The sequence below is a fragment of the Heteronotia binoei genome, chromosome 3 (assembly GCF_032191835.1).
Source record: "Heteronotia binoei isolate CCM8104 ecotype False Entrance Well chromosome 3, APGP_CSIRO_Hbin_v1, whole genome shotgun sequence".
NCBI classification, from domain to species: domain Eukaryota; kingdom Metazoa; phylum Chordata; class Lepidosauria; order Squamata; family Gekkonidae; genus Heteronotia; species Heteronotia binoei.
The window spans coordinates 51,399,865-51,544,043 of record NC_083225.1 but is presented as its reverse complement, the minus strand read 5'-3'; the positions used below and the strand labels follow the sequence as shown (position 1 = coordinate 51,544,043).

At 41.0% G+C, this 144,179-nt stretch overlaps 4 protein-coding genes across 5 annotated transcripts in view; 3 read left to right on the top strand and 1 right to left on the bottom strand.

Moving 5' to 3' along the window:
- Positions 1 to 34,742: 34,742 nt before the first annotated feature.
- Positions 34,743 to 83,845, top strand: MRPS9 (mitochondrial ribosomal protein S9). Its single transcript, XM_060233792.1, has 11 exons — positions 34,743 to 34,928; positions 50,475 to 50,657; positions 61,324 to 61,386; positions 61,481 to 61,511; positions 63,032 to 63,111; positions 71,071 to 71,156; positions 74,183 to 74,258; positions 77,043 to 77,211; positions 79,228 to 79,336; positions 82,074 to 82,243; positions 83,680 to 83,845. The coding sequence occupies exons 1-11, from the start codon at positions 34,842 to 34,844 to the stop codon at positions 83,769 to 83,771; spliced, it is 1,146 nt and encodes a 381-aa protein (XP_060089775.1). The 5' UTR covers positions 34,743 to 34,841; the 3' UTR covers positions 83,772 to 83,845.
- A 7,133-nt stretch (positions 83,846 to 90,978) lies between these two features.
- On the top strand, positions 90,979 to 104,281 carry GPR45 (G protein-coupled receptor 45). 2 transcript variants are annotated; one of them, XM_060233791.1, is made up of 3 exons: positions 90,979 to 91,122; positions 102,662 to 102,690; positions 102,782 to 104,281. In XM_060233791.1, the coding sequence occupies exon 3, from the start codon at positions 102,913 to 102,915 to the stop codon at positions 104,047 to 104,049; it is 1,137 nt and encodes a 378-aa protein (XP_060089774.1). In that variant the 5' UTR covers positions 90,979 to 91,122; positions 102,662 to 102,690; positions 102,782 to 102,912; the 3' UTR covers positions 104,050 to 104,281. The 2 variants fall into 2 exon arrangements, with proteins under 2 accessions (XP_060089774.1, XP_060089773.1); XM_060233790.1 differs by having other exon boundaries at positions 102,662 to 104,281.
- Positions 104,282 to 110,733: 6,452 nt separating this feature from the next.
- TGFBRAP1 (transforming growth factor beta receptor associated protein 1) lies at positions 110,734 to 137,411 on the bottom strand. Its single transcript, XM_060233789.1, has 12 exons — positions 137,211 to 137,411; positions 132,963 to 133,664; positions 129,221 to 129,415; positions 126,616 to 126,770; positions 122,487 to 122,569; positions 120,934 to 121,275; positions 119,915 to 119,972; positions 118,435 to 118,578; positions 117,120 to 117,266; positions 115,086 to 115,245; positions 113,430 to 113,863; positions 110,734 to 112,013 (listed from the first exon to the last, which is right to left on the bottom strand). Exons 2-12 carry the CDS (start codon positions 133,645 to 133,647, stop codon positions 111,825 to 111,827), a joined length of 2,592 nt encoding a protein of 863 aa, XP_060089772.1. The 5' UTR covers positions 133,648 to 133,664; positions 137,211 to 137,411; the 3' UTR covers positions 110,734 to 111,824.
- A 4,325-nt stretch (positions 137,412 to 141,736) lies between these two features.
- The window catches only part of LOC132568204 (uncharacterized), a 4,742-nt gene continuing 2,299 nt past the window's right edge, over positions 141,737 to 144,179 (top strand). The window contains exons 1-2 of the mRNA XM_060233788.1: positions 141,737 to 141,847; positions 142,511 to 142,598. The gene's annotated coding sequence lies outside the window, so the exon portion shown is untranslated. The remainder of the gene's footprint in view (positions 141,848 to 142,510; positions 142,599 to 144,179) is intronic.

Genomic DNA, 144,179 nt, shown 5'->3' with positions numbered 1-144,179 from the left:
ATGTGAGCAGAAGCCATCATGAGTAATGAAAGCATACATTTACTGGGACATGCCACAACATCTAACATCTGCAAAATGCCAGCTACCAAATAATATAGTGGGTTATTAAACATTTCCATACTGTTTGAAAACTTGATTTATATAGTGCAATCAAGTGCTGTATAAGAAATTTGACAGATGTCTGTTACTTCATTAACTTACTTCTCAAGATGAAATGGGAGAGGGAAACTTCTGTTCCATTTTGCAGGGAAATATGTGACAAATTTCAAAGGATTGAGTTATTTAGAGGGAGCATTTGTCTTCGTGTGTCAATAGTAAGGACAAGAAAGCTTCCTTATTATAACAAATTCGGAAAAAGCCTTAAAAACAGACCAACATCTGAGTTTGCTTTATATGTAAGGGAAGGGAACATTTACTGAATGTTGTAGATGGTTAAAACGAAGGAAGTAAAGGAGCAGACAGGCAAAAAGATGAACCTTCTTTAGGCACATAATTTGAAAAGTGACAGATTCTTCAGGCAACAAAATTCAAATTGTATCAGCTACTGAGATTCCTTGAACAGTTCCTGCTATACATTATTACCTATCTGGTGGGGTAGGGGGAGGAAGTGACAGGAAAATATGAAGAATATTAAGGGTACTCAACTTTATGGAACAAACAGTGGTTTCTAAAATCCCTTCCATCAGTTAATATTCAGAAGATGGTCTGTTTGAATTTATTCACTGAACTTGATTGTTCTTGAAGTTGTCATTGATAAATTTACTTAACAGGGAAATTTCAGAATGATAAAAAGTCCAGATTACAATTTTTTTTTAATTAAAAAAAGGGGGGGTGAAATTTACTCTCATTGAAACACTGCAAAGGTTCAAGGAAGGGCTGAATTCACAAATGAAACTTCTCCAAGAGCTTCAAGAAAACTTACAAGAGCTAAGAGTGGCTGCTATGGATGACCTCTATGAAAAATATAGATGGGAGCGAGACCCCAGTGAACTCATGTTAAAAAGTAGATGCATTTGACAGTAACTGCATTTTGATGTAAATGTGAAATTGTACTTTATTGCAAGTGTGATTACTGTATATAGTGAAGGACTACAACTATACAGGGCTGTTATTTAGAAACGACAAAAATCTTCCCAGTTTAATTCCTAATACTTTATTTCTTCACTTCAGCATCTCTTGATGATAAACACCTATTTATGGTAACTACATCAACAGCTGTATACAAGTTATTGCATTCACTCTGTTGGGGTCATTTAGAACTTTATATGTATCATTGGTCTGCCCAACATTTTTTCACAGGATCAGTTTTTGTTTTTTTGGTGTGTCGTGTTTTTTTGTAAACCCCCATATCATCACCATCACTACCACCACCACCACCACCACCATCATTTCGATTTATATCCTGCCCTTCCCACCAGGCTCAGGGTGGGTTACAACAACATTAAAAAAATATCCTGTACTGGGTAGGTGGGGTTTGAAAAGGTTCAGACTGTACAGTCAATGTTTAGTTTCCTAGTGGAAGAAATAAAATCTGAAGGAGATGCCAGTATCAGAGAGAAATTTTCTACATACTGTGTAAGCTTTTGCTATTTATACCAAAAATTCTCACACACAAACCTAGGTTTATCGGACTTAACCATCTCCATCCCCAGCATCAGGGTCTTCCTGTGACCTATCCTGTGCTTTCACTCAGCAGCACAACTGATCTGCTAAGCATCGTCCTTAAACTCCCAGGCTTCAGACCCTCAGCCTCAAGAGACCCAAAAGCTCTGAACAAGAACTTTGGAAGTGGATCTGGGAAAAGGTGGGCTTTGGGGAGGGAGGGGCCTCAGCATGGTACAATGCCCTTCAAATCAGCCATTTTCTCTAGGGGAGCTGATCTCTGCCAGCTGGAGATCAGTTGCAAAAGCAGGAGGTCTCCAGGCCCCACCTGGAGGCTGGCAACGCTACTTCAAGAATAAGGTTATGACTCCAAATGAGTAGGGAAGGCTGGTATAGACTTGGAGCAAAGATCTATATGTCCCCAAAGGTGAACCCTATATAGATAGATAGATAGATAGATAGATAGATAGATAGATAGATAGATAGATAGATAGATAGATATATAGATAGATATATATATATATAGATATAGATATATATTTAAACCATCTGCTCTAAACATTACTGAACCAAACTGAAACATTTCATGTCTGAGAAAGGACTCCGACATCTGAATTCTTATATGCATTTGCTACCTTCTCCTTTGGCAGAAATACTAGCATGCTATGGAACAGAACAGTTGCTTCTCACAAGAAACTGCCTACTTTCTGGAAAGCACAGCACACTTTCTGTTTTAATAATTAATTCCAGGAATCCACCAACTTGTGAACCCCAGCACAAGAACAGTATGCTCTAAATGCTTCAATAGCAGTTTCTTCAAGAAAAGAAAATGAAGCAAACCAAGCATAGCTTTTAATAATCAATACAGAAAAGGAAGAGGACAAGGCCTTGTAACGTAATAAAGCAGTGAACAAAATGGGTTTAATGGGAAGACTAATTGTGGTGGCTAAATGGCACTGACAGCCAGGATTCATCCATCCAGGGAACTGACCCTTGTTCTCGCAGAGATCAGAAGCGCGGTCCAGGAATAAGGCATTCGGCTCCTGCCAGAAGAAAAAGGCAGCTTCTGTGTGTTAGCCTCCTTTGTTCATTAGCCAAAGCATTGTGCTGGAAATGTAGCTGTCCTTCCTCCCTACCTCTCTTCCTTCCCCTCCTGCTGAGAGAAGAGCTGCTGACACTTTCACTGACAGGCAGGGCAAGACAAAAGGAAAGTGGGGAAGGGGAAAAAAGAAACACATGTTGGGGGCAACACTCCTTCCATTGTGCACTGGTTGCATCATGTGCTACCCAAACACACAGCAAGTATAAACATGAGTGTTCTTTCCTTTCACGTTTACATGCTATAAAGTGAGAACTCGACAGATCATATCACAAGCACTTTGCATAACTCATGTCAATGGCATGGCATTGCCATACATGGCAACTCACAGGCAAATCAAGCACCGAAGATAATCCATTCAACTTAAGTTACAGATCTTAAAACAGGTAGAAAGTCTTTGGGGGCCTGCAAAATCTGCTATAATACAGGAAGGATAATCCTGCTAAAGTAGTTTCATGTATTTCCGACCCGCCCCCCCCCCCCCCCACCAAATAGCTGACAGCTGTCTTTACAGCTTTGGATAAGACTATTTTGCATGCTGTTAAAAGGAATTTCTATGAAACCTTTAGATTGTGGGTGTTTGTGTGCGTGTGCATGCACAAGCTTTATCTTCATAAAATATATTCCTTGAAGAAATTATGCTAACAAAAGATTTACCTGGATGATCAGTTAGATGGAAGACTGAAGAATTAGCTAAATACTGAGGGATACATCAGAAATCCAGCCTTTTTTTAAAGAAGGGAGACAAACAGAAATCATGAAAAGGTGGTAGGGAACTGTAGAAGTGGCGCAAAAACAGTTTAATTTGATATATCATTTTTTTAGGAACAGGGATGGATACCTAATGACTGTAGCAACCAGAATACTTTAATTGTCTCTAGAACACAGATATACCACATCTCCAGACACCAGCTTGAGGAGGGTTACAGCTATAACAACAAAACAAACGAAAACAATAAAATCAGGGCTTTTTTGTAGCAGGAACTCCTTTACATCTTAGGCCACACGCCCCTGGTGTAGCCAATCCCCAAAAGCTTACAGGACTCTTAGCACAGGGCCTACTGTAAGCTCCAGGAGGATTGGCTACCTCAGAGGGGTGTGGCCTAATATGCAAAGGAGTTTATGCTACAAAAAAACCCGAATAAAACCATTTAAAACAATAACAATATTTTATAGTTTTGTTAACTAAATTTATGTGAAGCATATGCCTCGGCGAGTCATGTAAATCATATAGCAGCAAATTGCCCAATGGTTGGTCCCAGATCTGACTTGAATGAGTCACCCCATAAAGGCCAAAATGACCCTGGAAAGCATCCTGCCCCCCCTTACTGTAAAAGACCAAGGCTTCAACAGCAATACTGCTGTGGTTGCCTAGCAACAGCTAAAGAGAGAGTTTGTTTCTTAAAACTACAGGCACTACTTTTTTGGCTGTCAAATGTGCAAACTTGGAGTTTTTCTCAGGTTTGTAGAAAGATATGTTTTGTATGTCCATGGATCCAACCCCCAAATATCCAGATTTGGCTGTATTGAGAATTAACATGGATAGTGTCACAAAGGCTTTGAATAGTATCCAAGAGCTGTCGTTCCTGAAATATAGTTAACAATAAACAAGGGGCTCATTAACAGAAAGCAGTTTGAAAATTTCTAAAAACAAAGTCTACATATTACAAGGGCTCAAATTCTGCAATTTTAGGAAAAGACATACAGAAGATTCATTGCTGACATTTTATTAATAACCATTAATGACTCTTCTCTGCCTTTTAGCTCACATTACATAATTTTCTTCATATCACAAGTGCCATCACATTGCAACCAATTTATGGCGACCCCAGTCAGAAGCTTTCAAGGCAAGTGAGAAGCAGAAGTGGTTTGTCATTGCCTTCCTCTGCAAAGTCTTTCTTGGTGGTCCATCCAGATACTGACCTTACTTAGCTTACTAAATCAGATGAGATTGTTCTACCATCCTGCCTTCCCTGTCCAATCTTCTCCAAAACTTCAATAATATGACATGCTGGGTTCAGTGCAGTTATTTGGCCTGCTGTGGACAATATCCACACAGTACAGTCAGAGGAAGAGACCCTGTTGGTGTGGAAAATCTCCACATTATGTGTTTTGCACTGACTTCAATGAGTTTGGAAGGGTGTAACTTTCATAATCACCTAGAAGTGCTGCAGCATGCACAGTATAAGACACCGTAAAACTTTATTTTAAGCCTCATTCTGCAAGGGAAATAGACTTCATGCAAGCTGACCTTAGACTTCATTGTCTTAAGGAAAAGACAGGCATATGTTAAAAGATCTCACAGCATGTCCCAGATTCATGGAGTCTGCCCAGCTGTCTCCCAGTTTTATACCAGAAATGGCAGCGTACCAGCAAATTAAAAGCTGTTTCAATTGTCAGTTTTGCCCCTCACCCCATGTATCAGCCAAGCTGTCCACCTTTTCGGGGGGCAGATTAAGAGTGCCTATACATATGCCTGCTTATTAATTACAAGAAAAGGACGCGCAAAATCTGGGGAATTGAAAAGAAGCTGCCATGGTGACATCACAGGAACATCCAATCAGCACTAGACACATCTCACTTGTACTTTAAAAAGCACAACTTTTGGTCCTAAACACACCAAAAGACTGGGCTATTGATCTTAAAGAAAATAACAATCTTGCCAGAGAAAAAGGTCCAGTACAAGGATGGCCAAACTGTGGCTCAGGAGCCACATGTGGCTCTTTCACACATATTGTGTCGCTCTTGAAGCCCTCACTGTCCTATTGGCCAGCTTGTAGAAGGCATTTCTCTCCTTAAATCACTTCTTCAACACAAGCCAACTGATGGTTTGGAGAATGTCAAAGTTGCTTTCTTTCTACCTCTTTCTCTTCCATTCATTTTCCTTCCTTCCTGTCTTTCGGCTCTCAGACATCTGATGTTCATGTCTTACGGCTCTCAAACATCTGAAATTTATTCTATGTAGCTCTTACATTAAGCAAATTTGGCCACTGCAGGTAGTAGGAAAACCCTAGTCTTTAAAACAAAGGGATAAAGCTGAGTACATTTTCAAGTCTTTGTGACCAACAATATTACATTCAAAAGGAAACATAAGGCTGTCAAGAACTAGTACTATCCAAGCAAAAGCACTGTAACATCTGTAACACCTTCACTGAAAGCAAAACATCCTTAAGTCTCTAAACATCTATTGTGTATTCAGCACCATAAGACACAGTTCTGTAAATCATCATCATCATCCAGTTCTGCAAATCTATTTAACTTTTCATCTACCAATTCCAAATCTTAAACATTATGTAAATATCGATTCATTTCCCTGCCAGTTTATTCAAATAAATCTAAAAACTGTTTAACTTAAAAAATGCAATTTAGTTTTTTCTAGAGCTTGATGCTGGACATCAGCCTAAATAGCCTGGGTTAGCCTGAGCTCATCAGAGTTTGGGAGCTAAGCAGGGTCAGCCATGATTAGTATTTGGATAGGAGATCCTCAAGGAAGACTATGGTTTCTATGCAGAGGAAAGCAATGGCAAACCACACCTTGTGGATAGGGTTGCCATGAATCAGATGCAAGTAGATGGCGCATTCTTCTTGGCATTGGAGAGATATATAGGTATGTTTGGGAGGGGTTGCAGTGAGGGAACTTTCAGTGAACACATGAACCTGCCTTATGCTGAATCAGACTCATGGTCCATTAAAGTCAGTATTGTTTACTCTAATTGGCAGTGGCTCTCTGGGGTTTCAAGTGGAGGTCTTTCACATTGCCTTCTATCTGATCCTTTTAACTGGAGATGCCGGAAATTGAACTTGGGAGCTTTTGCAGGTCAAGCAGATGCTCTGTCAGTGACCTACAGCCCCCTTATAGGATCCCCAGTGGATTCACTGCTGCAGAAAAACTACACCTTTCTTTACCTTAAGGGTATTTTTTTCAGGTTGTTTGACTTTAGTGTGTGGATCTGCCTGTGTGGCTGAACATTAAGACTTATTCAGATAATTGTACCATAGCCTTTTCATGAAACTTAAGATCTTGTTCTGATATGGACTTTTTAAAAGATGATATTAATGAAATACATAATAAAGGAATATTAATAACACCACACTATAATTTCCCACTAAAATATCATCTTCATATATAGTGCTTAGCCAGGAACTGATGTTTTGTCCCATTAAAGAACAAGAATAAAAGGGATTTCTGTGCTTCAGCAAGGAAAAGACGATGCAGTAAAAGCAGGTGATTTTGTTAAAAGTAGATTGTTCTGGACTTCTTGCTTCATAATTTGCTTTTCTCTGGAGTTTCTAAGAGGCAAAGTCACTTGTAAACCCCACTCCACCTATCATCTCTGCCTCTCCACCTGCCAACTGTTCGCCATGGCATGTGTTGCTTTGAAATAGACCACTGACTTTGCTTGCCTCCCACCAAATGCAGGGGTTCTTCTGGTGGTTTCCACATGACCCAGTCAACTGGTCATCCTCTTTATGGGTATCCCCCCAACTCTGCTGTGGCTTTTCTCAAACCTGCTTTACTAAAAGATCATACTCAAAATGGGTTTAAAGAAAGTGTGGAAGGGAAGATATGATTTCCTCAATTTCCCACCTGCATCCACCACCACATCTGGCAACATTCCCACTCCCATTTACCACTCCCCCACACACTGCTTTTTGTCATTTATTTTAAAAAAAGATTATTGTTAGTAAATATATTGCTATAATATTAAAATAGTACAGTGCTATACAAATTAGCATTTAAAAAAAAAAACCTGGAAAAGGCCCAACAGTAGAGAGGGGTGTGAAATGGTGGGTGAGAATAGAATGGAGAATTGCTATGGTTACCTCTGTATGGGGCAATTCCCCATTTTGGTCACATTGCTCCTAAGAAAACAAATGCTTGCTCTTTGAATTCTCATGAGCAATGAGACTAAAATGGGGAACTACTCCCATGCTAGGCTTTCCAATCCCCAGATCCCAGTGGGGGATCTCCCAGTTTTGCAGGCTACTTCCCGCCCCCAGTCAGTTGGCTAGGGGGGGGGAAGCCCTGCCCCAACAGCCACCATGTGCCTTTCCAGGGGTGGAATTCTAGCAGGAGCTCCTTTGCATATTAGGCCACACACCCCTGATGTAGCCAATCCACCAAGAGCTTACAAGGTTCTTTTTTGTAAGCTCTTGGAGGATTGGCTACATCAGTGGAGTGTGGCCTAATATGCAAAGGAGCTCCTGCTAGAATTCCACCCCTGGCCTTGGATTGTGAAAGTTTTATCGTGGAGTGAAATGGACAAATTAACAAGAACTTTAAGAGACTATGATTTGGATGTGTTTAAAAAGGAGTGGAAGAAATTTAGAGGATATATAGAGAAAGAGTGAAATGTAAAAAGGCATTGGACAATTTTTTAATACGAATATAAGAAAAGGAAGTTATTGAACTTTGGTTGGTTAAGGGTACCTTTATAATTGAACTTAAGTATATAACCTCGGCGGGAGTCTAGTAACGGAGGGAGGGGGGATTGGAAAATATCATATGGGTTAGAGATAGCAATGTATAATTAGATACTGTTACCATATGTTATTAATAAAATTGTTTAAAACCGAATTCCACCCCTGGCCTTTTCACTTTGGAAGGCTTAAGAAGACACTTTGAAAGGCTTACTTTTTAAACGGTGTGACTGTGCCTTTAAATCTAGGAACCAGGCTGAATTGTGGTGGGGTGAGGCGACTGACAACACGGCTGTTCCCAGTACCTGTGAAAGCAGTTCAGTCCCCTCCCCCCACCGTTTGTTTTACAATCTTTTCAGAGGTTGTTTGCACAGTAAAGGGTAAACTAGAACCTTTGGTTTCTCTGTGTTGTCTGAAGAACTCTGTGTGTGTGTGTGCGCGAGTGAAAGAGAGAGAGAGAGAGAGAGAGAGAGAGAGAGAATGAATGTACAGGGGACATGCAGCTGCTTGGGAATGAGTAAACGAAGACTGGGAACTGCACTGCTGTATTTTTACTTATTTATTTTAGGGAATATGAAAGTCTCCTGGCTCCAACCCCAAAGTCCCCAGATATTTTCTGAGTTAGACTTAGCAACCCCACCCCATGCAAAGTTTAAGTTAAAGGGCAAAGTGCATCTAAATGAGAGAATCAGGGAACAACAACTTCAATCAGGAACCTCATGAGGTGTTTCAAGCTTGTGATAGAGAAACAGCTTCTATGGAGTAACCAGGGAACTTCTATGGAGGATCGTCTCCAGTTATAATAACAAACAAACCCAGCTCACAGTATCTCCTTCTCCCCCAGTGTATTATTAACTGGCACTCCAAATATTTGCCTTCCTCTAACCCTTTGTCACCAACTCCAAGGCTGGAAGGCATAGACTGCCACCTTCCACATTTCCAAATGTTATAGTTCCAGTCCTACCCAGTTCTTTGCATTGCTCATGCAGCTCAAGGGGGAGAGGAAGCTGGGAAAACCCCAAAGTGTTATATATATATTTTTTCAGAAATTCAAAACTACCATAAAAAGGTTGTTTAGCAAAAGTTGGTTGTTATTGACATGATAGGGTAGGATTCCAATCAACATATTCCAAATAATCCAGATTTGAAGACAGATCCCATTATCCAATGTTTGTTTGTTTTTGAAAAGACAGTGATGTGTTGAGAGAAAATGCCATCTATAGCTATGGATAGGAGTGATCTAGGGGCACACATAAAGTCTTTTTTAAATAATATTTTTGTATTTGTGTGTGTGCACACACATCTGGAATTCACGGTGACCTCTGGTGACTGACCCCCTACTGGGGGCCTGGAGGATATTCAGGGAGGTGACTGAATAAAGCCTGTCCCTACCTTCCAGCTCCTGGTATTCCAAGGAGGTCTCCCATCCAAGTACTTGCCAAAATTGACCCTGCTTAACTTCTGAGATATGATGAGATCAGGCTTTCCTGGGCTATCCAGGGCAGACAAGACTGATTTTTAATGGCTACCACCAGGAACTTTTGCATTGTATTTTCCACAGTTACAGCAAACCCAAAGGTGGATGCATAGGACCATTTTCTTCAGAGAAATATGGAAACTTAGATATCAGGATAGAAAAGAAATACATTAGAACAGTCGATAAGTGTATCCATTCATGCAAATATACAAGTGCTTATCTGTTTGCTACATTTCTATTCCACCTTCCTTTCACTTTTAGACTTCAATAGAGTTCTCAGGAGGTCTTCCCATCCAACTTCCAAACAAACCAGAACAGCTTTGTTTCAACAAGGCTGCTATATCATGTGCCATGTAACATTATGTGTTGATCACCCCTAAAAGAACTGATAGTTGGTAGACAATTAATGATGCAAGCAGTTCCACAAAGATCCCTTTTAACTACTAAAGTGATAGTACCACAGTCACCAAACATCTTTGGCAAAGGATCTGCAGACAGATCCACTTATAAGGGCGGTGGGGGGGGGAGACCCTCGGGGTAACCAAGGGACAGCCTAAAAATGAAGCTAACTCAAATATGCTGTTCATAACCAGGGGCATTTGAGATTAACAGGCAACACAAGGCAGAGATTTCCAAGGATGAGTGCAGTGCCTGTTGTAAATCTGAGGATGCTTTTTGAAGAAAGAACAGAGCAAAAGGCCAATATCCAGAGCTTCATCAGAGCTGTAGAATGCTGGACTGCACTCAGAGAAAGAGAACTGGGTGTATACACAGTGGAGAAGCAACGAAAACAAGAGAAGTCCTCAGAACTTCTCTCACAAATACTCAGGAGGAACATGCAGGGACACTGAAGGAACATCATCACAGTGTTTGGGCTACATTTGGAGGGAGGGTTAACAGCCACACTCATGACAAACCTAACTGCACTACAATTTTCTTATTCTCTGTTGAATGGGACTTCAACAGAGTTTCTGAATCTGGGCAAAAAATGTTTTCCATATATGTGGCTTCCTTGACCTCTCTACCTTAAGAACAGTTTTACATTACCAGGTAAATTCCCTTCTACCTCTGCAAGTATGGAGAAACAGTGACATTCAGTGGTCAGTTAGATTTATAGCATCTTGTTTTTTCTTGCAAATCCCTGAGGGTGCAAATACCCTGAGATAATCTTCTGTTTTGTTTTCGGTTCCTTTCATCTCTTGAGAAAGTAGGAGTGGGGGGAAGGACAGAGAATGAGAAGAAAATGCTGCATGTTTTCAGTAGAATAAAATAGCTCGAACATTAATTTCAGATTAGCTCAAATGTGTTTGTGCTGCATTTTTCCGAGAATAAATGTAATGTAAGGAAATACAAGCAAGAATAAAGAATGTCATGATGTGCCAATAAATTGCTTAGGCTTTCTTCTTGCCTGCTTGCAATCCCTTGCGTTTCAAAGTAAGAAATGTATCTTCGAAACCAAGAATAAAATGCAGTGAATGCCTCAGTCTTTACCATTTCTACAGATTTTAATATGCAGCAATATTGTCACAATGTATACCTTACCTGTAGAAAATACATAAATCTGTAGGATATCTATCCATGAAGGATACAAGAGTATAATCTGATCTGTCCTCTGTGCAATGCAATATGGAGCAGGGGGGCACATTCTGGGTATGCACACAGTTCTATGCACGGAAGGGAGGGGCTGGTAGGGAAGGGAGTTGCTGGTAGGTGGGCAGCACAGTACAGTTGTGTGCAGGGACTAAGTATTCTTATTAAGAAGGGGGTCCCATTACAATCAATCAGACTTCCTTCTCTGTGAACGTGTTCAAAATTCACCTGCTTGGCTATTGTCACAATGGATGCCAACCATGCTAATTAGCCCTTAATGAACTCTAGTGAACATACTGGGACAGAAAGAAGAAAAGCCCCCCTTTTTAATAGAATGTTCGTTCTGGTTTATGCAGCTTTTTTATTTAGTGTACAGAACAAAGAAATAAACAGACTCTTTAAAACATCACTTGTGAATGTGCCTGTGCCATACTGAATATAGAGAAAGCAAAGATCACAGAAGTATCTCCAAAAAAATCCAGGGAGGCAAAAACTCTGGACCATTTTTCAGTGGCTTACCAAACTTATGATTTACACCTGTGGATAAGGTAACAAGATAGGGAAGAAAGATCCACATGAACACATGGCATGAATTGTGATGTCACTCCACCTCTGCAAAACAGACTGACAACTTCATTGATGCAGACAATGTCTGTGCCTACACCCTTCTCAGTGTAGTTCCACATAAAAACAGTACAATAGAATCATAAAAATAAAAAAGCATAAAACTATCAACAGCATAAAACTAGAAATTAAAACAAGACCCTTCCAGGGGCACAAAAGCCCATAAAAGAAACCTACAGCAGCATAAAAACTCTTGGCTCAAATCCAACAATACACTAGCAGAAATATGAGCAGATACCACAATTCTACTTATGCAAGATCTTGTGCAACATTCTGCATTTTCCTCAAATATCCCTAAATATTATAGTTCCCAGAAACTAGTTGCACAAGAAGTTGTGCAAGTGGAAGTGGGGATACAATAAATTTAACTTAGTACAATCCGGTGCCACAATCCTTATCGACAGCTTGCAAAGGCCACAGTTTTGTAAATTGCCTTGCCCTTTTAGAAACCTCAAGTCAGTTTCAGAAATCAAAAAGGAAGGACAGTTTCTCATCAAGAATTAATAAGTATGAGGATTAAAGTAATGAAGTTTTGAGCCTGTGCCAACAGTGGCCACTGGCCTTGGCTAACTAGTCTGATGATGCTACTTCGTAGGTCCAACAGCTGGAACGTAAGCTCAAAATACATTTCATTTTTAATTGGAAATGTAATATTTTCATTTCAATATAAATGAGTATTATGGACAGGGAGAAAATGCGTATATGCAAGCCCATTATTCACAAACAGCATAAGCATAAATAGTTATGATAGGAAAAATAATCCATGCAGAGGATTTTAGACACCATAAAGCCACACTGGCAAAACACTGCCACTCTAAAGCACACTATATGCGTGTGTGTGCAGCTGCCCCTTACACTGAAGACAATAGGCAAGTCGCTGGGCATGAGACCTCCATTAACACATCAGAATTCCCATGGGCATAAGGATCACTCAATCACATTACTGCTGTTTGGTAGATCAAGAGTGAAATTGACATAGTGTAGCAAGAAAAAAGCAGTCCTCTTTCTTGGAACTGGATGATGAGGATGATGTAACTCATTCGTTACCTCATGGTAGCTATGCATATTTTAAAAATCTGGCTGCCGGAGTCATAACTGGGCTCTGACACATAGCTAGAAAGGATCCTACTTTGCTTAAACAGCATGGAGCAAGTTCTGAAGTTTATGTTGTTCCTCTGTTTATTAAAAACGGATGGGAGCACTTGACAGAAAAATCAAACTTCTGGTCATGGCTCATTAATCTTTGTTGTATCTGTCAGATACGTGTGTTTAGAGTTTCAACAAGGCTTGGAAATTAAGATTACTGCTGTGCTTTTGTGTTTGTTCTAATTTCGAATGGAGAGAAGTGTTACTAGTGGCTTAACAAGAGAGAGATAAAAGAGAGGATCGTCTTATTAGACAAGACAGAGCAAATGACATTTACAAGATACCTACTTTCACTTTGGCCCTAATTTTAAGAATATTTTGGCACTTACAGATATATTGACTGCAAATGGTCAACTTCCCTTTTTTAAAAAAAGTCTAAAATGTATAATCAAAATCCAGTCATTTTATTATTGATGTGATTTTCATTGACATTTGGAAATATGTATCTTCATTACCCAATCCCACTTTCAGGAGCAATTGAATCAATTACAGGCATCCTCAATGAAGACAACAGAATTTCACAACTTTAAAAAATCAACATAACTGAAATGAGAATTTTCAAGAGACAAAAAGGCAGAGCATTGGTGAAGATACGTTTCTGGAATTGGGAGACCAATGATGAAAATGAATAGAAAAGACAGGAGAGGGATTCAGTTTAATTAGGGAATTCCACAAAACATTTAATTTTTATTCCACACTTGAAATAGGATTCCGGTGTAACGTTACAGGACTTCTCCATAGAAGAAGGTTGTGAAGTCAGTGTGGTAAATCACTGCTCATTTTCTCCCCTGCCTGACTTATATAAATAGCAGAACATCCCTCAAGCCTTGCAGTTCTAATGTATCTTTCTAGTCCTGGGTGAGGATCAATAGAATACAATTAATATTTCAGGCCAGGTTACCTTCTACTCTGACTATGCTATATACAGACAGAACTTTAGTCAAACTGCCTTTTTCAGTGATAAGAATCCTCATACTAACAGCTTTCCTACTTAAGGGCCTGCCTCCAATTGCTGTTCCATTGAAGGAAGGTGCTTTAGGCTGGAAACTTTGCTTAGGGGAATATTAGGAAACAGGCCAGTAACCTTTTCCTCACATAGAGCACAGTGACCATGTTCTTGGAGGAGTGAAAATGAAGCATATTGGTTGCAACCTGGCTAGCAGCAGCAGCAGCAGGACATTCTAGTGATGCAGAATATTTTCATGGCCAGGGAAGGATGAAACAGTAGGCAGGAGTGAAGAAGATATCAGTACATATCCCGTCTTACAGAAAATTGATTTGTAGTGGTTTGGTTGAGTCAGAGCCACTGTTCTTGATGCAATCGTGCTACATCCACTACTGCCATGTGCTTTGACAAATCTTCTGATGCTTCAAACTGGTTGATAAACAGCTAGCAGGCTAGGTGGGCGAGCATCCATTGGCTTTTTCTGTAGTGGCACATAAGCTCTGCTGCTTTCCAGAGAAATTTTACCTGCTACTACATTGACAAGGTAGCAGACAAAGATGTTTGTATTCTGCCAGACATTTTGGAGTCTCTTCCCCTCTAGAGATTTATTGATTTTCTAAGATTGCCACTGCTGTTTTATACCATAGTTCTTTTAAGAGGCTTTTCCTGACTTTATTAGGATTTTAAGAGCTTCCTAGGTTTAGTCCTGATACTTTAAATTATCTGTTGCATATTGTTTTTAGTCCCTTATATCTTGTTCTTTTACTATTTTTAGGAGGTTTTATTCCTATAAATTCCCTCAAAGACATTGATATAGACAAGTACAGCGTTCAAAAGAAGGCACTTTCCTCTTGTGGAAAAGCCAATTATATTTGAAGGAAGGCTTTTTTGGGGTTGGCAACCCAAATAGCCCAGCTTATCCTAGGCTTGTCAGAGCTTGGAAGCTAAACAGTGGTGTCCATGGACAGTTCCCAGATAGGAAACCACTAACTAAATACTGGGGTTGCTATGCAGAGAAAGGCAATGGAAAAGCACCTCTGTTTATCTCTTGCCTAGAATGTCCCATAAATGGGGTTGCAATGAGACCATTGTGACTCAATGGCACTTTCTTCTTCTTCTTAAGAGCTGGAGGAAGAAGGTTTCAAACGTTGCTGAGCAGAATGGTGGGGTTGGGCCACAGAAGACTGTAGGCTTCTAGGAGGTGGTGTTGTAAGCAGGGGAAAGAAGCATAGTCGGAAGCAGAAGACTGCAGATTTATACCCTGCCCTTCTCTCTGAATCAGCACAACCACATTTAACTTTAAAAGGGGTAAATTCTCTGAGATGAGGAGGCATGTGAAGAGGAAACTGAAAGGAAAGGTAAATACAGTCAAAACATTTGGGGAAGCTTGGAGGCTATTTAAAACTACAATCCTAGAAGCTTAGATAAAATATATACCACAAGTTAGGAAAGGCACAAACAGGTATAAGAAAAGGCCTGCATGGTTAACAAAGTAATGGAAGATGTAAAAGGTAAGAAGGACTCCTTTAAGCGGTGGAAAGCTAGTCCAAGTGAGATTAATAAAAGGGAACACAGGCTGTGGCAAATCAAATGCAAGACTGTGATCAGGCAGGCAAAAAGAGACTACGAGGAGCATATAGCAAAAAACATAAAGACCAACAATAAAAATTTCTTCAAATATATTAAAAGCAGGAAACCAGCCAGGGAGGCAGTGGATGACCAAGGGGTAAAAGGATTACTGAAGGAGGATAGGGAAATGGCTGAGAAGCTGAATGCATTTTTGCCTCCGTCTTCACTGTGGAAGATGAGAAGTGTTTGCCCGTTCCAGAACCCCTAATTTTGGAATGGGTGTTGAAAGACCTGAGTCAGATTGAGGTGACGAGCGAGGAGGTCCTACAACTGATTGACGAATTAAAAACTAATAAATCACCAGGTCCAGATGGCATATATCCAAGAGTTCTGAAAGAACTCAAAGGTGAACTTGTGGATCTCTTGACAAAAATATGTAATCTTTCATTGAAATCTGCCTCCGTTCCTGAGGACTGGAAGGTAGCAAATGTCACCCTCATCTTTAAAAAGGGCTCCAAAGGAGATCTGGGAAACTACAGGCCAGTCAGTCTGACTTCAATACCGGGAAAGTTGGTAGAAGGACAGTATGTGTAGGCACATTGATGAGCACAAGTTATTGAGGAAGACTCAGCATGGGTTCTGTAAGGGAAGATCTTGCCTCACTAACTGTTACAGTTCTTTGAGGGGGTGAACAAACATGTGGACAAAGGGGACCCAATAGATGTTGTTTACCTTGACTTCCAGAAAGCTTTTGATAAAGTTCCTCATCAAAGGCTCCTTAGTAAGCTCAAGAGTAATGGAGTAAAAGGACAGGTCCTCTTGTGGATCAAAAACTGGCTAATTAATAGGAAGCAGAGAGTGAGTATAAATGGGCAGTCTTCCCAGTGGAGGACGGTAAGCAGTGGGGTGCCACAGGGCTCAGAACTGGGTTCCATGCTCTTTAACTTGTTCATTAATGATTTGGAGTTGGGAGTAAGCAGTGAAGTGGCCAAGTTTGCAGATGACACTAAATTGTTCCGGGTGGTGAGAACCAGAGAGGATTGTGAGGCACTCCATAAGAATCTGTTGAGGCTGGGTGAGTGGGCGTCAACGTGGCAGCTAAGGTTCAATGTGGCCAAGTGCAAAGTAATGCACATTGGGGCCAAAAATCCCAGATACAAATACAAGTTGATGGAGTGTGAATTGGCAGAGACTGACCAAGAAGGAGATCTTGGGGTCATGGTAGATAACTCACTGAAAATGTCAAGACAGTGTGCGGTTGCAATAAAAAGGCCAATGTCATGCTGGGAATTTATTAGGAAGGAAATTGAAAACAAATCAGCCAGTATCATTATGCCCCTGTATAAATCAATGGTGTGGTCTCATTTGGAATACTGTGTACAATTTTGGTCACTGCACCTCAGAAAGGATATTATAGCATTGGAAAAAGTGCAGAAAAGGGCAACTAGAATGTTTAAAGGTTTGGAACACTTTCCCTATGAAGAAAGGTTAAAACGCTTGGGGCTCTTTAGCTTGGAGAAACAGCAACTGTGGGGTGACATGACAGAAGTTTACAAGATTATGCATGGGATGGAGAAAGTAGAGAAAGAAGTACTTTTCTCCCTTTCTCACAAAACAAGAACTCATGGGCATTCAATGAAATTGCTGAGCAGTCAGGATAAAACAGATAAAAGGAAGTATTTCTTCACCCAAAGGGTGGTTAACATGTGGAATTCACTGCCACAGGAGGTGGTGACGGCTACAAGCATAGCCAGCTTCAAGAGGGGATTGGATAAAAATATGGAGCTGAGGTCCATCAGTGGCTATTAGCCACAGTATACTACTGGAACTGTCTGGGGCAGTGATGCTCTGTATTCTTGGTGCTTGGGGTGGGGGGAAGTGGAAGGGCTTCTAGACCCATTTGGGGTTTTTTGGCCACTGTGTGACACAGAGTGTTGGACTGGATGGCCATTGGCCTGATCCAACATGGCTTCTCTTATGTTCTTATGAATCAGAGACTCAAAGCGGCTACAATCTCCTATATCCCCCCCCCCCCACAACAGACACCCTGTGAGGTGGGTGAGGCTGAGAGGGCTCTCACAGCAGTTCCCCTTTCAAGGACAACTCCTGCGAGAGCTATGGCTGACACAAGGCCATTCCAGCAGGTGCTAATGGAGTGGGGAATCAAATCCGGTTCTCCCATATAAGATTCCGCACACTTAAGCACTACACCAAACTGGCTCTCTCCCAAACTTTCCTCCACCTTTGTGGAGGTGACCACAATTTAGGTTGGTTTGGAAATCTCTGCTGGAATTTTTTTTTTGGTCAGCAATAATTTCATTCCGCATACTCTGTGGCCCCTTTGTGGATTGCATGAGCTGCATGATAAACACACACATGGCTGTTAAACCATATGATAGATGGAACACAGGAGTGAAGATAAATCTAGATTTTCTTCCAGTGTTTAAGTGATATGGTATATAAGCAGAGGCTAACTTGATATTAGGCTATGCTGAGATTCTTTTCACTGAAAATAGAAACCATTGCTTATTTATATATTTATAACCCAACTGTTCTTGTGCCTCAAGATGGTTTACAAATCAGTTTACAGCATATAAATGTCTCAAATAACACCCCCCCCCAAAAAAAAACATATTAAATAATGTTCCAAATAAGCCCCTAAAAGATGCCTTTGAGCTTGCATCCCACTAAAAGCCTCACAAATAAAAATAGCCTTGCAGCCCCCCTGATGATCTAGAGATGGTGTCAGCCATACTTCCTCAGGCTCCGGGAGCCATTCCACAGAGCCTAAGCTGTTATGGGAAAGGCACAGGGTTTGGTTGATACCAGGTAGGCTGCCCTGTAGTTCCTACTTCCTACAAGTTTGTATGCCTCAGGGAAGAAAATAAACTTTTTTGCTATGATCACTCAACATTCTGAATGCCTTCCTTCATTTGAATGTGAAATGAAAACTTTCTAATTTGATTAAGCTTGAGTTCACCTTGGCATTCCAATGTGAGCACCTGTTTATTTCTTACAAACTGGAATATTACATTTTAATTAGTTGAGGTTTAGAATCGAGGGTGGCAGTGAGTAAACCATCTCCAATTTGTCCAGATGCCATCGTTTAGACACCCTAGTGAATTGGAGTTTATTCAAACTGGGATGTCTTTGTTCAGGGTTCCATGAGAGGTGGGGGAAGGTGAAATGACTTACAGGAGTATACAAGTATTACAAACAAGCTTTATTCATGCTAAATACTGGCAAGCCCTCTGATTAAAGAAGGTATATAGCCACAGTGGTCCATCAATTTGTCCCAACATCAAATGCAGGCAGCATAAGAGAAATCTAGACTTCCCTTCCTTTAAAACAACCAACATTTTATGTATTATATATACAGTACACAGTTCCAGATATTATGAGAAAAATACTACTTTCAAACTCTGTAAAAATGTATAATTCTCCATAAAAATGTATCTGATTTGATTGATCTGGTAAACTATCATAAAGTGGGGGAAACTATAGCTAGCTGTCATATGGCCTTATTCTATTCAGGGCTTTTTTTCTGGGAAAAGAGGTGGTGGAACTCTCAAGAGGGAAATGAAGAACAGGCTCCCCTCATGAACTTCTAATTTTTTTGAGACTTTTATTTCCACAAAGAGGTTCCAGAACTCTGTTCTGTGATGTTCCCCCCGGGGAAAAAATCCCTGTTTCTATTTATATGTTTGCCTGATGGTTTTGGTGCTCAAAATAGTAATCTGATTCCCATTCGTCAAGACCAAAACTGAGAGCCATAAAATAGAGTTCTAAAAACTATACTTTGTATAGAACCTTGATGCTCAGATAAATGTTATGCTCTTAAGAGAGAAATTACTCTAGGATTTTGTGTGCATGGTAACTGCTGTAAGCTACAGCAAAGTTACTTCCACTTGTTGCCTGCCTACTCTAAACCAATCTATTGAGATAAGGCCCTGAAACCTACAAAAAATAGCTGGCTTAATCTTGAGCATAAGTGTCTTTAAAAAGTTTGCTACCAAGCACTCTTAAACATAACAAGTTTTTCTTTTTGGGGGACGGGGAAAGCTTATAGACAAGCTATAGTCAAGAGCAAAGAAGCTGTTTGCCTCACTAATTGACAAAAGCTTATCAGAGCTGCCAGAAATAGAAATCTGAGTGAATTTTGGAAGCTGGTTAGCTCTGTTTTACATTCTAGGAGCCCACTTTCATCTCATATTTCCTCTCATACCTGGGTATGCTAATATCTTCACTAGTTCTTGTAGTAACTATTATTATCAGAGTAATTGGAACCTAACTGAACTACCAATTTGACCAGCTGAAATTAGTTTTCCAATTTCTAAAATGAATGGGAAGGCTCCCAGTGCAGATTTAATCCTCCCATAACTCTTCAAAATCAATATCTCATGGTGGAGGGATATTAAAAAAAAAAAGGTAAAGGTAGTCCCATGTGCAAGCACCAGTTGTTTCCAACTCTGGGATGATGTTGCATCATGACATTTTCACAGCATACTTTTTATGGGGTGGTTTGCCATTGCCTTCCCCAATCAGCTACACTGGGTACTCATTTTACTGACCTCAGAAGGGTGAAAGGCTGAGTCAACTCGAGACAGTTACCTGAACCCAGCTTCCACTGGGATCGAACTCAAGTCATGAGCAGAAAGCTTGGATTGCAGTACTGCAGCTTTACCAATCTGCGCCACGGGGCTCCATGGAAGGATATACTGTATTCACGCGGATAAATGCAGCAGGTGTTAAGCCACTGATTAGTATGCAGCAATGACAGGTCTGTGGGGAAGGTGGATAAAGAGAATCCCATTGGGTTGTGTGAGAACATACATAAAATGTTGCCAACTGTACTATACTGTGTGCAGTTTGAATGCACAAAAAGTAACCTGAGCAGGTTCAACATGCTTGTGAACAGCTGAACAGCATGATAAAATATAGACTATCAGCTCACAGAGTGTGAGATGAACCACTTGGTGTTCAAATATCCCTATTATGGATCTGTTTCAGAAGTCAGCATCAGCCTAAGAATAATCTAAGTTACTGTGCCTTCCACAACTGTGGGAAATCTTGATAAACACTAGTCAGTGTGATCTGCAACAATGGCGCCAAGGATCTAGAGAAGCACCTATGTTCATCTCACTTTTCATGCAGGGAGGAGAATAAGAACCATTTTTCTATTAAAATATCTATATGTGACTCATTCTTCAAGATACTGCTCAAGCCTGAAATGCAGAAATAAGAGGCGGCTGAACTGGCAAAAGAACAGACATCACAGTGGTTCCCAAGTGTCTTCACAACACATGCAATGAATTAGCAGAACACAAGATTCTTCATAACCCTTGCTTTCAGAACAAATTTCCCATTTGGACACAATTGTTTTGAAAGCACATTTACCATTTTTTAAAAAAGAGTTCCCACAGTGAAAAAGACTATTTTTGAAAATGTCCCAAATAGAAGTTCTAGAGACCATAGAAGAACAGTTTCACTGCTCAAAAAATGATGGTTTAATCAACAATGCTGTAATAGCAAATAAGACAATATCAAGTAAAAACTCTCCATAATTAAAGGTCAACAAGTGAAGCGGCCAGTTGTGATTCTTAGGACAGCTGTGGTCCCCTCTCTGCCATAATGTTTATGACAATGGCAGGCAAAAGAGAATGAAAATTTCCCCTGGTAGAACCAAATCATGTACCATCTGGCCACCACTGTCAGAGAAAACCCCATCAAGAAACTTCCCATGTAGTGTGAATAATCCCTCAGTCAGCGTTCCAGATGCTCTTGCACCATATTACTGACAAAGGCTCATTGTATCTGGTGCTTAAGTTTATACAAGAGAGAAGCAAGGACAAATACACACTCAAAAACCCTACCCCCACCCAACTCACACTGTGTGTAATCTGCTAGCAGGGTGCCAACTTGTAGACAAGGAAGATTGGCCTCTGTGTTCCTCTACAGCCCTGTATAACTGGAATAGCACTGTCTTGAAAAAGATGCTAGTAAACCGTTATGTTCTCTGAGGAAAGAATATTATGCAAATATTATCATATGTATTCCAGGGCTCAGTCATACTTTATCTAATTGTTATAATTTGTATACCTGTTGAGTGTATCTTTTACATTACGTATTTGAGGACTGGAAGTATATAAAGATCAAGCTACATCCTTGATTTGGAGATTTGATTTTGGTGCTATTGGATATTTCAATCATTTATAATCATACACAAATCCAAAATTTTAGACTTCCTTGTTTCACATATTATCTAGAAAAGGCCTTGGGTGCCTTTTTTTTTCAGGCAGTTGGTTCACACAAGTGCAGTCACCACTTGATAACTGCAGCATGAATGACTTGAGAGCCAGTTAAGTACACAGATTCTTATCCGGGAGAACTGAGTTTGATTTCCCACTCCTCCACATGCACCTGCTGATGTGTGATCTTGAGTCAGCTCTGTTCATCTCAAGAGCAGTTTCTGTTAGAGCTCTCTCAGCTCCACCTACCTTATAGGATATGTTTTGGGGAGGGGGAGGGAAAGCAGATTGCAAGCTGCTCTGAGACTCCTTTGAGTAGTGAAGAGGGGGGTATAAATGCAATCTTTTCTTCTTCCTCTTGAGTGTGTGCATGGGCCACCACAGATACAACACAACAGAACTTTTATTTCTTTTCGAACTTGATGCCTTTCAGTGGAGCAGATTCACCCATTTAGCTGCCAGTTATCACTTCATAAGGAGCCAGGTAAAAGGAAGCAGAAGTGGTTGAGCTTGCCATCCCTAAAGCATGAAAGCACAAAGGTAAAATACATCATCACCTTGTTACATAGTATGATCAAAGTGAAGGATACGGCAACTTGGTGGAGCCTTTGAATGGTGATGTCTTCATGCTAGATGTACAAATCCACTTGGCAGGAGATACTCTTTTAGATTCATTGGTAGCATTTACTATGCAGAGAAAAGCTTGGGAGTAAGCAAAAAAGGCCACATCTCTGGGCAGAGACCTGGGAACGCTATTGGGTTTTTCTGACCTCCCAGGACCTGAGGAAATGGTGCTTGTGAGTCCACACCTTCACATACTTCATTGGACTTTGAAAGGTGTAAACTGTTTAAAATGGTGCTGCTAAAGAGCTAAGCTCCAAAAACATTTTTTGCAATACTGCATGAAAAAGTAGTGTGTCTTCTAATTTAATTTAGTAATTAATGATAAACTTGCTAAAGGCATCGTTGTATGGCAGCCAACATGTTTTCAGACTAGCGGTATATAAGATCCAAAGAGATTAAAGATCTCAAGCTTATTTTTTTAAAAATGATATTTGTTCCCAGTACCCCAGCTATTGCCTTCAGGTACAACTAGCTGTCACAGTAGTTGTAGACATCTGGTACTGTACTTGTCTTCAGAAAACAGAAAGTAATTCATATCACAACTACCTGGGTGCTTCCAAGAAAGGGAACATCATTTTTCTGATCATCCATTCAGTCAGCATCAGTCACATTTCACACATGAGCTAACCAAGCCCTGCACTTGAAATATTTTGTACTGAAACAGAAGGCTCTTGTAGAGACAATGTTTTTAAAAAAGTGAGTGGGGGAGGGTGGACGATTAGAAGGGAAGTGCTATTATTTGTACCACCGATCTAATTCAGTTTTTTTCTTTGTATTTTACAATATATTCTCAATTAATAACAGGATCTCTTGAAAAGGTGATGTAACATCCCTTGCTACTCAGTCCATTTACAGATTTCCGGGGGGGGGGGGGGGGGGGGGCAGGCGGCATCAGAACTATTTCTTGCCCTCTGTTGAAACTATACTTTTAAAAGGATATAAATGTTTGTTTTCATTCATTGTTTCATTATCTATTTATTTATTTACAATCCACCTTTCTTTGCTGAGTTCAGTTTTTTGTCATATAATATTATCTTTTCTGTTGATGTCTTTTCACTGCCTCAGCTCACCTAATTCTTTCTTCACCTGTTAAATCATTTTAACTATTATATAGCTCCTATTATAATTGTCTAACCCAACCAATGTGAAAAACATCCTCTTTTTCTCCTTTTATGTGTTAAGACTGAACCTGTAGGAAGGGACCCATTTGGTTTTACAGCTGTACAGCACCTACAATATTATAGACACTTTCATAAGTAATGAATGATGATGATTAAGGTAGCACTAGACATAAACCAGAACCAATGATTCTCAAATTACAGATAAAAACACACCTACAAGACTACAAAAAGCAATGAAAGATCAAATATAGTTGTAAACTGGTCCTTACAATTTGTGAAATTAAATGGGGGGGGGGGGTTACTTTACAATAATATCGCAAGCAAGCAAGTGAAACACCAAATCTATTAATTGACAGTTGGAATAGCTTTGTACATATGATATAGAATGACATCATCAGTAGTGACATCATGGCGTTGAAACATAAATCTTATAATCGTCTCCTAAATCAAGAATGAATGCAAACCATTTCAATTACAGGTTGTTAATTAAAACAAGGCACCAGAAAAACATTAATTTTAAAACTCAAGAGATGCATCAATCTAGAGATGGCCATTTTTGCCCTTTCAGCGGCTCTAGCATCAGCTCTTGAAGGTGATTAAATGTTGTTTTCCAGGATTAAAGGAATTCGTAAAAGACATTTTATTGGGAAGATTCTTATTTAAAGAGGTGCTTCAGGAAGTAATCAGCTGTTTTACAGTTCCATTGAGAAAGCAATTTCTCTGCCAGTATAAGCTCAAATTATAACCATATCATCAGTCTCAGCAATGAAATGTGTATAATATTTCAGGACAAACTGTGTGGAAAGCATCTTGTAAAGCTGTATAATATACATGACTTTAAAAAATATATGTGATTAATAGAACACAAGTTAGAAAGACATCATACAATACCCTTAGCAGAGGACTCCTGGGAAAAACTGTAGACTAGATCTTACAGAGTACAGATATGAATGTCCATGCACTGCATATACATAATGGTATACAAATAGATGGATTGTGTTTGTGTTACCCAGAGATATAAATATATATGTCATGCTTCTACGGCTCAGCAATGTATCCAAATGTTGCACAGAAAAGATTGACAACTTTCATTTAAAATGTTTCTGATTATGTTCCTTTCAAATCCATCAGTTGTCATTGTGTAGAAAATATTGTCTTTGATTTTAATGTCTGCAGTCTCAGCCATCTGTTCTTGTTCACCTATAGCTTTTTTTCTTGGAATACATAAATCAGAGGAGTAAATCCGGTATTTAGACCTTGATATTACAAAAACAGTCAAAGTCTACACTGTAAAACAAAGCAGAATATAGAGAGCTTCAAGGTGAAGGTGAAGTACTCTATGTTAGGAATGATCCAAAGATTGCTGTAAATTAGGGTTACAACTTTGGGATGGAAAATTCCTGGAGATCAGTTGTAATTCTGGGAGATCTCCAGGGCCTGCCTGGAAATTTAGCCTGGTGTTTCTCAATATGTGCACCAAAACACATTTGAATTTCTATTTTGGGATCCTCTTATAGCACCAGAAGCCTCAATGTTCTGAAGTGGCATATATGGAACAATGTGAATGAGGGCTCTGAAGTCCAACAGAAATACCAGCACAAAAGACTGAGAATAGCAAGTCTCGATACAATATTTGGAGTGCCAGTGTGGTGTAGTGGTTAAGAATGTTGGATTAGTACCTGGGAACCCCAGGTGTGAATTCCTGCTCATGCCAAGGAAGCTCACTGGGTGAGCCTGGTCCAGTCATACTCTCTCAGCCTTCCTCACAGGGTTATTTTGAGAATAAAATGGAGAGGAGAATAGCATAAGCCGCTTTGGGTCCCCATGGGAAAAAAGGCATGCTATAAATGAAGTAAATAAATAAGTAAATGTGCAAGTAACAACACAAAATGCTAGATGCCATCCAAAGGCCTCGTGCATCAGGCTCAGCCATTCATTAGTAATAACTTATTTGTGGTTTCAGTTATAATATTTACCTTGTCAGAGAAACCAGGACTTGAATTGGTAATTGGGTCTGGCAATGGAACCCAGCCTGGTCAACTGCCGAAAATATGTGCTTAGCCCCCAGGCCTTCATCCAGGCACAGAAATATGTAATGTTGGGCTCCACTGCTATTCAGTCATGTCTAACTCTTGGTGATTCTGTGGGCCAGCCCTCTCCATGTTTTCCAATTTTGCACTGTTTCTTTGAGTTGTTCCATGCTCAGGCTGGTGTTGACTTTTATGATTTCTAGCCACCATGTTCTTTGGTGGCCTAGTTTCCTTTTGCGGCTAACCAATCCAAGCATAATTGCTTTTTCTAGTGATTTCTTCCACATGACATGACCAAAATAATTCATTAGCAGTTTTGTGATTTTTTTCTTCCAATGGCATGTTTGGGTTTATGTGCTCCAATAGTTGAACGTTTGTCACCTTTGCTGTCCAAGGAATACGTAGGAGCTAGGGTTGCCAGGTCCAACTCAGGGAATATCTGGGGACTTGGGAGTGGAGCCTGGAGACTTTCCCATTCCAAACAAACAAAAAAACCCCCGGCAGTGCAGTTCCCCGAATACAGTCTTCATTTCCTTCCCTTTTTGTTCCACAGCAGCTTTTCCTCCCTGCAGCTGTACTTCCAGTAAATGAAACTGAACACACACTCAAAAAGCAGTCAAAAGCATGCACACACTTCTGTGATCTCCCTGAAACAATGATACAGATAGCTTTAGAATAAAAGATTGGATTTATACCCTGCCCTTCACTATCCAAATGAGTCTCAAAGCAGTTTACAATCTCCTTTCCCTTCCCCTCCCCACAACAAAAACCCTGTGAGGTAGGTGAAGCTGAGAGAGTTCTAACAGAAACTGTTCTTGAGGGGAACAGCTCTGCAAGAACTTATGATTGCAACTACTCATCAGAGTTGCTGAATGTAACAATCTGCTGCATTCCAACCAACTTAAGGACAGAGGTCTAGGTTGTGTTTTCCTCCTTCCCATAATCAGGTTCTAGTTAACTCTTTACTATCCCTTTTACTATCCAAACAGCTTCTGAAAGGAATGCAAAATGAACAGAGGCTCTCTCTTTTCCTCTTTCCTGTCTGCCTGCTTGCCCTGGCCCCATATAGCTTCAGTCTCGCTAAAAGGCACACACCCACCCCTTCCAAAAACAAGCTATTTGCAAGCTTCTAACCCTGCTTGAGATCTAAAGGCACATCCTGGCTATTGGGGAGGAACCTGCAAAACTGGGGGATCTCCCTACCTGGACCTGGGGACTGGCAAGCCAAGCAGGAGCCTTCTCCAGCACCATAGCTCAAATGAATCAATTTTCCTTCTGCTATTGTTATCCCTGAAATGGCTGCACCAGGTATAAATACGAAGTGCCTGTACCCAGTTATCACAGCAGAAACTTCGGCATGCTGAAGCCCCGCCCGCCCAAGTTCCAGCTCTAACAACTGGTTGAAGAAGTCCTGGATTGGAGAATATGTACTCTAACTAAAATGAAGCAGAGACCCAGTCTTGACAATACTTTCTTTTTTAGATACAAACATACATAAGTGCTAAAAATGATTGTTTTTGTACTGGAATGTTGATAGCTAAACAAATATAATAAACATTATTGGCTATTACAATTTCACTTTCATAACATCATATTTTCCAGGTATGAGTAATGGAGTCTTATTTCAATTCAAAAAAGTTTTTACAAATAGACGTTCTGCATTTTCTTTTAATTTTCAGTTGGCAGTAACCAATTCAGAAGATCAGTACCTGTTTTCTTATCCATAATTTTGGATTGTGATGTTAAATCCTACCAAACCACAGGACAGGCTTACGTGCCAAAACCTTCATGCTTCTCAAAGAGGTATTTCCTCAGAGGACTACTGCTGATTGTCATGTCCACTGCCACCCCTTTTCCATTTGATAACAATTACTGGTGAATTCATAATAGAAAGATAGCTGGAAGCACAATCTACTGTTCACAGAAGTTCTTTCCTGATGAAATCCCAATGCCTCTACTGTATTATTGCCAGGGGGTGGGGAGGGGAACAAATTTAGTCCAGTGCAGAAATAGCACTAGGAAAAAATGCTATAATCAACCAATTTCTTATTTAGGAGTAAAGTACATGTCTGTGTTTCTTAAAAGAAAACACTATATCTGTTAGAGCAAAAATAGAGACAGCATTATCAGTTAAAAGATGAAGAAATAGCCCTGCCAATATAAAAGGGGAAATTCCTATACAAGACAAGAATAATAGGCCAATCAAGAAAAGTGTTGAAGAGATGAAAAATGGGGACTGAGAAGAGTCACCCTGCTAGACCTACTATTCAGTCCTTCAACTATCAAGATAAAACAGAGAGAAAACTATTGGATCCACTCCTGTAAATGCTGTTTGTTCAGAGAACCATTGAGGCAAACTACATGTAATATATATATATATATATATATATATATATATATATATATATATATATATATATATATATATATATATATATATATATATATATATATATATATATATATATATATATACACACACACCCAACCAAGAAAGTCCAGGGTTGCCATGCAGAGGCAGCTAGTGTCAAACCACTTCTGAATGTCTCTTGCCTTGAAAATTGCACCATAAGTACATGCCATAAGTTGGCTGCAGCTTTTATTCTTCATTTGTATTGCTTTTTTAAAAAAATGTCTTTCAAAAAAACAAAAAAGAACAAGTGAAAAAACTTATAATCCAGCAACCAAATAATATTTTTAAAAGAAAAAAATAAATAAATACAACACTATTAGATGGCAGTTTCCACTACCTATGTAGATACAGAGATAATAACATTTTAAAAAATGATTAAAACAAATACAACTTTATTGCTTTGTTTAACATCCATTTAGAAGACATGGAATAAACCATGGCCTAAACTATTTTTCTAGTTCTTTGTGCCTTCTTCTATGAGGCATTTGGTCTCAGAAGCTATCAGTGAAACTAAAGGTTCAGTATATAGAAGGGGTCACTGATTAGCTCCCAAGATGAAACTTGATAACCTCACATACAAAACCATTACCTATATTCCCACTCTTTGGGGGGCAAAACCCCATCAATAAAAACCAAAATTGGTAATATAAAGTAATAATAATGTCAGTCTTTTATATGGGGGGGAGGAGGGGAGCTGTACAGTGAAGCTGATGGGAATTTTAAAACAAACTCATAATATTATAGCATTTTCATCTGTACATGTGGAAATATGCCATAACAGGCTCCAATTTAGTGAAGTATAAATCATCTTTGAGCTTTGCTTTTCTTCAGGTTTGTGTTTTTAACAAGATAAAATTTTAATATCAATCCCATGAAAACTTTCTCCATACAGGAGAAACTGAACCCCTGGTGAAGTCGGCAAAGAAACTTGGGAATGGTGGTAGGTATACAAACCACTTAGAATCACTGAGCTGCCGTATTATGAAAAAGGCCAAAATATTCAAAATGATAAAAAAAAATATGTATATGCAGTGAATACGTGAAAGAAAAACAAATTTTAGTTTACTAGACGTATTTCCTATATGTTCACACATATTTGAAGTAGCAGCTGGCTCCCCTATAGAATATTGATTGAGAACGTGGAGGCCTTTGGTGCCATGATGCACACAAATGTGTTTTCTAGAAGTTATCTTCCAAGCTGCCCTGTTTCCTGACCCATGCTACTCTCTTCATTATCCCATTTCATGTTCTTTACTTCTCTTTATCTCACTTTGCTCCATTCATACTCCCTCTTTTCTATTCCTTCCTTTGTCATCCTTCACATTCCTTTCTTCCCCTTGTCTGCTCCTCTTTCTCTTTTTTCTTGTCTCCACTTCTATCCCATCACTCCAACTGGCTTTGCACTGTGCTAAAAGCAACGAGAAGATGGAACACTTGTGGTGGTAAGAGATTGAAATGGCCAAGGCCACTCCATGAAAAATGCAGACCATAGCCAAGCTTAAAGGGTGATGGCTTAAAGGGTGATTTTCACTAAGAGCCTATATTGGCTTGAAACTATGTGCCCACAAGAAAAGCCACCAGTAGATAGGAAGGGAGAAAAATCCTTTGCTTTAAGAACTAGTAAATATATCCCTTAAGACAGTGGAGGAAAGTGAAGAATTTTTGCTGCCCCATACAGTATTTTCAACTGGATTCCCCTATCAGAGATCCCATTCCTGCAAATATTTACAGATAGTCAGTAAAAATCTGCTGTAAGCTGTGAACCTTGGGTCTGTGTAAGAAGTTATTGAAATCAGGTTCCATCTCAACAGCCTGATAACTAAAGACCAGTATTGAAACATCTTGAAATCTACAGGGGACGTCATGAAGGCTGTAAGGATTTCCTGGTCCCTCCATTGGAAAGAATTTCACAACATGTTTGGACAGTATTATGGTTTATTGGAGGAAGTATTTCTGAAGACTATTAATTATTTATTGGGAATTTTGAAACTAAACTGTTGTTTGTAATGATTTGTAATTTTTCTGGAGGGAAGAAATTATAAATTGATATTGTTTTTGTATACACAGGTTTAAAATCGTCTATATGCAAAAATCATACATAGGATTTAAGTGTACTTATTGTTTTTCAGCGGTATTCTATCTGCTAAAACAGTAGCAGCAAAGCATACTGAAGTAGGGTTGCCAGCTCTGGGTTGGGAAATACTTGGGGATTTGGAGAGTAAGCTTTGGGGAGAGACCATAGAGTCCATCTTCCAAAGCAGGCATTTTCTCCAGGGGAACTGATCTGTTGTCTGAAGACCAACTGTAATTCCAGGAGATCTCCAACTACCACCTGAAGGTTATTACTACAACTGAAGGACCATGGTGTAGAAGGCAATGTTAGAATACTAAAGCACCAGTTACAATTATCCTTTATATAATAAAAGCCCTACTGTGGTGGCAAATCTGAGAATTTTCATTGGTTGGATGTGGGCTATGCAGGATAGGCTCACATTCTGTCTCTGGCATGCCACTGGCTGATTCCACTGCCCCTGACCTAACGAAGATACAGAAATGGGATTTTTCTTACCAGTTCCCAACAGTCTTGCAAGATTCATGTTGTGAATCTGACATTCATTTACAACCTTTTGAAGTGTTAATAACATTGTGCATGAGTTTAGTTTTGTTTATAATTCAAGTTTGTGAATGTATTGTACCTTTACAACAACTGACAGAGCTGGGACCTGGCTAAAGCATTTGACATGCAAAAGGTATCTGTACCTGGGGATGATGTGTGGTGCAAAATCTGCTGTCCTTTTTGAATCTTTTTTTAAAATTTATGCTCTGTAAATAAAACAAACATTATAGAAATACTTTAAGAACCCACCCAGGGAGAGAACAGCATTTCCTGATCACCAGGTGACATTTTGGTTTGGTGTAGTGTAGAGCCAGTTTGGTGTAGTGGTTAAGTGCATGGACTCTTATCTGGGAGAACTGGGTTTGATTTGTTACCGGCAATGCTTTGAGTCTCTTATGTTTAATAGGGAAATTAGCTAAGAGACTTGGTAGAGCAAATCAGGAGCAAAGGATCTTTGCTTTCAATGATAAGGAGTTTGGGTTTTCAGCCAATAATAGACCAAGCAGTGGTATTTTATAATGTTTTACTCAAGTATGTAATAAAAGGATTCACACACACAGGCACATACAACAGCACTCAAGTAACTAGGAACAATAGAGGTTATCGACAGACGAATTGAAGGGTCGTTAAAGCAGGTAATATTCACCTGATCCAGAAGAGGAGACATTCGTTCAGTGGAAAATAGAGGGATGAGCACGACCAGCCTGACATGCCCTATAGACCCAATTACAGGAGTAACCGGGGGTACAGACTACAGAATGCACACCGAAATGGGTTTTTGACCCATATTATATAGGGATCCGAGGGATGGGGATCGTTAGTTACTAAGGAGTCCTTGATAGCCCAGTGATGGCTTTCTCGTATAGATACTTAATTAAAACAGATTGGGAATTCCATGCATTTACTAGAACGATGGGCTCGGACGTGACTGAATGCTTTGTTACCGGTTTTGGCCGACACTCAGGAAGGGACTTTTTAGGAAAGACAAAGACCTTGAGTGATAGGATGGGTCTAATCATGAATTCGAATAGAAGTGGCAGGGTGAAGATGATGAGTCGAAGGAAGAGACTATCGACAGGTAGCAGAAGATCAGAGTGAGAATGACACTTACCAGCAGTTTCCATGTTATTGTGCATCCTGTTTGGGCAGAGGTGTGAGGGGGGAATTAGGTGAGACTACACTGAGAGACAGCCTTCAGGAGCCAACCAGAACAAGCTCTCTGCTGGGTCCACTCCACTTTAGATGGAGTGTTTTCTTGGTCTGTTTCTGGTCAGACTCCATTTTGTTTCCAGGAATAGGAGACCCACTCTCTCTCTAGGCACTGGAGTACTCCATTTTATCAGGCAGCGCCTCTCAGTAAGATTCCCCACTCCTCCACTTGCACCTGTTGGAATGGCCTTGGGTTAGCCATAGCTATAGCAGAGGTTGTCCTTGAAAGGGCAGCCCCACCCACCTCACAGGGTGTCTGTTGTAGGGGGAGAAGATAAAGGAGATTGTAAGCCACTCTGAGTCTCTGATTCAGAGAGAAGGGCGGGGTATAAATCTGCAATTCTTCTTTCCTCCCAGGCTACTACTAACTGGAAGACAACCCAGTAACACTGGTATCGGAACCACTGTGGCTTTATGCCTGTCTAGTAGTCACTTGTTTGTATGATTTTGTCAATGGGTTAAGCCTGTTCCACCTCCCCCCCCCCCCCGTCGATGCGCTTGGAGACCAAGAGGGTGATTCTTAGCGACGCAAGAATGAAGGCTGTACACAGTAGCTGTAAAACCACTATATACATTTATTTACAACACCACTCACTCTCGTGACTGACAATATGCTCCGCTGCACTCCAACTCCTTTAACCCACAATCACCACAGTTACTCTGTACATTTATACAGTGGACAGCCAATCAGCAACTTGCTGTGTCATGCTGACTCTGCTGGCTGATGCAATACTTCTGGCAGCCAGCCACCTGCTGGCATGTAGATCATCTAAGCCTCTAGATCTACTTTCAGTTCTGCAGCACGTGCTATAAGCTGTCTCTTTACTTTTTATTTATTTATTTTTATTTATTTATTTATTCGGGATTTGTATCCCGCCCTTCCCACGAGTGGCTCAGGGCGGCTTCCAACAATAACAATTTAACAATTTAAATATAAACAATTAAATACTTCACATTTAAACATTAAAACCAATACATTTCAATTCATAAAAACAATGCAGCTTAAAACCAATAACATATCATTTTATATAAACAGATGGCAGGCCAGTTACGTCAGGTTCCATCCCGGCTAGGTGTAGGCTAGCCGGAAGAGGGTCGTCTTACAGGCCCTGCGGAATTGAGCCAAGTCCCGCAGGGCCCTCACCTCTTCCGGCAGCTGATTCCACCAAGTGGGGGCCATAACGGAGAAAGCCCTATCTCGAGTGACTTTCAGGCGGGCTTCTTTTGGCCCGGGGATAGAGAGGAGATTTTGTGTTCCTGACCTCAGTGCTCTCTGGGGAACGTATGGGGAGAGACGGTCCCTCAGGTAGGCAGGTCCCAGGCCATATAGGGCTTTAAAGGTAATAACCAGCACCTTGTACCGGACTCGATACATCACTGGAAGCCAGTGCAGAGTCCGAAGACCCGGCCGAATGTGTCCCCACTTTGGGAGACCCAATAGCAGCCGGGCCGCGGCATTCTGCACCAGCTGCAGCTTTCGAGTCCGGGACAGGGGCAGCCCCATGTAGAGGGCATTGCAGTAGTCCAACCTCGAGGTGACCGTAGCATGGATCACTGTTGCTAGGTCGTCGCGCTCCAGGAAGGGGGCCAGCTGCCTTGCCCGCCTAAGATGAAAAAATGCGGACTTGGCAGCGGCTGCTATCTGAGCCTCCATCTTTAAGGAAGGCTCCAACAGCACCCCCAAGCTCCTGACTCTGTCCGCCGCCATCAGCGGCGCACCGTCAAAAGCTGGCAGGGGGATCCCCCCCCCGGGCCGCGGCGACCCAAGCAAAGGACCTCTGTCTTCGTAGGATTTAGCTTCAGCCCACTCAGTCTGAGCCACTCAGCCACAGCCTGTAATGCCCGGTCCAGATTTTCCGGGGCGCAGACCGGCCAGCCGTCCATCAGTAGATAGAGCTGGGTGTCATCAGCATACTGGTGACACCCAAGCCCATACCTTCGGGCTATCTGGGCAAGAGGCCGCATGTAGATATTGAATAACATCGGGGAGAGAACCGCCCCCTGGGGCACACCACAATCAAGTGTGCGCCTCTGGGATAGCTCCCCCCCTACTGCGACCTTTTGTCCCCGACCTTCCAGGAAAGAGGAAAGCCACTGTAAGGCCAACCCCTGAATCCCCGCGTCGGCGAGGCGGCACGTCAGTAGCCGATGGTCGACCGTGTCGAACGCCGCCGACAGGTCTAACAGCATCAGCACCGCCGAGCCACCCCGATCCAGATGCCGTTGAAGGTCATTTACACATAATAGTGACACCCACACCATGGAAAGATGGCATAAAAATGACAGAAATAAATGTCAGACTGTTCATTTGGTGGTTCTGAATGGTCATTGTAATTATCTTGTGTGCTTTGCTATGCTTTATATATAATGGCTTTTCAGGCCACAATTATTTGCAAACTTAAGTGTCACCATACACCCATCTCATAAACGTTTATGCTCCAACACATACTTAATTAAAACAATACTTAATGTCTGTAGTATGTCTGTTGCTACAGACATACTAACACGGCTACCCATCTTGATCCTTCACCTTCTAATTTTTTGAAAGTACTATGGGACTTTTTACTTTTTGTGACCACTGGTTCAGAGACATTGGGGATTACTTGTTTTCTGGGGCCCTCCACAGAAATACATAATAATAATAATAATATTGCTAATAACAATAACCTTCCTAACTATGTAGCTCTGAAATTCAGCACACCCGCATAAAGAAACACCTCACACTAAAAAAACTGACGAAATGGGGTCCTGTCCACTAAAACTAACAGTGGAACAAAATGTTGTTCATCTTAGGTCCCACAAAATTCTTGCTTATTTTTGATCCACAATAACTATCCGTAAATGAAACAATATTTTCTCTTCTAAGACTTACCTTGCTTCCATTCGTGCAACTTTGTTTTTTTCTATCCATACCGCACGGTAGCTTCAAAAGCGCCCCCAGAACGCCAATTCCCTGACTTACTACCGAGCACCAAAACTCGCGCCTCCTTTTTATAGCCGCGAATCAGACCGGGCGTTTTTCTTACCGCACGTGCGCTTGCGCAGAGTGCGGCGACGTAGGAAAAGGTAGGGGGCGTGCCTATTTTGCCATTTCCCTCACTTAATATGGCGGTCGGGGTAGGACGCGTTACAGTGGGTAGCTCTGTTTGGCGCGTGGTGGGGAGGACCGGAAAACCGTTGCTGGTATCCAAGGTAAAAGCTCGGCCTCGGGAGGCGGAATAAACGCTAATGTGAGACTTAGCACTGTCTAGGTTTGGGGGCGCTCCGTTTTCGTCTCCCCCCTCGTCTGTCGCTCGGTGTTTCGTATTGTACCCAAAATGGTTGCAGCTTGTGATGCTGAAGATAGCGCAGAATGTTATTGTCCTCTCTTGCCCCTGTCTTTGCGGTGACCATTCTGACTAGTTGCTTCCTAAGCCACAGAGGAAAATATTTTAATGTAAAAACCGGATCGGGAAAAGGAAATATACGATCTGAAGAGAAACCAGAGTATATTGGAAAGAGGGCCACCCTTGCTTTCCTATCCCGCTTTATGCCTTTAATAAATTTATGATAATAAGCAAAACAAGCACGGGAAATATTGGCGCGGGGTGGCCCCCTTTTGCAGTATCTTCACCTTTTAAAGAAGTAGTGAGCAGTGACTCATGAAAGCTCATGTTGTTAGTCTTTACTCTTGGACTTACTCTTGTTGCTACTCTTTACTACTGGACTTTTACTATTTTCTGTTGCTATAGACATACTAACATGGCTACCCATCTTGATCCTTCACCTTCTAATTTTTTCAATGTATATAATGGCATGAAATTTCTATTCACTAAGGACAAGGTTTTGAAAGATCATTGTGTACTTCCAAAAATGAAACTTATGTTTATAAAAACAGTTACAACTATATAAAATAGAGTTGCCAACCTCCAGGTGGTAGCTGGAGTTCTTCTGGGATTACAGCTGATCTCCAGGAAACAAATCAGATCACCTGGAGAAAATGGTTGCTTTGGAAGGTGGACTCTATGGCATTCTACCCCATTGAAGTCCCTCCCCAAATCCTGCCATTGTTGGCCTGCACACCCAAAATCTCCAGGTATTTCTCAACTCAAAGTTGGCGATCCTATACCTGGTATAAAGAAATCTTATTGAAATCAGTAAATGTGCTCTGGAGTGGATGGTGAAAGAGATCAGATATGCGGCTTGAGGAAATAAATCTAACTTCATTTGGAGTGTTGGGATTTAGCATTGATCTTTATTCAGAGGTGCCTGAGATCAAATCCTTGATGAACCCTGGTTACTGACTGTGTCTAACCTTCCTTCTGTGTAAACTATGATGAAAGAGAAAGTATGCTATACTTCCCAGTCAAGAGATGTACCATTCATTTTATTGACATTTACTAGATGTGTTTATTAGCTACATTCTGAGTCCATGTCTCTTGCAGTAAGTTTGGAGCAGTTTGATGAAGGCTTTTTAAAAATAATAATATTGTCATTATTATAATTTAATCTGTTGTAATTTAATCTATTATAATTTGTTTCTAACCAAACATTACTGTTCTTTTTTCTTCCTCATGATTCATAGTTTGTTGAGGGGGTGTTGGTGATGGCTGCTGGTTTCTTATCTTGGATCAAGTGTAGGAAAGATGTTGGGATGCCTGGAGAAAGCATGGGCTAAAATCATTACTAATGTGTTTACATCTGATAAACGCTAGTAAAATGAACGTACCTTCTCTTTTACTTTAGCTTCCACTTGAGGAAGCCTAGACAGAGATGGGGCAGTAACACCCCATCCCCATAGCCTCAGTGAAGAGATCATTATGCCTAGGGTAAATAAACACTGCTTAGACTACATAAAAGATTATATTGCAGCTTCATATCTGTTCTCTAAGAATATGAGTTCTCTCCCCCCCCCCTTTTCTTTAACATCAGCAGTGCCTAGGAATTTCATTGGAATTAAACTCCTTTAAAAATCAGTGTTGGGATTATCTGGTGAAAATACTGGACTGTTGTTCATCTGCTGAGTAATTTCTGGTGATGAATGGCATCCCATTCCTAAATATGTTAATTTGAAAGACATACAATGGCATTTGTTTCATCTGCTGTACGTTTTTAGTTGATTATCTCTTTGTATGTATGTATCATTTTAGATCTGGTTTTGAACTCATTATTATATCTTTTTGTACAACTTGGTTTCTGGTTAGCTCCCTTAGTGGCTTTGATTGGGCTGAAAAGTGGGATATAAATTTTCTAAAAAATACAAAATGTATGACAGTAAATAAAGAACACACTTAGAAAAACTATTGGAAGTAATGAAAATGATAAAGTATTGTAAATTCATGTCCTAATCCTCTTTCTTCCTTAGTTTGTTGTTTACCTTTCTTGCACTTTTGTTCATCTTCACTTCATGAGAGGCTAAGAATTCTGACCTCTTTTATCATCCTTTATGCGTGAATCTTTTGATTCTTGGAGATAGAGAACCACAGGCCTCTCTTTCTTCAAACCGTTTCTTCTTCTTCCCTTGTGTACTTTTCTGCATTAAAATGAGGAATGCTGGTTTTTCCCCATTGCATCTGAGGAAGTATGCTGTAACTCACAACAACTCATGCTGAAATAAATGAAATGAAATTTCATGCTGGAATAAGTAGTACTAATCTTTAAGGTGCATTTGGACTTCTGTTTTGCTTTGCTACAACACTGCTACTCTGGCATTGCAAAGGGAACACAGTATCTTCTAAGATGCACATGGTTCTACATGCATTAGCTTGGCTTGGCTTACTAACCAGTCTACCTGTGCTGACCACCACTCCCAAGTCCTCTGTCATCAAATGAGGCTTGGGAAAGAAAGTTGTCTCCAGATGTTAGAGAAAGTAAGAAATGAGAGAGACTCATTCTGTGTCATTGCTTCACCATACTGCTGCACAGGGTTATGGAAGAATATCTGTCCAGGCTCTGTAAGGAACATGCTTTCTCCTTTGCATTTTCAAGGCCACTCCTTATTTAATTTATTTTTAAAAAAAAAAATTCTATGCTGCCTTGCCACCCAATTCAGGGTAGAAGACAGGTTGGGTTTTATACCCAGATGTTCTCTGCCCTATGGAGTCTCAAAACAGCTTACAATTGCCTCGCTTCCTCTCCCTACAACAGTCACTCTGTCAGGTCAGTGGAGCTGAGAGAGTTCTGAGAGAACTGTGACTAGCCCAAGATCACCCAGCAGGTTTCATGTGGAGGAGTGGGGGAATCAAACGCAGCTCTCCAGATCAGAATCCTCTACACTTTGCTGGCTCTCTTGAGGGCACTCAAGGTAGTGAACATCAAAACATTTGAGACATTTAATATACAAATATGCATAAACAAAACATAATATAAACCCATAAATGCTGGCAGGGAAAACAGCAAGCTTGCTTCATTAAATGGGATAGTTTCTCCTGTTGTAGGTTTCAGTCTCCAGGTCTCTGTAGCTGCAAGGGGAGAGCTAGCTTGTATTACATACTGGGCTAAGGAGGGATTATATATATAAACAAGGAGTAGAGCAGGGAATGGTGACTGTTCACTGAAGAACTATTTTCCTTGTTATAACTTTCAGAATAGAAGATCATGACATGCACCAGTTCAGAAACAAATTGTTGTTCATCCTGAAAACGTTTACTTCCTCTTACGTGTAGCAACTTCCATAGTCTTTTTCAATAGAGAATAAAATTTCTGGAAATTTTGAAGTCACCGTGGTAGAATTTTGGCTTAAGTGGAGACATGAAAATTTATGATCCTCTCAGTACACTTTCTAAAGATGCTAAGGCCCATGGTCAAGTAAGAATGGACTCTGGTTCTACCACAGAAGACATTGCAGTCTAGCTTAGCTTGCATCTCATGTACTATCCAAACTGTACCCTCCAGATTGTTTATATTCCTCAAGAATAGAGTGTACCAGCACCAAGTGTAAACTCTTATAGGTTAAGGACAGGCTAGCCAGTGCTGTCCAAAAGATGCTTGTTCTGTCCCACAGTTGTGTATAGTTTATGATACTTTTAGGGTCTGCTATTGTTGCTGGTATGACATTCTTCATGCCACCCACCTTGGAAGTGTTTAGCAACAAAGGGATATAAAAGGTATTAATTTTAGATGTTTGGGGGGGGTTGCCTTTTGTGATTGCCAGTTGGGCTCTCTGTTTAGGCATCCCGAGGGATCTCGATTATTGATCAATACGTGTGGACTGTTAGACATACTTCTACCCTTGTGGTGCTAACAGGTAATCTTAATGCTACTAACTAATTTATTGTTCTAATGATTTTAAATTGGTGTTGCTTATTGTGATGAATGTTATTGTTGTGATCTGCCTCGAGCCCACTTCAGGATGCCGGAATAGAAATATAATAAATAAAATAATACACTCTGAGGAAAGTGCGAGCTTTTGTCTCTGTCTCTTGCCCACTGGACTGGTTCTTTGTCAATCCACATCTGTCCCAGGGACCAGGATGGATTTTTTCCACTACAATCACAAGGGGAAAAAATTAACAATTAATATGTGTTTATAACTTGGCATATTTATGAAATGAAAAATTAGGAGTACCCTATAGTGACATCCTAAACAGAGTTACATTCTAATATAAGATAATGACTTCAATGGATTCAGAGGTTATGAGTTTGCTTAGGGTAGCAAAACTGTTAGTTTTCTTAAAGCAGAACTAAATATCCCCAATGTCAGAGTGAGAAATTTCTGAGCCCTATGCTACATTAGCACATTTATCTTAGTTGTTGTCACCATAGAGGCTGAGAAAAATTTTAAAAATGGAAAATTGTTTTGTTGTAAATTGTTTAGAAAGACTTCGTGTCATATTGTCATATTAGGACTACAGTATATTTAGATACTACGTTAAGCTTTGCAACACTGAAAGCTTTGAACTCTTTAATAATATGCGTTATAACCAATTAATTGTGAACAGAGTTAGTCACATTTAAACAGTAATATTTAAATATGCTAGATATGTCTATTCACAGGAATTATTTAGTGCCATAGGTATACATAAAAATCTGTATACTACACTTCAAAGGAATTGAAATCTTTTTTAAAGCATTTCACTTGTTCAAAAGTAGAAAATACTTTCCAGCTGGTGCTCCCCAGAATAGTCTTTCTGAGGGAGGCACAGTAAATCTCTGGTTTTCAGCACTTCATTCACAAATATTCTGGTATCAGTTCTGCATAAAATAACTTATTTTTTCCCCACTATTCAACATTCTCTGTGTTGTCAGCTGAAAACAGATGCACAGTTGTCATCTGATTAACTGACAGTGTGTTCTTGAAGATGCCTCAATCTGCTCACCAGTCAAAGACAGTTCATGTGGTGACTTCAGGTACTGTGATTTGTGGAGCCATGGAAACCACCTGTGCAACTGTTCCCATCTAGACTGTTCTTGTGGTGAGTATATGATACTTGCATATGCATTTCAGGGGTTAGGGTTAGTAGGGAGTCTTTTCAAAAACTCCATCCACACCCAATGTAACTTGTGGTAGACATCTTAGTTATGATTCAGAGGCTATGGGCAGAGTTGTGAATGCTGACTAGGGTTGTGCGACGGGGGAGTAGTTGGTCACTTTAATTTTAACTTTTGTCTTTATTCATGGGCATCATGCTGATATGTCAGGGAATTGTGTGTGTGTAAGTTCAAGTCCTAATACCACAATGATGTGCTTTTTTCTGTTTCTGCATAGCGCAGCATGTCTAGCACAATAAGAAAAAACACAAGCGACAGAAAAAGAGAATGACAGCTGTTGCACGGAGGAGTGCCTGTCACAGTATTTGTACTGCTGTGGTGATGGTTTACAGACAGATGATGTGGCTGTACAAGAAATGCTTGTCCAGGATGAATCTCAACAACAGAACATGTGTAAAGCTGAGCAGGAGATGAGTGAACAGGAGGAAGCAACTTCAGAGCTGCTGAGAAGGAGATCAGCCTGCCATCTTCTGGCATACCATTAACCTCCTGTTTAGTTGCTTTTCATGAGCCATTTTCCAGTAAGCTGCAAAGGCCAGCTGCTGCTGTTAGTTATCTAATTCTGGACCCAACACATCCCCACACAGTTAGAGGTAAAGGAAGTTATGGCCCTTTGCAGTGTCCTCTGATTCCTCGGTTTCATCATCTAAAAATGGTGGGGACTCAGATGTAGAATCAGGGACACTTGTTAAGGACCTTTTCTGTTTGGCATCATTTCTCTCTGTGGTTGCTGAAGGGGCATTTGCCCGGTGCCAGTGTAGCATTTGCATTGTCACCATCACTGGCAGATAGCTCCACACAGGTATTGCAGTAGCCTATTTTTTAGAAAATAATAGGAAGGAATTGGCAGTGCTTATTTTGAGGAAGGGTTCCTGGGTTTCATAGAGACTGTTGAGTCTTACTCAAAAGTTACCTCCATCCATTTTTCCTTCAAATAAAGCAGTTCCAAAACTTGCTTCTTTGGTTGCTGATGTTTAGAGCCTGGTAGAATTATCACCTGCCTTTTGATACCCATTGCCACAAGTTTCTGACTCAGTTCTTAAACAGTGTGCTGTGGATCATGTGTGTGCTTAACATGAACCCACACTCTGCAGAGCAGAAACAACCCTGTCTTCCTTGCCATGCATGACAGGCAAGGAAATAGCTTACACCAGTTGGGCTAAAATTGCATCTGACTGTGATCCAAATATTATGAATATCATTGAGAATCGTGGGCTTCTGCATGTTCATGCATGACATACTGCATCAATGTGATATTTATCTGGAAAATTTATACTCAGCCATTCCAGAGATTTGTTCGTGACAGCTCACAAGGTAAAAAAAGGATAGTGAAATCATAAAAACAACCATAAAATTAATAAAGCAGGTCAAGAGCTTGGTAGTGACAGCATTCCTAAAGATGAGCACAGGCGTCGATAGCTTGCTTGTGGCTCCTAGAAAAATGCATGGCCACTTCAGTCCATTCCCCTGAAGCCTGTCAAAGACACTAACAATTTTAAAGCACTTGCAGTCTGCATTGGCTAGAGATGTTACAGAAAGTACTCAGTTGCTGGAATTCCACGTTTTTACCTTGGAGTGCGTACTCAGTTTGTTTGGGGTGCTAAAGGTGTAGCTTGAAAACTACGCAGACATTCAATTGCACCAATTGCAGTCATGCAAGAAAACATTTTGCAAGCAGTAGCAGAAGAAATGATACCACTACTGGTACAAATTAAATGCTACATAAAAGATCTGAGGCGGATGATGATGTGATGCCTTTCCTATCAAATGCTAAGGACCCTTCAAAGCCAAAGACAGCCAAGGGAAATTAGACAGCAGAGCCACCAATAAGAATAAGAAAGCACTGTTATTGATGCCAGGGACTCATTTACTTCCAGTGGGAAAGACAGTGGGCAGGGACACTTGTTGGAGAAAAGAAGTCCAGCAAGGGAGTGTGATGAAGACAGAAGTTAAGATAATCTTTTGTCAGGTTTTGTATTTTGGTTAGAGAGGATAATGACCATTTGTCACCACTAAGACTGACACAGAATTGTAGGAATACCTACATGCTGCTGGTGCTGAGAGGCTCTGAAAAATTCTGGAGTAAACTTTGAAAGGAGACAACCCTGGATACAACAAAGTAATGTTTCTTTACTTAGGGTAATTCATAAAGGATACTAACTTCTTTAAATATTTTTGGTTATCAAGCATGGTGGGTAGGGGGTGGAAGGCCCTGAAAATGTCCTGCAGTACCTATCTGGGCACACTGTCAGACATCCTTATTGGAGGCAGCGTAGTCTCCCCACTACATTAGGGTTAAGTGCTTGGTTGAAAGGGAAAAAATGCACTGCAATTGGATTTCAGTGTGATGAATTCTTTTAATACTTTGCATCTGTTTCTGCATTATTGGCAGTGAGCATTTTAACTCTTGCTGTTGTTGGAATGTGTTTTGGAAGTGGATACTCAGAGTAGAACAGCATTGTCATAATTTGTATTCATGAGGGTAATAACTGGTGGTGTTTGTTTTTTACTGAATCAGTTTATATTTTTAAATGTTTCTGTTTGTTCAAATGTTATTATGTGTGCTGCCTTAGGGACTCTGATGGGATGGAAAGGCAGCATAAAAATGTTCTAAATAAACTGCTGCAGATTAACACTGCAGATTTATGTTACCAGTTTGGACACTTCCCCACACTGGCACTGATGACTCAGAATTGTTTCCAAAGATGATACTATATGACTTCTGATTTTTTTACACCTGCAATTTGTGCAATTAGACATGCATAGAGCAAGCCCAGGTAGCTAGTGAATACCATCCCACATTGCATAGAAAAACTGAAATGTCAACATATCTAGCTTGAAGGGGTTCTGTCAAGTACATATACTTCTGTTTTGTAGCCAGTTGAGGTTAAAAGTTTTATTCCAAGTTTATAGGTCAAAGCAGCAATGTATAGTTAGTGCAGCCATAACTGTAGCACTTTACTTTATATGCTGTAATAACTGGATGAAATGCTGCGGTGCTGTTTGTGTAGCTTTGTGAGGCTCTGAGTCCTTATCATATGATGCTGATTGCTAAAGGTCTGAATACTGGGATTTAAGTGTGAGCCAGCAGATGCTGCTGAAAATTCCAACTGTCCATTCATTAGAACTCTTTTATGTTCAGAGTTAGCAAGGCCAATGGAGCCAGCTTTACCAGCAGAGATCAGCAAGGCTCAGCTAAGAAAAGGAACCAGCCACAAGGCTGTGTTAAAGAAATGATACCATAAAAGTTCTTAAAGTTGGCCACACAATATGCTTTTATTGCTAACCATTGTGAGGAAGGCCTCATAATAAATATGCATATTTGTAAAAGACTTGAATGATAAATGTGGATGAGTGGTGACATAGTCTGTATGTGCAGGGCATGGTCATGTGCTGTTTTTACAGTCTATTTGAATCCATTCTTTCTTGAAGACTGGTTCTCCTCCCTTTTTCGTTACTGTTATTTATTCTCTTTAGTGTGTAACTGAGTGCTTGGATAGTGGAAAATACTCCTGTGCAATGTTGAACAGTGCTTTATTTGAATTGTTTCTGTCCTCAGAGACAATACACGGGAACTTGTTCATTTAATCAGTGGGGAAAAATTCCCTCAAAGACGTCTCAAAATATCTTGGGTGAATTTCTGTACTGAATTGATTTGTCTGTGGTGTCTTTTTTTCCTGTGATGTGTTTTTTTTTGTTTTTGCAGTGCCTCTGAGAAGCTGCATCATCAAGCATACGAGTATGTTCTCAGAAAGTTTAGTTTGTATTGCATTCTTCTAGGCTTCAACTGGTAGATGTCATTTTCCTGATGATTCATAGTTTTAATATTGTAAATGTGAGGCTAACTTGCTCAATAAACCTTTTTTTTTTTTACTGTGTTTCCGGTGGTCAGTTAGTACCTCATAAATTAGTTCAGATGCACATTATTGATCCACTAACTACTTGTTTGTGGGAAAACTAACTTGTCATAGTATGTGAAGGAAAGTGGCTTGCAGATGTACAAACGCTTAGACTAGTACTAAAGGGGGTCTTGAGGAATGGGATTTCCTTTTTGCTTTGCCATGTGTCTAGGAACAAGCCCTTTAAAAATATTCTCCCCCCTCCCACTGCATTCGTGGTGTGATGGGTCTTCCTGTTCCTGCAGCAGGGGGTGCATTGTTAGCAGTGGTAGCCTTCTTGAAACTTAACATTGGATTTTTAGTCAATGGAAGTGCCAAATTCTTACCACACAGCCCTGCCTGGTGCTGTTTTGACAGCTGCAAGATTGCATTGTTAGCAGTGGTAGCCTTCTTGAAACTTAACATTGGATTTTTAGTCAATGGAAGTGCCAAATTCTTACCACACAGCCCTGCCTGGTGCTGTTTTGACAGCTGCAAGATTGCAGTACTATTGCTTGATTAGTATACTCTACATCGACTGCAGGGACACCACTGAAAAAGGCATCCTTGAGGTGAATTTGGTCTAGGGTGCACCCATATGGACAAGTGTTCTATTTGGCAAGTGCTTCTCTTAAACTATAGCCGTTGCACTGCTAATATGCCTATCCCTGTCAAGTTGTGGGACAGGGAAAGGCAGGTCCAGTGTGGTACCTGAATTATTTATGGTAAAGTTTTCTAACTGTTTGGGATGATGCTGGGAAAAGAGAATTAGTCATGGCAATGCTGTTTACCATTTATTTCAGTGAACTTAGATATGGGACTGTACTAGAATGACAGTGCAATTCTGTGGTGAAAATAAAGTGTATCTTATTTCCCAGAATTTGCTGCAACTTTGCAAACAGCCCTTGGATTATCTGAGCTCAGTCTTGACCTCACAGGATGACATTAAAACAACATGATTTCTCAGAAGGCCAACTTTCATCTTTTTCCATGCTGGCTTCATGCCATTCTGTGAACTCTTCCCCTCCTACTTAAACCTTAGCACTGGGCAGTTCCTGTCTCCTCCTGTTGTGAGTGTGTGAGAGAACAGGCCACTCACAGCTTCTCCTCTGGTTTTTCCTTTCCTGTTCTGCTTAATAGAAGTGCATGTGAGATTTCCACAGCATTTACTGGTGAGGGGAGTGGGAGACAGTCATTCAGATCTACACACATACCTGTCAAAATAAGTGGAGTGTTTTAGTTTGTAAGTGTATGTGCTTTGATACCTGAAATGTTAAGAGCTATGTTCAGTCTAGTTAATATTATATTCATAAATTTAGAACTTATTGTTTGGAAGTGCAGAGAATTCAAGGGACTTTTAAATTGCAATTTGAATGTAACTTATTTGCAATATATGCAGATCTGGTAATCTGGTAATCTTGACTGATGTAGGATATAAAATTGTATTAATGAATGGATGTTTATTGCACAGACCAGTGGACCATGACAATAAAGACAATACACTATACATACACCCATAGCACAGGACAAAAAAATTATAATACCATTAAGACTAATAGATCAACAGGAGGGGGGAGGTGGAGCTGATGTAACTCACCTTCTGTGCAGTGTACCAAGTTCTCCACATTCCCATTGTGATGCTCTGAAACCTGTTGCAGACTCCCAGTTTCTTTGTTCGGTTAATGGCTCAAAATACTTGGCTGAAGTTTCTTCAGCGGCTACTATTTGCTAGGGAGTAGTGTCTGGCTACCTTCAAAGTAGTGATAAAAGCATGGGAAACGATGATACTACTCAGCTAAAGAAAAGGGGTGTGTGGAGAAATAGTAGGCTTGATTTTGAAGAAGAGAGCAGACATATAGCTGTGAGTTGGATGAGGCACTCTTGGGTGCAGGATCAGTCTGTCTGATGCAGTATAGTAGAGTTATTACCCCTTTGCCTGTTTGTGCTCTATCTGTTTGTAAATATAGCAACTGTTACAGAATCGCTTGTAGGTCTTTCCATCTGGTATTGCTGCGCCTGGAATTTCTTGACACACAATGAAGTGCCTAACAAACCTGTCTGACTCTTTTCAGAAGAGTTCTTTAAAGCAGATTGTGGATTAATATTTTCCAAGGATGTGTGTCTGAGGGGGGATACATTGCAGAGCATTATAAAAATGCTGATGTACTAACATGTCTTGCAGGGGGTCAAAATACGACAGTACTTATACAAAATAGCTGCTGTTCAGAGAGATCTGTAGATTGTAATCTTGTGAATTCGCCATGTCTTGATTATTTTGAATGGATTTATCTCTGTAGTTTTGCCTGAAGCGACACCTAGTAAGAATCAGGCATTTGACAATAATGTGAATGGGTGGTTGGATCTTGCCAGTCTTTTTGCTCACTCTTGCCTGATTCCCCTTTTTGCTGCGTATCCCATCCTCTGTGATTTTTGAGCTCTCTGTGTTTCTTAGGACACTGTTTTTGGTGCAGAAACTGGTAGGATCCGCTGCATGATGACTGGACAGCCCTCTGAAAAGGCAATTCATGTGCCAGTGCTACAAGGGATCTAGAAAGGCTATAGGTGGGAGATGCTGGTTGCAGCTGGAATAGGCAGAGGAGAGCTAAGAGTTTCCAGTTGGTGTTAAACGACTATTGTGAGCTTTAATAGCAGGAGTCAGGAATTATAGAATTGATTCAGGGGCCTGTCTTTATATTAGTATTATTATAAGGAAATGTTTCCTTCCTCCCTCCCCCAGTAGTGTCTGAATTCAACAGCTTTAACTGGTACACGTTGCATCTCAATCCCTATGGAAATAGAGGGAGTCAGGTTGTTCTGGCCCTGATCCTAACTGCTTTACTTACATATAAATGTAGGCCGTTTAAATTCAGAATTAAAGATGTACTTCAAGTCACAGCTTTAAAAATTGGCAGCTAGCTGGATGTCCCTTTTAAATGGCTGCTTTTTGTAGCCAGCTGAGCAGGCTTGCAAGTTTGTACTCTGGAACTTCTGCTGGGTAGTGATTTTGTGTGTGTTTGTGTGAGTGTGTGTGTGTGTTTCTTTCCAGGGAGACAACTCCAGTAATCTGTTTATGGAATAATTAGACTGCTGAGAAGCTTTGTTAATATGAACACAGGAACAAATAAAGTAGTGCATAAAGATGGCTTTTTGCCAAGCTTGAGCCATTACTGCTTTGCCAGTGATTCTTCTGTTCCTTTGGCAGTGTGCTTGATTGAAATTACAGTTGTCTTCCCCACTGATTATCTTGGTTAAAAGAAAAACAAATCTGTCTAGCCATATCTTATAGTCTTCCACAAAAGCCAGAAGATAACTGTCTCTTGGACCATTGTTTCAGGCAGGGATTGTGTTCTCTACTAGGCATTGATGGCAATTGTACTAGGGTTTTAATAGGGAGGGAATAATGCATTGTTCATCCAGAAATGTCAGCCTCTAAACTAGGAATTTCTTGTCTTAGTCAAATATTGGGCAACTGAACCAGCGGCTGTTGGAAGGGTTTAGGTTCTCATTATCTGAAGTTTTAAGAAGCTGTTGAAACATTTGCTGAAACTGGTACAGATGGATGTTCCTAGTATGTAGAATTTGGTGCTTTGCCAGTGATTCTTGGGTTGGGTCCTTAAGCAAGGTTTCTTAGAAATAAATCTCATTGAGTTCAGTGACAAATATTTCTAGACTGTTAGGCTTGAAATTTGGCATCTCTGAAATTTTGGGTTTTATCCACAAAAATTTAGAAAATATTGAAGACTTACACATTTACTTATGGATTAAGAAATCAACTAAAAAGATAATATAAGAAAGAAATCACATAATCAGAGATGGACTTTTGAGAATATGGTTTTACGTGGGGAATTTATTGAGCTCCTCATACTCTTTGCTTATACCCCCAATAGAAACTCATGATAATATGAGAAATAAAAATGATTTTTAACTTATGGCATGATAACATTCGGGGGGGGATTAAGTCTTGGCAACATATTAAAGAAGAGATTGTAAACATTCAATGGCTGATATATTATCAGTAAGTCTCAAGACTAGAGGAAATCATGAAGGTGGAGTTCTAAGAGATGTAAGTGAATTTGAGCAGCTGATTATAAAACAAAAAAAGAGCATTTACTGCACTAGATATGTATGATTTTATTTGACCCAGAAATGGAAGATAAATGTAAAAAAGTATGATTCTAGGGAAAAGAGATCAAATTTGCAGTCAGCCAGACAGGAAGAGAAAATTGTCACAAAGTGTATTTCAGATGATAATTCCAAACAACATTGAGAAAGCATATAAAAACTATAAAGGAAAATGCTGGAAATGTCAAGACATAGATAGACCCTTCTTTCATATGTGGTGGACTTGTAAGATTAAAAAAGGAAAGGAATTCATTGAAAAAATGCAGAATATATTGAAGTTTAAGTTCACAGTGGAAGCCAAGAACATGCTATTAGATGTCCTTCCTAACAAATTACCAAAAAATTTAGAAGAGCTACTTAAATACATCGTAACAGTGGCTAGAATGATTTATGCAGTAAAATGGAAACTAGGCATCTGTCCATGGTTAGAAGAATGGGAAAATGAAATTACTGAATATACAGAAATGGCAAAATTAACCTATTTGAGAAACAGGTCTATTATGAAATTTGAGGAAAGATGGAGTGGGTATTATGCTAGGAGGAGACAAACTTAAAGTGAGACAACATCATATGTAAATGTATGATAATGAAATAGAAGTAGAATTAAAATCTGTTCCAAATGTAATATCTCAAATATAAATGGGTTTTCTATATGAAATATATAATAGACTTTCTTTTACACCATGATATACTACTCACCTATTAAAAGTGCTAATGAATATCTAGAAGTCACAAAATAGGTTGTGCTGAATGCATAGTAATGATGAAGCCAGTGTAGACAAAACAGATTAGTTATAAAGTTTAAAATTTATAATGATGAAAAGTTAGAAAACATTTTGTGTGCACTGAAGATTTACATGAGTAGAACTCTTAACACAGTGGGGGCCTGAGGGCTTTATACCTTCCCTACATGGTACTCATCTACCTTCCTTCCTCTGCTGTTCCATACTTGCCAAAAAGTTTCCCAAATTGGTGAAAGCCAGATATTACAGTCACAAGCCTAAAAAAATGCTAGTGTGCTTGGTCTCTTTATTTACTAAATATTTTAATATTCTACTTTTCTGCCAAAGTGGTTTATAACACAACATAATATTTTACAGTCTAATAGACATAGTACATAAAGATGAAGGTGGAAGAGAAGCAAATTGAGGGTACTAGGTCTGTATAATAAGGTGGAGTGGTCACTCCCATTTCTGGGATAGTTAAGCTCTTGGCTTTCGTCCCATTCCATGATACAAATGAAATGGGTACTGTTGGAGGCAATTCCTAAAGGGAAGAATTTAAGGGGGGTGGTCTGCATATGAACTTGAAATCCTTTACAGCTCAGTACTGTCAAAAATACTGAACAATTTCTTGCACATTTTCCCAGTTTGTGTTTTTTTTAAGTGCAATACAGACAGGAGAAAGGATGGAAGTGGCATATTTCATGTTTATAGCTGAAAGCAGGTCACTAATCCTTTATGATAGTTAAGTAACAGAACAATATTGCAAATAAGACTTCTTCAGATTGTAAGACTCTTTCTGTACAAGATCATTCATTCTCTTTGAGTGATTCTTGCCAATAAAATTAGGGATTTGGTCATGGCAAAAAAGAATGTTACTTTTTCCCAACAAGCTTGTTCTACCTGATAGTCTGGTTGATGGACAGTGTACATCAACAGTGGTTTGTTGCTTAAAGGTGCTTGTGTTGACTTCTGCATTGATACCTATCTTCTGGCTTTATTGGGAAGTGCTGACACCTAATTGGATAGAGGTTTACAAGATTATGCATGGGATGGAAATAGTAGAGAAAGAAGTACTTTTCTCCCTTTCTCACAATACAAGAACTCGTGGGCATTCGATGAAATTGCTGAGCAGTCGGGTTAAAATGGATAAAAGGAAGTACTTCTTCACCCAAAGGGTGATTAACATGTGGAATTCACTGCCACAGGAGGTGGTGGCGGCTACAAGCATAGCCAGCTTCAAGAGGGGGTTAGATAAAAATATGGAGCAGAGGTCCATCAGTGGCTATTAGCCACTGTGTGTGTGTATGAGACAACTATCATAAGGCAACCCAGTGAACGTTTTTCTGGTATACATCCACTGTGTGGGACAGGGTACTCCAAAGGCTTTCTGAGGTGTTGGTATATCTGCATTGACTGATGGATTCCTTAGTAGTACTGTCATCTTCGTTTCTGTGCCAGTGTAATAGGACAGGCTGTAGTTATGTGCATGCTCCCATTATTATAATGCAGTTTGTTTCAACAGTCCTTTGTTCCCTCCCCCCCAGGCACCAAGGCTAATCTGCACTAGTTCTGCAGCAGTACAAAGAAAAAATGTTGCTGCTTCAGGACCTGAGAAGTACACAGAAGCTTTTATTAAGAAACAGACTGAAGAGTTCAACTTAGGAAAGAGACATTTAGCCAACATGATGGGAGAAGATCCAGAAACTTTTACCCAAGAGGATATTGATGTAAGTATGGTTGCTCTGTTGGAGAAGTAATTTACTGCAGGGTTTCAGAATTGAAAGCTCTTTGCTTCAGCATGAGCCCCTCAGCTCTCTGTGAATTTTAATCGAACTGTCAGAATACGAGAGAATACTACTATACATAGAAAACATTGCAACTGTGGCTCTGAATAGAGATTCTGCCCCTACTACTGTGCGAGGTCAGACATCACAGTGTAGTGCTCAACACTATACCTTGCTAAAGCACAGCAGGTTCTTTTTAAAACTACTAATGGATAATCCCCTTGATCTGAGGTCGTAAGAACCACTATCAAAGTTTATATAGCATTTGGAAGCATTTAGCCGTAATTTGACCTGCTGAGTATACTTATACTGGGGTTCATGTATGATACTAGAGCAACTGACATCGGCAGTGACCTTTTTCAACATGGTTCTCAATTCTGTGCATTTGTACTTGGGAGTAAGTCCCTCTGGGACATAATTCCTGTGTGTTTATTATTATATAGCATTCAAGTAGCTGAAGAGAAATCAATAAAATAACCTCCATAAAAGCAGTTACAAAATAAAACAAAAAAAATCTAGAGCAATTTGTATTGATTAATGAAGAGAAATCTAAGCCAGTCTTTAAAAACTCACAAAGAACAATAAAGCAACAATTTTTTTAAGCATCTGAAGTTGAAACAAAAATTCTAATTACCAAAGCCTTGAGGAAAGAAGATAGACTTCCCTAAGCACCTAAAGGTGGTATTGAGCTAATGATATTTGTTAAAGGAGGTTTGATATTTATGGAACAACTGTGGGAAAGGTTATCTCTGAGTAACAGTTTGTTTAACCTACAAAGACACTAACCTATCTTACATGTCTTGTTCTTCAACACTGTATGTGGTTTTCCTGAGATAAACGTTTCTGAAAGTAGCACTTCTCTCCTGTCCCCATGTTTTCTCCCTTATTGTCGTTTTTGGTGCCCTGTATGATAAAGCAGTTTCAGTGTTTGAGACAAGATAGCCCATGTGGTAGAGGGAGCAGAGTACTGGTACTGGGTTTGAATCCCTACTTGAGCCATGAAGGTCACTGATAGCCTTGTCTAGTCACCCACTCAATCTGACCTACCTCACAGAGTTGTTATAAATAAAAATCTTCAATCATCCCATCCAGGACCTGCTCGCCCACTAGGCAAATTAGGCATTTGCCTAGGGTGCTGGCAGGGGGAGGGTGCCAAATTCATCTCTCCTCCCTGCCCGCCCCCTAGTCAAGTCCCTATTTGCCTCCCCAGCCTCCTTTCTCCCTCCTTTGCCATTTAAATGCCCAGGAAGAGGCGGTGGAACGCTGTTTCCCCCAGGCTCTTTAAAGGCCGCCCCCCGTTGATCAGTGAGTAAAATGTGCCGGAGGCTCATGGATCCTATGCCGGGCCTCTGGCACAATCAGGATCAGTGTGGGGTTGAGAGGGCAGCAGTGGCGGGAAGGATGAGCAAGCTGCTGAAAGAGCGGCCACCACTGCTGCTTCCTGCCCCCTTCCTTTCCCCATGATCTAAGAAGCGAGGGGAGGCAGCAGTGGCTGCTCTGTCAGTGGCTCATTCGTCCTTTCCACCGCTGCTGCCCCCTCAACCCCACACTGATCCTGATCACACCAGAGGGCCGGCATAGGAGCTGTGAGCCTCCAGTGTGTTTTACCCAGTGATCAGCTGATCATGGGGGAGCGGCCTTTAAAGAGCTCGGGAAGTGCAGCACACTATCGCCCATTCCTGGGCATTGAAATTGTAAGCGAGGGAGAGAGGATAAGGCGCCGCAGAGGGGGGCGGTAGGTGGTGAGGCTGCCAGGGGTGCCATGTGCCCTAGGGCCAGCCCTGATCGCATCCATGTCACTCTGAACTCATTAGGGGGAGAATGATACAAGATACAGACTGTCTTTTGCACAGGCCTTCTTGTCTCTTAAAAGGTTTTGGTAATTCTGTACACTTGGCAGACAACTGGGCATGGTGAAAGTCAATCAGTGTCACTTTGAATTTCACATTAGTATATTTCCTTTGCCTAGTTGCATAATTAGGGAAGCAGGGAATTTGTGTTTCTGTTATACCTTGAGCTCATGTAGGTGACTAGCTGGCACTGCCAGAAACAGAATGTTAAGACTAGCATTCTGATATAACAAGACAACTTTAATGTTCTCATTTACTTCGTTTTGTGTTTTTCAACGTGCGTCTTTTCTTACTGCTTCTGTGTTCTGCTTCCCCTGTCCAAACTTGCGTTTGGTTCTTTTGGGTATAACTGAAAGCTTTAATGACTGTGGGACAATAGAAGAGACTTGGAGCATCACTTTACCAACTCATTTTAGTCTGCTTTAAGTTCGGACCTCTGTACTGTGTGTCTTGACACAGAGGTGGCCAAACTTCAAGAACCATGTGTGTGAAAGAGCTACATGTGGCTCCTGAGCCACAGTTTGACCACCTCTGTCTTGGCATGAGACCATGTTCATGTGAAGGTGCATTGTTCTCAGATGGTTATATCATAAAGGCACACACTAGAATGACAGTTTTGGCATTCATATCCTTACAATAAGGAGTCCATTATTTAAGCTGTAACTGTGTGGACTGTTACTCATGTTTGAGCCCATTGACTTCTATTAGGGCTGATCTTGTCCATGTTTCATCAGGAGGGTTAAATCCCCCTCCGTTTCAACTAGGATATGATATGAAAGCCAGGCATAGTCTGCATCTAGTAGTACTAAATTGGGTTTGCACACCCTTGCACTGGCAGTTCTACAAAGAGGTGGATTGACTCTGAAGATGGAGAGGGAGGATGGAAAATAACTCATAGGTGGATTGGAGTAGCTTTGACTTGCAGCATTTAGAATCCTCACTGGTGAGGGAGAGGGGTAGATGAATGCATAGCAAGAACAGACAACACCATACAGCATGTGCACATAACTGAACTCTCAGATGGTGACCCAGTGATTGCTCACAATCAGTTTGAATGTTAGGAATAGGAAAAATCAAAGTAGTGCACACTTCACCCTGGAAACATTCATCTTCCCTAGTTCATTTGTATACACTGAACTGCTGAAGAATTCAAAATAAAAGGCTTATATCTGAATAGACTTATTTATATTCCACTGTCATTAGTGTCAAAGCACCCAGCCTCTTAGGTGTTCTGCTTCTGTTCTTCTTGTTTTCTTGAGATTGTATACTTTTCTGACTGTCATTTCACACAGGTCCTTCTTGTCTCTTAAAACTTTTTGGGAATTCCACTGTATGCTTGACAGACAACCGGCCATGCTAAACATAAATCAATTTGAATTCACATTAGCACATTTGCTTTGTCTAGTTGCATAATTAGATACGATGGTGATCACATTGTGTTAAAATGTGATTTGTGCCAATTGGAAGGTTAGCAAAATGGAAGGTTATTTAAAGTGGGAAAGTGGTGAATACAAGGGGGGAGGGGGAAAGCAGTATGTATTCGATTTGCCTGTGCTTCTCCCCAAAATTGATTCTTTTTCAGTTGGCTTCCTCTTTTTTAATCTTACTTTTTGGTCTCTATCCACAACCCAGCTGAGGCAAAGTGCATGGACATGGGGCCGATTCATCACCAACTGCATCCAACTCCTTTTCTGCAAGAAGCTGCTTTTGTACCTCCATTTTATATCTGTTCAGTGACAATCCATGTTTTAGCACATGTTAATGTGGCTAGTAGTTATTACCACTTAGCTGGACCCTTCAAATAAGTTCCTGCCTGCAGCATGTTAGCTGAACTCTTGATACTGTTGCTTAAAAAAATAAAGCACCTTAATCTATGGAAAGCCAAGAAGGCTCCATCTGCTGGAACTGAACCTCAGTGTGTTTTAATAGGAGAAAATAGATGGAGGGCCTGTCCAGAGCCCCAACCAAGTGATTGCAAAAACAGTAGATTAGCCATCTAAATTTGTGGGCTAGTATCAGCCCAAACCTTCTTCCTAGTACATTAGCACCCATTCATCAAGAAAATGGGTTATAACCTGAACAATCTCATTTTCTCCTTACTACAGATGTCAAGTGTAAGACCAGTTCAACATTTCTTATATATGTAAAAAGATGAAGACAACAAAGAACAACATTTTACTTAGTGAAGCACAGTGCTTATAATGCTTGTTCAATTTGCTCACATAACATCAGGTGTTGTAAATACTTAGGCTGTATAACGGTGTCTGTTATGCATAATTAAATTTCTGTTATAAACATATAAAAGCCGCTTAGCAGTGGCAGCAGAATTATCAAGCTTTACACTTGGAATGGTAATAATTCCTTCTGATGAGAGCTTATGCATCTCCTGTCTTCTATTGCTAATCAGTGCATGCCGTGCTTTCCTAAAGTAGACATCCTCGGGTTCTTTCTCTTCCTGGCATTTTGGATGTGTATGTTTTAAAACAAGTCATATGGGGAAATATGTTAACGGTCTGTCATTACTTTTTTCCCAGTCAATTCTTGCACAGTGCAGGTTTTTACTAGTGGTTTTTTTTTTTGAAGAAATAAAAAAAGTTAAGCTGTAAATTACAAGGGTATGTCTTGGGGTGGGGGAGAACCCAGCAAATTGATATATAACTCTGCAGAAGTCTACCAATTGCTTTTTAATTGGTATTACAGACCGTGCTCTGAAATCAGGATGTTTTATTCTCCTATGTGTGAATATGCAGTATGAAGTTTCTCTAATTGATTCGCTTTGCCCATTCCATTTGATGTATCATTTTTCACAATATTTCATAATTTGTGCTCATTTCTAATGAACAGAGTCGTTAGGACAGGCATGTCTAAGTACAACTGACAGCTAACATTAGGTGCCAGATGCAGTTTATAAAGCAATGTAGAACTGTAGAGAACAGTTTAAATAAATTAGCACCTGTACATTAGTCTCACTTGCTGGTAATTTATAAGCGAATCAGTAGAGATGACATTTAGGTAAGTCATTGATCAAGTTAACAGCTGCATACCTGCTGCCCAGCTGGGATACCTAATTAATAGAGATTGCAGTCCTGACCTAGAGCTTTTCCCTGGGTTGAGAATGTAATCCTTTTATTTTGCGATTTCACTTTTACCGTATGGAGTAAACAGTTTGCTTTAGTTTTTGATCTGCCAGATCATTTGACAATATAGGACACTATCCTCAAAGTATTGCTCCCAGCCTGCTTATAAGAATAATACTTTGCTATCTGTTAAATGCAATAACAACTTCCTGTTACATCTCCCCCAGCCTAACTCAAAAAGTTCCTTTTTCAGACTTATCAAGAAAAGTGAATGGTGCTATTCTGTTGAATTAATATGTCTACTAAGGCTCTTCAGAGGAAGGGGTAGGCCAAAGGTCTTGGTTGATATTGACATGCAGACTACTTGTCTAATGCTTAAATGTAAAACAAATGTTTTTAAGAAACTGGTTCCATTGACAAATGCCTTTTGCCAACAGTAGTGGGAGATTGTTCTCTTTCAACAAAAAAAAGTTGTGGCCTGAAGCACATTGATTAAAAGGAAAGAGAGAGCTTCCTTTCCAACCAGAGCATGTCAATTTTATATGATACAGGTTCTCCACTGGTGAAGATTTAAGACATCTTATGTTGTTTAGTGCCCACAGATGGAGTTGCCATAGGTTGATTTAAGGAAAGTTTGGGGCTGAAGTAAGAGCTCTGAAGCCTAACTTGACAAACCTGAGATTCAGAAGAAAATGTTTTATCTGTGATGTCCCATTGAAAGACTGCTGGGAAATATCTCAATTTTTTCTGAAAATCTGATTGCTAAAAATAATAGAGCACCTTCATAACAATTATTAAAATAGGTAGACTGGAATAATTCTCAGTCCTCCTTTCCAAATTTGATCCTTAATATAGGAGAGTTGATCAGTAACACCCTTGCAAGTGACACAAGATAATGGCTGACACATTTTGAGACTCCTTTTCTACTGAATAAAGGATTGTTTCACAGTAAGTCTGAGGCTCTATTCATGTTTTTGTGATTGCTGCTGAACAACTTCTTAACACATGTTAAGGCTTCTCTGTTGCAGTTGTCAACCATGCAGGTTTCCTGGAACCCATTATTTTTTTTTCCTGGGCCTCACTTATGTTTATGACTGGTGTGCAAACCTACACTGACATGTGGGCCTCACTCTTCCCTGCAAAATGATTCTTTTAGGAGCCTCCATGTTATTACATGGAACCAGACTAAATTGGGGGTGGGGTTCCCACAGATTCTCCCCTCATGTTGTCCTGCAGGTTACTCTTCCCCCCAGGAGCAACATTTAATTGAGATCAATGCGGGAGGCAAGAAAAGTTCCATTCTTTTGTTGGGAAAATTTAGTCTGGATCCACACTAAAATGTGAACAATTACTTTGGAAACACTGTCTATCCCAAATCCTGTGCACATATGCTTGAGAACTTTTTTTAAAACTGATATTTAGCTGTGCAAATAAATGAAAGGTTAATTCTGAGAGAACTGAGCCTCCTGTTGATTGGAAAGAAAGGAATAGATTTAACCCAGCCATGACCTAGATAACCCAGGCAATCCCAATCTCATCAGATCTCACAGGCTAAATAGGACCGCAACTCTTGGATGGGAGACTTCCTTGGAATACCAAGGCAGGAGGCTGTATTCAGCCATCTCTCTGAATATTTTCTGGGCTCCCAGTAGGGTTCAGTTACCAGAAGTCACCATGACTTTCAGGTGTGAGTGTGCACACATGTGCATGCACACGCACACACATACATAAAGATATAAAAAGACCACCCTCTCAAAAGGAAAAGAGGATAGATTTAAGCCTTCAGTACTCCCACTTAAAAGCCAGGCTGGCAGCTTGACCATGTTCTGGGATATCCTGTGGGCAGTGGTAGCCAGGAACATGTTTTCAAACACAGAAAAGATTTAGACCCTGTTACTTGGGATTTTTAGTATCATCTCAGTACTGAGATTTCCATTTAGCATGTGCTTGCACTTGATGCACAACTTTCCTTTCTTTTTTCTTTTCTACTTTTTTTTATTTGATGGAATGTCTGGAATGGCATTGAATTTGACATTTGAGGTTGCCCTCAGTTTGTGGCTTGCCTACTTCAGAGTTGTTCTACACACAGAGTTGTTCTCTAGATTACAGCTTCTGTGGCTTTTGCTGCCTTAAGAATGCCAAGCTTTCTGAAGGGAGTTCAGAAGCTAAGTAGGTCTGACTTTGTCCCATGGAAGACCACCTGAAACTATACACGGCATGGAGTTCCATGATGAAAGAAAGATGGCACATAAACATGGTTGAAGGTAAAAAATAGTCATGTTCTGTATAACAGAAACGGTTATGGTATTGTTGTTAGCCTCATGTTAGTGGTGGCTGCTGCCAGGTTGCCACTGCACATAGGAACACCTTTTTGGGAGATGTATCAGCAACTGCAGATTGGTTTTTTGGGGGGAGAGGAGGCAGGTTGTGTTGGCAAACTAGATGAATGAGAATGCTGAATGCTGCCACAACTCGAAATAAAACTTGACGTTTTCATCTTCAAATGGAAAATTTAGCTACTATGAATGCCTAATATATTAGAACTTCATCAGAAGTAATTTGAAGTGCATGCTTAAGTGAATTTTTGCAGTTTGGTTGCTGTTAAGGGTTTTCAAGCAAACTCAGGGATTTTATCAGTATGGCTAGATCTCAATGGAATAACTAAAGCTGTCTGAAACAGTCTGATGTAGACATAATGTTCTTAATCCATAACTTCATAGTTGCCTTCAGGCTGCAATCCTAGTCATATTCACCTAGAAGAAAGTCCCCTTGAACACTGTAGGATTTACTTCTGAGTGAACAGGTATAGGATTAGGATCATAGCCTTTTCTACCTGCTTTGTACATACATAAAAAGTAGCCTATTCTGTTACAGTTTTTTCTTTTGTAGATGAGATTAATGTTTGAATCGAGTCAAGCAGGCTAGTAAAGAAGAGACTTCTTAATAAGTACATGCAGTCGGTCCCAGCATTTGATAATATATTCTTTTCATATGTTGTTTTATATGGTATTTAATATCCGTTGGTTCGCAGTGGGTTTTCCTATTGTCATTATAATTAATCCCCACTTGTTCACAAATAGATGTTCACCTACTCTGTGTGTATGTGTACAATATCCCCATTGACTAACAAATGGGAATTTGTCAAAGTGCTAAGAGAAACAAAATACTATTTCATAAAACCAAGTTAATCCTTTTTGTTTACTGCTGAATTCTCAGAATTCTGTTTAGAATGCCAATAGGGTATTAATAAAGTGGTAGGTGAAGTCTTTATACACTTCACACATATTAAGTGGGTTGACAACATTGACAAAACAATCTGTGTCTACACAAAATATATTATCAGCACATAATACCCTTGAGTTAATGTAACCTGCAATGAAGTACAATTCTTCGGAGAGGAAAAAACTAACTTCAGACTCGAGATTTATTTCTCATTGTTGCACATGCAAAGAACAGTTTTGTCCAGAACGTATTTATATATAAAAGTTCAGGCTGTATGTTTAATTTTGTATAACATTCATACTATGCTGTATCCTATTAATCTACTTACTACATTTATGTCCTGCTGTCCTTGAATAAGGCAGCATGCATGGACACCCCAGGTGGCTCCCCAACACCTATGTACTGGCTAGGTCCAGACTTCCTGATTTCAGCAATGTTTGTGTTCTGTATATTGTATAGTTTAAAACAGTTAACTGGAAATGTAGCAAATAAATGTTTAGCTAGATTTCCAATACAATATGTCTAATGTGCAAATCTTGCACATTGTAGTGTCCCCAGAGTTCTGTATGCATTGTGGTGTATCCATTGAGTCCATGCTTACTATGATACCTTTGGCATGTTCCAAGTATGCCTGACTTTGCAGTGAACATACGAAGGATCCCCACCATTGATCTGAAGTGGAATACTGTTTACGTGAATCAGAGTTTTTGTATGGTTAAAGAGCCTTCTGAATTAGTGTTGTTTACCTGACAGTATATTCTGTTAAAATCACTGAGTTTTACTCCTATAGACATCCTTTAGGATGGATTAATCTTGATTTAATTCATTTATTTAAAACATTCACTCTGCCTTGTTACCTCAAACACAAGACATCTGTACCTGCTATTTCTAATTTTGAATGATAGGGGTTTCTCTTATAAAAAATTTGGAAGGTACTCAAGAGGCAAATTGACCAGTGACTGTTGTGTTGAGAAGAACAATATACAATTCTTAAAAAATAAATAAAAAAACCAAGAGTAGGCTCCAAAATACTTTTTAAAAAATAGTGTTGAATCTTTCCTCTGACACAAGAAGTTTTCTGCTATCGAAGGAAGCTTTCTGCCAGCAGAATGTGCCTCTTGTCTTTCACTGGTAGCAAATGTCTTGTCTCAGAGGAAGGCTCCATCATAAGTGCAACAGAAACTTTTCAGCCTATCCTTAAGCTCTTAGTTCTGAACCAGAGTCTTGTGGTGGTTCATGAAAACTGGGGGGAATTTATTTTCCAGTGTACTTCTACCAGAATAGAAAATGTTGGCTGGGATCCATTAGGCTCCAGGTATAAGTGGAATATTTTTTCTACTTCTTTGCGAAAAGGGTTCCTGATTCTTCCTTTCCAACTGCAGCTCTTCATGTTATGTTGAACTCCACTTTGAAGAGTCCTTAAGGCAGATCAGCTCCTGTAGAGGAAAGGGAGCTGCAGAAAAGTCCTGAAAGCTCTTTGGGTCTTGTCCACTTACCAGATTCCCTGTTCATTTTAAAAAAAAAGTATATTGATAAGAACAGTGGAAGGGAAAAAAGCTAGTCTCCAGCTCTGAGGGAATCTGAACAAACGTGAAGTAATTAACTCTCCTCCCTACAAAGTTCTTGGCAAGTCTTTCAGGTTGTATATTTTATAGAAAATGTTTCCTACTAGAATTGAAGAATATTTATTGCTTCTGGGGGTGTTTGTTCTTACCATAAATTTTATTATAAGTGGGGAACCTGCAAGGACGTTTTCTTCTGTCTTTCCTCCTATAGCTCCATACCCTTTCCTGTTCCCCTGCTTCTTCTGTCCTTCCCACTTACTAGCCTCCTGGCAGCCCTGTGCCACAACTCAAGTCCCTAGTCAGTCATGAAACTTACTATGTGATCTTGTCCAGCCTTCACACTCAGCCTTCACAAGGTGGTTATGAGGATAACAAGTGGAGAAAGAGAACCGTAAATGCTGCCCTGAGCTCTTTAGCAGAAGGGTTTCCATTTGGAATCATATCAGATCCAGTTTTTTTGATGGGTTATAAATCACGATATACTATAAGCTTTAATTAAATGAGGAAGGATAATAGGTGTAGGGCTGTTATTTTCTGGCAAAGCATTTTAAGCCTGTCTTGAAACCCCTTCAGCTCAATGTGTCTGTAGCACTGCTAATAGGAAGGACGTCTGTGCACCTGGAGGGGAAATCATTTATACGTGTAGTTTTTTTAGTAGAACATCTAAGCGCATGGAATTCATGAAGTGGATCAGCTCTGATATCAGATGTTACCAGAGCTAAGTAGCAGAATATTACATAGCCAACATTTGCCTATTAGCCATCATTATAACAGCAAATTTTGGAGTTTAGAATTTAATTTTAATGTTAAAGTTTCTGGACATGCTAGATTTTTGTGAGACACCTTTAACACTTTGTAAAATCAAAGTTGTAACAAAATATCTGTTTATTTGCAGAAAGCTATCTCCTACCTCTTTCCATCTGGTTTGTTTGACAAAAAGGCCAGACCTATAATGAAGGTAAGAACCATATTCAGTGCTGTTGATATCAAGACAGGTGTGCTTTATCAATGCACTAATTTGATTTTATTTCTTTTTAAAAAAAAAAAAACAGCATCCTACTGAAATATTTCCAAAGCAAAGAGGTAAGTGAAAATAAACATATGTTAAAGTTTGATAGTTGGATATGTGATTCTTTTTGTTATCTTCCCTTGGTTTTCCTTTACTAGGCAGTTAGAGTAAATAATGTAAGAATAGTGGTATTTTAGAACCTCTTTCCTATCAAGGGATTAGTAATAACATCATCTCTAGTGACAGTTATTCTGTCTTGCCCTACGAGTCCCAACTTTGGCATTTGAAGTGCTGTGAAATCTTAGTTTGAGTGTATATTTCTAAAAATAGTAGATAAAACATAAGAACATAAGAGAAGCCATGTTGGATCAGGCCAGTGGCCCATCCAGTCCAACACTCTGTGTCACACGGTGGCCAAAAAATTTATATAGTGGCTAATAGCCACTGATGGACCTCTGCTCCATATTTTTATCTAACCCCCTCTTGAAGCCGGCTATGTTTGTAACATCATAACCTCATTAGCCCCATCCATCTTTGTATCTTTAGCTTGTTCTTTGGAACTGCACATGTCAACCCAACTTAATCCTATACTGGATACCCTGCTGCGTGTTTTCCTGTAGCTCCGTGTGTAAAATTGCAGCTGGTGCCAATATAAGGCTGCATTGCCAATATCCAGAGAAGATGTGTTTGGAATTAAGTGCCACTTAAATAAGTAGATCTGGAACCTGGTCTCATGCAATTTAATGAGATGAAAGAATCGTAGGGTGGTAGAATATGCTGGACTGCTTCAGCCTGCTGGCATCGGATGCTGTTTTTGGATGTTCCCCTTCATGAAAAACTCCTTGCAAATAAGGTCTTGCATAGTAGGGGGCAAAGTGCTAGCCCAGTCCACTTCTTGTGCTAGTTTCCTATATGCAAGGAGATCTATATGCACTGCAACACTTTAAAGATCCATCACCTGCTGTCTTGAATTAGTGCAATTCAATTTATCACTTTAGAACTCTCCCGCCTCATTTCACTGCATCTGTCTATGTGGTCAGAAGCTCCTATTGGAAAGAAGAAGCGCTTAAGAAGGCATTGCCTTTGTTTGTTCTCCTTCTCTCTCATTCCCTTAGCCCACAAAAGGGCAAATGCCTCATCTCTCTCTGCCATTAAATACAGTTGGGCTGGGAGTGTGAGAAGCCTTCTTCCTCTGGCAGTGATTGACAAGACCAGGTGAAAGTTCACAGTGAGGAAGCATCATGTGCTTTTGAAACAGGCAAAAGGTTACACAAGGAACGAAGACATGGTGGTAATTGTCACAAGGAAAAAATGCATTCTTAAATCATCCCTAAGACCAGGCTGATTGGTAATAAGCTTAAAGTGAAGAATGAGAAGGTTAGGTCACATTTCAGACAGGATTGTTAACCTTTAAGAGTGATTAAGTAGTAGGATAAATTATCTGTTGAGATTTTGATGTGCAAACCACTGAATGATGAAGGGTGGAAAAACCCTTATATAGTATATTTAGGCCTATTTAAGGAGAGTGATATATATGGACTATAGCTTGTTCTAGATTTTCATAATCACTGTATTTTTAATATCTTTTCTTTAGCAATCCAGTGGGATGAAGATGGTCGTCCATTCAGTTTTCTTTTTTACACTGGCAAACAATCTTATTATTCACTAATGCATGTAAGTTATGCTCCCCCCCCCCAATAACTCAAAATAAAATTGCTTTTGGTATAATGTGCATTCCTAACTCATAATGCTGTTCTTAGGTTAAACTAATTAGCAGTTTAAGAAATTACTGTCTTATTTACCTTTTAAGGTTTTGTTTGTGTTGTGGTTCACTGTATCTACTATTTCATGTAATGGTAAATGACTGGATTGAAATTCAGAACCCATTTTGAATCTGTTCATCAAAGAAACATGTACCACAGAAGGGACTTCTAATGAAAGAGTTGTTACTAAAGGAGTGCAGTGTTTTTTTTAAAAAGAAGATACACAAGGAGAAACAAACAATAAAAGAAAAAGAAAATAGACTATAAGCAGAAGATGGCAGGGGGAGATCCCCAAGCAAAAAGGCAAACCAGTTTCACTTGTTTCTTAATTCTGGCCAAAGTCTATGAATTAGGATTCTGTTCTGCAGAAACATAGGGCAAGAAATGGCGTTTTCTGTGCTTATAATGTTAAGACAGTTTAGGATGTTTGGTGCCTGTAGCCAGGAGCTGTGTAAAGCTTATTCCGTAGCTATTATAGCTGTTGATCATGTGACTTAATTAAGGTGCTGCCAATTTTCTGCTTCCTGGAATTGAGTGGCTGCTAAGGAGTAACCACTTATTTACTGTTGGCTGCCCCCTCCCCCCCCCCGCAAAAAAAATCTGGCATAGGCACGGTGTTTTAATTTTCTGAATCCAGATGGGCTGTCCTAGCCTGAGAGTACAGGATAGAATGTTTCTAGGGGGGCTTTCCCCATTAATGTGTAATTTGGTTTTGAAAATTAGTGAAGTTGCTGTACTTTGTCACCATGAGCTTGTCTTCCCTCGTCTTTTCCATCTAGCACACTATGGGACTGTGCAGCTGGTGAACTTATACTTTCATCACATTTGGGGTTTTGCTGCATTGAAAACTATCCCTAGCTTCATTCTTGGCAGCTGTACTGATTCGGTATGATATCCATTTTCCCATGGATTTTAGAAAGAGATTGACAGACAAATTCAAGCCTCCCCCCCATCATTAATTGCATGATGAATGGAAACAGCACAGTTGTGTTATGGCAGTAACCTTTTGGACATGGAGTCCATACACTGGTATATAACATTCATTATTTGTGTAAAGTTTCCCGGCAGATTTAAGAAATAGGTGGCCAGTGAGATAGGTTATGCACGATAAGTACTGCACAATAAAGTTCAGGGATTCTCAGAAAATGCTTGATAGCCATCTGTTACTCTAAATATCAAATGTCCATGTTCAGATTCACTATGCTTTTACAGTTGTCCGAGACAGTCACCCAGCAAGGCAGGTCTTTAGGTAATCCTGTAATGTACTTTATGACTTAGGTAAAAAATCTTGTTGTTCTTGCAGTAAATAATATTCATGCTCTTTGGACCATATTATTGTTTGAAGACTTTGAGAGAAAAACTGTTGACCTAAGTGCCCATGTTTGTACTAGCAACTTTTTTTAGTATGAGAACAGTGTCAAAACCTTGTTTTCCCCATTATCTATTACTGGGGGTGGTTGAGAAGGATACAGTCGCATTTATAGGACTTCTATAAAAAGATCAGCTTTACTGGTGGGGTTTTTAAAGAATGATCTGGTGTGTTTGTACTCAACACACCCAAAGGGACTAAAATCCGTACTTGTCAGGTACATTTATTTTTTTTAGAGGGAGAAGAGGTGTTTTTTTTTTTCCTTTTGGTTGACCTTGGGCAAATGAGCTTCTTGCCCTGGCAGAAATGAAATGAATGATAAATGTAGAGTGTGTCTTTGCTGAGTAATGGAGCTGCAGTGGAGGCTTTCTAGAGAGGTTTTCTCCTGCACAGCCTGAGGCAGCCTGAGGACCCCTACTGTTCATTTAAATAGGTATGTCAAATCTGCCTCGAAACGCCGCTGGTTTGATCTGTGGTAATATTTGTGAAGGTTCCATATGGACTTGAGCCCCCTGCAGTGCTAAGAAATAATGTACAACGCTTCATGGTGCAGACGCAAATTTTCTCTGAAAAGGGATGCAGCGCTGCGTTTTAGCTGTCGGAGGGGATGATGGAGCTGACGCGCTAGGCCTGTCAACTTGTTACACGGATGGGTTGCACGCAGAGAGGCTGTGGAAAATCTGTGCCTTTTAGCTTTTCTACTTAATCACGGTTGTAGCATTGCCTTTAGACTGTATGCTACATTAATTCTCTTCCTGCCTTCTGCCTTTCATCCCAAGTTTCACGGAAAAAAAGTAAAGCATGCAGGTCTTGTAAAGGAGCCTTATCAAAGCAGCTGTCATCTGACAGGCCATTTGCATTTGTTTTGGCTGAAATGGAGCAACCCAAGGGCAAGATGTTTTGTTGCATTCCATCATAATGAAGAAATTTTTTAAAAAAAATTTACAAGGAGCACAACTTTATTTTAGCTGTTGGTTGGCTTTAGAAACGGTATGTAAGATTCTCCTGAGATGGAACCTTTCTCAAAGAATTGCTCCCCTTTCTGCTTAATTAGGCCTTTCTCATGTGAAATCCATTTGACAAACAAATGTAATTTTTATAAGAGATTTAAAAAGTTTGCTTGGGTAGTATTATGACATTTGTAAATGTCCTTATTAAAAAGTAATGATGTAAATCATTTTTGAATAAGACTTCTACTGTTCTGAAGTAGGAGTACAGAGAAAAGATTCTGAACCACATGTATAAGAATTACAGACATTCTTGTTAGGATCAGAAGTGCTGCTTTAAAAAGTAAATGGAAAATTTTACATTATTTTTTGTCTTGCCCACTTAGGCTTCTGTAATTGTGGTAGCATATTAAAAATTGATGAAGTTTTGCCTAAATGTACATTTCCTCTCTGACATCAGTTTTTATGAATTCAAACTGAGGCAACTAATCTGTGCCACTTTGATGGGTAACTGTAACCTCTAAAGTTAGATACCCTTGTAATGCCTGCACAGTCTGCAATCCATCTTCAACTCCTCTTCCTATATGACTTGAATATTAAGGCTTATTATAATTTCAGCACCTTTTGTATTCTGCTTTTTTACCTTTACTCTCTGCCTGTTGAATACAGTTTTGTTTGGGTGTTGCAGAAGTTACGCTTGAGTCAAATGCACACTGAGAAGATTTAACCCCTCAACTTCTCAGGCTTGCATAAAAAGTCTGTGAAAGGTTGTCCACGCTTCTTTTACAGAAGTTGTGTTAGTGCCTTATTTATAGTATGGATAAGATGACACATTTCATGCTAGCTGTGTCCAGCTATTTGTAACAAATTAGTAGATCTCTTCACACTTTCCCATCCACGAACCATTACGCTTAGAATGCTAAGCAAAATTTAAAAGATACCTATTTAAATATATGTTCTTTCCAAGGAATAGTAACATAAAATTTCATATCTGGTAGATACTGTTCATGTACAAACTTTTTCATAATTTCTCCCACACATGCCACTTCCCAATTCATAACAAGAAAACTAGCTGCAAAAGGTATGATTGTTCTTCCAGGGTGTGTTTCCAGTATCTCGTTTTGTGATTACCACATCTTTAAAATCTGTTCACCTTGCTAATTGATAAGATGAAGGGTTCAGTTCTTGGTTGTATAACTAGCTAGCAAGCTAGTTTACAAGTCTTTTAGAAAATCTACTGCTTAATAGCTAACGTTTGTAAGGGATACAGACATGTATATTTATGACTGTGGTTTTCACCTCTGAAAAACAGCACCTATATATATTGAAAATAGAAGGGTTTTTTCCCCCTGGAATGTTTCAGATGTGAATCGTTTGCCAGGTAATATGATTTCCCCAGATTCATGTACCTTTGCAAGATAGCATGTATCATTACCCTGTCCATTGATCTGTTCGCCTGCAAACAATTTTGCACATGCCTATATTTACAGCTATACACATTCATAAATTTAAGAAGCACCAAAGTGTTTGAGAAATGGAGAAAAAAAAATGGGAATAGAATGCAGTAGGCAAAAACTTCTTAAATGTAACTTCCTGGATATTTCTTGGGTTTTTTAAAGCTCTCATCTGTAATGCATCTGCATTTTACTGGGGCAGAATAAGTTAGTGTGTCAAAGATAAAATGAAACATCCCATGTATCCCATCTCCCTGTAATATTGTGTTATTACTACCTTGTCCTTGGCAAGTTTATACAACATTATAATTGGACAGTAAAATGAATTGAGACCAGAACTCCTCAGAATGTAAAATCTGGTGCAGTATCATTTGGGTTTCCAGCCCTCATGGTGAAGATAGAAACTTAAAAATGGTCAAGCATTATAAAGAAAACTTGAACTATCACTCCCTAAATATATCTGTAGTTTGCAAAATCTAGATGTTTCAATCTGAATAAATGATGAACATTTCAAAATGTATTCTGAACTCAGTTCATGCATGATGTGGGAAAGTAGCACTCTAGTCTCCATGCCATTAGAATCATCATGGGGTAAATGGTCAAGTAGTTGCATTATCTGAAGCTTCCTAAATCTTCAGATGCTGAAAGATGCTCCTTTCATTCTGCATATCTAGCCCTGTTCTAAATTACCATCCTTGGGAATCAAGAACCTTGCAAAAAAGGAACAGAGGTCTTAAACTGTATTAGGGGATTTCCCAGGTTCTGGGTCAGCATTTCCAGAGAAAGCGTCTATTAGAAATTGTGTCCTTTTCTAGGATCTCCAGTTCAAATGCTAAGGAAGTTCTATTAAACAAGAAATGAAATTGTCCAACCTTTGGCTTTTGTTACAATTACGTAAGGAAAAATCCTATTATTCAAATACATTTCACAAACCATGTTTTCACAAACTGGGTCTCAGTCCCCTTGTATGATATTGATCTCCGGGATGTGGAAAATCTTTTGTTCAGTAGCTTTCATTATTCAACAAAGGAAATTTAGTGCCCAAGAAATTTGAGGTGAGACCAGAATTTTAGGTACATTGAATAGTGATTGTGGGCCTTCTTAAAAACTGTGACTTCAAAAGAAAAGGCATGAGTTCAGTTAAAAGAGTAAGTAGCCTTGTGAAATTCAGTTTTCTAGCCATTTGTCTTTTGAGCAGCAGCATCAGTTTGGAAGGGTATATTTACCACACAGTTCAGACAGTGATTCGAGCAACACATTCTTCCTTGTTGCTGCCAAAGCTCACTATGTATGCAGTGTTGCAGATTTCATGTGTCTCTGTCCAACTTTTTTAAAAATTGGGGGTGGCGTTAATGTTTAATTGAATTAATGGACATGATATACTTTTCAGGACAAAGACCAACAAAGTTTTATTCAGAATGTAAGCTTTTGGCTGCTAGATGTCTTTCATGTGTATGATGAAGTGTGCTTCTAGCACACGAAAGCTTACATTCTGAATAAAGCTTTGTTGGTCTTAAAGGTGCACTTAATTCCTGCTTTGTTCTCTTGGTATACCTGGTTGCGCCTTGACACCTAAATTAGGGCTTGCTTTTAGAAGGCAGCTGTAATAGCGTCACTATTACCATTATTATTATATTACTAGGGATAAGACCTGTTGTGAAGAAAAATACAGTGGGCTCTAGAAAAAGACTGGATGAATGCCCCCCCTTGCTGTCTTCCCACCCAGCTGAAGGCATTCACTCTTCCCACCTCAAGGGGAGCTGATCTCTGCCATCTGGAGAGCAGTTGTAATTCTGATTGAGCTCCATCCCTTACCTGGAGATTGGCAACAGTAGTTCTCCAGGAGGAAATGACTGGTTTGGAGGGTGGCATGTATGACATTGAACCTATCTGAGGCCCCACCCCTCCCTCTCCAGGCTCCATCCCTTAAATCTCCAGGAATTTTCTAACCTGGAGTTGGCAACCCATCTTCCCTTTATCTGTCCTGACCAGCTTTCCATTGTGGGAGAGAGGTGCAGAGTCAACCAATGATTTCTCCCTCAAAGGCCAAAATAGGACTTGAAAGGGCCTTCCCACCGCCTTCTACTGAGAGAACCAAGCTTTGTTGCTTTTTACTAAGATTAGTTGCCTAGTAGCAGCCACTGCCTAGCAGTTACCCCAGAGGGCCAATCCTCGTCTGTCCTGGGGCCACCAGTGTGTGAGGGAGAGCAGAGTCAGCCAATGCAATGCAAGAGCAGTTGATGATTTGATAGGCCAAAGGTTGATACACCACAGTACTGCCTAGTCTCAACCAGTGAGGGCGCTTGGATTTGCCAAGACAAAAGGGAAATTATATATAAAAGATTTCAACTATTACCTTTAGAGAGCCAGTTTAGTGCAGTGATTAAGAGCAGCAAACACTAATCTGGAGAACTGGGCTTGATTCCCCACTTCTCCACATGCATCCAGCTGGGTTACCTTGGGACAGCTCTCTGAGAGCTGTTCTTTCAAGAGCAGTTTTTAATCAGAGCTCTCTCACCTGCCTCACAGGGTATCTGTTGTGAGGAGAGGAAGGGAAGGAGATTGTAAGTTGCTCTGAGACTCTGAGTGAAGGGCAGGGTATAAATATAATCTCTTCCTTCTCCTCTTCTTCCTGATCTTCCTCTTATTGCCTACATGCATGCTTTAATATTTAGCTGTGCTTTATAAATGAACAGTTTTTAAATCTTTATGTAAGTAATTGAAGCATCCTTTGTATGCTTGAATAGTAGAAGGAAAGGCATGTGGAGTAATGGCAAGCAAATTTTTGGTGCTTTAATCCTTTTTTTTTTTGTTTTTTAAGTTGATGTGGGAAACCCCCCATCCCAAGATGCAAGTTGTGGGAGGCAAGTTAAAAACAACAAAGCTGCTAGGTCCTGGAGTCTTCCACAGTACCAAGTATACTCTTCTCTCCTACACATTCTGTTTGTTTCCTTTTACAGTGCTCTCCTTTGCTTTGCATCACACATTTATTTCTAGTGCAGCTCATGCTCTCTTGTGTAGCAGTGGCAAATACAGTTTCCTTGTTGTAATTACAACTGTGTCATGAAGATGCTACCAGAGCTTAGGCTACAGATAAATGTGTTTTATGTTTTAAAAATGCTCACATTTGCCAGAGGTACTTGGCTATCATTAAGAAGTGTAAAACTGCAGTCTTGTAATTCCCGCCCCCCCCCTTAAATTACTGGAGAAAAACCTGATCACCAAGTTAACTGAAATAATCTCAAACATGTTAGGGAATTCTTTTGTAGTTCAGACCATACGTACTCCGAGTCCTTCCTATGCATGAGAGCTGCCGCTTGTTCTCAAACCTCTGCCAGCCTAGCTTTTATAACCCAGCAGAGATATCCTTATTTCAAGAAACATTTAGGAAGAATTAGCAATGGCTGCTCCTTCATATAACCCACTCAAAACTGACCAGTTTGTTTTTCTCCCTCATCTGTTAACCAGAAGTTAATATATGTTCTGTTGTATTTTTTTAAAAAAGGAAAAGTTTATTGTAGATATGGCAAGAGGTAGTAGACAAATGTATGAAATATAACTACAATTCACATTTCATTCTTAGACTAAAAATATGATGCATGAATTGCCAGTTTGAAACAGTTCACTGGCAGGTCCAAAAGAGAAGACAGTGTTATTTCTTTCAGACAATGAGCAATATTGCTGATTCTTTTTTTTTTTTGTTCAATATAATATTTTATCAGAATTGATTAAATAAAATGTGTTGTATCTTGTAGTCTCTTTCTCTTCCGTGAGGAATCCTTTTCTCTTGAGCCAGGACTGTTTGATTCCTTACTGCTGAATATAAGATCCAGATCCATGTGAACTTGGCTATTTCTGTCTTTGGTCAGGATTAACCTAGCTGCCCACCATCACACAGCAGTATATAACATGAATGTAATTAGAAAAGAGGTCTGTCTAACATTGTTCTAATGGAAAGAAGCTGTGGCTCAATGGTGGATCACATACTTTGCAAATACCAAGTATAAGAAAGGCACCCTTACCAGAGTACTATTTGGGTTCCATTTGATGCTTGAAAATAACTGGAAACTCTCCCTTTTTATTCTTCTCATCTGTTGTAGGAATTATATGGTAAAGTACTGCGTATTCAGGCACACGAAGATCAAATGCGTGCTCAAGGATTAGTTCCAGAGATCAAAGACCACTTGTAAGTTGCCTTTGAGACCATAATGGTAATGTTGATGTTGGGGAAAGGGAGCATGGAGCAGGTGCATTTTTAATATAATTAAAAATACATCGTTCGGTAGGGTGCCATTTTTCTGGAGAATCTGTCGATATAATTTCATATAATATGTTGTTATTACTAACATATAATAAAACAATATTCATGAGACTTTTAAGTGCTTTAAAATTTTCAACCAGGTAACTGCCAGGAAAAAAAGAAACTGGTCAGGCAAGAGGCCTAGCTGTTCTGTTAACTTGTATGCATTGGTTAATTTTTTTAATCTTAAAGGATTAAGATTTCTCTAAATGGCAAGCCAAAAATACTCATAGATATGGAACATCCCTAACTTTTCTTACCTCCTACAATCTCTGAAATTCTATAAAAATATGATTTTTATTTTTAATTACACCAAGCAGAAAAAAATATATAACAACAATGATGACGTCTACAGATTAATACCTGTTAAAAGTTTCCAAGTATCTAAAAGTATGTCCATCCCCAGTTGTTGTCCGTATGCCATACTTTCAGATGCTGGTAAAATGTGATATCCTCAATCCATGCAATTGCTGGAGGTAGGCATTTAGCTTTCCAGTGTTGTTTTTTGGCTAAGGTAAGTGAAGATCTATAAAAACTTGATGCTGAGGTTTGTGGGAGCCTCATAAACAGAATGCCCCATTTCTTCTTTAGCAGGGTTTTGTTTTGTTTTTTTGCCAGTAGACGGACCAGTTCCTGCTCCTCATTACAACCATTGTGCACCCCATAACAATTTTGTCTGTGAGGGTCCTGTTACAATGACTTCCCACATAAACATGCAAATCAGGTTATAGGAGGTCACAGAACTGATAAGGGAAGGAGAAGTTGAGAAAGCTTGGGTGTGTTTAGTTCATGGTATCAAACCCATCATTCAAAAGTAGGCTTACAAAAAAAATAAGAAAACAAGATTTAATAACACAGTATAGTACGGGTGGAAGAGGAAGGAAAGAGTTAATGGACAGCATGGAACCAATGAATATATGGACAATAAACTGGATTTGTAGGGAAGGTGAAGATTTTGGAAAGTTAGGGCAAAATCTGGGTGTAAGAGGTACTGTAATATTGTTGGAGGAGAAAAATGGAGTGATATGGGAAAATTTAAAAATTACCTGTGTACTTCAATAGTAAGTGATAGCAGTGACAGAAGAGCCCCTGTAGGTGCCTCTATTGTGTCTGTTTGAAGATTCTCCTTTACATTTCTTGGTCCCTTGGGTGGATTGTACTAAATTTAAGCTTTTTATGTGGGTTCCAAATGACCACAGTGGCACCAAAATAATAAAAAGAAAAAAATAATAATTGAAGTCATTGGCCACAAAAAATAATTGAGCAAGAACTGTCAAACAGCAACCAAAGAAATGGAAAGGAACTAAACAATAAGATGATCTCCTTTCCATAAATCTGAAGCCTCTGTGATGTTAATAAGGAGAAGTAAAATAATCTTAGTTACTAGATTTCAGATTCAAGTCTTTTTAAGCCATATTTTAAAATACCTCCTTCTTTCAGCTAGCCAGTTCATGACTTCTAGCCAGTATTCTCATCAGAAATCAAACATTCAATGTTTTACCTCAGTTCTGAACTTCTCTCAAATAAAAGAAACTTTCCTCCTTTCAATACCATCTCACTTCTCCCTGTTCTGCCTGTGTAGAGTGTGCAGTATTTTAGCAATCTCTGTGAGTTCTTTTCATTCCAGTGGGTTCTGATGGTACAAGAAAAATTGCTTTTGTTCCATTAGCTGCTTGGTATTATCAGTTGGCATCCTCCTAGGTAGGCAAGTTGAAGGCTAGCTAGAAGTATTTGATATACCCGTTTTTGCATATCTCAAAGGAAGGCTGTTTTAGGTTAACATTAGCAAAGTACAAATTAAGATTTTGTCTTTCAAGACTGTGCATTTTATGCAGTGTTATTTGTGTGACGAGAGATCATTTCATCACAAGATTGAGAAAGTAGGCTAAGAAAGGAAAAGAGAAGTCAGGGAATTGGGAAAAGATGGGGTCAAGGCAAATGAAGGGAGGGCACACAGGAAACAGGAAAGGGATACTGAATTGATGAGAATTTGTGCTGGACCATGTTTATCTTTTCCTCAAAGATTAGTTCTATAGTAAAAAACTGAAGAACTTCAGAAGTGAGGCAAAGACAGAATTTTAAGGACAACTGGTTGAAGAAAGATTTCAAGATGCATTTGTTGGAGAACAATATGGTGATTATAGTAATGAACTGTAAAGGCAAGCTGAAATCACAGGAGGGAGTAAAGAAGACGCTCCAGGGACTGACAGGCAGCATGAATGCTGGTGGTAAACTTGGAAGAAATTGAAAAGACTGTAGTCAAGAAGACTTTTACAGCTTTGTAGTCAGAGAAGGCTGGAATGAAAGCATCAGCTCTAGGAGATGTTGATCATTCCACTCCATGTTAACTGCATACAGGATCCACAAAACACACTAGTTTGCCTTGCCTTCACAAACCTTGGAATGTTGTTTTTAAAATGTGGCAAATCCAACCCTATGCTACCTGGTATGTGATTCAATAACTTTGTTCTGGGATAGACCAGCAACTAGCCTGTCTTCGATCAAAGCATATCTCAGTATGGTGTTCTAGTCCCATAAGGCTTCATTTTACGACTGTGGTCTTGTTTTTGTTGAAACTTGATGTGGCAGACTTCAGTACATTACAGCTATAAACGTTTAATGTATGTTTTCTGTCTTAGAAAACTGCTGAAGATGAGTCCTAAATGCATTTTAGACAAAATTATCTGTTGATCCATGAAATTATAAAGTTACAGCTACTACTTTGTTAGGTTGGTTTGGGGGAGAAATAGGGGGGGGGGGGGTTGTGTGTGTGGGGGGGGTAAGTTTGTAGCTCACTTTTCAAAGGAAAAAGTATATTTCTAAATGAAGTGTGACTGCATTTGTGGTCCTTAGCAATCTAACTTTAATTGCATGATTAGTTAAAAAGAGAATATATGTGATATTTTAAACAGCAACCTGATTGGCAGCAGATGGCTGATTAAGGAGGAACTGGAAGAAATAATAGTAGAAAAAGTGTCAGATAAAGATGTGAGTAATTAATCTCCTTTATTTAATGAACTCTATAACCTAATGGAACAGCTACTGGTGGTTGTTTTAAGAATTCAGAAAAAATTGTTCTTAGAGATGGGAATTACGTTTTCAGTAAACTTCTCTCACAAAATGTTTGTGTACACTCTGTGTGTGTGTGTGTGTGTGTATGTGTGTGTGTGTGTGTGTGTATATATATATATATATATATATATATATATATACACACACACACATACATATAAAATGTCTGTCTGTGTGTGTATAAAATCACACATATGCACCCCTCTTGATTCCCATTAAACATCATGTAAATTTCACATCACTTTATAGGTTCAACAGAAACCAGTTATCCAAGTATACAAGGAACTGCAGTTATAAATCCAAAGACTCACCAATGCTTGGGTGCATTACTGTAAATAATACACTTGGGCAGTATGTTCATTAAACTATCTTCAGTATGATTACCAAATAAAATCCTTTACCATTTAATATGAGACCAAAGTTTCAAGTTGTCCATAATAATTCATATCAAATAAATTGTATATAAAATCAGTTATGGGCATTAACTTGTACTAAAAATGTCCGTTTCTCCACGTGTATGTGTGTATATATATATATATACACACATACATATAAAATGTCTGTCTGTGTGTGTATAAAATCACACATATGCACCCCTCTTGATTCCCATTAAACATCATGTAAATTTCACATCACTTTATAGGTTCAACAGAAACCAGTTATCCAAGTATACAAGGAACTGCAGTTATAAATCCAAAGACTCACCAATGCTTGGGTGCATTACTGTAAATAATACACTTGGGCAGTATGTTCATTAAACTATCTTCAGTATGATTACCAAATAAAATCCTTTACCATTTAATATGAGACCAAAGTTTCAAGTTGTCCATAATAATTCATATCAAATAAATTGTATATAAAATCAGTTATGGGCATTAACTTGTACTAAAAATGTCCGTTTCTCCACTTCCCTGTTCTGCTGCTCAGCTGCTGCCCCATACAAAACGGGCACCTTGTAACCTTCCCATTTCTACAGAGATCCTATTTTGCAGTCACAGAGAAATAGCAAACTAGTTTTATGTATACACAGAGTTGAATCTGACAGCCCTCTTCCACTGGAACAAGACCCCTCACATAATGGAAGGGATTGGCAGTAATTTCCTTTTATCGTATAAAAAGCATACTACTCTTGTCCCATTGATATATGCCAATAATCTGTCTGCTACTGTGAACACAATAAAGACTTCATTTTGTGGTGGCTCTTCTTCTGGCTTCTCTCACCTGAGCACTGACTTATCCTCTGTTCCCTGCTGTTTTTAACAACTTCTCAACTTTGGTGCTCCTGTCCTTAAGCTCTTATTTCCCATTTCAGTTCTTTTTAGCAGCCACAATTATCACAAAGTATCCCCACTTTTCTGCCTAGCAAACACCAATGGCTTGCTTGTACTACACTGTAGCAACCTGGTGCATTGGTTGTTTCCTGCCTTTCTTCCTGTCCTTTACCATTGTGCAAGGTTTGTTTTGGCTGCTCATTTCATAATCATATGGTTTTATGACATAACAAGGAACTTGGACAGTCTTTCTGAGAGAACAACTTGAACTCCATAAAGAGATTTCCCTTCTGCCTCTCTGAAACAAAAGTTTATCTATTAAAGAAAACACAGCCAGGAATGTTCTAGTGTTTATGCTCTTTGGCTTATGTACCATGTCTCACCTTTCCTTTGGTGGTAGAAAAGAGCAAGAGTCCAGTAGCACCTAAAAGACTAACAAAATTTGTAGCAGGGTATGAGCTCTTGTGACTCACAAAAAGTTCATACCCTACCACAAATTTTGTTAAGTCTTTCAGGTGCAACTGGACTCTTGCTCTTTTGTACAGCTACAGACAGACTAACATGGCTACCCATCTTAATCTTTCCTTTGATGCTGAATCATTGTTTAGTGGGTGAGCCTCTCTTCACTTCACCAACTTGCAAGGTGAATTTGCATCTCCTCAGAAATGTTCGCCCTTGTGTGAAAGGTCACAGCTACGTTTTTTAATTCCCTGTTGCTCGGGCTGGGAAGGGAATAAAATGTCCAAATAAGACTTAGTAATAAGACCACGTATTATCAGTGAGGCATTTTACTTTCTAATCACATGTTCAAGTTGTAGGTAAAAAAACACACAGTAGCAAAGGATAATTTATTTCAAGAGGTTGCCCTTTAAGTCAAGTATCTCTTGAATTTTTGAAAAGCTTGATTGTTTGGTTTTTAAAGGAAATCATAAACATTAAAGTAACTCCAACTGAACAACCAATGACATAGACACACTTTTCCTCCGTGTATTATGAAATATAATCACCTCAGAAGTGGTGTTTAGTAAAATGAAATTATTTCCATTTCAATGTGCATATCAGCTTACTGGAAACAAGTTTACCCATTACTGTTTTTCAAAGTATATTACATTTCAAGACCCACTAAACATTTCTTTTAAAATTAAGATGAACTTCATTCTAATGTGGTAATCCTGTATGACAAAGGAATTGGTTATATTTTGCAGATTCATTTGTTGCTAGAAAAAAAAAGAGTGAAGTATCTTTACTTGCATAGAAAATTATACATCTGCATGTTGTTTTGAAAGCAGCATGCAAATATAGAAGTGTCATCCTGTCAAAGTAATCAATAAAGCAGAACCAAAAAGATCAAGCATGTAAAAATAGAAGTTGTTGACAAATGCAATTACACTTGCACCCCCACCCCTTAATGAATTTTTATTGTCTCCAGTATTTGCGCTGTATTAAACTGCTGGAAAGATTAGTGACATTGCCATGCTGTGGCATCGAAGAAGATTATGTGCTAAAATTCCGCAAGCAATTACCTGTACAATCTAAACAGCATGTAATCGAACCCTTGAAATATGATGAACGAGGAGTAGCCTTCAGCACTGGAGAAGGTAATTTTTTTTCTCCTTAATGTGGAAAGGGAAGTATTTAGGGATCAAAAAGTAAAATGTGCTCCATTGTTGGCCTAGCTTAACCATTGAGTGACACTGAATTCTGTTCAGCAGCAAATACCTGCTCTTGGTACTGTACTGTATTAGATGTTTTTATATCTGTTTGGTGATAGTGGGGGACCCACAAGGACTGGTGGGGGGGCAACTCATTTCCTTTCCCCCCACTATTTTTTTTCTCTTTCCTTTTTCTGAAAGCCTCCACAGCCTTTCCCCCCTATCTTCAGCTTTCCCTCCTTCGCCCCAGCAGCCTCTGCCTGGGAAAAGTCTGGCTGAGTGCATGGTACCAGTTGCCAAACTGGGCCCAGTTACAGGATGCTGGCCAAACTGGGCCCAGTTCTGTACAGGCAGGTTGGGCCTATTTGCCCAGTGAGAAATCTGCAAGAACTTGTGGGAGACACCTCAGTTGAGGCAGTTTGGTGTAGTGATTAAGTGTGCGGACTCTTATCTGGGAGGACCAGATTTGATTCCCCACTCCTCCACTTGCAGCTGCTGGAATGGACTTTGGTCAGCCATAGCTTTCGCAAGAGTTGTCCTTGAAAGGGCAGCTTCTGGGAGAGTTCTCTCAGCCCACCTACCTCACAGGGTGTTTGTTGTGGGAGATGAAGGTAAAGGAGATTCTGAGCTGCTCTGAAACGTGACTTCTGAGTAAACATCCTTAGATCAAGATGTAGTTCTGATTAGGTCTTAATCAGAAATTGGTTGTTAAACACCTGCTTTGGATAATTTTTTTCCTCCTGCAAGACATAGTGCAAAAGTATTTTTATTGGCTTCCTTTATGGTCCACCTTTTGCACAGAACTGCAAATATTGCTCCTTACAGATTTTTTTTAATGACATTACGTTAACTTCTTAATTCTACTAGACTGTGATCAGAAACATCTGTTCAGATTTCATCTATTAAGCCAACCCAGTTTTTAAGGAACAGTGGCTGAGAGCCATAATAAGATCTATTCATTATGATGAAGATTTAGCAACTTCTGTTTTAATGTTGTTCATATGAAGAGCAATGGTGGATTACCACCACAACATTTAGAAGTTTTATTTTCATACCTGTTGAGTAAAACACATGGAGGCATGAATTTATGTGCTATTTTAGGTTTTTAGTAAACTATACAATATGTGTTTTATAGTGTAGGAAAATATATATATATATATATAGAGAGAGAGAGAGGGAGAAGTCTGTAGATACAAGTGGCATCCAAAAATGCTTTTCCACTCCAGGAAGGATTCCTTTCATGATCAGAAAACTCCTTCCTGGAGTTGCTGCTTATCCATGGGTCCCCATGTGCATATATGACCTTTTACAACTTTTGTGGTAATGTGCATCTTCTTCACTAATAGTTGTTCCTAATTCCTCACTATAAAATTGATCCCAAAGTTCAATTTTTTCTTTATGTTGCTCTAGAATCTTACTGAACCTGATACAAACCCTATGCCACTGTGTTCTGATTTTGAATTGTGGCTTAAAATCAAGTGCAGTTTGTGAATTACTTTTGATGTACAGTTCTATATATCGGGCACCCCTGAGGAAGCCTGTTTGTTGATATGTTTCTCTGTTTTCGATGTTGGCTGCCATTTTGAATTCTCAGAGTATACTTCTCTCTGGTGGGGGAAAAAAGGGAATATTCATAGCAATGATAGCTATATAAAATGTTGTTTATTATAAACCTTTTTCCACCCCCAAAGAGGATATGCCAATTTTGCACTTTCTTTTTTTGCTAGTAAAATATATTCAGCAACGTTGGGAACAATTGCATGTGAAAAGAAGGAAAGATTGCTAAGGTTGTAGAAAGGTTACAAGTATTCTTTGCTTTGATGTGAGAAGGGAAGGCTTTTGGCCATTACCGTTGAGTTATCCAGCAGCTACAGATTTCCCTACACCCCCCAACTTGCCATATATGGTATTTGAAGTGCTAAAAAAATGAATATATAATACATGTGTGTGTTTTTTTCTAAGGCCGACGAAAGACAGCAAGAGCAACCATTACCATTTATGACAGAGGAAGTGGGAAAATTATTATAAATGGAGATGATTATGTGTTTTTCTTCTCTGTGTTGCAGGACAGGTGAGCGCATAAAAGTTAAAGAGTTTGTTTTTTATCTGTTCCTCAGCATTTTTTTAACTTCAGGGAGGCTTGGTGATAAAACCAAGGCTATAGATATTTTCTTAGACTTGTTCCCAGTTCATGACCTTCTAGAGCTGCAAGAGCTTCATCCCTAACATAAGCAAAATGCTAGAGTCCAGTAGCATTTTTAAGACCAACAAAGTCCAATAAAACTTTGTTGGTCTTAAAGGTGCTACTGGACTCCAACTTTGTTCTATTGCTTCAGACCAACTTGGCTGCCCACCTGGATTTATAAGTAAAACGATTCCGTGTTCATACAAAGGTCAGGAGAATGTGGAGGGTAGAGTTGAACATGCTAGGGAGCAGACAGTGATAGCAGTAACTGCTAATAGACTCAGAATCCCATCTCTCTCTCACACACACACCAGTGTTTTCTTCTCCCAAGTTTCAGTCTGCAGCCTCTTTACTTCACAGCCTTGTAGATTATATCCTCACCACCAGCCTCTCCAGGGAAGCTTCTCAGTACCTAGGCTTGTAGAACAGAATTCTGCTGAATTCATCCCTTTCCCGGCAGCTGACCCACATGCAAGGGTCTGTGAGATTCTGCCCCCCCCCCCCCGTCCGAGTTTCTCCTTTCTATTATAAGCACTTCTGCATATGCGCTGTGCTGTGCTTGATGGAAAGAGGTGGCATATTTATTGGCTCCTTCATTACATTTCTGTGACATTAGCGGAGCAAATTACAAAGAAATAAATTCATGATGATGTTGGCATTGCAGTAGAACAGGACTGGAAACACACAAGCCTGAACTGAGGGGAAAAGTAGAAGGTCACATGGTTGCTAATCAGAAGTCTCCCAGTAGCTCCTTCATCACTCAGGAACTCAAAAGCGTTGAGAATTGAGCTGCAGTGACAAGTGTAACTCTCAGCTCTCTGATCCTATTTTTTCGTAGGCAGGGGAGCTGTCCTCACTGCTAATGCTCTTATGGTTCTAAAATGTAATCACACATTCAGTGCCAGATTTTCACATTTTTCAGTTCTTCACATGCTGTTGACCAGTGGAATGATGCAGACTCTGCTTAACTTGTTTTAACATTCCTAGTTCTTTATATCTTGTGATGTTGAGGCTTGGAGTTTTGAGTCCTTCAAAGGAACCAGATGGATCATATTTTTTTGCATCGTATCTTTCCCTTGTTTAGCTGCGCTTGAATCAGTTCTGATTATTGCTCCTTGTGGCTGGTTTTGGCTGTTGGTTTTTAGTATATCGGATTGCTTAGCAAGGGCTGTTTCCCTGCCTAACCTGGGTGACCCCTGTGGAGGTCTTTCCCCAGCACATTCTCTGCTAAAACTACACGACTGAATAGCTTTTACCTGCAATGTAAATAAAGTCAAGACCTTGAGGCATGAGCCAAAATGCTTGCACAAACAAGGAGACTGACAGAAATGGAATACTTCTGAGTAGACTTGTTTTCTCCTGTAGGTGGGACTGTTTGCGCTCTGTCCTGTATAGGAGGGGTTTTTAACTAATCAAATAACGTTTTTTTAAGGACCTCACATGAGCCTGACCCCTGGAATGCTTTGAAAGCAGCCAGTAAGCCAACTTGTCCTAATCCTTTCATATTGCTGTATGGTATATTGTTTAGCAAATGACTGTAAAAAGGGCATGTGAGAGAACTATGCAAATTATGCTAAACCACTTTTGAGGCCTGTATTATAGTCTGCTTATTTTTTTCAAGGGAATCACTGTGGTCGTTTCTGTCCCTGGAAGAGCCTACCTTAGAAAATGCTTTAGCGGCCTACCTATAATACTCATCTTTCTTATATTTTTACTATTATAGTCTCCCTTATCGCTATAACATGGATAAAGTACTCTCATGTTAATATCCTAATATATCTTGTTACATTATGCATTTGTTAAACTATTTTCTGTACATTCTTTTAACATATTTATATATTGATTAAGAAATATCCTTAATATCTGTAAAACTGCCCATGTATGGTGTATTTTGGTAATTATAAATAAGCTTACTTTATATATGTTTTTCATTTTCCCCATTTCCCAATTTTTTTTTATTTTTGTATCCTTATTTAAAAGTTAAAATTAAAATTAGTATGAGATAATGGTCTTTTTAAAAAGTCTGTTTTATCTCCAGATTGGCCCATTCACATTTTTTAAAAGCTTAAATTGACCACATGGCCATTGACATGAGTGTTTTTATTTCTTTAATCATTTTTCTCAACCCAGAGCTTTCTCAACTCCTAATGGAGCCTAAACTAGAGCTTCTCAGTCGCCAGATCAGACTTCTGCAAATTTGCTTATACTTCACAGGGCTAAGCCAGGCTATGTGAAAGTGCTCCTAATTCTTAATTTTACTGTGATGCATCCTAAGCTTGATAAGAAGGAAATATAAAAGAGTTTTGGTCCTGAAGGATGGGATGGCTTTTCAGAAAGATTATATTTCTGTGCCCTTGGATCCCACCTAAAATTTCCTTCCATCCACAGAAGTGCAGTGTCTCTGCCTCAATCTGCAGCCTCAGACATCCCCAAAATGCTGCTCTTAAGGAATACAGGACTCACAAATAACTTTAGTCCAGGTCTGCCCTTGCACATGTGAAAATTTTAGGCAGGATCTAGTCTGTGGTTTATTCTCACATTGCTTATTAGTACAGCTGGAATAAGTTAGAGTTGATAACGGTGTTAATGTGTGTTTTATTTACATATAAATAATGCTTTTCAGAGAGCAGCTGATGTTCCCATTTCAGTTTCTTGATCGGCTGGGAAAATATGACATGGTCTGCTCTGTCTCTGAGAGCGGGAGATCAGCACAAGCTGGTGCAATCCGCTTAGCTGCTGCAAAAGCTTTATGTAGTTTTGTTACAGAAGACGAAGTGGAGCGCATGAGACAAGGTATGAATGTTAAATAAGAAAGGGAATCTTATTCCATACTTCTTTGAGCAATGGTATTCAGTATATTCACGCTAAAAGTAGATAATTGGGGGTGGGGGGTTTCTTTTAAGACTGTAGAAAGGGCTAGGTGCTTGATATGTGTGATACATTTTGCAAGTTGTTAAGAAAGAAGAAGATATTGGATTTAGATAAGATATTGGATTTATATCCCACCCTCCACTCTGAAGAGTCTCAGAGCGGCTCACAATCTCCTTTACCTTCCTCCCCCACAACAGACACCCTGTGAGGTGGATGGGGCTGGAGAGGGCTCTCACAACAGCTGCCCTTTCAAGGACAACCTGTCAGAGCTATGGCTGACCCAAGGCCATTCCAGCAGGTGCAAGTGGAGGAGTGGGGAATCAAACCCAGTTCTCCCAGATAAGAGTCCGCACACTTAACCACTACACCAAACTGGCTCTCTAAAGAAAGATGATCAGGCAGTACTATGCCAGTAGTAAGAACATAAAAAGAGCCCAGCTGGATCAGATCAGTGGTCCATATAGTCAAGCATCCTGTTTTGCATGGTAGCCAACCAGTTCCTCTAGAGGTTGCATAGTGGCTGAGATGTTCTTGCAGTGTTGCCACTGCTATTCAGAACCTCTGAGCTTGGAGGTTTCCTTTAGTCACCACAGCAAGTAGCCAGTGATAGAGCAATCCTCGATGAATCCATCTAATCCCTTTTTAAAGCTGTTTCTGCCTCTGGCAGCTAATTTCACATTGTAATCACTTGCTGTATAAAGAAGTATTTTGTTTTATCCGTCCTGAATCTGCTGCTCATCAGCTTCATAGGATGCCCACAAGTACTAGCCTTTTGGGAGAGGGGGGTGGAGTTATTTGTCAGCTGTCTCCATGCTGTGCATAATTTTATAAACCTCTGTTATGTGTCCCAACCTCTAGTCCTCTCTTTTCCAAACTGAAAAGTCCCAAGTATTCAGCCTTCCATGCAGGTGCTCCAATCCCCAGGTTTCCCTCTTCTGCATCTTTTCCAGCTCAGCTGGAAATTGTAGGGAAATGTAAGCTATACCTTATGTCCAAACCATTTGCGTGCAATCTTTATTGTCCCCAAGTCACTGTTTGTAGTTCTGTAGGCAAGGGTTGATTCCTTCAGTAGTCTAGCTCCCATAGAGAAAAGATACATACTGAGAATTTAGGCTTATGAACAAACTGTCTGCATCCAGAATCTTGAGCTCCAGTTAGTCTGCATGATAATGAATTTTGTAAAATAGAACCCAGTTAGGGCATCTCCCAGATCTTATACTGGTCTTTACTTCCTCAAAGTGCAATAGAGTTCATTTTGAAAAATTTCTCTTCTCATGCCCAAAAGTTCATCTCTCATTTTAAGGATCGCACAGGTGCTGTATCTGAACTGCATAAATTTACCCTCTTTCTCCCTGCAGCTGGTCTCCTGACGGCGGATCCACGGATAAGAGAACGAAAGAAGCCTGGACAAGAGGGAGCCCGCAGAAAGTTTACCTGGAATAAGCGCTAGATCTTGAAGATTAAATTGTTAACATACGTGTTGTATTTATATTATAATAAACTGGAGGGTTTTTTTCCATTGTATTCAGCCTGTGGATAAATTACAAAGCAGAATGCCTACTAATCAGTTGGCACTAGACCTGCCATTCACAAAATGACTTTTTTACTAGCAAAAGGATAAAAGCAATAGGAACTAGCACTAGTAAAGGACAGGGTGGCAGCTGCAAGCAAAAGGTGTTGAGAAACTGGCAGCAGATTTAGAAAGAAAAGCCTTTTGAGCTGCTCTTTTCTAGATCTACAGAATTCACAAAGCTGACATTCAACAGGAAGGGCAGGGGCCATGAATATCTTCTTTCCAAATTAGACCTGCGTGTGTTCTATTATCACGTGGAAATGCCTAGTATGTAGCTACATTTTGTAGTGAAGAAGTGTGCATGCACATGAAAGCTTATGACCAGAATTAAACTTTGTTGGTCTTAAAGGTGCCCCTGGATTCGAACTTTTATCTATTTTGTACTAGTGTCGCTGAAAATGCAGAACCACTCGTCTCTTTATAGCAGCTCTACTTAACCATTTTCATGCTTCCAGGTCAGATGACACCTTTGCAGTTATTTTTCTCTAGTGACATGTTTTGTACACTCTCCAAAAGTACCTTTCCGATTATATTTTAACTTGTGAAAAGAGCTTAAAAAAATTTGTTCATGAAACATGGAAATATTTTTGTTAGTATAACCTATTCACCACAAGACAGAGCTGTTTGCAGTCTGTAAGAAAATAAGGCTTGCAAAAGGAAACCATTCAAATGTACAGGGAGGTTCGATGCAGTTGTGTATGCATAACTTCAGTGGCCACACTGTTGGAGCCAAAAATGTTTCTGGGTAACTGTCTTTTGGCATTTAAAATGACATAAAATAGACATTCTTTCTCCTCCCCTCCTGTGAGCACCATCTTAGAAACATGCTTTGTCCCTCCCCAGAAGGAAATGTGTGTTCTGAGACTATAATTTGTGCACTATCTGTATGATTATCTAAAAAGGAAAGTTTGTTTAATTTGCAGACCTGGGCAGTTTTCTAAAGATTTATTTCTGGTCTCTTTGACCATATGATATATAAATTTTAAAAACTGCTTTCTATTCTGATTATTTTGGGTTATTAAATTTATATTATTAACAGAATCCTTCAGAGGTTGGAGTGTTAATACTGTGAGCTGCGGAAATATAGGTATGCTGGAAAAAGACCTCACAAGGTTATCCTTCCCTGAATTTGATATGATAAGTAGGGATTTGTTCCTTAGTCTTTTCAGGCCCATATGAGTTGTATCTAGTTTTATGTATTAATTAATCATAGGATCTTATGGTGAGTAGCAAAGCCATGGGATGAGTACAGAATACGTGGAAAACCACTGTCCCCCTTGACAGTGGTTTATTAAGAAATCTGTATGACTGAAAGCAGGATGGCTTTAGTATCAACCTGATCCTGGACTCTTTCATGTAGATGCTGAGACACAAGCAACAAAATGCTGTCCTTTCTTACATTCCTGTAAAAAATGCAGAGGGTGCTGTGGTAGCTGCCTATAAATTGCCACAAGAAAACCATTTTAGACAGCTCTACACTCACCTCTTAGGGGCTGGTGGTCATACCAGTATAATTACAACTTACAATAGAAGCAACCAGCATGTCTATATTTTATGTATTCGCTGGACTAAAACTGTGTCCTTGATTCCCCAAGTCATCTTCATTTTGCATTGCAAGAAATATATTCTGCATGGGTCAAGGCAACCAAAGTATAGGACATGCTCAGAGTTCTTCACATGCATACCTTATCTTGCAATTCTTACAACATCTGCCAGGTATTTATCCCATAGTCCAGATCTCAGTGTTCATGCTGAGAGTGGCATGTGATAGGCCGGTGAGCTCATGGCAAAGAGAAAAGCAAATATTACACTAACTGCAGGATTTTGCATAAACAGTTGCAGTACAGCTCAAGTGCCCTTCCTTGAAGCAGAAAATGTGCCCTAGAAATATACAAAATAATTCATTTTTTAATCAAGCCGGTATGTTTTAAGTTCTACAAATCTAGATCCTGATTTGAGTGAACAGCTTTAAGAAAAAACTTGAAGAGAACCACAAAGTATTTTTTGTATGCAATTAATGTTAATTTCAAGTTACATGACCCTAAAATATGGGTGGTTTTAGAATTACCTTCGATGGAATGCTGTTCACTCTTGAGGGTTTTTCTTTTTTTTTGCCATCCCATTCCTGATTGTCTATTTTCAGTTTTTATAAAAAATAATAAGGCTCTCCAAGGTTCTGTCTGCGCAGATTAAGCCAGTTGCTTAATAGTGAAAAAAAATGTTTAAATTGCAAAAATCTCCTGCATGTGGTTTAATAAACAGTTATTTAAGCATCTTTTGAATCATGCCACTGCCCTGCTTACATTTAATCTGGGGGTTAGGTTATAGTTCCCTGTAGTGTGCCATTTTTCCTACTCTAAATTGTTCTTGAAGCTTGCCTTTTACTCCAAAGTATAATTAGAAATCTATTATGTTTTATGAAGATGCTAACACCAGGAAAATTAGGGGGGATTAATTTGCATCTGTATGCTAAAATGTACCTACGCTGTGTACTTTGATGGTTGCTGTAAATGTTCTGCAGATGTAATTTTTATTTCCTAAGCTCTATTTACTCATTTTATTGTTATTAAGTACAATAGTAGAAAGAGGAGGGCCTTCCACCTTAGCTAGTTGATTTGCTCTGAGTATATTTACACAAAAGCAGTTGCATGTGTCAACCTTCTTTTGTCCCGTGGTGAGAGTGTAATTTTTATTTTTATTCCACAGTTCCTTCAAGGAGCTCAGGGTAGGTAACATTGTCTCATCTCTGCTCCCCATTCTATCCTTATGACAATTCTGTGAGACCGTGACTTGCTGAAGGTCACCCACTCAGCTTTTGAACCTGGATCTAAGTTTGGTTTAATTTAAAAATCTCTGAATTATAGTCTGTACAGAAATGTGATATATTGGTCAGAACTATTATTTATTTATTAGTTTTTATTTATAACCCGCCCTACCCCAAATGGGCTCTGAGCGGGTAACAACAATCAATCAATACAGACTTAAAATCAGATTCATATAATAAAACAATGTAACATTCTAAAAAACCAATGCCAATTCTGCAGATGGTGGCGTCAGTTGTCTACACTCCTCCCTTACATCCCCCAGCTGGTATAAAGTAGATGACTCGACAGAATTATTTCATCGGGGCCCCTCAAGCAGGGAGGCTACAGAGTAACAAAAATGTCCACCATCTCAGTTGAAGGCCTGGTGAAATAGCTCTGTCTTATAGGCCCTGCAGAACTGCTATAGAACTACACTCTCCCGTTAGCAGAAATGGCTGGGAGTATGGAAGGCTTAGGTCACCCAAATGCATGCGTCCCTGCCTACTTTTCTCTCTTCTACAACCTTGCACAAGACAAGGAGTATCAACACAGATAAAAAGCAGACCGTTTAGGTCTAGACTCTCGGTATGCGAGCCAGGAGCTTCCAATTCAAATCTCACTTTTGCTGCATTCACTCCGTGGCTTTAGGCAAACCCATTTATATCATTAGCAGCCCCATGTGGGTAAAACTTCCTTGCAGATTTATTGAAAGGATTAACCAGAAAGTGTGTGCTACATTGATCATATGAAATATGCTATCTAATTGGTACTGGTGATCATGGTGGGGATTGAGCATAAGGGAGGAAAACGTGCTACAGCCAGTGGCAGGATCTGGCTAGAGCCTTTGTTGTCTTTCCAGATGCCAGTGATAGAGAAACAAATAGGACCGGCATTGGTCAAACTGTCATCATGATGTGCAAATGGGCTAGCTCCCCCTACAGCCTGCTGGTATCTATGACATTGCTGCCTGCTGTTACTAAACAGTTCTGTTCTCAACGCATTTTGTTTTGGTACTTATACTCTGAAGGAAGACCACCTACACTCCTCTAAAAGAATGCAGCTGTGTTAACATTTTCTAGATAAGCGTTCTAAAATGAAAGTTTCTGCAGGGCATCAATAAACACTCCAAAAGTTTGCTTGGATTTGATTGAGATTCAGATGCCTTCAGGAAGGAGGCAGGCATGGCACAGGGACAACAACAACTCTTTTCTGTTTGTTCCTCAGCATCTGAATGTGGAGCTTCCATTAAACTATCAAGGCTTAATGCCATTGTCTTCTCTGGGTTTAATTTTTCCCTTGCCCACAAACACTTGTACTTTCCTTGCTTGACTCTGTGATCTGCACAATCAGTCATTGCAATATAGGAATTAAGTGCCCTGTTGGTCCTAAGAAGTAGCAGAAGGCTGTAGTGCTCTTAAGACAGCAGGTCGTGATGAACCCCATCTGCTGGACCACAAGCTCTAGACTAGAGCAAATAAGGGGGCTGCCATTTGGAAGGACCTGCTGCCCTTGTGCATGCATAGAGAGCAAGGGCACCATGGTTTGTGCTTTTAGGGTTGCATAAACCCTAGGGGGCATGGGATCTCCTGGTTCGGAGGCCCTCCCACCGTGTCAGGGTCATCAGAAAGGGAGGGGAGAATGTCTGCTGGGCACTCCATTGTTCCCTACAGAGACTGATTCCCATAGGGTATAATGGAGAATTGATCTTGTGGGGGGGCTTTTTTGAGGTAGAGGCACCAACTTTGCAGTAGAGCATCCGGTGCCTCTTCTCAAAACACCCTCCCAAGTTTCAGAAAGATTGGACCAGGGGGTCTAATTCTATGAGCCCCAAAAGAAGGTGCCCTATCCTTCAATATTTCCAATGAAGGAAAAGCTTTTAAAAGGTGTGTGGTCCCTTTAAATGGCCAAACCTCCCTTTGGAGTTCAGTTATACTTGTCACAACCTTGCTCCTGGCTCCACCTTCAAAGTTCCCAGATAGTTCTCAAATTGGACCTGGAAACCCTATTCTGTTTGTGTACATGCTGAAAGGCGCAGTAAGAATCCGTTGGAGAGAAGAGCCAGTTTGGTGGTATGGTTAAGTGAGTGGACTGTTATCTGGGAGAACTGAGTTTGATTCCCCACTCCTCCACTTGCAGCTGCTGGAATGGCCTTGGGTCAGCCATAGCTCTCATAGGAGTTGTCCTTGAAAGGGCAGCTGCTGTAAGAGCTCTCTCAGCCCCACCTACCTCACAGGGTGTCCGTTGAGGGGAGGTAAAACGAGATTGTGACTGCTCTGAGATGCTGAGATTTAGAGTATAGGATGGGATATAAATCCACTATCTTGGTGGAAAATATTCCTCCAGACCTCTGAAGCTTTGCCTTGTTCTTCAGTACAGTACATCCTGGGGTTCAGCTTGTATTTTAAGAACATAAGAGAAGCCATGTTGGATCAGGCCAAAGGCCCATCCAGTCCAACACTGTCACACAGTGGCCAGAAAAAACCCAGGTGCCATCAGGAGGTCCACTCGTGGGGCCAGGACACTAGAAGTCCTCCCACTGTGCCCCCCCCCCAGCACCCAGAATACAGAGCAGCACATGCCACAGAGTTCCAACAAGATGCTGCGACTAATAGCCACTGATGATTTTCAGTTTCTGGTTTTTGTATTGCAGTCTTTTTCCCATGATCCTGGCCTTCCCACTAGTGAGGTCATAACTCTGGGTCCTCTTCTGTTATAGGATTGTTAACCTCCAGGTAGCCCCTAGAGATCTGCTATTACAGTTGATGTCCAGATGTCCCAGATCAGTTCCCCTCGAGAAAATGACAGAGATAGACTACCTGAGCAGACTCTGTTAGCTCTGGTTTAGCTCTGTTAGCTCTGAGCCTGCTTCGGCGGGGGAGGGCGGGATATAAATAAAATTTTACATTACATTACATTACATAATCCAAGGGAAAATATTTAGCATGAACTAAACTATACCAAGAACATCTTAGAAGCACATGTTCGATTGTTTCTATCTCCTCTCAGATGCCAGTCAGACTATCACAAAACAGCTAAGTTTTGTAATGCTTGTCTTCGTATTAGAAATGCATATATCTCTTGATTGTATTGATACTTTTATTAATTTTACTCTATTTTAACCATGGGCAATTTTGCCATTTAGTGTTTAAACTTGTTTAACTTCTTAGGCTGTTATGATTGGCTGGGTGCGGTACAAATAAACTGAAACGGAGAAAATCGCTGCTTTGGTGGGTGGACTCTATGGTATTACATTTTGCTGAGGTCCTTCCCCTCCCCAAATCCTGTTCTCCTAGAGCTCTGTCCCTCCAAACCCAGAGCAGGCAATTCTATCAATTTATGTGCCTCTGATGTCATGTGGTTTGCAGTTCAATGCCGCCTAGGCCGAGAAAGACCACTGGATTATAACACATTCCCTAGCCCTGCAGCAGCTGCCCCACAATTTGCCCTGATGCTGCCTTAGAACTAGTCGCTCCTGCAAGGTGTCGAGGTGCTGCCCCGTGATGTGAGAGAAATTTACAGGTATTTCATTTGTTTATTGAAAGTGTTTGTTCATTCTAGGTAATTAGATAGCAATTGACCCGACAAGAAAGAAGCTCCGGAGGATGGAAAGATTTTATTACGTCTTTTTCTTTCGTTCTTTCTTATTGTTATTTATGAAGTTTAAGGGCAAGGAGGGAAGCTGAGCACACAATTTTGCCTAAGGCCCAAGCAGAAAAGATTCCTTTTCGGGCCTCCCACTCAGTCAAATTTCCAACGCTTGCCTCTTGAAACACGGAAAGAGACAAGCAGCTCTAAGTATTATTTTCCATTGAAGCCTGTAAGGCAAGACTGTGGGAGAGCTGCGCTCACTACCTCGGGATGATTTCCTTAATCCCCAGTTCGTGAGGGAGGGAAAGACCCTCCGTACAGCCTCCAAACTATTCCCTGTGAAAAGAGACCTGAGGGTTAAAGCACCAGAGGCCGTCTGAATGTAAGGGTTCAAGCCTCACATATATGACGCCTAGCAAGCCAATAGCTGAAGACCTGCACACTTTTTGGCCAAAAGGACAGAGCCGGTTTAATATTAACTAAACATTTGGCGGTAACCAGAGTGCCCGCCATCAGCCAGCTGCTCCAGAATTCAGGTCTTTTAGTCGAAAGGCACGGCTGTCCGCCCAAACGCGTGGCGTCGCGGCGGCCTTCGGCCCCGGCGTGCTTTCAGACAATTAGCCCCACAGACTCAGGCGCCTCTGCTCCGTCGCCGTCTACGGCTGGTCAAACGCCTGCAGGGGGCGCGCGTCACCCAAATTCTTGTCCAGCACTCGGCGCCAAAGGACCCTGCGCGTTGCGGCGGAGCGTGGAGTCGCGCCGGCGGTGCTCGGGCCGAGGAGGGCTCGCACAGCAGACGTTGCTGTGCAGCTATTGCGGATGTTGCGGACTTGCAGGTAAGTCACTGGGATGCTCCGTGGCAGCCTGCCCGGGAGGTCTGGCGAGATTTCCGAGCTGGAGAGGAGGGGGGGATTGAGGCACCTGCTGCCAGCATTTTGGCCCTTTGGCCTAAACTGAACTCTCAGCAGCAAGGCTGGAGTCAGGCTCTTCAGTCATGTATGAATTGCCTGGCGTGCAGATGCAACCGTATCTCTCTGGGGTGCATAATACGTCGGTGTACAGATTTCCTTTCAGCGTGCAATTGGCATTTTTAAAAAAAATGTTTCTAATCAAATGCGCGGGAGGAGGAAAGGTGCTGCATTTGTGTTCTGTAAAACACAGCATTCCCGAAGCTGCAGGAAAGGCAACGGATATCCCCTACCCCGATTATATAACTAATCAGTGGTTAAGTTTCTGCCTCTTTCCTTATGGCATTTTGCCATGTTTAGCCTACAAGTGGATGGCCAAAGGCACAACAAGGTTACAAAGTCGTGGCTACCTTTAGTCTGACAGTCATTTTAACAGGAACTTTTTTTTGGGGGGGGGAGGGGGGAAATATGTTAAGAGAACACTCAGTCTGGGAGAAAACTCTACGATGATTAGAATGAATTAAAATTTCCATGGGTTTCATAAGAGATGTGTAAGATGTGGCTGTTCCTTCCAACCCCATAAGCTAGTGTTAGAAAACTGAATCCTTATCCTTGACATCTATATTTCTGTGTGCAGTGATTCCCCCCCCCCCCTTTAGTATTTATGTCAACACTCGTCTTCTGAATCAGCCCATCCCAGACCCAGGTTTACTAGCAGAGAACTGGATCTAAGGAAGATTCAGCCTGGAGACAACCAATGGATAGAGTAAGTGAACGCCCAAAGGAAGATTAACGTAATGGCCAAGAGCTGAGATGCTGTCAGCTCATCACTGAGGCAAGCTACTCATAAAGTAGCTTTTGACAAATTTTTCATCTTTGAAACCTCCATCTTTAATAGATGTATTCTGAAGTGCTTTGACCAATCCAAGCGCTATATAAGTTCCAAGGTTTTAACCCCCAAAGGAAGATATTCCTGTATGGACTTCAAGGAATATCTGGTCACAGAAACAAAAGCAGCCACTTGCTAGATATTACCAGTATTTTACTTCATTTCTACTTTGTCTTTCTCCCAAATGGGGACCCCAAGTGGCTTCCATCAGCCTCCTTTTCTCCAATATTCCTCACAACAACCCTGTGTAAGGCACATTAGGCTGTGTTATCAGAAAGTCACCCAACAGGCTTCCACAGCAGAGCAGGGAATCAAACCTGTGTTGCCCTGGTCTTATCTGTCACTCTATCTATTACATCACAGTGACAACTGAAATCCTTTGCCTCTTTTCCTCCAAAAACTGGTGCCCTTAATTGATCACAGTTCTAGCCCAAAGGCATCTGTACGCACTCATTGTTTCCTCAGTCGCAAAAATGAGGGGAGAAAGATGAGATAACTGGTGTGTACTGTGGTTAGCGTTGTTCAAAAGGCCGTATTCTGCTGTACCTTGAAACATTCTTTTTCTTAATAGTGAAACAGAAATCAAGGGGCACTTTAAAGACTAACAATGTTTATTCCAAAAATAAGGTTTTGTGAGTTAGACCTTAAATAACCAGCCAGATGGACTAACTGAAGTCACACAACCCAAAGACATTCTGCATATGTTTAGAGGCAGTGATTCCTTGGGTCCAGACAGTTGTCTGGTTCAGATAGGAAGTGCAACATTGACAGGGAAAAAATGGCTGTCAGAAGATGCCACTGGTAGACCAAGCTGTTGTATATTTTTTTATTTTATGGTGACACATAAACACATGGCTTCCTGGCAGAAGGCAATATTGACAGACAGGTATTTTTGTCATCCTGCTTAACAGAAAATCCTGTCAGAAACCAAAATTTACAAGAAGTTGGGATGGCTTTCACTTTAGGATTTAGCTGGGTAGTTTCACCACTTCTGATCTCTATGAATAGCACATTGGGGGAGGGAGAAAGTACACTGTCTTCTTACAGAGGACAGGAGAGAGACTCAGAATAGAAACCTGTGAATGCATAACCCTGTTCTTGACTGACCAACATAAAACACAGGAAATTGCCATTTGAACATCTCCTTCCCAGACACACATCTTAATCAACAGCATTCAGAATCAAGAGCATTTTTCAGGTATCATATCCCATCCAAAAGTTCTTAGACCAGCTTGAAATTTAAAGTCCAAAATAAAGCATTTGATCAACATGCTCATGGCAAAGTGATACAAGAGCATGCAGATTTCTCAGGGTTTTAAATAACTGTTATGACAGCAAGTAGGTCTCTTTAAATGTTGATTTGCCCCAATCACATGCATAAGTGAGCCGCAACATTTTCCTCCCATATAGCTCATCTCTTTTATTGGGGCTTGGCTGAGGGGAAAATGAGGTCATGCAAAAGAGACCCAGTTTTTTTAATCTTGCAAGAATGGGAAGTAAATTTGGTATCATTTGCAGTGGAAAACTGCTGGGAAGAGAAGAGGTTCAACTCCTTCCTTCCCAAGGTGAAAAATCTGCTAGCCTTCCCCCAAATGCATGTTTTATTAGTGGAGAAAGTGGATTGTACCCATTAAAATAGTGGAGAAAGTAGATTGTACCCATTAAAATTTCTAATTAAAACGCAATAAAATTCTCTTATTTTCTGAAACTGAGCTACTTGGTGCTTGGTTTAATATTTGTTTTAACATTCTTTAATGCAGCCCCTCACTTTAACACTATTTGCTGACCAGATTTCCAGAATGTTGAAATCTTCATAACTTTTTAACTCAGACTTTTGGTGCTCATAATTCTCCTATTGTGAAATAATTTAGCCAGTCTTGAATTAATATTTAATAAAGGCAGCAGGTGTTTTTGATGCATTTTTGATATAGGTGACTCCATAAAGCACCTTCTCACTTTTGAGTCAGTCCTGAAAACCCTTTCCCAACATTTCTTGAATGTCAACAATTCTCTTCCTTTCTGAACTGCATTGATTTCCACTTCCTTGTACCTGTTCTGGTAACTGAAAATGGTGTTCCAGTCTTGTACTTACACTGTCTGACTGGGTTGCCAGGATGGGGTTGTGGGACAGAGGGACTTACCAGGAGAAAGAGAAAGGCCCAGTCCATGTCACACAGAAAGTGATGTTATCATGCCAGCAGCTTCCATGTGGTGCTCTGGTATTTTGACAAAAACTCTATGGTAAAACTAGCTTCTACTATAGAGTTTTTGCCCAAATACCAGAGCATCACTGGGAAGTTACTGGTGTGATTATATAATTGAGTGCAACACTGTCATCGTAGCCTAAGCCTTATTCTGGCAACCCTACTGCTGGAGGAACAGGAGGTGAGCAGGAAGCATTTAGTGATTATTGTCATCTTCCCACACATGCACAGGTTGCATTGTCATTTCTTAATGCTGTTTCAATGTCATTTGTCTGCTACACTGAAAATCAGACTGGAGTAAAAAATTTCCAAGGCTTGGTTTTGCACATGCATGGCTACATTATGCAATGTTATGAATGTTCCACCACCTGCTGAGTAGTGAGAAGTCACAGAAGCAGTGCTGCTTGCCCATGTGTGTTCTCTATGGAGCAGAGACTTGTGTATTAATTTAGTTGCAAATATAAAACTGCAGACTAGGGTGGCCAGCTTTTGAGTTGGGAAATACCTAGAGATTTGGGGGATGGAGCCTGGTGGGTGGGATTTGGGGAGGGAAAGGACCTCTGCAGGGTACAATGCCATAGAAACCACCCTCCATGGTAGCCATTTTCTCTAGGGGAACTGATCTCTACTGTCTGGGAATCAGTTGTAATAGTGGGAGATCTCCAAGTCCCCTTGGAGGCTGACAACCCTGTGTGGCACAGATAGTGACAAAGAAGCACTCATAAGGGCAGCAGCTGCACTACCCTACATCAGATCCCAGAAGAGAGAAAGAGACAAATCCTGCATGCATACATACAGGGTAACTTTGAGCTTCACTTTGTCCCTTCCAGCATCAAAATGTTTTATTCTCACACAAACGCACAGGCTTTTCTGTTCCCCCTTCCCCAGCTAAGCAGAAAGTTCACCCAAGCCCAACAAAGCCATGTTCTGAAGCCCATGAAGAGAAATATCTAAAGACACACCTGCATTCCTTTGTTTAGGTAGAGTAGAAGGAGCCACTGTGATCAGAGGCCAAGCCTGCAATACTAGTGAAGATTTCCATGTGCCTGGGCCCTGGCAGATCAATCACTGAGAGAATTTTCAGCTTAGTACCCTCATTTGCCTGTAAGTTCTGCCTGTGAGAACTGAGATAGGAGAAGGGGTGCAAAGGGAAGAGATTAAGCCCTGAACACTGCAGCTCTGATCCAGATAGCTAGAGTCCAACATATTTTCAGCAGTAATGAATCTGTGTATTGTGGACGGCCTCAAATTTGTATAATTTATGCATCAAGACAATGTACAAGGACAGGTAAAAGGTGTAGTGGTGACTCAGATCTGGAAGGCTCTGTGCTTTCTCATCTGTGGACCTATGTTTCATATAAAAATGGTTATAAATTCAGCACATTCTCTTGTCCTACTCTGTCTCCCAAATCATTTGCCCATAGGTGTAGTACTCTGTTCCAAGGTGCTGACCAGTCTATACATCTTTTAAATATCCTTCCAGAGTGGAGAACTACCAGTCCTTTTGTTTCTTGTGACAGTGCAACACCCATTATGTTGTTCATTGCTAAAATATTCCTTACACTGAGGAGTCTCCCAGTTGTTATATATAGAGCCAGTGTGATGTAGTAGGTTGTGCTGGAATGGATGATTTAGGATCAAATCCCCTCTCAGCCTTAAAACTCATTGAGTGACCTTGGGTCACTTTCTTTGTTCTACCTCACAGGTTTGACAGGATAAAATGGAGGAAGGGAGAACTGTGAAAGCTACCCTGAGCCCATTGGAAGAAGGGTGAGATAATGTGATAGATAAGGCTGATGAGAGACTGAAGTCAATCTGGGGTCCTGTTCTATAGAGTACTTAGTATGTTGGTTTATTCTGCCCAAGTGTACCCCACTTCAACCTTTATTGTGGGGTGGGTAAATTTAAATTTAGTTTCCAGTTCATTTTGTTCTCATGAACGATTGTTTCTGCTTGTTTGTTAAGAGAGATCGCTCACTAATTTACCATGGGTTGTCAGTCTCTTCCTTAAAAGTGAGAGATTGAAACAGGGAAATACAGAAGAATACAGATGCTGTTAATTTGCCTGATATCAAAGCCAGCCACCTAATCGAGCCTCTGGTTACCTACAGTTCTGTGCCATTTGCAATGTGCTTACCTTGCCATGATGTTTCATTGATTACAGATGGCCCTTATCACAAGGTTTAAGTTGGAAGCACTCCTTTTGTCTAATATTTAACAAAACACATTTATTTAAAGGCTAATGTTTCATTTCAACAGGAAGCATTTCAAACTGACAGGTTAAGTGGTTCATTTAAATATTGCCCATGTATCTCTGCTGTGCCAATTTTTTAAAAGGTACAATTTGTCATTGCTGTAACCAAGCCTGACAGACAGCTGGTTAAAAGGATGAAAAGTTAAAGGGACAGCATCCTCATACTGGTTTCCTTCTCAAATATCCCATTTCAGGGGGGGGGGGGGGGCTCCATAAGGATTTTTTATTGAAAGACCAAAAGATTTTTGTGAGGGAAATGAACTGACCAACTTTATTAGATCATTCAGAGATGGGAACTCCTGTCTATGTAGTTTAATTGTCATGGATTAGGGAGTGACTTGCGCTGCAGTAGGTTTAAAAAGCATGAGATCAAAGCTGAAATTCCCTTTTTCAGAATTTCAGTTTAGCAATAAACATACAGATAGTGCTGCAAAGCTCAATCATCTGCCTGCTTACTTGAAAATAAATCCTAGTAAAGTTCTTCTTGCTATATAAAAGTGCAAATAACCATATTCAATAACAGTCTGAGACATTTGCCCATCTGTGATGTTTGGATTAGTAACACTGGTCTAGGCTAAAAAGTCCTTGTAAGAAAGGCCAAGGTCATATACACAAACCAATGCATACAACTGAGGTGACACCATACAAGATGGTGTCCTCCTGATCTTCTTGACAATGCTAACACCATTTTAGTGATTTAAAAATGCCACAAGGGCCTGATCAAGCTCTTCTCCCCCCCCCCCCCAAATACAAGTCTTGTCAGGGAGGGGTGTGGTAGTTTTAGCACTAGATAAGGTAAAATGGGGAGGGCTAGAATTCCTCAGCCCTCTCTGCACTGTGGCATTCCAGTGGTGGCCATGAGGATGTTGTCATACATGGTGTGGCCCAGAAACAGCCCTTTTCCAGTGGAAACTTATTGGCATTTTATCTCACACCAGTTCTTTAAGTTTACACAATGGTGGATGGAGCATGTTTGTACTTATTTTCTCCCAATAAAAAAGGTTAGGCTGATTGTGACAGCGTTTGAAGAAGAAGAAGAAGATATTGGATTTATATCCCGCCCTATACTCTGAACAACTCCTACAAGAGCTATTGCTAACCCAAGGCCATTCCAGCAGCTGCAAGTGGAGGAGTGGGGAATCAAACCCGGTTCTCCCAGATAAGAGTCCGCACACTTCACCACTTCACCAAACTGGCTCTGAACTGTTTTGCCCTTGGGTCCAGGTGACTTCTCTTGAATGTAAAGATTACATTATTACTTCCTCCAATCCCTCACATTGAATGTTGTGCTGCATTCCTTCCAGCAATTTCATCAGAAATTTCCGGCTAAATGAGTCTGGAATGATGAGTCAGATCTAAAAGCATGAAAGGGGATGAGAGGCAACTGCATCATTTCTAGCTTGGTGAAATTCTTTAAAGTTCTCAGGGTGAGCTACGTTGTTGTGAAGTATGTTGTGAGATCAGAGGCTCTCTATTCTAGCAATTCTGCCTGGAGAAAAGGGGGAGGCAGGAGCAGCGCAAAGAAGAACAGCCTGATGAAATTAGAAGTCTCCATAGCAACACTAGTGATCGGCACTTTCTATTCAAGTGCCTCTTCAGCAGTTTTGTTTTGTCTGCCTCTGTTCTTGCAACGTAATTTTTTTCATGATAAAAAGTAGATGTAGTGATGAAGGGAATTGGATGGGTAAAATGGCTTAGACAGGTCAGAATGGTTTTTCTGATCAGCTTAGCAACTCACAGCTGCTTTTAAGTAAAGATTTAATGTCACACTATTTGATCTGTGCATCACATTTGTCTGGGACCTTAGTCTGATCATTTTGAATGCAAAGACTTGTCCCCTAGCCTAAACGCACACAACACACTTTTCGAGCCATTCAGTTCTGAGTAGGTTAATATGGTAGCCCCTGTATGTGTGATCTCTTTGTGTTGTCAGTTTGATGCATTAGCACCAAACCACAATTAAAGGATGTGTGGTATAGTGGTTACAGCATCAGACGAGGATATGGGAGACAAAAGATTATGGTAAGCTACTTTGGGTCTCCACTGTAGAAAAAGTCAAGATATAACTATCTAAACAATTAGATCCCCCCCCCCGAAAAAAAGCTAGTTAACGTATTTGTTGGAAGGGAGTTGCACAGCATTTTTCTGTGCTTACCATTCAATTCTTCCAGTCTGCTGGGGAACTGGTTGGATCTAGACAAGAATTAGTTGCCTGCTGATACAGCTTGCTGAGTGTATGTTTGTTGAACCAGCATAACCAAACCAAACCCAGAAGAAAAGCCATGTAAAACCTGCCCTGTCTATAACGCACCCTGTTCCACAGCCTTGTTGGAATCAAAGTGAGGGTGATCAGATCTCTTGCTTTGTTATCTTCTTAATCTCACAAGCACAAGGCTGGAGGTAGCATTTGGAGTACTGTGTACAATTCTGGTCACCGCATTTCAAAAAAGATATTATAGCATTGGAAAAAGTACAGAAAAGGGCAACTAGAATGGTTAAAGGGTTGGAACACTTTCCCTATGAAGAAAGGTTAAAATGTTTGGGGCTCTTTAGCTTGGAGAAATGTCAACTGCGGGATGGCATGATAGAGGTTTACAAGATTATGCATGGGATGGAGAAGGTAGAGAAAGAAGTACTTTTCTCCCTTTCTCACAGTACAAGAACTCGTGTGCATTCAATGAAATTGCTGAGCAGTCGGGTTAGAACTGATAAAAGGAAGTCCTTCACCCAAAGGGTGATTAACATGTGGAATTCACTGCCACAGAAGGTGGTGGTGGCTACAAACATAGACAGCTTCAAGAGGGGAATGGATAAGCATATGGAGCAGAGATCCATCAGTGGCTATTAGCCTCAGCTTATTGTTGGAACTCTCTGTCTGGGGCAGTGATGCTCTGTATTCTTGTGCTTGGGTTGGAGGCACAGTGGCAGGGCTTCTAGCCCCACTTGATGGCACTTGGGTTTTTTGGCCACTGTGTGACACAGTGTTGGACTGGATGGGTTATTGGCCTGATCCAACATGGCTTCTCTTATGTTCTTATGTTTACTCACAACAGATTTGGAGTAATAACTAAGAGTACTAAAGCAGAGTCAGATCCTACAAAGGACTGCTCTCTCCTTGGTGAGAAGAAGTTGTCCTGTCATTTTCAGCTTGTTGAATTAACTGGTCATCCCATGATGAGAACACTGTTGTAGCAAAAGCACCTAGTCCTGATTCTGTGACTTCTAATTATCTCTCACATCTGCACAGTTGTTTAGGTTTAGATTTCTGTGAACCTACTGAACAGTTCAATTCGAACTACACCAAAGGACATGTGTCTGATTTGTATTCATACATATTAAATTTATTGGCAGATCTTCTTTCAAAATCCCTCAAATACAGTTCCTTGTTAGACTTCTATCCAGACAGAGCTTGGTTCCAGACCTGCTTAGCACCCTGTTCCTCACTGTGCTAGGTCTAGAGGCACAAAGCATTGAAAAATAATGGGACAATATCTTATAGTGTTCAGAGTTCTGAACTATCACAAGGGAAACCACAGTTAAAATCCCCTATCTGCCTTGAATCCCATCAGGTGCCTTGCTCATTTGCTCATCTTAATCTGCCTGTAACACCATTGCTGTGGGGATGAAATGAGTATACCACCCTTTGTTGCCTTCAAGAGCAGCATAATGTGGAGTTCACTGCAGTAGTCAAAGGTTTAAGTAAAAGCAATATGGCTAGCTTCCCTCTGGAACTCCTCAAATTTGCTGCTTATCAACTTTTGCAATCCATCTGGCACAACTGCCTTCAAAACTTTTGTTTCTGAAAGTTGCTATTACTTTGCTTTATTTTGATTTCTATTTCGCCCCCCCCCCAAAAAAAAGTGAAACTGTAAGATAACTTGATGTTCCAAGATAAAAGCCAACAAATGTTCATCAGTGACTCATTCATATATATATATATATATATATATATATATATATATATATATATTGTAACCTTTCCCAGCATCACTATATAAGACATAATTCATTACACTGCCTTTGATCCTGGTGGTTTACATCTCTAATGGGACAAAACAATAGGCTGCTGATAGCATTTAGAGCACTTCATTTTTTGTTTTTAAATTATTATTATAGCCATCAGGTTTTCAAAGAACAATGTATACATAAAAAACATGACATCAAACAAAAGCATTAGTTAGGACATAGTGTACAACAAAGAGAAAAACAAAGGGTACAAGTTTAGAATTTAAAGCACTTTGTAAGGGTTGTGGTGGCACTACAGCATATCTTACATAACTGCTTGAAAGCCAATAGTGGAATGTAGCTGGAGTGCCAAGCCTTGATACATATTGATCATAATGGGATTATCAAATGTTTTTCACCTCTGAATCAGGATTGTGAAATAGGTGAGTTCTGAAGAAAGGCATAATTTCTTAAACGGGGGAGGAATTCTTTTCCCCAGCTGCCATTGAAGTAAGTGGGAGAATACTGGGCAAATTGTGACGCCTAAAGACTGTAAGCCTGTTCAGACGTTGCATTCATCTGTTCGTAATAGCCAGCATGCATTCACTTTACAACTAAGACCAGGGAACAGTACCTGATAAATGTGGGGTTTGTGTTATGCATTCAATTGTGTTTCCATTGATTGTAACATGAGAACTACTCAACACGCTTATAAAGGAAAATTCAAGGGTACAGAGACTGTATGTGTGTTCACTGTAACTTATAAGCAGGGTTTAAGTACTTCCTAGCATCAATATTGAATCTAAACAAAGGTGATCCCATTTGGTAATGTGTGTGCTATATTTTAAGGGGTAAGTGAAAACTGGCTGGTTTTCTGTGCTGTTGACTCTGGAAGCCAGAGACATGAGGAGAGAAAGCATCCCACCGCATCCTACTGTGTGACTCTGGAGTACATCATTAAGGTCCTTCATCTTTCAGTGCTCCCTGGTGGTATTAAAAGAATTAGTGGTCACAGACTCTGATAATAAGAGGTTGCCATGAGTCATTTTCACTTCTGTCTGCCTGGTAGACCTATCACTTGGGATATAGTAAAGTATGTGTTATGACTTACATCTAAAGAAAGCATAGTGAAGTGTGAACAAGCATTTCTTTTTTTGTGTTGTGGAACAAAATACCAACATAAAATCCATACTTGCTTCCTACTAACATCTACTTGTTCATAAATAATTTAGGACTGTGATTTCACAAAACACATACATACACAACCTTCCCATTCAATTACTAGTTCCGGGATGGTCCTTTTTTTAACCTCAGAAAACTAATGCCAGAGGAAAGGGTTTGACATGTTGTTCTATGAGCCATTGATAGTCCCTCATAAGAGCAACACAGTCCTCTTCTATTTCGACCTTACAAATTGAACATAAAGGGCTTGGTCCAGAGAGTAATTTGTCCCACAGGTTGTTTCATGATGTGGCTAGACCACAAGTTGGATGGGAAAAGGGTAGAATTTCCATTCCCCCAAAATGTACAAAATTACACTGGGCATCATACACTCTTCAGGCAGTTGCTATCCATACTGAACTTTCTAATCCTCAGAATGTCACAACAGGGACAACTTTTGAATCGGCTTGTGAAATGAAGGCAACATTCAGCTGTTCATGCTGCAGACCGAGTGAGCAGGTCAAAAACTGAGGCAGTCCTTAAATTTGATCACATGTGGCCTGAAACAACTCTATTTCTTACACAAGATCAGGTGTGCTTAACTGGTGTGCTACTTCAAAATGAGTTTTTATGAATCGTTCATATAAATGTTTTTAATATTTGTTGTACACCTTAGTGAGTATTTTAGTAAGGAAACAGTTTAAAAATACATTGAAATTACCTAAGACTTTTCCTGGTCATGAAGTAAAATGATTACCAAACCTGTATATGAAATATATCTAAAACTAAGGTTCATGTACAAGCTAAGTGTAAACTGGATAAACAGAACATCAGAGCATGCTGTATTGTGTTGTATGAATAGGGATGGGCATGCACTGGCTCAAAATTCAAGTTCATCACTAATTTTGGCCAGTTTGTGGTTTGCAAAGCCACTTTCTATGAAAGTAAAAGTGATATGAACTGATTTAAAAATTGGTAGATGGCATCACTGTATTTTTTTCCCCTGTTTTCTAGATTGGAGAGTCTCTGACTGAATGCTTCTGGTAATGTCTTTGCTGACATCTCTGCACAGTATCTCAAGGAACTTATTGTGTGCTAAACTTCACTGTAGTTTTGTTCTTCTGTGATTTGTAGGATATGTGCTTCAGCTATGCCTTTATTCATAGACCTACAAATATCGGTTCCAAGTTTGCGTGGATGATAAGATGGAAAAATGGCAACAGTCAAAGACTTAGCAGGAAGACTTGGGAGGGATTGCGTCTCTGATGTCAGCATTTTTTGCTGTGATGGCACGCAACGAGACTCCGATAGACAATATTGGTGCCCTGAATGTAAGCACCCAGTTCACAGGCTTCAGTTCCACAACCTTACCTCCGCCACTCAGGATTTTAATGGCCATAATAATGCTTGTCATGATTGCCATTGGCTTCTTCGGCAATGCCATTGTCTGCCTCATTGTGTACCAAAAGCCAGCCATGCGTTCAGCTATCAATCTGCTTCTAGCTACTTTGGCCTTTTCTGATATCATGCTGTCTTTGTTCTGTATGCCTTTTGCTGCCATTACCATAATAACAGTGGACTGGAACTTTGGGGCCTACTTTTGCCGGCTCTCAGCAATGCTCTACTGGTTCTTTGTCTTGGAAGGGGTCTCTATACTCTTGATAATTAGTGTGGACCGATTCCTTATTATTGTGCAACGACAAGACAAACTGAACCCTCATCGTGCCAAAGTCATGATTACTGTTTCTTGGGCTTTTTCCTTCTGTATCTCTTTTCCCTCGTTGGTCGGGTGGACATTTGTAGAAGTCCCAAGCCGGGCTCCCCAGTGTGTCCTGGGGTACACAGAGTTTCCTGCAGACAGAGCTTATGCTGTGACATTAATTGTGGCCGTTTTCTTCATCCCTTTCAGCATCATGTTGTATTCTTACCTTTGCATTCTGAACACTGTCCGCCGAAATACTGTCAGGATCCACAACCACGCTGAGAGCATGTGCTCGAGTCAGGTGAGAAAACTGGGCTTGATGGGGCTACAGAAGCCTCACCAGATGAACGTTGACATGAGCTTCAAGACCAGGGCCTTCACAACTATTCTCATCTTATTTGTTGGCTTTTCCCTTTGCTGGCTTCCTCACACAGTATTCAGCTTGATGTCCGTATTCAACAGGCAGTTCTATTATAGCCCCTCATTCTACATCACCAGCACCTATGTGTTGTGGCTGAGTTACCTCAAATCGGTGTTCAATCCTGTCATCTATTGTTGGAGAATCAAGAAGTTCCGTGATGCCTGTCTGGAGTTCATGCCGAAAACATTAAAGCTCTTTCCTAAAGTGCCTGGACGAACAAAAAGGAGAATAAGGCCAAGCACAATATATGTCTGTAGTGAGTACCAGTCTACAGTTTAGGATTAAACCAGGGGTGTGCTTAGGCAGAAACAGAAAGCCTGAATTAAGCCACAGACTGTTTTCTTGCCTCACTTCTCTTCTACTGCCATCCTGCAATGCTGTCTTTGGTGTTGCCCACACAGAACATTTCAGTTTTTCATGTTACTCATTTAGTACATGTAACCGTAGTTTGACAGTAAGAAAACTGAAACTCTTGGCTAAATATTCTGCCATTAAATTGAATCCTGTGCTATTCTGTTTTTTCCTGTGGGAAAGTCAACAAAATCAACATTACCATGAATGACACATTGTTCAGCTCAGTAGGCTGGATGTTGCAGTTCCTTTCTGCTTAGTGATGAAGTTTGCTCTAGTGAAGCAAGACTCCTCACTTGATGAAAGTCATCAGATCCAGCCCACTTTCGGTGAACTTCCATAATTCAGAATCCTCTTCTTAAGGACAATGCACTGTACAGAAAGTTGAGGTTTTAAAGCTAGAGAACAGATTTAGTCAAAAATGGTTAGTCTCATAGATAGAGCTGCAACTCTTGGGAGTAAGTTTTAACAAACTTCCTTTTGTTGGAGAAGATGGAACTGTGTCAAATTAATTTCTTTCAATTAAAGCTTGGTGCTTTAGCAGGCTGACGCCTTTTGAGATTAACCACAAATAGTCATACTCCAACAAAAGCGAGGTATGACTAAGCCTCACCAAACTAATGGGTGTGTGTACATATTTACTTAGAAGTAAGGGTTTAGTTACACAGCCATCTCAGTGTACACTGTTGGCAAAAGACAAGACTTAAACAGCACAGGTCTGATAACGTGTGTAGAGAAAAACCTTCTAAGTGCTGGCCAGCCCACCTTTCCTCATACCAGCCGGTGGAGGGCGGCAGTAGTCCACAGTAATGAAACAATTTGACTTGAGTCCTGGATGCCATTAAGTTCAATGAGACTGAATACTTGGGTAAGAATGCTGTGGATTGACACACACTCTGAGTAGTTAACTGTGTTTTAGTGTGCAATCCTATATGCACCTAGGTAGAAATCCCATTGAAAGTGATGGTAGTTATTTTTAAATAGGTGTACACAGTGTGGCTGTTAGTTACACTGATTTAAGTAGGACTTAGTCCAAATAACTTTTGTTATATCGCACTCTCTTTTTGGGTTCATTTTTGTAGTTATATCCTTCGTAAACCATGATTCACATCACACATACCACTATACGTTTTGCAAGATTAACAGATTTATAACGATGTTAATGCTCCTCTGTAAAGGTGCAAACATATTGGTAGAAAAGTATGACAAATACTTAAATGTGTTATTTTAAAATTAGAAAGGTCAAATATATACATACAAGACTCATAATAACGTGTGCCACAAGGTTCCACAATAACTTAAAGGTGTAATTAACGTTTGTCACAGTGGTGCGGTTTTCTTTGAATGGTTGCCAGATTTCATTAAAACTAGAACATTTTTTGTCTTTCTTTTGGGTCCCATATAATATTAACATAAGGGTATATTCAGCTAATTTATCATTTTGTTTTTCCCTATTGTAACTCTTTTCTTTTGTCCTTATTAGGATAAATAAGTCTTCCTGTTACCACATAATTTTATTTATACTCTTTTCCCAGTGAGATGCAATAAAGCTTCTATGGCAGAGTAGGGATTTGAGACCAGGTCTCCCAGTTTGTAGTATGATGCTGTAACCACTACACCCCGCTGACCCTCAGTGAAAGATAAGAGCTTTCTATGGGTATTCTTTATTGTTTCCATGTGTACTAATAATAAAAGGTTCAGAAGACATTCACCCAAGTTTTGGGTTTGCATCCAGCAGTGGGAGAATGGAAAGGAAAATGTAATTACAGTTCTGCTTAAAACATTATTATCATTATTATTTATTAAGATTTGTGATTGCCTTATCCCAGCCAATGCCAGGCTCTAGGCAATGTACATCAACATAAAATACATACAAAATCAGTAAATCAGATTAATTAAATACAGTTCACTACCTGATAACATCCTTTTTAGTGTGCAACAATTCAGCTTCTGAGGTATCAGGAGCAGAGAATCCCCCTTGGAGGGGGGATAAGCGGGGGGTGGGTGGGATGCCAGCCTAACAACTATCACTGTCCTCAAGCAAAAGTCTGGTGGGATTTCTCTGCTTTGCAGGCTCTGCGGAATTGTAAAAGATCCTGCAGGGCCCTAGTATCTTCCAGCAGAGTGTTCCACCAGGTTGGGGCCAGGACTGAAAAGGTCCTGGCCCTCATTGAAGATAGCTGGATCTCTTTGGGGCCAGGGATCACCAGTAGGTTTTTACCTGTAGAGCATAATGCTCTTTGAGGGACATAGCACAGGTGGTGGTCCTGTAGATACGTTGGTCCCTGACCACTCAAAGCCTTAAAGGTCATCACCAGAACCTTGAATCTAACTTGGTACTCAACTAGAAGCCAGCATAGTGCATCATTTGCATAAGCAGCAATGAAATATACCCCAAATGCTGGAATGATTTTTTTTTTTATTGTATGGAAAGATATATCTTGCACAATATCTTGTGCAGCCAGAAGAGAAAATATGGATATAATTTACTAAGCAAGCACCCAGAAGTAATTTTAGTATTTCCACTTGTGCAAAGCCTGATGTGCATGAGCAGATCTTCCATGAATTCCAACCCTTGTTATCCAGCTCACCCAAATAAAGGCAGTTGAAAGGATGCAGTTTTTTAAAAAATCAGTTTCATGCTGAAATACATTAATTTGGCTAGTCAATGAATAGCATCCGTGTAATAGTAAATCACACCGTTAAGACATAACTAAGCTAAGTTTTCAACTGTCAGTCCACTATTACATTTTACTCTACAACCCTTACATTTTTTTTATATTATTACCAGTTATATTGGTACAATTTGGGGGGGGGGATCTGTTGGAGTAGCAAAGGGAATCTAGTACCAGCTGAAAGTGCTCCCATATACACAAAGAAATATATGCCCCAATTTCAATGGGGTGTCTCCTTGCCTTGCTGCAGGCCCATGACGCCCTTCAGGACTGCAAAAAGGAGGCTGGCAAGTCCTGCGCCATGCCAGGAACTCCACACAAACTTCATTGAGTTGAAGCTCAATCCAGCCAAGTAGGAGGTCCTGTACATGAACCGTGGGGGGCTGATTGGACATCCGGTTCCCCACCCTGGATGGCGCATCTCTTGTGCCAGCTCAGAAGGTGAGGAGTCCGGGTGTGATACTGGATGCCTCCCTTTCTATAGAGGCCCTGATCACAGCTGTTGCACGATCTGCCTTTTACCATCTTTGGTAGGCCAAGCAACTAGCACCCTATCTGGCCCCTCGGGACTTAGCCACAGTGATCCATGCGACAGTCACTTCCAGGTTGGATTACTGTAACTCGCTCTATGCAGGCTTGCCTTTGAGGCTGACCCGGAAACTCCAGCTGGTGCAGAATGCCATAGCACGATTGCTGACTGAATCACCTGCACGGGCAAGCAGTTGGCTGATGCTGCGCAGTTTGCACTGGTTACCGGTCAAGTACCAGATCCGCTTCAAGGTTTTAGTACTGATGTTTAAAGCCTTACTCAGCCTGGGACTGACATACCTGTGGGACCGTCTCTCCCCATATGAGCCCTGGAGGTCATTAAGATCAGCAGGTCAATGTCTTTTGATCATCCCTGGCCCAAGGAATGTCCGGCTTGCCTCGACCAGGGCCAGGCCTTTCTTGGCCCTGGCCCCAGCCTGGTGGAACCAGCTCCCTATAGATGTTCAGGCCCTGCCGGATCTGTTGCCATTCTGGAGGGCCTGTAAAACGGAGCTGTTCCACCAGGCCTATGGCTGAGGCAGGTGGATGTCCTTACCTTTTTATACCACCAAATTGGCCTCCCTGCACTGTTACTTAAGTCAGGCCAATACAGCTGACATCGTTGATACCAAAGCTGTATTTAACTGATGTGTCCACATCATTCCATGCCGCTTTAAATCAACACGGAATTAAATGGCTTAACTTGTTTAAATTTCAATCTGTTTTTAATTGTTTGATTCTGTTTTATTGTTGGCTTGTTTTATTGTGTTTGAACCCGCCCTGAGCCCATTATGGGATAAGGCAGGCTATAAATCGACATAAATTCCATGACAAGGTCCAAACAACTGGGCCTGCTGTGGCTGATAGGTTTCATTTTAATTTGGAAAGGGCTGATCTGAAACTTTCCTATTCTACTGGGGGGAAGGCAGGAAATTTTAATAAGTGGATTAATATTACCCTGCCTATGCACTCTGAAGTGAGAGATCCCATTGTACCACTTGTAGCTCAAGTGTGTCCTCCAAATTCAGTAGCATTTAAACCCAATTTAACTTAGTTGTAATGTGTAAGGTTACCCACACAACTCTAAAAAGCTAGTGTGCAGATCCAGAACCTCTTTTCTGTATCTAGTTCAGAGGTCTCCAGGGTTTTTTTTTATTTTCCTGCTTCCAGGTCCCTTTGGAATTCTGACATAGAGTGGTGGGCATAAACATTAAAGAGCTACCACAGAAGGTGGAGCCAACCACAAAATTCATTTATTTATTTATTTGGTTGGGAGGTTATGACCTATTCCACAGTGAAGAATATCACAGGGGTTCCCAGGATCAAAAAGCCTGGCAGGAGGCAATCTACATGTTGGGATTATTCTGTGAAGGGAGAGGAACAATTGCTGTGCTAAGCTTTGGAAAAAGAATCTTCCCAAGCATATTCTCTCTCTCATTTCACTGGAGTGACCTCAATGGTCTATTTCCATCATGCAATATTTTAATAACCCAACTATCTAATGGTTGTAGGAAAAATGAAGATTCAAAACTTAAAAAGACAACACAACCTTGAAATGGGCCAAGGTAGAAAACATTTTTTAAGCAATCTAAAAATGTGATTAAAAACACACTAGAAGGAGGGCCAGTCAAAACAAAAAAGTCTTCACTTGCTGGCAAAAGACTGTGGTAAGAGGGAGAAAGACTAACCTCTCTGGGGAGTTCCAAAGTTTTGGTGCCACAGTTGAAAAGGCAGTTTCTCAAGTTGCTACCTGTCTAGCCTCAGGTGGCAGGGACAACAAAAGCAGGGCCTCAAGACTCTTGCTGCAACGTTCTGAACCAACTATTGCTTCTGAACAGTCTTCAAAGTTGGTTCCATATTGGGCGTATTGCAGTAATCTAGATGTTACCAAGGCATGCACCACAGTGGCAAGGTCTTTTTTTCAGGAAGGCTCACCAACTGAAGCTGCTGAAAGGCATCCCTGGGTACTGCTACCACTTGTTTATTCAACAGGAGACTCAGGTCCAGGAGCACTCCCAAGCTATAAATCTGCTCCTTTAAGGGGAGGACAACCCCATCCAGGACAGGGGATAGCCAATTACCCAGGTCAGACCTTCCTTCATCAATAGCACCTATTTTGCCAGGATTTTCAGCTTGTTAGCCCTCATCCATTCCAAAAGGTCAGAGACTGAAGTTACACATAAATCTCACAGTAACTCTTCAGTATGTCAGGCAGAAGTTCTGCCTTTTAAAATGACCAGATTCTTTAAAAACATTTTCTTCCATACACACAGTTCTCTTCAATCACACTGAAGATCCTCGTGCAGTGTTTTTTGAATCTGCACAGCTAGTCTCCAGTGGCCAGTCAGAAGCCTTAGTGGCAAAAAAAAAAGCCCCACCTGGCCACATCTAGTTTGTAAAACATCTGGGTACCCACATACCTATAAATACTTGTTAATTTTATCCTACCAGTACTCTGTGCAAATTAATCAAGGGCACAGGAAGAAAATCAAGTTGGCAGATACTGGGCTATCCAGGTGTATCCTAACACGAAGCCCAGGAACTACATTAAACTGACCGAGACCAGCTTTATAGCGTAGAAAGAAGTTCTGCTTGCAGCTCCCTACTCCAAGCCCAACTTTTCATCTGCTATACTACCTACACAACAAATTGCTAAAACCACAGGTATCATGCAAATTGGTAGAAATGGCTTTCCGTCTGGAGGGGGCGGGGCTTCAGTTGTATATCACTATCTGGAGATGGGGCTTCCTCCACATTGCCTATTATTCAAACAGGCAGAATTGTTCACATCTCCTTCCCATTTTATTATACAAAAGCCTGCATTATTTTTTGTTCTGAAAGCAATCATACAAAGTATCATTAACTGCAGAAGTCATAAATGATGCATCCTATTGATTTGGGATAATTATTCAGATCAATTGCTTTATAAAAGCAAATGAAAGAAAGTTGGAAGGACATCAAGAGGCTTGCCACATCCATCTTTGAACTGTCACGGGGGAACCAAGCAATAAACTGGATGTTGGTTCCCAACTCTGAACGGGAAGCAGAAACTGACAGCAAGGAGCAGACTCCATGTTGCTTCTTCACCTTGATGGTACATTTTCCTAAGACCAGAAAACTGACCTAGAGAAATATATTCAAACACCTGATCCCCCCCCCCTCCCATAGTAGTTTGGACATAACATGTGAATCCAGGTTTTTGTTTAATTATTTAGGAAAAATACAGCAAACAATTTAACGCTCCCATTGTTGGGTTCTCTCTCTCACTATGTCAGCAAATCTACTACTATTCAGTTAAGAGGCACAGAAAAGATAGGCAAGTAAGCCTACACCACAGTGGAAGTTAAAAAGCCACCTCATCATATCTTACTTTTGGGTTGTGGCATACAGAAGGAGCTTAGCACACAGCTTCAGAATTCATAGAGCATTTATTATGATCAAGCTTATCAGCATTTCAGGATGCAACTACCAATGTCTTTGCTGCACCCTTTCTGCCCCTCCCCCCTTTGTATGACCCAAGGTCCACTCCTGCAATGCAGATCAGAGGCACCATTTTTTTTCCTTGCAGGAAAACATGAATTGTGTTGTCGTGTAGAACCTACACCAAAAGCTATACCTGGAATTACCAGTCATGTATTTTGCTCTAGAGAACTTCTGAGATATAAAACCATTTCATTCAACTGTATTTACAGAACACCAGTAGGATAATAAATAAATCATTACATTTATTAAAGCCACATCCTTCAACCCATTCCCACCCCCACCCCACTGGTTTATGGTTCGATATAACAGGACTCTCAATTTGGGTGGCTTTCTTGCGATTAGTGTCAGAAAAAAAGGTATAGGGCTCTTCATCCCTTGGTGCTGCCATTGTCCTGCTTTCCTATAATTTCTGAAATAAGCAGGAATTACCCAGAAGCCAGTGCTTTCATATGGGCTATAATAAATGGCAGAGAAGGAAGGCGTACAAAGGTTCAAAAGTGCATCAAATCTCAATAGTATGAAGAGCACAGCACAAAAGTTCATGATGCCATCTGGTAGGCAACATTTAAACTCATAACTGCATGTCTGTTCTGCTCTCAAGAAAGTGCTGCTTCATACCATTTATTCAAGAGACAGAAGCGACCCCCCCCCCCCAATCAACTATCTCGTGAAAAGTTGTCTTTCCTCATCAGCCCCTCTTCTTCCAATGCCAGTTGACCACCAAGTTCAGTGCAAGGTTTAATTTTAAAAGGGTATTTTGGCTCCCTTCCCCTCCCTAACAGTTTTACTGCATTTGCTTATTACGTGATAAAAAACAAGTTTGCAATTTCTTGTGCCATCTACATTCACAAAAAGGATCGGCAGGTGTAAGTGGCCCTGTTTCACATTGGCTCAAGTCTTCTTGTTATTCCCCAGGGCAATCTCATCTCTTCCGCTTGCCATTTTATCCAGCTGATTCTCTCTGATTTCCCCAAAGAACAATCGCACTACAGCACCCTGGCACCCTTCCGAGTAATTTCATGTCCTTCTGCTGGGGCTGGAGAAGTGGTGGTTTGTGTTGGCAGTCACAAGTCTGTCTGCAGCACAGTGGGTGTGGACCACACTGCCATTTGGGTACCTGACAAAGGCAGGCTCACTGAAGGGAGTCTGACACACCTGGCAGAGTTTTCTGTCTGACAGAGCAGTGGTGTTTCCTTTTAGTTTTACCTGTAGGAAAGGAGAAAAATGAAAAACATCATTGCAAACTGACACATGAACCAACCAACATGGGCATATGGCTTGGCAGACTTTGCCAAGTCAATTGTTTTTGGTGTGCCGTAGTTCCAGCCATATTCTTCAACTCGGCAAAAATTCCTTTCACCAGGGAAACCTGGGGTTTTGAGAGAGAAGGGGCAAACAAAGACCTCTGAATACTTTTCCTAAGCTACAGTTGTGGATTCTTTGGAAGCACCATTGCAAGTAGTGTGCTACACAGCCTCAAATAATGTAGTTGTGGTATGCCCTTGGTCAACAGGTGGTGATTTATTCATATGAACTGTTTACAGCATGATGTGGTGGAAAAAAGATACATTCTTCCCAGTGTCATTGCAAAGGATTTCAACCTAACCAGTTACTGAAGGGCATCTACCAATCACATCTGTACATACAGCTCTTGGCAACATGTTCACGAAGAGTCTGCCTGAAGGCCTTCTGGTAACTTCCTGAACAATAAGACTCCTGAAAGAAGAGGCCCTGAGTTTTTTTGTTTGTTTTTTTGTTTTAACACAGCTAGAAACTAATCTTTCCAGCACAGCTTTGAATGTATCCTTACAGCCCTCATGTTCAACAGCTGCAGACCCCACACATTTGGCGTGTGGCCATTTTATAAACAACGCTATGAAAAAACTGATTTTTAAGACAAACCTGCATTACAGAAAATCTGTAAGCAGGTACCTTTATTTCATGTATCAGTATTATTAAAGTACTTAGTATTGCAAGCACCAGAAAACAAGTATTCAAATCACCTGTTGTCATTTTTTTTTGTTTGTTCTTTTGCAAAGAGGATTTGAAGCAAGGACCTATGGGATGGGGTTAGAGAGGCATTAAGAGCAAAGACATACTTGCCATCAGTGGGCAGGGGAGTTCACTGGAAGCTGGGCACTGCACAGAAGCTTCATAGTCTAACAAATGTCTACCCAAGATCTCTGTTCTGTGTGTTTTTTATTATTTCCTCTACTGTCTAAATCTCAGAGCAGCTTTGCACACAATATGAAAATGGTGACAGGGGATGCAGGATTCATCCTCTTTCCATGCTGTGCACGAAAGCTGGCTACTGGATACTAAAGTATTCCCCACAACCTACTTTTTGCACTTTCATGGTTAAGCAGTAGATTACGTAGCAAACAAGGAAAACTATTAAGCCACCATAGTTAAACTGGCTCACCTAATGAACCATTGGGTTGCATTTGCCACCTTTCGTGTACATAATATGCAGCAGAAGAATGGAAACTGCCACCTAGCAGATTATCACCTGCATTATGAGCCAAGAAAAAACATGATCCTTCCATCAGGACACCAAAAATTCATGGTGACTATTAAGAAATTGTAGCACCCTCATACAGCGGGCAAACCAGTATTGCTTACCTTCTCGTGCTTGTAAGTTAAGTTCTCAGCTTTTGCCAGCCCCAGTGCGATCTGAGACATTCTCTGACCATGGATACTTTCCCTCATTGCTCCAGTCAGAAAAGAGGAGACAAGTTGCACTGACCAGCTGTCAGGGAGAAGCCTCAAAACAAGGGCAGCATCAAAGTCAGCCGCATGACTGTTTAGGAGATCCACAGCAGCCATGACCAGTTCATGTTCTGCTGAGTTGGAATTTAGGTATGTTGTAAGCAGCATATGGAACAGCTTCTGTCGGTAAGGAATGTCTTTGTTTTTGGAATTCCACACACAGTAGTCCTCAGCAGCAGCAAAGTCCTTCAATACATGGACAAGGATATGTAAAGCTTTGTCATGCTCTTCCAGTTTCCCATACAATATTGCACACTCCATATGAAGATCTGAGCCACTGATTTTATCTGCCAAATGCAAACACACTTTAATCAAAGTCCTGATCCAAGCAAAAAGAAAAAAAAGACCATTAAACCCTTCTTGTATGCCAGGCATCAGAAGTAGAAGAAAACGAAGATATTGGATTTATATCCCGCCCTTCACTCAGTCTCAGAGCAGCTCACAGTCTCTTTTTTTTTCCTCCCCCACAACAAACACCGTGTGAGCACTGTTCCCTCTAAGCTGTTAGCGTGAGCTAGCTCACAGACTTTTAGCCTCCAGCTCATACATTTTTGTCTTAGCTCAGGAAGGATGACTCCAGAACACACTAATTTATGCAGTAGCTCACAACTTTAATGCCAGTAGTTCATAAAGTAGAATTTTTGCTCACAAGACCCTGCAGCTTAGAGGGAACAATGCCTGTAAGGTAGGTGGGTCTGAGAAAGCTCTCACAGAAAGCTGCCCTTTCAAGGACAATCTCTACCAGAGCTATGGTTGACCCAAGGCCATTCCAGCGGCTGCAAGTGGAGGAGTGGGGAATCAAACCCAGTTCTCCCAGATAAGAGTCCGTGCACTTAACCACTGCACCAAACTGGCTCTCAAGTAAAAGGATAATTGAAAGTGAATAAGAGTTGTGAGAAAATTTTTCCACTTGTTGGCAGTTGGTGAGCTGCTTATAGGATTTCTGAAAACATTGTTAAATACAACAAGCAGGACTCAGCCCATTACATAAACAGAAAACACTTCAGTGTATACACTGGCAAAGTCCTTGCAATTCCCCACTCTCACCCTTTGTATCTCTCTGCAATGCACTACAGGTCACCAGGAGTAGCAGCTAAAGAGTACCTGGAAAAGTTTTCAGGTAACAAAAAAGCCCCGCTTTTAGGGCAAGATCACAGTCACTTCTGTGTAGTAGAACGCCAAACTATATGTTTGGAGCCAAAATACGTCACATATGCCCAGTTCCCGTTACCCTTCCATTTCAGTAAAGAAGTGAAAAGACTGTGGGATTCAGGCAAATAATTAGTGTTTGGTGGTGGCCACCAGGCCTGCATTTTATAGGGAATTGTCAGATTCCCCAATATGTTAAAGTAATTATTTTAGAACTGGAATCAGCTAAAATGGAGCAGAAAAGAGCATCAGTGCAAGCCATTTAAAATGATTCCACTGCATATTATTTTCCTTCCATTCTGTTTCTGTACAGAGCAGGTAAAACTTGATGCTGCATTATAACCATGTTAGTTAATTTACCTAAAATAAAGCGAGTCCTGTAAAGGTCAGATTCCCGCAGGAGACTCTGCAGCTTCACCTGTGTTTCAAACAGTTCGTTGTTCCTTTCTGCCTCTAGTGATTTCAGGTTTAGCATTTTCTCCAGGTACAGCACCGCTAGGTGGGTGTGGTACTTTTCCTTCTGCCGGTATGAAACAGACAATCCATTAATTCCAAATCTCCAAAAGAAATATCACTAATTATGTCAACAAAATAAGCACTCACAACACATAATCAAGTTAAGATATTCATACAAAATGGTTAATGTGCACAAGATATGGACCGTTTTGCTATGACTGGGCTTGTTTTTTCTAATAACTGTAGAAGAGGAAAATTCCACCAGTGTAGCCTTTCCCATATGTTGTCATGATAGGGAAGTTTCAAAAAAATCACAGAAGCCTTTTGCACCTTCCAAAGTTTTGTTCACTTTAAGATGAGTGGACATGCCTAAATCCACTTCTGCCAGGTGGAACTCTGCCGGAGAACATCTGTGCCCTCCAGGATTTACTACCTTTCTGCAGGGCATATAAGGCAGAGATGTTCTGCCAGGCATTTGGTTGAGGACAGCAACAGGATAACATACAATCTGGCACTCTCACACTCTCCCCCCCCCCACAATAAAATCACAGGAAAATTAGAAATTGTAACTTTTTCACCATCTTGGAATGGATATTGTTTTATCTGGATTTGTTTGGGTTTTTAATGTTGGTTTTTAAACTATGTAATGTGTACATATTGTTGCAAGCTATCCTAAGCCCTGCTTGAAGGGAAGGGGGACCAATAAATCTAATAAATAAATTCCTCTAAACTTTTTTTTTTTAAAGGTAGTCCCTTGTGCAAGCACAAGTCATTTCCAACTCTGGGGTGACATTGCTTTCATGACATTTTCACAGCAGACTTTATGGGGTGGTTTGCCATTGCCTTCCCCAGTCATTTACACTTTACCCCCAGCAAGCTGGGTACTCATTTTACCGACCTCAGAAGGTTGGTAACTTTTACCGCATTTTACATCCTCAGCTGTTAAATTCAGTGGCTTGACAAGGCCAATGTTACAGTAATACAGTTCTTGTGAAGAGTGACATTCTGAAACACAATGAACTATCCTTGGAAATCCTTCTTCCTTGTCACTCACTGTTCAGGGTCAACCATTTAATACACACAGCAGCATTAAAGGCTGAAGCTTCCAATGGCACAAGGGAACAAGCATCCCCATCCCTTTGCCCTAGTGCAAGAACAGGTGAAAACTTAGTGCTGCACAAAATGCTTCTATGGGACAGACAGCCCTCATAAAGAGGGAACAGATGTAAAGAGAAGTGGGTCACTGGCTTGGATCCACTGGGAGATTTCTGCATGAACCAGCATCCTTGCACAAACAGATATATGGGGGAAACTCTCATGCTAGGCCCCTTGCACTACTTTAAACAAAGCATATCCCAAAGTCATTTTTCTATGTGCTCAAGCAATTTGTGGGCACTATAAGAAACAGGGAGGAAAGGACTAGATCTTCCACAAGTAGAGCCATGCTAAGTCCATTTATGTTTCCACTTGCACATTGCTGGATCCAGGCCACTGTGCATACCCCACCAAAAAATCCAAATAATACCTTGGTGGGATTGCAGGAATCTCAGAGCTATTCAAAGGCAACCATAGAACAGGATAGACTTATTTCAGCGATCTACCCTTCAGCAAGTGCCACAGCAGCTAACACCAGGACAGATGGGATCCAAGAGCTAATATTGTTATAATGTAAATAATAAACATCACTCTTGTTTTCTTTATGTGTACATCATCACCTTTAGCTTTCCTATAGCCAGCCTCCTCCCTCTACTAATACAGTACCGGAACTTTGAAGAGATAAACAGGAGAAGTCAAATTTCCAGGTTTACCAAAGGTTCCTCAGTCTAGAGAACAACCTGCCATTTGAGGCTATGGAGAATATCAGACCAGTATAAAAGCTCCATACACCAGTATCTGTTTGGATTCTACAGAAACCACCCCTACCTCCAAAAAACTTACCTGTATTCTTCTTTCTAGAACTAAAAACTCTAAATATTTTACTAGTGATCTGGGGTATTTGTTAAGGCAGCTCATAACATCATCTGGATTAAAACTGTTCTCCTGTTCTTCTTCCTGCGGCCTTCTGGTAAAAATGTATACGCCAATCTAAAACGAGATACATTTCAGAAATCAAGGACTATATCTGTATATATCACATGCACAAGTTGACAATTACTAATATCTTTTGTTCCTCAATTTGCCAAAGGGATTATTACTATCTATTACTTTTTATGCCCACCCTGCCACCAAGGAGTTCAGGATAGCGTACATGACTCTCCCCCCTTCCTCCATTTTTATACTCCCCCAAAAGCTGTGAAGTAAGCTAGGATGAGAGACCATTATAAGCCCAAGACCATTCTGTGAGTTGCATGACTGAATGGAGATCTGAACCACAGTCTTAGCCCAACACACACACACACAATTGTGTGGCATAGTGGTTTTAGAGAGTGTACACATGCATGTCCCTTTTTAACTCTACGCTAATGACTGGGAATGAACCCTGGGAGCTATGGTGCAGCAATGTACTTTTTTGCAATTGGGGAAAAAGCACAACATTCCATCTTTACATAACAGGTGTTTGGGAGAGATGGAAAGACAAGAGATAGTTATGCTGATATTTATCTTTTTAAGAACCTGCATGGATGGGAGGTCACACAGCACAGTTTGAACATATAAAACTGAGCAGGGAGGGAGGAAGAGTCAGGAAGGTATCATAGAGGGAAGTATGACAAACCATACTTCCTGGATCAACTGAGCACTTCATTCTACATACTGATCACAACGGGAATACTCTGGAGGGTAGTAACTACCCTCCCCCAGTACAAGTCAGTATTTTGAGTGTTAGGGAGACCAAGTTTGGCTTTCTGGCAACAGAAGAAAAAATACATTCTAAACATAACAGGCTATCAAAATAAGGCAGAGCACTTAAAACTAGGGCATTAAGTCATTCATTTTGAACATCAGCCTTAAATTCACATTCATTTCAAAACAAATCTGAAAATCCAGTGAATGAATGTGTGTGGGGACTGCTACAGCTCCTCTTTGGGGCTGCCTTTCCACAAACACCCTCACCACTTGGTGGGCATTCCACTAACTCTGCATTATCCCATATCTGGTTCTTCATTATTACTGCATTTCTGTCCAGACAGCAGGATGCTGGAACTCCATATGAATATGGACCAAAGCATTTAATAAATAAGAGTAAGACAGTGTGTGATCAGGCATTTTGCATCAAGCAGCCAAGCAACAGCAGTTTCAAAACCCAGCTACAAACCTCCTCACTTCGCTGTAGCAACCATTCGGCATACTTCCAGACCAGCTCATGGTCTGAGCAGGAAGTAAGGAAGTCCACTATGTACTCATAGAGGTCTGTGCGTGTAGAATCCTGAATGTCTCCATTGACAATTTTTACCCATAACTGAAGAAGAGAAGAAGAAAAGGTGTCAGAGCCACCCCTTGGCAATTCACATTCTTTAAAAGCAAATGTATAATACTATTTTTCCTTGGATTTGTCAATCAACCTAAGTTTATCCCACCCACACAGACTTGATAGAAGACAATGGAAAGTGTTTCCTGGTTGCTAGGCAAGTGCTTAAGGTAGTTGCTCCCTTTTGTACCAGCAATGGAGATCTTAACGAATAACTTGATGTTACATTCAATACGTGGGAAACACACACACCCTCTCAGTGTTTAGAGACACTAACCCCAGTTGTGTCATCCTTAATGGTGAGTGTTTCTCCACTAAGAATTGTTACATAGGGTGCCTAAACATGGGGGAGGGGGGGAACTGTCCATTCCAATGGCTCCCCTGCTGAACACAGCTCTGTTCTCATTCCAAGCTACATACTCTATGGCCTCCACACAACTTACTCAGAAGTTCAAGCCTTTATTTGATGCAATTCTGGTTAGACAAAGCAAAGCAGACAACAGGTGTGAAAAGATGTTAGGGGAAAGTCATTCCATCTTGAAATCTAGGCTGTTCATGTGTATGCCCTAAACTTTCTTGGACTGCCTTTGAAATCATGTGGTGAGATCAGCTCTCCCTAGTCCATTTACAACCCGCAGGACCATTCGGGAGGGGGTTGGGAAATGGAAAGGTTAAATCCTCAGTACAATTTGCAGATATAAAAGAAACATCCAATATAATGTTCCTCTACATTCAGTGCAATATGCAGCAATTATTCTGTATTTAGATTTGCGGTGTAATTTTAAACAGAGTTACACTCTTCTAAGTCACTGATTTTACCCTTTCTGTAACTGTTTAGCATTCCACTAGCCTAGATCTCTCCAACAAAAAGGCAGACCAAACATGTATACAGGAAAACTTCTTCAAGCCCGGCTGAACAGCTACTGGCTGTTATGTGTGGCTACAATAAGAACTAGAGTCAAGCAGGTCTACCAAGAGGGAGAGGATGTATGGGAGAGAGAGGAAGTCAGCCCTGCTTTTTAAAATGAAGTCTCCTCCAGGTCTTTTAGATAGAGAAATAGAAGGGGAAACTATACCTTGTTCCTGGCTTCAAAAAGCACAAAGGATTACTCACAGGCACTTGAGTCCTTACTGTTATCAGAATGTCGATGCTTGCTTTTATGCACTGACTTATAAAGACCACCCTCAATTCCCGGCTGCAAGGCTGAATTCAAGGGTGTGAGGGCCCCCAGCTACTACTGTTCTAAATCCACACCCCAAGATAACAAAGCAGGAGGCTTATGCGGTTTAGAGATTTGAGTTATGTGAGATGTGGCTTCAGTCTGACCTGCAGTGCTGCTGCATCTTGACCGTTCGAATGATACAGGAGTCCCAGTGCAAAAAATCTATGAAAAGGGATATGAAACGGCAAAAAGCCAAGAATTACTATTTAGCATTTATCAAGCATAAGATAAATGTTATCTATTTACTTCATAACCCAAGTTTCTCCCCAACTTGAGTGACTTATAAAGTGCCTTATATCTTTTACAGTTTCACAGGGCCTGTAAGGCAGAGATGTTCCGCCAAGTCTTTGCATAAGGACAGCGACGGTTGCCATGCGGGCACCTTTCTCCCCATCCCACCCCGTTGGGGGGGGGGGTTTCCTCCCATCCCCGATGTAATGACCGCGAATCTGAACATTAGCACTTTAAATGAGATGCCTTTGGGGTTTGTAATTTGTTTTAATGTAACTTGTTTTATCTTTTCAAATGTATGTATTTTATTCTTGTGTTGTACATTGCCCAGAGTCCAGCACTGCTTGGGATAGGGTGAATCCATAAAATTGAAATCATCATAATCTCTCCTCCTTTTTCTGCTCACAGCAATCCTCTGAGCCTTGTTAGGCAAGGAGTGCATGGCTGCCCCACGAGCTTCCCTGGCAGAGTGGGGATTCCTTCTCTGGCACTGTAACCCCTACACTACACTGGTTCTTAATGAGGCTCTAAAGGCAGGAAATGGATCCAGCCAGGCTTTTCACTCAATCTTGCCCAACTCTCATCTTTACCTATGTCTCACATGGCTTTTGCCCAGGCAGGTCCCATAATCCCCAATACAGCCTTTTGCAGTGGCCCTCCTTTTGCCACCAGCAGAAAACCCAGCATAGACCAGGGATCTCCCAATCTTAGCACCTTTGGATTTTTAGAACAGGTTGGGGGCACCACTGTAAAATGGATGCCAAATAGTGTGTTATTGGAGGGGGGTGTGGGACAGAGAGAGTGGCCAACCACAAATAGCATCCATGAGGGTGGGGAGAGTCACAAAACTCTAAGAAGTTCCAAGAATCACTGATGTAGGCGAAATGCTTACTTTTCGTGCTTTTCCAGCCACGTGGCACTATCTGCAAGAATACAGAAATTCTCTGAGGCCAGCAAGTCTAGAAGGCTCTCATGATTGGCTTCTGCATAGAGTTTCAATAAAGCCGTATCAACATCTTCCTTGTAGCCATTTGCAACATCAGTGCTGCGTACTTCGTTCAAGTAGCTCATAAGAAATTGTTTGCATTTGGCAATCTTCTCCTGGTCCCCCTGGGTTAGCTGGTTTAAGTCGGCGTATTCGTGGAGAGGAGGATGAGACCGAATGAAGGAAGAGGAAGCAGGCAACAGGAAGGGATAGAGAGAGATCAGCTCCCGGACATCAAGCTGGCCGCTTCTGCAATTACAGTGTCAAACTAAATGAAGCAAAGAGAAAGAAAAAGTATACAAGAGGCGCGCACACCACACACCCACACACGTACACCCACACACAAAGGGATGCCAGATTTTGTATGCAGATTATAAAATACTTGCGCAATTCTAGCACTGTCCTAAGAACTTTTAAAAAATCTTCATCATATGAAATGCTATAATACAAGTTAACATTCAGAAAGCCACTTCTGTTAGCTATTCAATTACCATGCCATTTATAGATCTCAAGGAATAAGGAACAGCTTAATCAAAGACAGCAGAATGGGAAATTCTACTAAGGTTTCCATAACAAGTAGTAACGTTATGACTCAAAACCTAACCTGAAAATCCCACTGAAGCAGAAAAAGAGCATTCGCACATAAGACAGTTTCCCTTCTGCACTCAGATTGTTCAAAAGCATTCCATAACATTTTCGAGTGACTCTGAAGTCTGCACGTATCTGGAAAAGCCTCTTTGTGTTGTGTGTGTGTGCCTGCATGGCTGCAGGTCTGTTCAGTCCCCTTGTAAGAGAAGCGACATGTGAAATTCAACGTATGTAAGCTAGATTATGTGTGATCCTTGCCTGGCAAGTAAGGAAATAAGGACTGGAGGATACTGAGCCTTTGGACATCGGGGTCTTTATGTGCACATATGGGTTATATGTTATAGTCACAACTGGTGCTGAAGTTTGTAACTCCCTTGTGCAAAATATGTATTTGTTCATTGCATGGTCCTGTGTTTGCAATTCAACAAAGCATTTTCACACTGAAAGTTTTTATTCAGTGTGGGATGTCAAATGGTCAAAGATCAGGCACCCAAAGCCAGCTATTTAAGAGGGCACATGCAGTGAAGTTCTTCAGTGTTAATCTCTAACTATCCAAGCATTAAAAATGAAAATGTAACTTGTACAACGTATGTAGTAATGCACGGACAGATGGACTGGGGAAAATGTTTGTTATAGTGTTATGGCATCTGCGTTTGCTACAGTTTTCATTCTGAGCACTGTATCAAGCCTATTCCTAGGCAATTAGAGCACTGGATGTCAGCAGCTGGTATGTGCCAACATAAAGCACTGAGAATGAATGCTCAGAAAACAAGCTTTCCTCCTCCCCTGAATGCTGGTTGAAGAAGCTGGGGAAATGGAGCTGACCCCAAATCAAGTCATAAGGAGCTGACCCATCACCAGTTAAGAATTACCTGAAAAGTTCTTTTGCTTCTAGGAACTGAAGCTGTGCAAACTGTATAAAGCCTGCTTGCTGCAGGATTCGCTTGTACATTACCTGCAACAGAAAAGCAGAAGAAGGACATGTTCACTTTCAGACACTACTACATGTTACAGATTCCATGCACCAATGCTATTTCAAGTCAAGCTTGATTCCAGCTTCTGATTTACTTTCCACCCATACTGCTTTATGCAATGAAGAATCAAAGAGCTGGAAGATGCCAGCAGACACTGCAAATGAAAAGCCTAGAGTTCCACAGAAAGTGACTCAAATTCTTTGCTGAAGAACAAGAATTATCTGCAATTGCAACACATTTGACACTGGCACTTTAATTGTCCCACGGAGTCGGGTGAATAGTCTTCAAGTATTTCAAGCTGGATATGGACATGATTAACCGCAAGCACTTTTGAATATTTATTCCTTGTACTTTATACCTTGCATTTTTGACAATATGCTATAATATGTAATTACATGTAATAATGTGTGAAGATGAGGTGTCCAATTATCTATTACAATTTTGAAGTATTTTTCATTAATTTTCCATTATTTTTCCACAGTTTTTTGTTGTTGAGTAGACACTAAAAAGCAGGTCTACCAGCCAGTCCCAATTAAGTTTTTGGTAGGCTGCAAAATGCAATGCATAGGAGGATGCCTGCAATGAAAATTGCTACAGATTTCTCAAGCAATTTATAGAAGCATCTCTGGGATCACAGCTTCAAATGCAGTAAGAGTCTTACACAGAAAGACATTTCAAATATGAAACAGGAATGAAACAGGAAATACCCTGTGTATCTAAACAGGTGAACACACATATTTTGCAGCATGCACAGGCAATGGAAAGTAGTAACTTGGTCATGGCATATTAGCACAAACATACTGCAAAATGTATGTCCTAAATTTTTTACCTCTGGTATGCACATTCTCTCCTACACAAAAGTGCATTCCACATTGTTCAGAGGCTGAATACACAATTTGGAAGTAAACTGCTCCAACACAAGATGCATCATGAATTCACAGCAACTTCCCAGTTTTTATGTAGACATTCTTTATTTGACTAATTTGAACACAAGCCTTACTGAACTTTTACATCTCTGCTTCCCACCCCCTGTGATCTCAGCACCATCATTTTCAAGACTGCATCAAATTTATAAATGCATATTCAACATTTATTAAGGAAATAATAAACTTTCAGTTCTTAAAAAAAAGGAAATGATCTGCCATCTTTTTAGCCCACCCTTCCTCCAAGGAGTTCACTATTCTCCCTTTCCCTTTCATCCTTACAGCTGCCTAGGTGGGCGACATTGAGAATGTGTGACTAGCCCAAGGTTGTCTAGTGAGCTTTGTAGCAGAGCAGCACTCTGAACCTGGTTTTCTCAGACCCTACTCTGACCCCGACCCCCACACCATGCTGCCTCTCTCTACATGAAAACTAATGTAGTGTCAGGATCCATATTCTATCTCCTGTCATGCTTTTCTTCATATCATTATCCTGCTATGCAGAATATTATGCCTATGTGCCGGTTTTTTGAAGGCTATTGGAACTCCCCCAGCGGAGATGTTACTGACCGCCTGGGAATGCAGGGGGACACGGAAGCTGAGAATAACTTTCCTTACTCAAGAGATAAGAGGGTGGGTTATCTGTGAATTGTGTTGTAAAGAGTTAGACCTTTAAAGGTTTGGGGGTGTCAAAAGATATCTGGGCTAGGGTCAGCATAGTAATTTTATAACCAATTCCCTTTAGACTCTTTATCTTTTCTGAACAATTACAATTTGTTTAGTTACAGGCCAGAAAAAAAATTCAAAAGTAGCATGCAGATTGAGTTTTATATTACTTCTATTCCAATGTTCAGTTGTAGAGACAACAATATTTTTATCAACACAGGTTTGTTGGCCTCTCATATCAGACAGGGCCTGCGCAGCAACATGGTGATTGCTGCTGGATCAACCTCTTTTAAAATATTTTTTAAAAAAGAGAAATCTAAATATAGCCTTTTGATTCATGGGATGCTCAAACAGGTCTTGGATTATATCGTCTCCAAAATCTTTAAATTGCATGCTCCATAATTTCCACCTAGCACTGAAGAGGGAAATTGCTGAATTGCTAAAATGAGCACAGCCATTAAAATAAATTGTTGGAACATGTTATCAAATAGCTCTCCAATCCATTCTTAAACTTAGCCAGCCTATATCATGCTGCTGTTTTAACGTCCATCAGTAGCAACATATCTTGATGAATAAATATATCTTCCTCCTTTTGAAGACTGTGCTTGATGCTAACTGCTTAAGTCCAGCAAAATATTCTAAAAAGGATCCACACAAAATTAAAACACTTTTCTGAACTCCAAAAAAAAAAATGAACCAGAGCAATATAAACTTTTTCTAAACAAAACCTTGTCTGACCTCATGCTCATAATTTTAATCCAAAAATAGCAACTGACTTCACAATATACACTTTTAAAATATATTTTTACTTGAGGAAAGGGAAGAGCTGTATGTGGCAGGACCTTGACTTGCTCCAGTCCCGTGTTTTTGTTTACAAAGTCTTTGTTGGGAAAAATGGTTGTTGCCACACGAGGCCAGTACAGCCTGTGAAGAATATGCTATTTATTTATGCTATAGTCTGGAACACTTTTACCAGGAAATGTATCTCATCAGACTTAGCGGGACTTGTTTCTGAACAAACATGACTAGGATCAGTTAATGAATAGACTGGCTTCAAAAAAGAAGGACCTTCTATAGAGGTCATGTATCAGATTCAGTTACACTTCCTAGACTGTTGTTTTTATACAAGACTGGGGGGAAATTAACACACAGAATTATTCAAATAGGCACCAGAAAAATTTCTAAAACTGAACTGGTGTATAAAAAATGTTCAGGAAGAGAGATTCAAAGAGTACAAGTTGAGAAGCTTTAGCAAGTACTGTTGCTTGGAGACTTTTGGGGACTATTAAAAGAACACACATAATATTCTGATTTTAGAATAGAGAATTCTCTAGCCTGGAAGCTTCCAAGCAGCTGCCCTTCAGCCACAAACCCACTAGGGGGCTCAGGAGAGCCACTACACTAAGCCTTACATTTGCAGCCAGGATCCTTTTTATATAGAGGTTTTCCTGAAATTTGGGTGCCTGCCGACCTGCAGCAGTTTCTCTCTGGGGTTCCTCACTTCCTCATTTCCCATTTGCTGTCCTTCTATGTTTTTCTTGTCATTTCTCCATGCCTTCTCAAGCCACTTTTGATCTGATTTGAGAAGAAACAATAGGAAAACCGTAGAAAGATAACAAATGGCGAACAAAGATGTAGGGAAGCTTGGAGAAAAAGCAATATGTCTTGACGCTCACACTGGAAAACCTCTGTGAAGAAGAGACCCAGGCAGCATGACAGTAACAGAAGTTTACTTTGCAGGATTACTGATATAGCATATGAAGCACACGGAACAACTGATAATGCACTTATCATCATCATCATTTCTTGAACTTGCTAAATCTCCTAAGTAAGGCCGACTGAAATCACCAGGACTGGCTTCCAGGTGGTAATATTTCCATCAGCCTGAGGGGGCACAAAGTACTACCTTTCTGCCAGTTTCTCATCCAAGCAGCATCACCAAACACTATCTGAAGCAAGCACAGATCAGAGTTTGTTTACTTCATTTGTACTTTGCTTTTCTCCCTGTCGGGAACCCAAAGCAGCTCTCATCGTTCCCCCGTCCTCTGTTTTATCCTCACAATAACCCTGTAAGGTAGGTTAGGCTGAGAGAGTGTGATTGGTCCAAGGTCACCCAGCAAGCTTCCATGGCAGAGTGGGGATTCACACCTAAGACTCCCATATCCTGATTTGACACACTAATCACTACACCACGCTGGCTCTCAGAAGCTCACCCCTCCCCAGTTTCTCCAGTCCCTCTTCTTAAAATGCACCATCCAATCTTAGCTCCTCAGCTGACTCATCAGAGCACATCGTGCCAGAAACACAAAGAATGAGATCTCTTTAGTATTAACAGCATTTCAGGGCTCCAATTCTCAGAGGGATCTTCAATGAGATTTTTACATCTTCACAGCTTGCCTCCTACTCTACCACTTTCATGTATTTAAAAATACTTGACAGACCTGAAATTTTTCTTTTGGAATATTTCTTCGCGCTCCCCTTGCTAACACCAGAGCTTCTTCGACTCTGTGGCTGGCCAAAAGATCCTGGATCTGCTTTTCCAGTGGTAGCGGCACCAAGATGTATACTCCTTTAGTGGTCGCCACAATAACTTTGCCTGGATTTTTTTTAAAAAAGAAAGAAATATGCCATTTTTATTGCTTACCACAACAGAGAATCTCCAGGTAAATTTAAATATAAAAGGCAATGAGACGCCTAAATGGCACATTTTCAATGTGAGAAATACATTACTGCACATTCAGTACAAGCCCATGATACCTACCTCAAATCTGTCTACCTCAGATCAGGATGGCTGTGTATGTCTTCTTTCTCTGAAGACCAGGGCCTCCTGCCCTTAAACATGCAGCACAGTTCAGTCAGGGCTGGTTTCAGGTTTTGGAGGGCCCTCAGCAAAGGGTGCCCAGGGGCTCTCTCCCCACTGCTCCGCCCACCACCAAGCTCCCACTTAAACCTCCTTTCCTGACCTGCCTGCCTGCCTAGATGTCCTTCTTCTGCTCTTTCTCCAGTGGCACTGGGCAGCATAGAGCTTGGCAGCGGCCCTGCTGTTGCTGCCCTCAATGATGCTGGGTGGTGCATATGGCAGGAAGCATGGGGAGCGAGTCAATAAGCAGAAGGAGAAGGGGAAGGGCAAGGCAGGCATATGGGCAACAGGTTGGTGGCAATGGGCTCCACCAGAAGCCATGGGCCCTGACAACTGCCTCACCTTAGGGTGTTTTGATGTGTACAGTGTCTACAATTCAGTTTAGAGTATAGTACAGTATTCTTCATCCTGCCTCATCCCAAGCACTTAATACAATCTGCCAAATTCTGTAAGTCACAAATTATATAATAGCTACAGCAACATAAATAGGCAAAACATAATTACAAACACACTATTTTGCTCTTATTTTTCTCTTATAACTGTCCTAAACATAGACAGTAAAACATTCAGGTGTGAGATTCTTATAGTATGTTTCCTGGGTCTATGCAGACTGACTACTGTGGCTGCTATCGAACACTACACATATCATTCACATGTGAAATGTCCAGGCACCTGGACAGAGATGGCTCAGCAATGCTGATGTTGTTAGACCTGTCAGCGGCGTTCGACACGGTCGACCATCAGCTACTGACCTGTCGCCTCACCGATGCTGGAATTCAGGAGTTGGCCTTGAACTGGCTTTCCTTCTTCCTCCAGGGTCAGGGACAGAGGGTGGTGCTAGGAGACAAACTATCCTGGCGACACCCATTTATATGTGGTGTGCCGCAGGGAGCGGTTCTTTCTCTGATGTTATTCAACATCTACATGCGCCCCCTCACCCAGGTTGCCCAGAGGTATGGGCTGGGTTGTCACCAGTATGCAGATGACACCCAGCTCTATCTGCTGATGGGCAGCCAGTCCAACTCCACCCTGGAAGATCTGCCTGCAAGCTGTGGCGGGGTGGCTCAGGCTGAGTAGACTGAAATTAAATCCGACAAAGATGAAGGTCCTGTATCTAAGTTGCCAATGTCCGGGACCGGAGGTCCGTTTACCAACCTTCGATGGAGCCCTGCTCATGCTGGCACCCAAGGTTAAAAGCTTAGGGGTGCTCTTGGATGCCTCTTTAACAATGGAGGCCCAAGTAGCTGTCACTGCCAAGTCAGCCTTTTACCATATGCGGATGGCAAAGCAGTTGGTCCCCTTTCTTGAACACGATGACTTGGCAACAGTGACCCATGCAACGGTCATCTCGAGACTGGATTACTGTAATGCTCTCTACATGGGGCTGCCCTTGTCCCAAATCCGACAACTTCAACTAGTGCAGAATGCTGCAGCCAGGATGTTAATGGGAGTTCCTTTACGGGAACACATCCAGCCTGTGCTGAAAGTGCTGCACTGACTACCGATAAGGTACCGGGGTCACTTCAAGATGCTGATCATTAAAGCCCTATATGGCCAGGGTCCTGCATACCTTAGGGACCACCTTTCCCTGCACATGCCCCAGCGAGCACTTTGGTCCGAGTCTCAAAACCTGTTGACAGTTCCCAGCATCAGAGAAGCAAAGCTCAAAACAACGAGAGCCATGGCCTTTTCCGTTGCTGCCCCTAGCTGGTGGAATGAGCTGCCGGAGGAGGTTAGGGCCCCGCAAGAACTCTTACAGTTCCGGAGGGCCTGCAAAACGGCACTCTTCTGCCAGGCATTTACATGAATGGTAACATCTGCAGCAATGGGAATGGCCCATAAGAACACCACCAATGGCCTACTTCACTATGCTACGGCGATCCTGAGACCTCTGAGTATAGCTAACCACCAGAATTTAAATCGCTGTCTGAAATTAGGATAGTAGCACATGCAAATGTTTTAAATTGTTTTTATGTTTTATTGTTGTTTATTGTATTGGTCACACTGATGTGTTTGTGTCGCCCCTTGGTTTGTGAGCCGCCCTGAGCCTGCCTTTGGTGGGGAGGGCGGGATATAAATTAAATAAACAAACAAACAATATAATAATACGCTTTTGGCAAGCCTGTATTTTCACTGGCAATTAAAAAATGTCTTTTTCACATGCCACAGTACAAAGCTAACTATACCTTCAAAGTCTTGCAGGATATGACCCTCCTTAAAGGCCAGAGTCTGCTTCTGCTGCTGGTCCAGCATGCTGTGAACCGTGATGAACTCCTCATCAAGAGCAACTACATAAGGAAAGCAGAGGGCAGCCCCAATCACGTTTTCTGACCAGTGAACAGGAGCCCGCTGGGAAATGCCATCAACAGTTGCAAACATACCTGCAAAATTTGTAACAGAAACAATGAATGAGAAGGTTGTTATCAAACAGCTGGCTGATTACCTGGCTGTCAAATTCTTAAAAGGAGCAGATTCCCTATTGTAAAGACTAAGAGCAGGAAGGAACAAGAGGATAATTTTTCTTACGTCTAAAATATCTTAGAATTTAATAAAATCCTCTTATGGTTAGAATGAAGATCCCCCCCCCCATTTTTTTGCACATTTCTGGTTACTAACACACACCTATCAAAACAAAGTGGGAGTCCAGTAGCACCTTCAAGACCAACAAAGTTTTATTCAGAATACAAACTTTCACATGCATACTTACTTCATCAGACAATGTAATGGGGCTCAGTGAGCAGAGCTACTTATAGCTGGTGGGCAGTGGTTAAGAATGCAAAGTGGTACAAATTTAGAACCCAATAATAAAATAGTGAAATTAACAAAATGAAAGAACATTTGGTCTGGATAGCATTTACATGGGAAACCAATAAAACAGTAACATGCCAGAATGAGGCAATAAATGTTGTCTGTTAATTGCTCTAATTGTTTATTACCCCATTCCATTGTCTGATGAAGTATGCATGCATATGAAAGCTTACATTCTGAATAAAACTTCGTTGGTCTTAAAGGACTGGACTCTTACTTTGTTTTACTACTTCAGACCAACACAGTTGCCCACCTGGATCTACATACATTTCAAGGACATCCATCAGTACCACACAAAAGTGGCTCTCAAACTGAAGATGAGAGGACCCAAAAATGGGCTGAGAGAGACAATTACATGTACCTTGCAAAGCAAGGAGGGAGGACTTAGAAGGTTCAAAAAGTTTGAGGACCACAACCATAGAGACAAACAAGGAAAAATGATATGTTAAGTGTCTGTGCTTTGGCTGCATGTTCTAACCATTAGAAGGAAAGCTGTATTCAAGAACACTCTGAAACCAACTCTGTGGCAGTCCTGAACACAAGGGGGGCGGGTCATGTTTTAAAGGGTTTTCTATTCCTTCCAGGATAATGCATAGAGAACATCACCTGTGCATCCATACTGAAAGGCGTTAGATTCTTCACACACAAATCCCACTCTCCTTGTTGTCATCTTGTTAAGTGAGGGTAACATTTTGATTACTGTATTCTGGGGCAAGTATATATACACCAACATCATGATCATTAATATGAAGGTGAAGAAAAGGAATAAATGAAGCTGCACAACACATGTGAAATTTGCACAGAAAAAGGCTACATGTTTCTTAAGACTACCTTCATCAAAGCTGTATAGACTGCAAACAATCTTGATAAATAACTGAAGTAAAATATGAATTCATTTACTGGATTGGTCCCCTTCTGCCAGCAGCCAATTCAATGCCTCTGGAAGTTTAGAAGCAGGACTTTTCCATGTTTGCTCTTGGCCTCTGATGTTTACCATAAAGAACAGCAATTTCAGCTTCCTAATACAAAGTAAGAGGGCAAGAGTGAACTCTCACCTTGGTAACTTGTCTGTTTACTCTGTGTGTCGCTGCTCCAATTTCAGGGACAGCTCAAGATTTTATGTGATGGCAGCATTTGAAATTCCAAAAGTCCTACTACAGTCAACTACACTAGACATGGACTATGGCTGAATTCAGACCACCAGGCCTCAGTTTGGGTAGGATCTCACAGGAGCAGAGCTCCGGAACCTCTAAATTTTATTGTGCTCTTTCTTTCTTATCCCCCTCCCCAAATACTTGCTTCTGGGCTTCATTGTTCAACCCCCCGCACTGTGAGCATTTTGCTGAACTCTAAATCTCTAATGTAACTAACACGAATTTGAGCAGACTCTGGAGGATGGTGGAAGACAGGAGGGCCTCGCATGCAGGGGCGGCCCGACGCCCCATGGCGCCCTAGGCAGACTAGCTGCCTGATGCCCCCCAAGCGCCCCTGCGCCTCCCCACAGCATCTCCTCCTCCTTCGGACTCTTTCCCACTCTGTGCCAATTTCAACACCAGAACCAGCTGTAGGACCACGTTCCAGCTCTCTAAAGCCCCCCCCTCCCTGGCCAAACACTCGAAATGCAGCTAAAAACACACCGCGGGGCCAGGACCCACTCACCATCCCTCAGGAAGAGCATCCTGAAAGGGCGACCCCCGCTGCCACTGACTCCTCTCCCATCCAGGAAGTGGGGAGGGGAGGATTCAGTGGCAGCGGGGGTCGCCCTTTCAGGACGCTCTTCCTGAGGGACGGTGAGCGGGCCCTGGCCCCGCGGCGCAGTTTTAGCCACGTTTCGAGTGTTTGGCCGGGGAGGGGGGGATTTAGAGAGCTGGAATGCGGCACTAGAGCCGGTTCTGGTGTTGAAATTGGCATGGAGTGGGAAAGGGTCTGAAGGGAGGGAGGAGGAGGCGCGGCAGGGAGGGGGGGAGGTGAAGGAAATGGAGGGGCGGGCGGCGGTAGTGGCGGGGGCAGGGGAGGCAGGCAAACTAGGTGCTTGCCTGGGGCACCAGGAGGGGGGGTGGGGAACCCAATTTGGCGCCCCCACCCTCCCGGTGCCCTAGGCAACCGCCTAGTTTGCCTAGTGGGAGAGCCGGCCCTGCTGGCATGACTTTGTCCATGGGGTCGCAAAGAGTCGGATTCAACTGTGTGACTGAACAACAACAAGATGTGACAAACTTTCTAATATTTTCTCCCACAAAAAATGGGAAAATAACCAAAACATATAAAGCAGGCAGATGGAAATCTTCATCATGCCACTGTGGTCGCATAGGAGTAAGTATGATGGGAGTAAGGCTTTATTATGACAATTATAATTCAAGAAGCATTTTAAGGCAGAAGCTGAGCTGATATCATTTAGCACACCTTTCGGTGATGTCAAGGGTGTGCGGCATATGCAAATGAGCTGTGCTAATGAACTCCAGCACGTCTTTTTCTATGAAATGATCCCTGCAGATCACCTATTAGGTCTGACACAGGAACTCTCCACAGCCAGATTTAAACTGCATGTTCAAATGCACACATCTCGCTCCAACCCTTATGTCGTCCTCCAGCACCTTCCTGCTGCCTTAAAAAGCTACAACTCCAAAGCCCTTCCCTATTGCCTTTCCTGGCCATCTAAAGAGCCAGCCATGGAGCACCAGGGAAGCGCCTCCCATGCACTTGAGCAGTCTGACCACTCGTCCAGAGCACGCACAGCTCATCCCTCTTCTGGCAGCGGGGCAGGTGCTGTCTGACCGCCCCAGGGCACTTTAGACTGTGCCGGCTTTTTTTCTGAGCTGGGAGGCTGCCCGTCTGTACCCAGCCTATGACTTAGCATCCTGATTCTCTCCTTGGCATACTTCACAAAAACACCCTTTCTTCTGCTTGTCCATCATATGGAAAAGAGATGTCATCCCTTGAGAAGTGGATCAGGGCTTCTCAGACTTTTGCACAAAGGATCAAAGCTGACTGAAGCAAGCTTTGTTCTGTCATGAAGAAAAGCATCTCGCCCACCACCACCAAGGACAGAAAAGACACACACACCCCCAACACATACCTGAAATCTCTTCATATGTGATGCAACAAAAGAGCTTTTAGCCTCACCTAATCCTCCAGGTCCAGCCAATAGGAATTCTTGTCTGCCTATTCTTTTCACAATTGGTCGTCTCTCTTCACTGGAGTAAGGAAACAGATCCTGGGAGGCTCCAGTATTGTAATTCAGTATAATGTACTGGGTGGTGAGGGCAAGACATAAGTAGTGGCCATCCACAGCCACAGCGCAGGGCTGCTCCTGAGTAAAAACCTCCTTCACAATCTGGACTCTGTCCTCATATACCAAGAACAGCTGGATGGTCCTCCGTTTAACTGAAACAATACACACCTCAACACAAAACGGGTCCCCACTCACAGGGTTCTCATTCAACGTGAACGTCACTGCTCCCTTGATTCGTGCCCCTGTGGGGATGGGTTCTAAGTTCATCATGTTCACTAGCATGATGGTACTGTCACAAAGCACCAAAAGCCTGTTGAGTGCTGAAGCCGCTTTTAACTCGCCCACAGCCTTCCTCACACTTAGGTATTTATGCAGCTGTTTGGTAACAGTAAAACTTGTTTTTTCATCTGGTGAGTTCTTTTCTTCCAAGAGGAAGTGATAAATGGAACCGTCATTGGTTCCGATGTAAAGGTTCTTCCCACAGCATTCAATGCATTCAATATTGATCCGAGCTTTGTCACCCATCAGCATTTCCCGCTCAACTGCGGGGACCAGCTTGAAGGCCTTGACACTCATTGCGCTGCCCAGATGGTCTGCAGAGAGAGAGAGAGAGAGAACATTTTTACACTCAGCCACTGAACAACATTTAAAATTAATCAGTCCAGACTTTCAGTTTACTAACATTTCCAAAACCAGGTGCACTTTCTAAAAACAAAGAAAAAAGAAAAAGAAAACACAGAAGTTCTGACAGTCACAAAGGGGGCCCAATGCAAGTTGCACTTTGTTGCTCTTGAGCGGCTGCTGGAAATTCTCTGTACATGATAAACATGTTGCTGCTGCTATCCCAAGCCCCTAATGAACCTCGATCTCTGCCTCCTCTTCTAACTACTGAGCTGTTCACAGTCTCAAAACACCAGAGTGACATAACTGCATCATATTCCATTTTAAACATACACATTTATCTGACTCTCTAACAATGGCAAATTCTTCCCTGTTTTCATCTAATATGTGCCCACGTTAATTATATATTATGACTTCAATCCTAAAGCCTCTTTTCCAGGAATCAAACAACACTAAATAACATAGGACTTACCTCTGAGTAGTTTTGTTCCTGTAACTATTTGGCATTTTAACAGAAAAGATAGTATGGATATAAAAATCATAGATTAGACCAGGTTTGATTCCACAACATGGTACCTGTGGATATCACAGCATCCACTAACATCTTTCCTGGCACCCGCCAAGTGTTTTAAGAAGGTGGGCAGGCCACAAATCCACCCCCCCCCAAGGTAGACACAATTTTGTTTTTTAAGTAGGACACTGATTATTGCTTGTGACAAAAAGCACAAATCCCACTGTAACTTCTAGTACATACGTGCTGAAAGTCTTTGCATTCATTCTGTAATGCTGATTATATGCAAAGTTGACTGTAAATCCAGATAATAAAAAATCCTTTTATTCACCACAGTATTGATTGTTTCTATTTTCAACTCTTACTATTTCCTTATGTTCCCAATTTGCAATAACTAAGATACCTTAGGGGGCAGAAACTGCTGTTCCATATCTATAATTGCATATAAGTCCAGCTTGAAGAAGAGCCAGACATTTACACTTTTAAAATTTAATTAATATACCAAACGTAATACTTTTTATATTTGAAGTGTTTTCCGCAAATGACTTCAAACTCTAAGAGTAATTATATATAAGAGTAATCAGTATATTACAGAATAAAGTATGTCTTAAATAGGATGGGCAGTGCCACAACCACAACTCAGTATTACAGCACCCACACCAGTGACAAAGTAGTTATCAAGAATTGCCAAACACAACAGATCTATTTTTTGAGTCAACTGAAGTTTCTTTGTCCAGAACAGAACTTCTTTTTAGGTTACACCACTTCTGCACAGTGGCATGAGCCATTATAAAGATTCAGCCAACAGAACAAGCTACAGAACTTAAGTAGATGTTTTTGTGTTTAAGAGCTGGTCATCAATTGTGAATAAACAGATCTCTCTCTCTCTCTATCTAATCTTTAAACTGCAAGACTATGACACACAAGTATTATCATGTTTCAGGAAACATTCTCAAAATTCCAAAGTTAGCCTATTAACAGCATTTCCAACTTTTTGCATTTTTTTCCCAGCAGCAGCCCCTTTGAAATTAGGAGGGTATCTGAAGGAGACTAACTGTTCGTACACTTCCTGTGACTTTAGTCTTGTGAGATGCTATTCATCTTAACACTATTAAATGTTATTTGGGAGCTCAGTCCAGATGTGCTCATCTCTTGCCTTGAGTCCTCTTTTATGGTGAGAAAGGCAAGATATGAATATTGTATTAATAAATAAATGCACTAGCCTGCCTCTCTTTATCCTAAGACTATGGTAGTAAACAGGGTCTCAGATAAACCAGTTCCATCTTCTCATAACTGAATATTCCTCCATACCAGGGATGGCCAAATTGTGGCACGGGAGCCTCTTTCATACATTTTGTGTTGCTCTCAAAGCTCTTGCCGCCCTGTTGGCTGGCTTGGAGAAGGCATTTTAATCACTTCTCCAAACCAAGCCAACTTGGAGAATGCATTTAAAGTTGCTTTCCTTCCACCTCTCTCTCCCCAACTATTTGCTCTTCCTTCCTTCCTGCTCTCAAACATTTCACGTTTATTCTATGTGGCTTTTACATTAAGCAAGTTTGGCCATCCCTGCTCCAGACATATAAAAGTCCTTCTATGTTAAAAAAAGGAGCAGTGCAATCCCAACTCCTGAAGCTAATGGGTTTAGAAGAGCTTTCAGTACAGTCTGTTTAACACTACACACTATGTTTCAGGTAGAAAGCTGGATTAAAACCCTGCTTTCTATAGAGGACCACATGAACTCAGGTAGATCTACACAATACTAGTTATCACTGCACTACAGTGATCATTTGTGACTATATTCTCCTAACCACCAAGATATGCGGGACTGCAATACATCCAGCCACATGCATCTCTAGTAGGGTTGCCAAGTCCAATTCAAGAAATATCTGGGCACTTTGGGGGTGGTGACAAGCACAACTGAACTCCAAAGGGAGTTCTGGCCATCACATTTAAAGGGTCCACAAAGCTTTTAAATGCCTCCCCTCCATTGAAAATACTGAAGGATAGGGGGACCTTCTTTTGGGACTCATAGAATTATCATTTTGAAACTTGGAAGGTATTCTGGGGATGCTATGCTGCAAATTTGGTGGATGCTATGTTGCAAATTTGGTGCCTCTACCTCAAAAAACAGCCTCTCCAGAGCCCCAGATACCCATGGATCATTTCTCCATTATACCCTATGGCAGGGGTGGCCAATGGTAGCTTTCCAGATGTTTTTTGCCTACAACTCCCATCAGCCCCAGCCAGCATGGCTGATGGCTGGGGCCGATGGGAGTTGTAGGCAAAAAAAAAAATCTGGAAAGCTACCATTGGCCACCCCTGCCCCATTGGGAATCGGTCTCCATAGGGAATAATGAAGTTCCCAGCAGATATTTCCCTCTCCCCCCCCCTTTCTGATGACCCTGAAGGGGGGGAAGGCCTCCAAACCGGGGGATCCCCTGCCCCCACCTGGGGATTGGCAACCCTAATCTCTAGACACAGGTTACTAGGCCGCTTCATATAAGATCCTTTACTCCAGCCCCAAAGACACATTTTTACCCCTCCTGCCCCCCTCCCCGCTTTCAGAAATCTGAAAGTTCCCACGTTATTCCGTGTCAATAGCACTACGCAGACCAGGCTTACAGATGTAACACCTTTATCTTTTTTTATATATGTATAAAAAAAGTCCTGGTGCTTCTGGAGCCACCCGCATTTGCTGCAAGAGAACCCTCGGCTATTCCTTTCTCTCCCACCCACCAAGGGCCCGCACGCACTCTTCCAACAGAAGAAGACCTGACATTTCGTTGCATGGCCGGCCCGGCCCAGGCCAGGCCAAGCATTCCCAGGCTCCGGCCCCGGGGAGCCCCGCCGCCACGCCCACCCGGCTGGGGGGAGTAGGCAAGGCGGCAGAGCATTAGGCTCCTGCGGCTGCCCCGGCGCAGGTCAGCCTCAGGGGTGGGGAGCCGGGGCCAGCGCTGGGCAGGTGGGAAGGAGGGCAGGGGACGGTGACTCAGGCCTGCCTTCTTACCCGCTCAGCCAGCTCCCTCGTCCCGGCAAGGCCAACCGGCCCCTCTCGCCCCAGGCCCGGCCGTGTCAGCGACTCTCCCGCCACCGTTGCGAGCCAGCGCAGCTGCTTCTTCCTCCGGGGGCGGCTCCCCGGTCCTTCCGGTCACAAGGCAGGCGCCATTCACTGACAGGCTCCTCCTGACGCCTGGCGGAGGAAGAGAAAGGGAAGTGAAAGCAACGGCGGAGAAGGCAGCGGGGAAAGGAAGGGCGAGGGCAACCGCGGCGCCCGAGAGCCTCCTCCCCTTCTTCAGGCGGACGTCGCTGGTTGCCGTCGGCTGGGAAAAAGACGTTCCAGGGTGGGATTTGGTGTCAGTGTGCACTCTGGGGGTGGGGTTGCCAACCGCCAGATGGTGGCTGGAGATCTCCCGGAATTACAACTGGTTTCCAGACGACAGAGATCAGTTGCATTGGAGAAAATGGCTGCTTTGGAGGGTGGACTTCATTTCTTTATACCCTGCTGTTGTCCGTCCTCTCCCCAAACCACACCCTCCCCAGGCTCCACTCTCAGAATCTCTAGGTGCGGGGGTGGGAATGCTGGGTAGATGTCCATAGCATCCGGCTGAGAATTAAGTTTCAGTAAGCTTTGCCTCTAAGTAAATAGTCATTGTTTGCACATTTGCTTCTCAGGATGACCCTTGCTCATGAAAGGGTATTCACTGGGGCTGCCAACTCAAGTTTGGGAAATCCCAGGAACATATGAACATATATGAAGCTGCCTTCTACTGAATCAGACCCCTGGTTCACCAAAGTCAGTATTGTCTAATCAGACTGGCAGCAGCTCTCCAGGGTCTCAAGCTGAGGTTTTTCATGCCTATTTGCCTGGACCCTTTTTAGTTGGAGATGCCAGGGATTGAACCTGGGACCTTCTGCTTACCAAGCAAATGCTCTACTACTGAGCCACGGTCCCTCCCCAAGAGATCTGAGGGTGGAGGTTGAGAAGGTTGCCAGCCTCCAGGTGAGGCCTGGAGATCTCCCTCTTTTACAAATGATCTCCAGCTGGCAGAGATCAGCTCCCCTGGAGAAAATGGTTACCTTGAAGGGCGGACTCTATGGCATGGTACCATGCTGAAGCCTCTCCCCAAACCCCATCCTTTCCTGACTCCACCCCCAAAGTCTCCAGGTATTTTCCAACACAGACCTGGCAACCCTATTGAGATTGGCAGAGGAGGACCTCAGTGGGATATAATGTCCTAGAGTCCATTCTCCAGAGCAACCATTCCCCCTCCCCCCCCCCGAAAACTGATCTCAGTAGTCTAGACTGGAGATCAGTTGTAATTCTAGGAGGTTTCTAGCCCCCCCCCACTCTGGAGGTTGGCAACCTAAGTATTCAGGCTTGGTGTGTCTAGAATAATTGTGTGTAAAACAGAAATAACATACTGTTTTATGTTGCTCCAGTCCATAATGATCTATTGACTGGATTAACTGCATAGGATGGAACTGTAAAAAGTACTGCTTCCTATTTGGAAGAAGCTTTTCTTGGAAATGTTGGTAATTGCAGTGAACCTTCTGAATAATAAAATTACCTTTATATTGTGGTAAAGGAAAGGCATTTCCTTTAGTTTGGATCCAACTGCACCATTAATAGCTTGTGGAGACTGTTAGTGCCACCTTAACTGGTTCACGAAAACCAAAAAGATTTTAAACAGTGTAACTCTGCTTAGGGTGGGACTATAAATTTCATTACATGACTTCTAAATTGTGTTCTATGTCATCTCTTCTTTTTATGGTGGAATTAGTACCCCTGAAGCAGGCACAATTAGCCTTTGTACCAAGTGTCTGTCTGTTGCACTCCAACAAAAAAATGTGTGATAGAATGTACAGCTATGTGCATATTCATTCTTTTTTTAAAAAAAATACACCAAACAACAGTCTCCCATTGCAAGTGAAAATACCACATATGGGCAGTAAACCAGCAAAAACCAGTAAGTGCTGTTACAGAATAAAACAAATATTGATTTATTGCAACCACTGTGAAACCCCATTAAAATTTTATCCTTAAGAACTGTAAAAGCAAATCTTGCAATTTCATAGAATTGCACGGATTCTTTTTAGAAGCCTCTTTTTGTTGCTGCATCCAGAAATATTTCTCATAACATTCTGGAATGAAAAAATCCCAGATGCTTATAAGGAGATGTACCATTCTTTTTCCTTCAAGATCTTCAATTTGAAAGGCATTTTAAAAGCTGTTATCACAGCAGATGCAGTAGCAGAAAAAAAGTAAACAGGCATAGGTTAATACCAGGTTACTAAGCAGAGTTACGCCCCTCTAAATCCACTGAAGCCAGTAGGCTTAGAAGGGAGTGGCTCTGTTTAGGATTGCACTGGATGTAACAGAAATGTTAATCAAATGTTTCAGAAAACCATCATGCAGTGGTTTGCAGTTTGTCTAAGAATTTTGCACACAGAATTCAGAAAATATAATAATTTCATTACTCACCTCTCCATAAGGCTATACATTTGAAGTGGGCTGGAGAGAAGTCAGATCTAGATAATTTTAAACAGATCCTCACAAATTCATATGATTTTTACAGTGAAACAAAATAAAAGCACCATCATATAGATAATGTATATTATGTATCCACCACTTCATGGCACTGCCATGGCACAACAATGTAGTTCCAAAGCATGGACTCCTGATTTTTGTGTTCAGTCACCGCAAACTCAGCATTAAATCACATCTCTTGTCCATAGCCACAGATTACACCACAAAAATCACTGATCCACTGCTTTGTGGTACCACCATGGCACAAAAATGTGGTTCTGAAGTATGGATCCTCAAGGATCCCTAAGATTTGTACTTTTGGTCACTCCAGATTCATTATCCAATCACATATCAAGGCCACAGCTTGCACCACAAAACTAATGGATCCATTGCTTTATGACACCACCACAATGCAAAAATGAGGTTCCAAAGCATGGATCCTCAAGATTTTCCATTGAGTCCTCCTAAACTTGCCATCAAATCATGTACCATATCCATAGCCACAGATTATACCAGAAAAATAATGCTTCAAGGCCCTGCCACAGTGCAAAAAAATGGATCCTCAAGGAGCCTCAGAATTTTTCCATTGGGTCGCCCCACATTCACCACATTCATATTACATATTTGTATCAAATTCATATCACATATTTGTAGCCACAGCTTGCCCCTCCAAAAAAATCACATAGCATCACAGTGCAAAAACACAATTCTAAAGTATGGATCTTCAGGATTTTTGCATTGGATCACCTCAGACTCACTGTCCAATCACATATTGTGTCTGTGGCCGCAGATTACACCAGAAAAATAACCCACGTAAAAATAATATGAATTCAAGAGGATGCAAGGCGGTGAATGCATGATTTTTGTCATGCAGTATGTGATTTGGAGTTTGGGGCAACCCAATGCAAAAATCCTGAGGATCCATAAGGATCAGTGCTTCAGAACCACATTTTTGTACCATGGTAGCCCCATGAAGCATTGGATCTGAGATTTTTCTGGTGTAATATGAGGCTATGGACATGATACATGATTTGATTATGAGTTTGGGGGGACTCAAAGCAAAAATTAAAAGGATCCATGGTTTGGAACCACATTTTTGTGCCATCATGATGCCACAAAATGGTGGATGCATGATTTTTGTGGTCCTGCCTTATAAACCAAGACATGATCTACAACTTGACAGTGGTTTTGTTTCAGTGTAAACTCCATACGAATTCATGAGAATCTATGCCTCATATCCATGTTTTTGTGCCATTGCTGCACCACAAAGTATCAGATCTGGGTGTTGTTTTTTAAGGTCCACTCCATCATCCTATCTTTCACATGCAATCTGATACTGGATTTGGGAGCTCTGTGAAAAAAAAAATCTTGTGGATCCATGAAGATCTGTGTAGTTCTGGTCTTTACTTTTAGCTTAAAAATCTATTTCTATACTGCTTTTCCATCCAATTCAGGGTCCCCAAGGTGGCAAACATTAAAACATTTCAAATCTTAAAAATCATTCATTAATATAGCATATATATATTCAGGTGGGTAGCCCTGTTGGTCTCAAGCAGCAGAACAAAGTTTAAGTCTAGTGGCGCCTTTAAACCAACATTTTAATTCAAGGTATAAGTTTTCATGTCCAAGCATACTTCTTCAGATGTTTGCACACGAAAGCTTATGCCTTAAATAAATAAAAATTTGTTGGTCTTAAAGGGTGCCACTGAACTAATATTTATGTTTAATTCAAGGGAGCTTCCAGGAAAGGAGAGCTGAGCAGAGCTATTCGTAGAGACAAGCATTTACAATTTAAATGGTCTCCAGTTCAACCACTCTCCCTCCCTGTCGCAGCTGCCTTTATCCCACACGCGAAGCATCGCGGCTTTTTCCACGGTCCCCCTCGACTTCCTGTCTAGAAACGAGATCAGAAGGGGGGGGGGGAGGAAGAAACCGGAAACACGCCTCATGCCTCTCGGTGCGCATGCGCGCCATAGGCGGAAGGAAAGGGCGTTTCTGATAAAGACGGGTTTCCGGGCCCCAGAACCGGAATCAGAGGTCAGGACGGTTATGGCGGGAATCGTACTCGGAGTCTGAGGGAGTCCTCAATCAGGAACTAGCGAGCAAAGGTAGTAGAGGTGAGTGAATGGCCTTCCGGCGGTGGACCGGCAATGGTGGCTAGGTGGTTCGTTGCCCCTTAGTACACCCAGCCTTGCCTTGACCTGCTTTCCGCCCTGCCTAGGCCCGATGCTCAGTATCGCTGGCAACCCGGGTCAAGTTCATCTGCCTCCTAAGTATCAGTAGCATGGGAGGTGACAGGCATAATTTCTTATTCAGGCTAGCAGCATGTTCAAACAAAGCCCCTGTGTCTAAGATCCAGTTTCAAAATCTCAGTCTGCTGGGAGGCCTTGGGCCAGTCACAGACTTTCAGTCTAACCTACCTTGCAGGGTGGTTTTTGAGGATAAAATGGAGGACAGTAAGATGCTGAAGGTTTGAGGGGCAGAAAGCAATGTAAGGTGAGAAATTTTAAATCTGGAAGGAGGACATGACCTCACAGGAAGGGTCAGGGAAGAAAGCATGCATTTCTAGTGTATAAATAAAATATTAACTTTGATCCAAACAGCATTCTTCCTGCTGAAGATTGCTTGAAATTATGTTGATAGAATTGTTCCATACAGCATATGTTTTTAGAAATTTGACACTCTTGAAACACACACCACCAACATACACAAACACAAGAGGCAGAAATGTTAAGCTAATGGATGGCAAATATTGAACAGCTTTTTATTTATTTTGACAGCTTTGACATCAGTGACACCATTAAATATATACAAAACCTACATAGAAGGGAGCTGAACCTGAAAGTTTGAGTTGCCTAAGGCTCCCAGGTAAGTTCACCTCTGAAGGGATGCCAGCCTCCAGGTGGGACCTGGGGATCTCCTGGAATTGTAGCTCATTTTCAGACTACAGAAGTCTGTTCTACTGGAGAAAATAGATGCTTTGGGGGTGAACATTATGGTGTTGTACCCCACTGAAGTCCCTGTCCTCCCCAGGCACCACCACCCCCCAGGTGTCCAAAAGGGAGGACAGTGGCTCAGTGGTAGAGCATCTGCTTGGGAAGCAGAAGGTCTCAGGTTCAATCCCTGGCATCTCCAAAAAAGGGTCCAGGCGAATAGGTGTGAAAAACCTCAGCTTGAGACCCTGGAGAGCCGCTGCCAGTCTGAGAAGACAATACTGACTTTGATGGACCAAGGGTCTGATTCAGTATAAGGTAGCTTCATATGTTCAATGTTCCCAACCTGGAGCTGCAACCCTAAAGCTATTTTATTACATGATGGTAACTAGAGCAGCTTGTTAGGATTTTGGGTCAGGGTGAGGTATGCAAACCTTCAGTTGTGTACTCCTCCCCTCCCAACTCATAGACATAGAGGAGCACTAATGAATCCCAGCAGGCATAGACCCCAACAAGATTTTTGTGGTATGACTTTGGAGAGGCAAAGCTCCCTTCACTCGTCCCTAAAGTGCTACTGGACTTGAATCTCATTCTTCTACTGCAGTGCAGACCACTGTTCCCTCTAAGATGAGCTAGCTCACAGATTATAGCCTCCAGCTCACACATTTTTGTCTTAGCTCAGGAAGGATGACCCCAGAGCGCACTAATTTATGAAGTAGTTCACAAGTGTAATGCCAGTAGCTCACAAAGCAGAATTTTTGCTCACAAGACTCTGTAGCTTACAGGGAACATTGGTGCAGACCAACGTAGCTACCCACTGAAGCAGGCACAGAATGTATCTTTCTTATAGTAGCCCTTAAATGATTTCATTGGAAGCCTGTATGATTAGATTAACAGAGCAAAGTGTTTAGGATACAGGGGGTTTTACTAGAAATAATAAGAGGGATGTCAGGTCTACAAAATAAATACTTGATGCCAACAGAATAACTGATGTGCATAGAAAAGAGGAGAATGTTATATGCTCTAGTGTGCACAGGACATCTCCAAGGGCCAGTAAGAATTTCCTCAGGTGTGAATTATTATCTTAAGCTTCCAAATTGCCAAGTTCCTGAAGCATAAAAGGTTGCAAATTCTTTTCTGTGGCAAATGGAATGCGACTGACAAATACCTGGCCACAGAGTGACCAGAGGTCTGATAGAGCTACTTGGACTTTCAGTTGTTTGTGACCTGAGAAAAGACCAGACTGAGAATGGCTTCCAATATTTAAGGGGGGAGCCCAGATTTGTTGTGAATCAAGTGATATCATCTAGCAAGCTTCCATGCTGTCTGTGAGTATGGGTAAAGGTGGGGTAGAGGGATGGTTCATTTGTGATTCATAGGCAGCTACTTAAAATATTAAGATACGAAAAATATTAAGATGTTAGAGTGCCAGACTAACATCTGAGATACCCAGTTTTGAATCCCTTCTGTGCCATGGAAAACTGCTAGATGATCTTGGGTCCGTCAAACACTCTCA

Bases quoted from the DNA above. Each gene is read 5' to 3' on its own strand.
- MRPS9 (XM_060233792.1), top strand. From the start codon at position 34,842: ATGGCGGTCGGGGTAGGACGCGTTACAGTGGGTAGCTCTGTTTGGCGC. The intron at 79,337-82,073 runs GTGAGCGCATAA...AATGCTTTTCAG, and splicing joins TTCTCTGTGTTGCAGGACAG to AGAGCAGCTGATGTTCCCAT. The intron at 82,244-83,679 runs GTATGAATGTTA...TTCTCCCTGCAG, and splicing joins AGTGGAGCGCATGAGACAAG to CTGGTCTCCTGACGGCGGAT.
- GPR45 (XM_060233791.1), top strand. From the start codon at position 102,913: ATGTCAGCATTTTTTGCTGTGATGGCACGCAACGAGACTCCGATAGAC.
- TGFBRAP1 (XM_060233789.1), bottom strand. From the start codon at position 133,647: ATGAGTGTCAAGGCCTTCAAGCTGGTCCCCGCAGTTGAGCGGGAAATG. The intron at 117,267-118,434 runs GTTTGTAGCTGG...ATCTCGTTTTAG, and splicing joins TGCTACAGCGAAGTGAGGAG to ATTGGCGTATACATTTTTAC. The intron at 112,014-113,429 runs GTAAGCAATACT...CCTTTCCTACAG, and splicing joins TAACTTACAAGCACGAGAAG to GTAAAACTAAAAGGAAACAC.